Source organism: Callospermophilus lateralis, chromosome 15 (assembly GCF_048772815.1).
Source record: "Callospermophilus lateralis isolate mCalLat2 chromosome 15, mCalLat2.hap1, whole genome shotgun sequence".
Lineage (NCBI taxonomy): Eukaryota > Metazoa > Chordata > Mammalia > Rodentia > Sciuridae > Callospermophilus > Callospermophilus lateralis.
This window is the reverse complement of record NC_135319.1, coordinates 92,985,273-93,096,066: the sequence shown is the minus strand read 5'-3', so window position 1 is coordinate 93,096,066 and position 110,794 is coordinate 92,985,273. Positions and strand designations below refer to the sequence as shown.

At 58.6% G+C, this 110,794-nt stretch overlaps 2 protein-coding genes across 2 annotated transcripts; one reads left to right on the top strand and one right to left on the bottom strand.

Annotated features, from left to right (window-relative positions):
* Positions 1-14,802: 14,802 nt before the first annotated feature.
* On the top strand, positions 14,803-79,869 carry Stk32c (serine/threonine kinase 32C). The gene is made up of 12 exons (XM_077105395.1): positions 14,803-15,067; positions 52,175-52,230; positions 63,182-63,333; positions 67,391-67,564; positions 68,460-68,497; positions 68,594-68,683; positions 69,114-69,217; positions 69,911-70,027; positions 71,131-71,256; positions 71,330-71,461; positions 78,746-78,813; positions 79,486-79,869. Exons 1-12 carry the CDS (start codon positions 14,803-14,805, stop codon positions 79,628-79,630), a joined length of 1,467 nt encoding a protein of 488 aa, XP_076961510.1. The 3' UTR covers positions 79,631-79,869.
* Positions 79,870-82,495: 2,626 nt separating this feature from the next.
* On the bottom strand, positions 82,496-96,978 carry Dpysl4 (dihydropyrimidinase like 4). Its single transcript, XM_077105382.1, has 14 exons — positions 96,940-96,978; positions 93,751-93,839; positions 93,015-93,199; positions 91,462-91,626; positions 89,853-89,914; positions 89,684-89,764; positions 88,708-88,776; positions 88,216-88,336; positions 86,725-86,881; positions 86,267-86,408; positions 85,671-85,841; positions 85,090-85,269; positions 83,664-83,829; positions 82,496-82,587 (listed from the first exon to the last, which is right to left on the bottom strand). The coding sequence occupies exons 1-14, from the start codon at positions 96,976-96,978 to the stop codon at positions 82,496-82,498; spliced, it is 1,719 nt and encodes a 572-aa protein (XP_076961497.1).
* Positions 96,979-110,794: the final 13,816 nt, after the last annotated feature.

Genomic DNA, 110,794 nt, shown 5'->3' with positions numbered 1-110,794 from the left:
CTTTTCAATTTTGGTTCATGTTTTCTTTCTTTATCCACCATGAGATTCCTGAACATACTCATCCCTAACTCTGATGCCTTGTGCTTATTTCATCTGCTGGCCACTGGCCCTGTTACCTACCCCTCAGCACTGCGACTGGAATGCAGGCCTGCAGGGCAGGCAGGGCTTGGCATTGTCTCCCTGCTGGGTGCTCCTGGCTGTGTGCCTGGTCCTACAGGTGCCCTGAAGGGTCAGATGGATGCTCAGCCTGGCTGCAGGGACTCATGCCCCACCCATGGCCCTGGGCTAGGCTGAGGGCCTTCTCTGCTTGATCCTCAGGCAACTGCGCCGAGGTTGCTTTTTCTTGGCTTCCTTTCCAGCCTAGTTCTGAGCAGAGTTCCTGGCTGTTGCCAGCTCCTCCTGGAGCACTTGATCTCATCCCTCCTGAGGAACAGCGGCCCTGGCACCTTTGCCTGTATTTGCAGAGCCCTGAAGGCCTTTGGGCCTCCCTCTGTTTTATGATTCTAGTTCACTTTTGGTGGAAGTGTTGCTGTTTTGGGGGGGTTTTGTTCGTTTGTTTGTTTTTAACAAGTATCTATTGTCTGTATGGGTGAGGGACCAGGGAAAGGCCCCTGAGCGTGGCTTCTTATGCTGCCCCCCGTGGAGAAGAAGGGTCTCACTCACCTGTGCTGTTCTCACTTCACCTCTCTTAGGAAACTACTGTAGTCATGCTTGGTATTTCCCCAACAATTAATACTCTTCTACATCAAAAAAAGAGCAACTAATTAAAAAACAACTTGCAATCTACTTTACAGAAAATTGAACATAAGGACAATAAGCATCTCTAGATAAGTTTCAAAGATTTCAGTGTGTCCTGAAAATATTCTTTGGAAGATGGTCAGAGCCCCCCAAACAGCTCTGCTGTGCTCACAGTGACCAATATGGCACAGAAGGACAGCTGGGACACCTTGTCTCCTCCTTCAGAAAGAGCCAGGACCCCAGTGGAAAGGCGCCTGTCCTTCCATCCTCTCAGACTCAGCACAGACTCGTGGTTTCAGGAAGCAGGAAGTGGGCGGAGTATGAAGGCCAGAGGAGCTGCAGCTTTGGTGTCCTGGGTGAAGCTTCCCAGGAGTGTGGTAACACTGTGCAAATCCTTCCAATGGGCCCAAGAGTGAGCTCACTTGGCAAGGTGCCTCTTCATTCACCTGGATCTTGGTCCCCGTCTGCCTGGAGACTGGGAGAAGACCGGGTAGCTCCGCTCTCACCCCGCCCTGTGCCATGTCCATGTGCCAAGTCCACGTGCCTTCATTTCCTTTGCCCTCTCTTTCCTTCCCGGCAACTTTGGCTTAATCACATGAACAGAGTGCCTTCTGCCACGAGACCTGACAGTCACAGTGTGAGGGGTTAGAACATGGAGCCTTTGGAGCAGTTATTTTGTGGAAAGGAGCTCCTTTTGTCCCAGGAGCTGCCCTGGTCAGTGGCAGTGGAGGCAAGGCCTGAGACGGTAGTGTGGGCCTACTGTGGGGACAACAGGAAGAAGTCTGCGCCAACCTGAGGCCCTGCCCCACCTGCACCACAGGAAACCAAGCAACCCAGCACAGGTGCCCCAACAGGCCACCCTCCCACCTGAGTCAGGTCTGGACTTAGACACATTTAAGCTAGGAGGAGCTGACAGGTGGGAAATGACCCGTGGAGTCCATGGTAAGGGTAAGAAAAGTTCCAGAAGGATCAATGAGACGGTGTTGGTTTAGCTTTCCATCACTGGACACAGACTTGGAAAGCAGGAAAGATGGGTTTGGCTCACAGATTCAGGCTGCAGCCCACGGTCCTGCATGGAGACAGCACATCACAGCAGGGCCACCTGGCCAGGGGAGCTGTTTCTCATGGTGGCCAGGAAGCGAAAGGAGAGAGGAAGTTGCGGGGATCCCAAAATCCCTGCAGGGGATCCCTCTGCGACCTGACTTCCTCCCTCCGGGCCCCACCTCTAGAGGCTGACTGCTTCCCACCACAGCTAGGAACCAGCTCTGTAGCCCAGGTTTCTGGGGGACATTTAAGGTCCAAACATAACCAGAGTGAAGCAGTTGGAAAAGTTATTAGTTCAGGAGGGGCAAATGGAAGGAAATAAAGAACCCTAGTCCCCAGAAGGAATGGGTGGCCAGCTGGACTGGAGTAGCCCTTGAGCTGGGAAAGGGGTGTGCCTTCTGCCTGGCCTCTGTGCTTTAGAGGGACGACATTTTATAGCCAGAACTACACGACTGGTCCACTGATTCCTAAGAATGCTCTTTGGGATTTGGTGACTGATTGTGTTCAAGAGAGGGATGCACAGCCCCACTGGCCCCTGAGCCAAGGACAGCAGGGCTGGGTCGTGCAGGTGCTCTGGGAGCCACCTCCAGGACTCTAGAGAGAGGCTCAGAGGTCCCTGCATACCAGGCAGAAGGGCTTTCGCAGCCGCTGGGCCCCTCCCTGCCTGCTGGCGTGTAGAATCCCCAGGGCTTCTCTGATGGCAGTTCTCTGCCTCCTGCCCCTGGTGACACAGGGGGATTCCCTCTGTGAGTCCTTTGAGGTACACATCAGTGGCCTGCAGTCTCTTCCAGATGACAGACGCAGTCTGATTCCCTCTTAACGTTGGGAGCCATCTCACCACAAAGACATGAAAAGCTAATTTCGGCTTGACTATAAATTACTGCGAATTTTGAACTAACTTGGAATGCCTGCCCGTGCCTTGAACTCACCCATGCCTGACCAGACAGCAGCCCTCTCTGAAACTTTAGTGACACCTCATGAATCTTGGCCTTCCCTGGCCAGATAACGACCCTCTCTGAGGCTCTAATGACCTTCATAAATTCTGATGTCGGGGCCAGCAAAAATAACAAATAACCCAATCAACAAATGGGCCAAGGACCTGAACAGACACTTCACAGAGGAGGACATACGATCAATCAACAAGTACATGAAAAAATGCTCACCATCTCTAGTAGAGAAATGCAAATCAAAACCACCCTAAGATACCATCTCACTCCAGTAAGATTGGCAGCCATTATGAAGTCAAACAACAATAAGTGTTGGCGAGGATGTGGGGAAAAGGGTATACTTGTACACTGCTGGTGGGACTACAAATTGGTAAGGCCAATTTGGAAAGCAGTATGGAGATACCTGGGAAAGCTGGGAATGGATCCACTATTTGACCCAGCTATCGCCCTCCTCGGACTATTCCCTGAGGATCTTAAAAGAGCGTACTATAGGGATATTGCCACATCAATGATCATAGCGGCACAATTCACAATAGCTAGACTGTGGAACCAACCTAGATGCCCTTCAATAGATGAATGGATAAAAAAAATGTGGCATCTATACACAATGGAGTACTACGCAGCACTAAAAATGACAAAATCATAGAATTTGCAGGGAAATGGATGGCATTAGAGCCGATTATGCTAAGCGAAGCTAGCCAATCCTTAAAAAACAAATGCCAAATGTCTTCTTTGATATAGAGAGCAACTAAGAACAGAACAGGGGGGAAGAGCATGAGGAAAAGATTAACATTAAACAAAGACGAGTGGGGGGAGAGAAAGGGAGAGAGAAGGGAAAGCATATGGAAGTGGTAGGAGACCCTCAATGTTACACAAAAATACATAGACGAGGTTGTGAGGGGAAAGAGGGGGAGGACAAGGGAGAGAATTGAACAACAGCAGATGAGGTAGAGAGGGAAGATGGGAGGGGAGGGGAGGGTTGATAGTAGGGGATAGGAAATGTAGGAGAATACAACAGTCACTAATATGCCATTATGTAAAAATGTGAGTGTGTAACTGATGTGATTCTGCAATTTGTATTTGGGGTAAAAATGGGAGTTCATAACCCAATTGAGTCAAATGTATGAAAGATGATATATCATGAGCTTTATGTTCCTCAGAGTTTTGTTATCTGTAACCCCCCTTTGTGTAACTTTCTGGGCTCTAAAGCTGGGCTGCAAGAAACATGCAATGCTGTCTTGTTCCCACGGTCTTTGTTGGGAGAGGCAGCCCAGCCAGTCCGTCGAAATAATAAGCTTGCTTTAATTTGTTTTAATTGGAGTCAGTGGTCTTTTCTTTGCATCCTGGTCTAATACTAGACACGTTATGCATCAACATGAGAGCTTATTCTGTAAATATTCTTGGTGAGTAAAAGGTGGGAAATTTTTATTTTGTTCTTAGGGTAAGAAACAATTTTTTAACAAGATATACAAGCAATGATCATAAAAACACAAATGGTAAATCACTGCACTAGAAGTACTCCTGTTCACCTAAGAAGAGGGCAGCCCAGAACAAGAGCAGGTATTGGCAGTTCTTATATCCAATGAAGATTAACATCCAGAACATATAATCCAGTAAAGAATATTATATAAAGAACTCCTATAATCATTACAACATGATCAAATAACAGATATGTTTAAATACGAACCAAAATCTCATAATAGGAAAATAAAGAAATAACCAATAAATACACAAATAGATGCTCTACTTTACAGCTACCAGGAAAATCTGACTTTATCCAAAGTGGGACATCAGCTTACATTCTTTTGTCAAAACAAGAAGGCTGATGATCCCCATGTGTCTGTGAGTCCGCAGTCCCTCTGCTGGAAAGGGGGGTCCGTGGGAACTCCTGTGTGGGGTGATGACCCCACTGGGCGGCTGAACTTTTCTAGAGAGGCCGGGGGATATGTACTAGCGCACGGGTGCAAAAGTGTCCACAGCAAGGCTGTGCACTTTGGTAAAAACCAAAACCAAACCAAACTGCAAGGGCTAGGACAAGAGGAAGGGCAAGTAAACTGCACGCAGCCAGAAGATGGCACCTCTCACAGCCTACGGTGACGAGCAGTGACAGTCTGGAAGGGATCTTAGAAATAGCACCAGCAGAGTAAGACGGGTTGTAAGAGACCTCTCCATCTTGGTGATGTTTAAAGGCAAGCAGAATTAAATGACAGATTGCAAGTGTGACTGTAAAATTCTAAAATGAAAAAATTGGGCAGGACATGTGGTTCCGTGGTAGAGCCCTTGCCTACCACATGCAAGGCCCCAGGTTCCATCCCCAGGACCACACTAAATAAAAATAAAGAAGAAAAAAGCATCAAGGAGACACCCCGAGGCTGAGGAGAGGGAAGGCAAGAGATGAGCGGGTGCACAGGTGGGTGTGACAGGCTGAGCTGTGTGCCCATATTCATGCTGTCAAAGGTGAGCAAGGCCAGGCATGGTTAGAGCGGTCAGTACAGGGTCAATCTGTGGTTTCTGTTGCAGTAAGGAAGAGTCCAGCATGAACTCAGCTTGGATTTGCAGGGAGAGGGCTGCAAAGGAGTGAAGGGGTGGGGGCAGACAAGCTGAGCTCAGGGGGGTCAGGTAATTAAAAACTCTCAAAGATGCTGAGCGGTGGCCCACGCCTCTAATCCCAGAGGCTCGGGAGGCTGAGGCAGGAGGATCACAACTTCAAAGTCAGCCTCAGCAAAAGCAAGGCACTAAGCAACTCAGTGGAACTCTGTCTCTAAATAAAATACAAAATAGGGCTGGGGATGTGGCTCCGTGGCCAAGTGCCTCTGAGTTCAATCCCCAGTACCAAAAATAAGAAAAGAAAAACTGTCAAAAAAGGGAAAAGGGCTTGGTCCACATGAGGCTGGGCTGGGTTGTTCACTGGCCCTCATGGACATTAGGCTCCTGCCACCACAGAGTTGGGAGCCAGGGCCTTGTCTGCAGGTGTTGCAGGGACAAATGGGAAGCCCCCTCGGCAGCCTTGGGGTCCCAGGCAGGCTGGGCACGTAGCTGTGGCTGCTAGGAGCATGTTGTTCCAGTCTTTATGGGCCCAGGTAGAGACCGAGTCCAACAGGGATCAGGGGGCCTGGGGAACTTGGCCAGGGACAGTCTGTCCCTGTGTTGAAGTCCCAGAGCTTCTCTGTCTGACTGTATTTGAAAACGGCCATTAAAAAGGTCATAAAGTAAAATGTGGTCCACACAGTTGGCCCCTAATCCCAGAGCACTGGACTCCTCCTAAGAAGGGGACATTGGGGCAGTGACGCCCACTGAGTGAAGAACAGAGAACGCACCCTCCACAGGCCCAGGAGCAGCCTCAGGCAGGACCCTGCCACCCCTGGGCCATGCCCTCAGCCTCTGGGATCCCGAGGAAACAAGATGGTGGTGTTCAAGCCACTGGGTCCATGGTACTTATGGTGGCAGCCGGAGGGTCAGGGGATGGGTGGTCACTCAGCCAGGGAGACGGGGGACAGTGGTGGAGCCCAGGACACAGCAGGTTAGGGGGCCACCTCAGGCGGGCCCTTCTCGTGCGCCCACTGTTACGTGACAGAAGAAGGCAGTGCACCCAGCAGGGAGCACTCGCTGCACGCCCGTGGGACACCTGTGGCCTCATGCCTGGCTCCAGGCTGCCCCTCCAGGCATCGTGGCTCCAGTGCGAGTGGGGAGGAGCCAGGACCTGGCATCCAGCAGTCCTCTCCACTAGGCTAGCAAGTCGGGGCACTACCCTGACGTTGATGGAAGGGACTGAGGGCGAGGGAGGTCATGCTGGTAGGCCGGCAGAGGAGGGCAGCCCACCTCCTCCTCGGCTCAGCCATGCAGAGGACAGGCCTGGGGTCCTCCCCCCACAGCAAGTTTTTAACAGAAGAGATATCTCTCCATGGGGACCCTTTTCAGAACCACGGAACCAGCAAAGCTCACAATATTTGGGAAACTCAACCAAGAGCAGGGGCATCCATGGGCCCCTGGCCAGGCAGATGTCCACAGAGCCCACCAGGCCAGGCTGGAGCGGCACAGCAGTGCTGTGAAGGCCTTGTCCCCATAGCTCTGCCTCTGCAGGGACTCTGTGCTGGGCAGGTGCTGAGTGGAGCGTCTCACTGGTCTCATGGGCAGCTTCCCAGGGGGGCGGATGCTGGGCTGAGCCTGGGCACACAAATGACCAGTCCTCTGGAATGGCCCTTGACCCTAGAGGCAGGGTGGTTTTCTTCTCTGGAGAAGTATCCCAGTTGGATAGACCTAAGCTTCCCACAAGGGACCCCAGCAGTGGCAGGTGGCTTCCCCAGCCAGGGTACCTCCTCCACACCCAGAAAAGGCCTCGGTTGTGGCTGCAGAGGTGATAAGACAGCTCCGGAGACAGGAAGCCCATCTTGAAGAGAGGGTTGAGAACTCGGTTCTCTAGAAGAGACAGGAAGTCCCGTGGCCCTTTGTCTAAAGGTGTCAGGAGCATTTGTGCAGAACTGCCTCAGAAGCAATGGCAGGACTGGAGGCCAGGAGGAGGAGGACTCTTCTCCCAAAATGCTCCTGTCACATGGTTGTCACCCTTGACAAGCCTGGGGCATTCTGCACTGAGGTTTGACTTAAAGTGGGAGTGGCTCCTCCTGAGAGGACAATGCCTGTGGGTGTGGCTTGGTCAGTTCTGAGTGCTTCAGCTGCTGGGTGGGCACAGAGGCAGCTGCTCCCTGTGGTTGCCTGGCAGGGGCCACCAGCCCAGGTTGAACTGTGCTCTGCACAATCCCCACCCACCCAGCATTCTCCCTGGAAGACACACCCCTGCCAACCCTGGACCCTGAAGATCTCTGAATCTAGCACGTGCCCAAGGAGTAAATGTGGACAGCCACGCTGGAGTCAGGGTTTGCTGGTGAAAGGGCTGCCTCGCCACCGAGGAGCCCATGCCAGGTCCCACGCAAGACAACTGAAGGTGGCCTGGGGAAACTGGGCCCCGGCTGCAGCGACTCACAGTCGCCCTGCCAGGGAGATGCGCCCTAGGCCAGGACCTGGGGCATCCCATCAGCATGGCCTCGAGACCACCTGCTTTGAACCCCAACTGGTGAAATGGAAGTAGGGGCAGCAACAGTAAGGCGGGGAGTAAATGAGGACACACAGAAAGCCTGGCACAGGGCACCTGTGACATTGTAGTGATCTGTTATCAGCAGAGATCGATCATCCGGACAAACCTAAGGTCAGAGACCAGGAATTTTCATGTGGAGAAAAAATGGCAGGCCTGCCTTGTGCCAGCTCACTAAAATCAAGATGCACCCAAACCTCACTTTTCTGTCCTTTGGGTGCCCACTCGATGCAGCCCTTTGATGAGTCCCCTGAGGGGCTCATGCTCAGAGAGGTGAAGGGACTTGCCAAGGCCACAGAGCTGGGCAGAGCTGGGCTTTGCCCTAATCATCCATCGCTACTAAACATCTGGTGTCCCAACTCAGGCTGCTTTTAAAACATGCAAAAGAAAAAGGAAAGGGCAGCCCAGATATGAGAATGCATGGGCTCCACATACACCAGGAGAGCTGCACCCGGAGGGCAGGTGGACTGTGGTCATGGCCCGAGGTTACCCCACGGCAGACATGGATCCATCCCAGCTGCAGGCGTGGGTCTGATTCTCAGCTCCAGAGGTGCCCTGCCAGCCACCTTCTGTCCTCTGGGAGCTGTTCCGTCCAGCCCTGCCCATGTGGCTGTGAGGTCTCCGAGTGCAGGGCTGCAGGTTAGTGGCTAGTGGTTGTCACTGCCTGGCACCCTGGGCTCCGTGAGTGCCCTGGCACTGTGACCCTCTTCCCTGTGTCTCTTCACCTCTGTCATGCCCCAGCCTCTCACCCCTGTGCAGGGCCTGGCTGTTCTTCCTCCTGGAATGCAGCTCCGGACCCCCAGGTCTTCTTGGCCCACCTGGTCCTGTGGTGGACCCCAACTTTGCCTTCTTGTGGGCCTGTTCCCACTCCTTGTCTTCACAGCTGCATCCCCAGGGCCATCAACATCTGTAGGAGGTCATCTGCTCACCCCACCCCGTGTGTGCCTGCTGAGCATGACTGGCCCAGCTCACCCCTCCTGCCTTGGGATGCGCTCCCTGGTAGAACCTTCCAGAGAGAGCCCCCTCAGAGCATCGCAAGGTCCTGCATGTGTTTACTCCCAAGGATATTTTCATTTCGTTGGAGAATGTCCAGGCGGGTCTGTGGAGCCCCAGCTGCAGGCTCTGCTCAGAGTCACCTGGGATCCCTGCCAGCGCAGGGGGCTTCACCTGGAAGCCGGGGGCGGGGGGCTGTGGCTAAGCTTCTCTCCTCCCCCTGCTCTGGCTCCCTCAGTGTGGACTGGGTTGGTCTGTGGAGGGAGGGGATCAGGGCAGCAAGCCTGACCCGACCAGAAAGACATGATGTCATGGCCGGACTCCAAGCGGCTGCTGCCTTGACAAAGGTGGTCAAGAGGGGTCCCTGATGTAGGGTTCTGTGTTTGGGACTGGGGTCCCTGAGGGCTTCAGGGCGGTGGCAGGCTTGGTGCTGGGAAGGTTTCTGGGCAAAGGCCTAAGATGCCCGGTTGCTGTAGTAATGATTTCTATGCTAGAGTCTTAACAGCTTCGACCTTAGTCTTAGGCACGTAGCTCCTGGGAATAGAAGAACTTCTTTTCTAGATAACTACAGTGTTTCACCAAGCTCTGGTGCTCCTGGAGCTGCCCGCCTAACAGTAACTTCAGACAATGGACTTTCTTGAGGACTGCACAAAGCTCCTGACATTGCATATTGTAACCGTGAAATGTAACTGCAGAATAAGGAACTTTACTGATACTCTAAATAATAATGTGGTTACGGTACTAATGACCTAATGCAACCTATTGGTATAAATAAACGTGGCTGCTTGGAGAAGGAGCCATATCTGCCACCTTCCCTGCCTATGCACCCTGTCTCTGTCTCCTCTTTATTATTATTTACACCTGGAGACCCTCTCACAGCAGTCTCAGGGAGGGCTGTGTCTCCATCTGCCATTTATGATTGAGTCCCTGGCTGTTCTCAACCTCTGCCCAGATGGGTTGTTGCCAAGGGGATGTTAGCAGATGGGACGCTGGCCAGGCCCTTACTGGCCTCTGGAATGTTGAATAGGATGCCAAGGGAGTCCTAGCTGTCCAAGAGGATGTCAGATAGAGTGCCAGCAGGGCGAGTCCTGAATGTCTTCTACAGGGTCCATAGGCACCTTTGTGACTGCACAGAAGAGACCCACAGAAGACACCTGAACTGGATCCAGCCTGGGCAAGCCCAGCCAAGATCAGCCAAACCACGGCCTCCTGCGGAGGCAACCTGAGTAGGATGCTTGGTTAGGCCTGGGGTGGCGGGTTATGTGGAGTTGTTCTGGGAGTAGCCAACCGATTCAGGATCACTTTGCCCCTACATAGCTCTCTGGGGCGATATCCAAGATGACCCAAGGCAGCTCCCTCCAGGGATCCCCACCTAAGCCCAGGCAAATGAGTACCTTCCTGCCACAGAGCTCTTCCACATCCTCTGGTCTTAATATTTTACAAAATTTCTTTTGATGTACTAGGGATAGGTTTTATAGTTGTAAATTATACCTCAATACAGATGTAAAGATGGCCAACAGGAGGGAGAGAAGACTTGGCACAATCACTGTGAGATTCGGTACAGCGATTCTGAGCACCCTGGTTGAGTGCTGCCAGCCAGAATCCATCCCCCTTCCTGCTCCCGGATGGGGGGGGGTGCTGTCTCTGTAGGAAGGCTGCCCCTCCCAGAGCAGCCTTGTCCTCCTCCATGCAGGCCCCTTTACGCCCTGCCATCTGATGCTCTCGTTGCCTGGAGGGAAGAGGCTGGTCGGGGTGGGTCCAGAAGTGGCATTGCTTGACTCTTCTGTCCCAGTCACAGTCATTGGAAAGCTGTGTGCAGAGGAAGGCTGATTCCTTCAGAGACAAGGTGCATCTGCGGGAAGGCGCGACGTCCTTGGCCTCGGCGGTGTTTCCCAAGTGCCCCTATCTGAACCCCAAGGCGCTCCTCCTTGCAAGGGTCCCGTTAACAGGCAGGGATTGGTGCTAGGTGTCCACTTGTCTGGGCATAGCTTAGTCAGGCACTAATCTGGGCATTTCTTTTTTCTTTCTTAAATATTTATTTTTTAGTTGTAGTTGGACACAATATTTTATTTATTTATCTTTTATGTGGTGCTGAGGATTGAACCCAGGGCCTTGCACGTGCTAGGAGAGTGCTCTACCGCTGAGCCTCAACCCCAGGCCCTCGTCTGGGTATTTCTGTGAAGGTGTTTTGTAGGTGCGAAGAACATCTCTGACCAGTCAACTTTAAGTAAAGGATGATAGTTGATGATCCAGGTGGCTGTAGCCAATCAGCTGAAAGACCTGGAAGAGAGGGTTAGTAGAAATAAGGACAAGAAAGATGCTTCTGATAGGGCAGGTGGGAATGAGGAGCCTTATTAGAAACTGGAGGAAAATTCTCCCAGTAAAAGAGCAGCAGAAGACTGGACTGGATTGCACTCTTCCATCAGTGAACGGCAGAACTGAGGAACGTGGCTACAGAGATGAGGAGATTCCCAGGTAAAGAGGTGTTAAAGGTATGCGCTGGTGTTCTCCTGCTGCTCATCTTAAAATGTGAGAGGAAGGAGATAAGGTAAAGAAGATCTGCTGAGCAACCTAAGCTAGCACTTAAATTATCCCGGAGGCTCTTTGCCTTGCAAAGGATGCTGACATTAGGAAGCTCACTGCTGGGAAGGCACGTCCCGCTGTCCTGCGTGAGGCTGAGGGTGTACCAGTGCATGTTTTGCTGAAGGGACTGGGCTGGAGTCCTGACTCCACTAGGCTCCTGACTCCACTGGGCTCCCTCAGCAGAAGCTTTGGAGACGGGCATCCAGGAAGATTTGTGGAGCACTCTCCTAGTTACCGGGAGGAGACTCACAGGCTTTTGGGAATGCTCAATCAGCAGAAAGGTGGCCATCTTGGACCTAAAGGGAGGCTCAGGGCAAAGTGAGGGAGTGCTGACAGACTGCTAGTGGGCCATGGGCGCACCTGTGTGCTGCCCTTCACGAGAAGGGGAGAACCTGGGTGAGGAAGACCCAGAGACTGCTGAGCTGCAGGGCTCTCCTCAGGCCTGGAACTCAGTGGAGCCTCTCCTGCTGGGTTCAAACTGCCCTCCCCTAGGGGTCAGGAGGACGGCAGCTCTTGGATTCCTCCCTGTCTTCCTTTGGATTGGAAAGGTGTCTTATTCCTGTTCCCTTTCGGCTTGGAAGGAGACAGCTTGTTTTCTGAGGTTCCAGGTCCACAGATGGAGTGGTATCTTACCTCAGGACGGATCACAGCCACAGTCTCCCCATACAGTTGTCCCCCTTTTCAGAGGATGAACATCTGAAGAACCCCAGTGGATGCCTGATCCGAGGATGTGTGTGCCCTGTGTATGCTGATGTTTTCTACACATACACATGCCTTCATTCTCAGCTAAGAAAGGACTCTCACACTGGTGGTAATGTTGCAAACCGAGGTGTGATAGCAAAACCAGAACTTTCCTTTCCTCCTTCACAATTTCATGGTTAGAAGATTCACTTTTACCATAGATCTTAGCACCTCAGCATACATTTTTTACTTAACTTTATCGAGAACTGTAAGTTTTAACTTAAAGGAAGCGCTTTATAGCTTCTCTTTAGCATATCCAGATTGCCAGCATCACCACTCTTGTACATCATGGTCATGCCTAAGGTAAAGAAAGGTCACTCAGCACAAGCACTGCGATGCCAGGACCATCTGCCTGCTCTGAAGCAGCTGCTAAGTGAGTCAAGGGTGGATGGCATATACAGCGCGGATACACTAGCAGGCGGGGTTCAAGTCCTGGGCAGGTAGGAGTGACACGGTAAGAGGTTTCACACTGCTCAGAATGATGCACAATTTCAAACCTAAGAACTATTTATTCTGGAATTTCTTACTTAATAATTTCAGACAGCAAATGATTGAGGGCAACTGAAACCACAGAAAGTGTGACTCTGGTGGGGTGGGGTACTACTGTACCTGATTTAGATGAGGAGCCTTGGGACTTTGTGAGCTGGAAACATTCAGATGAAATTTTGGGCTTAGAGCATGCTGTGAAGGCTGGGACCCTGGGGGCTGTCAAGCAGCTCACAGCCCTGGTTGATTTCCCTGTCCCTTTCCATTCCTTCAGCCCTGCCCAGCCTCAGCTCCCCCCAGACCCCCAGAACTCCACCTTGGAGAATGCCCCGCCCTCTTAGAAGCATTCCTGCAGGGCTCTGGCATGAAGGAAGACTCGCCTTCTCTGCAGGGGTGGCATTGATGCTTCCAGCCTGGTGTCAGAATGGTGAGGGCTCAGCATGGAGCCACCAGGCTCTCTGCCAGGGAGGCCAGAACTTGCCTCTGAGCTGGAAGTTCACTTGGGTCTGGAGCAGGCAATTGCCAGGCAGGTAAGCAGGCTTGGGGAGCCAGTCCTCAGGCTGACGCAGGCTATGCTGTAGTAAAAACACCCCCAAATCTCTAGATCTCAGTAATTTAACAAAGCAGCAGATGTCTCCCTGTTCTTTAGGTTCAAGTGGGCTGGGAGGTGTCCCATGGTTTTCTCCAAGACATGGGAGTTCCCTCTTGGTCAAGGGTGTAAGTGTGGACAGTAGGATTTAGCCCCTGAAATGTCGAGCCCAGAAAGACACAAGTCACCTGTGCTCATATTTCTTTGGTCATTCAGGTTAGATGGCCACACTGAATTTCAAAGGTGTAGGGAGGGCAGAGCCCTGCTATGAACTGTGTGAAGAAAGGGGACCTGGGCGCAGGGGCGGGCAACAGCTCTTCTACTAGGGCTTCACGTAAGTTGGACAGAACAGCCAGCTTTGTGGCCTGGCTGCAAGGCAGAACCTAAGGAAGCAGAGCCTTCCAAAAGCTCGACAACTGACTGCGCAGTGACAAGGCAATAGACACTGGAAGCTAAGCACTACGGAAAGAGCCGGCTCTTAATTGCTGAGCGCGTTTTTCCCACGGTCTCATCCTGACTTTGCAAAGAGACAGAGATGCACTGAGGCCAAACCACGCCCCAAGACTCGCAGATAACTGCAAAGGCCGTGCAGGGCCCAGCTGTTGGTATGAGATTTCCGGAAGGCCATGGGACCTTGGACGACCTGACCGATTCCACTGGGTGCAGACCGGGGCGGGGAGAACGGTACCAGTGCCTGGGCTGGGAGAGGATCCAGCACAGGGAACCCGCCAGCGCGGACGCACGTGCTCAGGGGAGCCTCGACACTGGGCGCGCGCGCGCGCGCCTCCGAACCGGGTCCGGGCCGCCCTCGTGGGGCGGGGCTGACGGGTCAGTCCCCGCCCCTCATCTCCATCCTCTGGGGGCGCCGCGCTCGCGCGCCACCTGCAGCAGCAGAGCGGGATCGCGCCTGGCCCACGCCGCAGTGCTGCACGACCTGACCGCACCCGGGTCCGGCCCCGCGCGGCCGCTTCCCGCGTTCCAGAGCCCGGCCTCGCAAAGCCCAAGGTCGAGGCTGAAGTTGGAGGTTCCCTCGATCGGCTGGCAAAAGTCCCCGGGCGGCATCTTTTCACGAAGGCAGTGGGAGTGGAAGGCCAAGGGAACCCCGAGCCCCCACGGTCGCCACACACCGGAGGAGGCTCCCCGCTGCCTTTGCTGGCGGAGCCAGCACTGTTCTCGAGATCCGGCCTTCCTGGGCCTCCGAGGCAGCCCGGCTCCGGCATCCTCGCTCGTCCTCCCGGGCTCTGGTCTCCGCCTCCTCGGCGGTGCCGCGGACCCGCGCGGACCGGACACGCTTGCTCGGTCCCAGACCCCGCGTGCGCCCAGCTCCGCGCACCGCTCCCAGCGCCGGCCCCGCCCGGCCCCGCCCGTCTCCGCCCCGGCGCTGGGCTCCACCCCGCTCCCGCCTCGACCCCTCCCGCCCCGGCCCGCCCGGGCACCCGCAGTCCTCGGGGCCGAGAGCTGCCCAGGCGAGCGAGAGCCCGAGGCTGGGCGCAAGGCGGGCGCCGCCGGCCCCTTGAGTCCCGCTCCGCTCCCGCCCGGTCCGGCGGGAGGGCCATGCTCCGGGTTCTGGCAGAGGCGCGCACCCAGGCCCGGCGATGAGGAGCGGCGCGGAGCGCAGGGGCAGCAGTGCCACGGCGCCCCCAGGGTCACCGCCCCCCGGCCGAGGGCGCCCCGCTGGACCCGACGCGCCCCCGGCCCTGCTGCCGCCCGCCGCTGGCCAGCCCCGGGCCCGGGACGCGGGCGATGCCCGAGCGCAGCCGCGCCCCCTGTTTCCGTGGAGCAAGTGGAAGAAGAGGATGTCCATGTCGTCCATATCGGCGGCCACGGCGCGGAGGCCGGTGTTTGACGACAAGGAGGACGGTGAGTGTGGCCAGGGACAGCTTGGGGACCTAGCTCCCTCTCGCAAGGGCTGCGACCCAACGCAGCCGCCCGGTAGGACCGGGTCTGGGTTACCGAGGAATCTCGAGGACCGCTGCTGAGGTCCTCTCTCGGGTCCTGAGTACCCAGTGCTGCGCCAGGAGTAGCCGCGTTGGGCGGGTCCTGCTAGATGAGGGTCCATGGGCGCTGGGGGCGGCTCTCAGCTTAGGCGCCCCGCCGCTCACTGTGGGGAGCACCTAAGGTTTCATTTTCCTTGGGGCAGTGTTTCAGGCTTGGTTGGTTCCTTGCCTTTACAGGAGGCGCTCACCTGTAGTGTGCCGAGTTTTCAGAAGTGAAATGCCTGTCCACAGGTGGCACGAGGTGTGTGTCGGGGAGCTGGCCCCTCTCAGTCTCCAGGGTGACCGTGCAGCGCCAGTGGCTTGCCGGGCCTTTGCTTTGGGCTGTGCTGTGGAGCCAGGGCCTCGCCTTTGTGCAAAGACCTGCCCTCTGGGGAACCAGTGTTCTGTAAAGTCCTTCTGTCGAGAAGGCTGCCAACCTGGAGGAATGTGCCTCTCGAGTGGCCTGAGGTGGGCTCTGAAGGTGACAGGCGTCAGGCAGCTGGCTGTGCACTGCACACCTCCTGGGGCTCTGCCGGGTGACCTTTGACAGCACACCGGGAAGGTGATGTGCAGTGGGCGCCTTGGGGCCACTGTGCGTAATTCATATGCAAACATATAGCTTTTTTCCCTACAGATGTCATGCAGATAATTTTAAGTGGTACAATGATGACACATTTGATGTTTTTTTGACATTTTCTTAAAATAGTTGAAGACTGCATTTTCATTTGTAGGCAGCCTGCAGAGATATGATGGATTCCTTTTTTTTTTTTTTTTTTTTTTTTTATAATTTAAGAGCACAGCTCAGTTCAAGAGCCCAGCCTATTTATTTCCAATAAATAATTTAAGCACTATGGGAAATTACAGCAGGACCTCCAGCCTGTGCGAATGCACGTGCCCTCATTTCTCACAGAGACAGTGTGGGGTGGCTGGCCAGGGCTCACCAGGCCTCCGGGGGAGAGGTCGGCAGGGGAGCGGGGTTCTGCAAAGCAGTGTCAGACACAGTGTTTTCTGGGGTGGTCTGTCATTGTGTTCTGAGCTCTGGGACGTCAGAGCTCACTGTGATGACTGTTTCCTGGGTTGTGCTCTTGTTTTCAACATTAATATTCAAAGTGTAACAAGCCCAGAGTGCAGCAGGAGCTAATTAGAAAAGGAGATCTACATCTAGCTTCTGGCTGCAGGATGACAGAGGTCTGAGAAACATACACTCAGTGCTTGGTGGAGACGCTGCCCCCCTGTGTCTTAGTGTCACCTCTCCAAGGCAGCAGATGTGGTGCAGCGCTGCCCTCAGACTTTGGAGGTAGACTTTCCCTGCTTGTTCAGTGTGTTGTGTCTCAGAATCCAAGGATCATTCAGAAGGCAAAGAGAGCAAAGGATCTGTTTATGGTGCTCGCTGTCTGATTTGAGAATTATTTTACACATTCCCACCTCCTTATTTGCTTGTAGTAGGATGGCAGAGGTACGGAGTGTTCTGGGCTTTGTGTGGGGTGGTTAATTGGTGCTGGCTCACAGAGCTTGCTCTCTGTGTATGTAACTGTCACCAGCTTATCACTGGGCACAAGGGACACATCCCCACACGGAACACACCGCTGGTGTTTAACTGGGCTTTGGTGAGATGAGGAGGTCAAGCCTGGCCCTGGTGGCAGCTGAGCACATTCTCCGGGTGGGTGACACTCAGTGTCACTTTTCTTTGCTGTTGGAGGGCACAAACGGCTTGAGAGATAACCTGGTACTTACCAAAGAGGGCTGTGCCCTGAATGTGAAGGCCATGGATTCACGATACAGTCTGGATAGGCCAGGACGCCTGGTTCAGGAAGAGGCTGTGGCCTGGTCCCTCTGTTTTTGGGAGACGCAGTCACTCCCCTAGTCTTGGCCCCACTAGAGCCAGCCTTCAAGCTGTGGCTGTGCTGTGCTGGTGGCTTGCCTGTACAGGAACTGCACAGTTGCCATGGTAATGCAAGGCCTTCTGATGAATTTTTTTATATTAAAACACCTAATTAATATATCAAATTGGTATGAAGAGAAAAAAATTTTAAAAACTGTAAAAAAGAAAATAGGAGGGCAATTTAAGTGCCAGGTAAATTTCAACTAAAAAGTATAGTTATGACATGTACGAGCTTAAATGTCCTCTGTTCTTGCTTCTCCCTGGGGAATCCAGAGCCCCATTCCTTCTTCGGCAGGTGTTTGGTGCACTGTGGAATTCTTTGCTTCTCTTCCTCACTCTAGGGCTCCTTTTTCCTTCCCGTGGGCCCCATGTCCCTCTGTGTGCCATTTCTTCTGGGGTTGAACCTGGTACCAACCTCATTTCCTCTGTGCTCTGCCACAGAGCTGCAGGGAGCTGGGCAAGCCCCCCACTCCTCTGCTTCTGTGTCCCTGTGATGCAGAGGGCCTCCCGGCGAGTCGCCTGGGGAGGGTGTGGCTGCTGCCTCAGACCCACTGTGGCCTTAGCTTACAGCTCAGAGTGGTCACACACGGAGGGGACTTGACTGGGCCCAGAACACTGGAGGAAGTGAGACCCTTGTAGGCAGCGAAGCCTGGCACCCTTGGTTGGGAGAGTGGAGTTGGGACAGGGGCTTCCCAGTTCTCCAGTCACTGCTTTTATAATTAAAACACTAAAGAGAAAGGAATTTTGTTTTTCTCATTTCTGTGCATTTTGCCAGGCTCTGGAACCTGAGCTGTGGTGCACGTCCCAGCCTCCTTGGAATCTGGATGCAGTCCTGCTGCCATATAGAAACACACCTTTGCTGCATTTTTTTTTTTTTTTTAAAGAAGCGGGGCTGTGCACCATGTACTGTTGTGTTGAAACCTAGTTTTTTATGTAGTGAGATGCTGTCGATGTCTTGCAGTCTGAAGCATTGATGGCTGAGTTCACAGTAGCCGTTTTCACCCTGAGCAGGATACAGATTTTGTGGGTGTTCTAAAAAGGCTCCACTTCTCTCTCAAGACTCTGTGGTTGAATTTCTGGGTGTGGGCATGTTGTGGGTGGTCTTAGGTCTCAGGGCATGGTGTGGATACTCTCCTCCCTGAGCCTCCTTGTGATTTTGAGGCACAAGGGGCAGATCACTGCTTTGCTGTCTTCCTGTGTGGACGTGATTTTCCCTGTTGACTTAATTTCCTGCTTGATGTCTCTGTGTTTAGAGTAGCATCGACTCTGTGGACAGGAGTATCTCTGCACAGCCAGCTAGGGCACGTGTCTCTTACCTTAGGACACATTTCCAGGAATGCCAGAGCTAAGCCAGAGGTCCAAGCAGAGTGTCGGGATGCGTGTGGCTGGCCCCCCGGGTGGGAGTGGAGCTGTGACCAGCTATCCTGGGCACGGCTGCACAGTGAGGACTTCTTGGTATGGCCCTGCTGTTGTTGGCCGACTAGACCAGAGGGAAGTGGGGAGCCTGACAGTACGCAAGGGGACATAAATAAGGTCGCATGAGTGGAAACGGGGGCCTGGAAGAGCGAGCAGCAGGGGAGACCTGCTTAGGAGCTGGCCAGGGAAGGGGAGGTCAGTTTTACTTGCTCCAAGGGTCCTCTCCGAATCCTCCTTACATTGTAAGCAGTGTTTCTTTTTCTTTTCTTTAATTTAAGAGATAAACAAGACGGCATTAATATTTTGCAGTTTCTTTGATCACCAGTGAGATTGCTAACCTGCTTTTCATGTTCAAGGTATTTTAGTATTTTTCTTTGTTTGGTTATTTTTTTGCAATTTACTAGTGAGTGCTCTTGGCTGGGGTTTTGTGTTGGACAATTGCTGTCCTGTTCTTTTTCTTTCTTCTTTGACTAATGACATCAATTGTACAGACTGATGGGTTTCATGGCAGCACACTGGTGCGTCTGTATGACGTGTTTTGATCTTGTCTCCCCTGCTGTCCTGCCTCCCTTCCCAATCCCCTCTCCTCCTGGTGGTCTCTCCCTCTAGAGTTCACACATGAGTGCTCCTTGTCTTTGAGTCTTTCACCCACCAAAGTGCCCTCTGGGGGGCCGGGCTGGGGCTCAGTGGTAGAGCACTTGCATGGGTGAGGCCCTGGGTTCGATCCTCAGCACCACATAAAGGTAAATAAATAAAGGCATTGTGTTCATCTACAACTAAAAAACATTTTTAAAAAATGATCTCTGTGTCCGGTACCGTTGGACCCTTCCTTATGTAGAAACTTGGCCTTGAACAACCTTCTGCTGTTCGCCATTTACCTTTTAATGCGGCTGGGCTTTCCTCCTCTAGGGATGTGCTCAGTCCGTGTGTGGTCGGGTTCCTCCACGTCCACTTCATGGAAGCGTTCCGCCTTGGTGTGTGTTACAAAGTCCTTTTCCAGCCACAAGTAATAATAGTTCCACTTGTAAATCTGCATTCATACTTTCTTCTACCACTCGGGTGGTTCTACCTTCTACATTGAAAATTTCAATTCATTGGAAACAACGTTTGACATACTGTGGGAAAGAGTTCCCTCTGTGTGTTCTGTGCTTGATCAAGCTGAACACACTTAGGATGCTACTGAACCCAGGGCCTTGTGCAAACGAGGCCAGCACTCCACCCAGTGAGCTATTTCCCCAGCCCTTAGGATGTTTCTGAGGTTAAAAGTCACTCTTGTTGTATGTTGGTGGCTCCTCGTTGACCTGTGAATGGGAGTTCACTCTGGTTAGTGTTGGCATAATGGAAAACCACTTGTTAAAACATTCATCTTGAATGTGGCCGCTTCGCCCTGCCATGATTAGTCCTCATGGTTTTTGGGTTACTTTCCTTCTGAGTGATCTGTCAGGTGACCTGTGACAAGTGACTCAGTAAAATTTGGTAAAATGACATGTTTTGTCCTTTGTTTTTCTTTTTCAAAAAAAAAAATTAGTTATATTTGGACACAATACCTTTATTTTGTTTATTTATTTTTATGTGGTGCTGAGGATGGAACCCAGGGCCCCGCATGTCCGAGGCAAGCGCTCCGCCGCTGAGCCCGCCCCCAGCCCTGCATTGCTTTCCTTGATGTCATTACCCAGGGCTCGAGGGGCACAGGAGAGGTCCATACAGGGCTCTCTGCTGGCCCTCCCCAGGGCTCCCGTCACTTCACTGTGGGCCTGGCCCAGTTCAGGCCTTTGTCCAGCGGGGTGTGAATTCCTGGCCGCCTGGCCCTGGGGGAAAGGGCAGTGAGGCCCACACTGCAGGGCCCTGGCAGGGCAGCAGCTGACTTAGAGTCCCCCCGTGTGGGGGTCAGGATGTGGGCTCAGGTTGGTAGGAGGGCATGTGGCCTTGGCCTGATTCGGGCCCCCTGGACGTTTGCTCCTGGGTTCTCAGGTACTGGTCCAGCAGAGGGCCTTTGGGTGGCTGCGGAGCTTGCAGCCTCCTTTCCCCCATGATGAGGCGGCTCTAGAATGGACTTGGGACCCACTGTCACACTTTTTTATGTAACAAATGTCAGTTCTGTGTGTCTATCCATCTGGTTGTACATTTTACAAGTCTAAAAATAAGCTGCTTTTTCTTTAAAAATGAAGCCGCCCAGCTTTCGGTTGAGAGGAGATGCAGGCATGCAGTGGAGGTCCTCTTCTCCAGGCTTCTCTCTGCAGATGGACCCTAGAGGAGGAAGATGCTGGGAGGGAGGTCAGGCCGCGGGGAGCACTCGCTTCGAGGAGCTCCGTGCAGCTCCAGAGCTGTGACTAGCATCATATCATGCACATCACCGGATCCGGGGTCAGGGGGTCTGGATCTCCAGCGGCCTTCCAGGCAAGGCCACACTGCTGGGCCATGGACAGACTCTGAGCAGCAGGAGCTCAGTGGGTATCAGTGGGTATGCAGCAGGTGTTTAGTGAGTCCAGTAAGCGTGAGCATGTAGCAGGCCTGGACGGTGAACTCCATGAGTATATGTCAGTTGTATGCAGGGAGCTCAGCGTCAGCGGGTATACAGCAGGTGTGTGCACTGTTGAGGGAGGGCAGGAAGCCCATGGGCCGTGTCCCTTGGCCTGGGCCCTGGGGGAGCTGAGGACAGCTGGGGCGGCCTGCCCTGGCCCTGCCCAGTGCTGGCTGGACACACAGCCCTAGTGCTGGGGGACCTGGCCCTTGGGACAGAGCTGCCAGTTATGAGCTGGTGCTGCGTAACTGTTTTACTTCTGTGTCGACCCTGTTCCCAGGCTGACCTCTTCTGTGTCCCTCGGTGTTCTGTAGACTGCGTCCACCACCCAGCACTGCGGCCAGAGGCTTGCCCCTTGTTCATGTGGCCTCTTCCTCTGGACGTCATTTGGACGGGCTGTTGAGGTACAGCCCACTCTCTCGGTCTGGGTCCTTCTGGGTCCTCCTGCCTGCTGCAGGAGGGGTGCCCCCTGCTGGGAGTGCTCTGCCCCCGGGAGCCCTGGTTCTGACGCGGGGGCCGGGGCCTGGCCCTGGCCTCTCTTGCCCCTTCCCCGTCAGGAGCTCAGCCTCTGCCGTCCTCACTTTGCTCCCCGTCCAGATTTGCCCTCCTCATCTGACCATGCTGGTCCCTTTGTCCCTGCTCCTGCTCTTGTGCAGCTGGAAGACACTGCAGCTTTGGTGGCCCGCATCTCTCCTGCTGGCTGAGGCACTGGCAAGTGGCTGGACCCTGTCCTCCCGGCCTCCTCACGCTGGGGTCTAGGTGGGGTGAGCATGTCTTCCCTGTGCCTGGGGCTCTTCTGAGGGGTCTTTCTCCTGCCCAGAGCCTGGACAGATGCTGTCCTTAAAAGACAGGTGGGACCCACATGCGGAATGGTTGCGATGCCCCAAATTTCAAGCCATATGGTAGAACTGTAACTAACACAATCATCGTTACTTAAAAAGCCAGAATGGCTGCTTCATCAAAAACCAAGCTTCCCATTGACTCCAAATCTGTTATGTTAGAAGCCGAGCAGCTGCAGAGATCAGCGCTGCTACGGCTTGAGAGCAGACCTGGTCCACCCTGCGGGGTCCGTGCCCCTGCTGTGAGGCAGGTTGCCCCATCCCTGTTCTCCTTGCCAGGAGCCAGGACAGTCTCTAACATGCTCCCCCGAAGCTCCAGCCCCATCGTGTGAAATCCCAGCTTGATGTCATTTAAGTTCTGAAGCCAAGTTGGCTACAGGTGGGAGTCAGTATCGCCCCCAATTTATTAAAAATAGGAACTGAGCACATTCCATTTCTCACAGTGATTTAAAAAGGCCTCTGCACCTTCAGAACCCCTCCCTGGAGCCCCTGCCTGGAGGGCAGGGGCTCACGCTGTGTGTGCTCTCCTGGCGAGCTGCCTGGGCCCTGGGCGGGGGCCACACTGACCTCAGAGCTGGTGTTCACAGTAGGACTGCCCAAGCAGCCCAAGGGGGACAGGTCCTGGCATCCCATCTCAAAAACCGATGCTCTTCCTGCTGGGGCCACATTGTGGTCTGCAGCCTTCTCTGGCAATGACCCTAATGCAGTGACCTAATGACTATTTTGATTACTTCTTCTGATTCTGTGGGCTGGGAATTTGGAAGGGCTCAGTGGGGACAGGTCCCTCTACCCCATGTGACATCTGTGGGACCAGAGCATCCCAGGTGGCCTCCTGGTTCAGTATGTGGCATCTCGGCCAGAGTGGCTTGGGGCTGGAGGCTGGTGGGAGCCTCCTAGGGCCCTGTCTGGGGTCTGTTCCGCCGTAGGTGGGCGTGTTGGATATCTAGCACTGCTGGACCGACTTCCTCAGAACTTAGTGGCTTACAGTGAGAAACACCACCTCGCAGTTTGCATGTTCTGGCACGTTAGAGTGGCCTGGGCGCATCAGCTCGGTCTTGTGTGAGCTGTGGTCTTGGCAGCTGGGGCTGCCACCTCTGGTGGTTTGACTGGGGCTGCAGGATCTAGTTCCAGCCAGTTCCCCACGTGGGCTGGAGGCCTCGGCTCCTCACCACACGCACTCCCCAGTCGGGATCTGAGTCCCAGGCACTTCCACCCGGTCCTGTGAGAAGCTGGTCACCAAGTCCCGTGCACACTTGGTGGAGCCGGTGAGGCTCAGCCTTTCGAGAATACTGAAGAACCCAGGACACGTTTTTACCCACAGTGACCCCATAGTCCATGGGCTTCTCCTCCCCAAGGTCCCTGCAGGAGCCAGAAGGACTTCCCAAGAACACAAGGGTGGACTATGCCAGGCCTTCTGTGGCCCAGGCATGGATGGGCTCCACGCCACTTCTGCCACACCCTGCAGTCGAAGGAAGCGTGTGGCACAGATCCAAGGAGGGGTTCCTTGTGACCCAGGCGCTGTGTCTGGGGTGGATTGGGGGCTGTTGGTCAGCATGGTGGCTGTCAGGAAGAGCTGGGCCCAGGGCAGGAGGACTCAGAGACAGACTAGAGGGCTGTCGGAGAGCAGGGTGGCTGCCTCCCTCTTGGCAGCTCTGACCTGGGACCACGCAGGACCCCAGGTAGCCAGCCGGCCCAGTGCCCAGCGGCACACCCAGCTTGCTGTGCCAGAGACACGAAGCATCTTCCATGTCTGGAAACTGGAAGATCTTGGAGGCAAATCTGTTTCCTACCCTCAAAGTCAACATCTTCTTATGTTTGACAAGCAAAGCCAAGAAGCAGGGGTGCACCGTGCTGTAGGTGTCAGGGCCAGGCCCCAGCACGTGGCTCTCTCCACCTCTGACTGGGACTGTCTGAGAAAGTCTCCAGAATCCTGATTCAGGGCTTCCTGTGCTGCCACTGTAGGTTCTACCTGTGATCCACCCAGGGTCTCCCATGTTGATTTCACTGTTTTTCTTCTCAGTATCAAGCTCATCTTGAGGTTCTGGAATCATGTTTTAGTTCCATGGGCAGAAAAGATAATTTGCAAAGTTAGTACCTGAGGCGGGGTGGAGGGTGAGAGGGAAGAAAAGGATAAAGCAGAGAGGAAAGAATATGCAGAGGAGAGAGGTGTGAAACCGAGAGCTGAGGAAGGGTGGGCCCGGCCCCGAGTGTGACCCTGCTCCTGCCTGGCCATCGAGCGGCACCTGGTGCCTGGAGAGCCCAGGTGCAGTCACTGTGGGCAGGGCCAGCAGCTGGGCAGAGACCTGAGAGCTGGTGAGCAGTGCAGGGTGGGCAGGCTGCTCCGGTCACACAGGGACCAACATGGGAAGAGGGGCCCCTTGTTCTGAGGTGGCTCCTCAGAGGGCAGAGCCAAAGAATCCTCTGCTGTGGTCCCAGTGCTCCTTCCTGGAGCAGTTAGGTTGCAGAGAGAAGGGCCTGGTGGGGTCTCCTGCCCAGGACGGTGTGGTGCAGGGCAGTGCGGGGCCAGTGGGATGGACAGTGGTGGGGGGAGAATCTGCATGGAAGTGTGTGGTCCTGTCCTCCCTCCACAGGGCCACAGCTCTCCTGGCTTCCGCTGAGCCTCCTGCCCCACACTGTCCAGCTCAGCCTCCTTCCACAGTCACTGAAGCTGGTGGAACCCCAGAGGGCACAAGCCCCTGAGCCCTACTTCTCTGTCCCAGGTCGCCTGGGACATTCCGCTTCATGCGGCTGACCTGGCCTGATCATTAATAGTGTCCCCTTTTACTCTAGGGTGACCTGGATTAGATGATAAATGACATGGGTCTCTGTTTAACTGCAAGATACTGTTACCAGAGTGATCTTTTTTCCCTTTATAGCTTTTTATTATGTAATGGAAATGACAAGTATCGAGACTCTCAGTATCTTATGTAATCCCAGAAACTAATGTGACAACTGCTTTGAGTTTTCCCTTACAGTCCAAGTGTAATGCACACAAAAACATGTATCACTCTTAAAACACGTTTTCTAATGACTTATTCTGGAGTGTTGTGGATTCACGGAAAGCCGGGAAGACGGCACTGAGTCCCCCATACCCTACGCCTGCTTTTCTCCCGGGTTGACATCTGGCATTAGCATGGTGCCCTTGTCAGGACTGGAGAAGCAAAGTCGATACGTCACTGTGAGCCACAGGCCACCTTTGTCACATTTCCTTACTTTCCCCTAATGTCCTCTGCTGCCCCATCCAGGACCCCACATGGCAATTAGAGACAGGACTCCTGGGGCTTGACAGCTTCTCCGACTTTCCTGATGTCTGGCACCTTGAGGTGATGTCGGGTGCTCTGTGGAATGCCCCAGGATTGGGCTGGGTTGTGGGTTTTGAGGGTGAGATGCCATCCCCAGGACTCATTGTCACCTGGCGGAGGGTTGGATGAGTCAGCTTTTTGCCACTGTAACAATATACCTGACACAGACTGCTGGTAAAGAAAAGAAGGTGCATTTAGCTCAGAGTTTGAGGTTCAGAGTTCAAGACAGGTGGCCCATGATGTGGCCTCTGAGGATGGCGGATGGGGACATCCCAAGGTGGAAGAGAGGATATCTGAGAGCTTCCGTGAACAATTTGAAGCTGGGCAAGAGAGACTGACCCCAGAACCCTGGTGAGGACACCCTTCAGTGGCACAGAGGCCTCCCTTTCAGGCCTCCCATTCAGGCCTCCCTTCGAAGATTCCGCTACCCCCCACACTGCCACTGTGGACCCCGCCTCTGGCCGCAGTGGACCTGGGGCCCAGGCCGTAACAGGTGTGTTTGTCGCTGTGAAGCTATTTTCCCTCTCTGTCCAGTGCCCTGGGAGGACGTTCGCTGCCTGCTGCCCACACGCGAGGCGTGGGCCCTGGTTCTTGCGGGGACGCACCTGTGCAATCGTGTGGGACTCTTCTGCACAGAAGGCCGGCCTCTTTCCCCATTTAGGGGCACTCAGTCCTGCACTGCACCGTGGACTCTCGCGCTGGGTGACAGCCAGCTCGGCTGTGTGCCGTGTGCCCTGTGCCAGGCCGCGTGGCTCCCGGCTCCCGGGCGAGCCTCAGCGGTGTTCTTGTCTGCTTGCCGCTTCTCTGGGGCGAGCTCCTGGTGTCCAGGATGCTCCAGGCCTGTTCTGTGTTTCCTGTCCCGGCCTGGAGCAGCACTTCTCCAGGACTGTGGTTCCTGTGTGAGAAGCTAAGAGCTGGGTGCTGGGTACGTGTTCTGCCCTGGGATACTTGTCTCTCCGTGCCAAGGCTGACCACTTACTTGCTGGCTCGAGACTAACTTCGTTCATTCAGCTGAATGCACTTTCTGTGCCCCCACTGTGCGCCCGGCTGGTGGTGTGAGGATCCACACAGGCCCTTGGGAACCACCCGGCTGCTGCACATCTCCTTCCCCTGCAGGAGAGCGGCAGCAGCCCTCAGCTTTGGGAGCTGGCCCTGCCCCTCTGCTGGGCCTGGGCCTTCTCCTGGTGACCCAGATGGTTCCCAGCCCACCGCATCAGCCTCTCTGCGGCCAGGCAGATGAAGACAGAAGGAGGCCCTCTGAGCATGCCCCGGCCCAGGGACCAGACCCCACGCTGCGCCATGGTGGGCTGCCGCCTGGCCTCCTGGAGCTCACGCTGGACTCACTGCTCCCACTTTCTCTGCAGGGTCCTTACGGGATTTCTGCCCTGTCCTGGTCACACCAGCCCTGGTGCCCCGAGCCCTCAAAAAGGTCACCCGCCGTAGCCCCACAGCTGGCACCCGCCTTTCCCAGCACCCTTCCGCAGGGTGCCCCACGTTCCCCTCAGGGTGGTTCTCCCTCATCCTTATGCGCCACGGTGCTTCTGTGGGGGCACTGACACCTGTCACCAGCCAGTGCGTCCCTAGCCTGGACCAACAAGGCTGTGCGTCTTGACCCCAAGACCTGAACCAGCCCACCCAGCACTCTGCCCAGAACCAGAACCCGGCCAAACGCACACAGACTACACATGCAACAGTCCCCGTCCAGTGGGACCGCACCCACAGCTGGCAGGAGAGCGGGGAGCATCTCAAACCCTGCGAGGGGGAGGGCGCCAGACAATCGAGTAAGAGGCACAGGGCAGAGGCGAGCCCTGCGAGATGCCAGGGTGGGACCACGGAGTGGGACGGCACACAGGGGGCCGGGAGCTTCCTGACTCCTGAGTGGCTCGCTTCAACGCAGTATTTAGCCGGTCATGGATTTGCATGTTGTGAATTCAGCCTTAATTAAAAGCTTCCAAGGACAGCAGAAATGCCAGTGCCCTGCTCCGCCCAGGAATCTGGCTTCATGGTGCAGCCAGACACTGGTGGAGCTGACTCGGTCCTGGGAGCCCCAGGCCCACTGCACGTCCCCAATGGCCCGACCACGAGCCTGGTTCACACACTCGCTGTCACGATTGCTTCCTGTGCCCTGGGCCTCTGCCTGCACCCCGCCTCCTGCCAGGGCCTGCAGCTCCTGTCAGCTGAGCCGCGGAATCTTCCTCCAGCCACCGTCCCTGGACCCCTGTCTGCAGGTAGAGCTGCTGGTCCCTGGACTCTTGGTCTTCATGTCCTCCAAGGAACGCGCTATCGGCGCTCTGGAGAGGCCCCGGGCTGTGGAGAACCGTGCTCAAGGCTCTGACCCTGGAGGACGGCCAGTTGCAGGCCCAGGCTGGGACTTCCAGGCTGCACTCTCCCCACAGGGTCGTGGCTGGTGACGGTCCGACTGCCAGCTCCTGAGGGCCTGAGGGCACACAGGCCCTGTGTCCACACACGGGACAAGTGCCAACATCCAGGGGCCTCCGGTGCTTGTCGAGTGCGTAACAGGTTCCCCACAACAAGAGAGCTTTACCGATCCCATGCTCCATGTTCTCACAGGACCCCCACTGTTGTCCTGCTGTCCTCTTCCTCCCTCCTCCATGTCTCCCTCGACCCCTGCAGGCAGATCCATACCCACTGTCCCCTCATGACCCCCTGTGGTCACACCCTCCCACTGTCCCCTCATGACCCCCTGTGGTCAGACCCTCCCACTGTCCCCTCATGACCCCCTGTGGTCACACCCTCCCACTGTCCCCTCATGACCCCCTGTGGTCACACCCTCCCACTGTCCCCTCATGACCCCCTGTGGTCACACCCTCCCACTGTCCCCTCATGACCCCCTGTGGTCACACCCTCCCACTGTCCCCTCATGACCCCCTGTGGTCACACCCTCCCACTGTCCCCTCATGACCCCCTGTGGTCAGACCCTCCCACTGTCCCCTCATGACCCCCTGTGGTCACACCCTCCCACTGTCCCCTCATGACCCCCTGTGGTCACACCCTCCCACTGTCCCCTCATGACCCCCTGTGGTCAGACCCTCCCACTGTCCCCTCATGACCCCCTGTGGTCACATCCTCCCACTGTCCCCTCATGACCCCCTGTGGTCAGACCCTCCCACTGTCCCCTCATGACCCCCTGTGGTCAGACCCTCCCACTGTCCCCTCATGACCCCCTGTGGTCAGACCCTCCCTCTGTCCCCTCATGACCCCCTGTGGTCACACCCTCCCACTGTCCCCTCATGACCCCCTGTGGTCAGACCCTCCCACTGTCCCCTCATGACCCCCTGTGGTCAGACCCTCCCACTGTCCCCTCATGACCCCCTGTGGTCAGACCCTCCCACTGTCCCCTCATGACCCCCTGTGGTCAGACCCTCCCACTGCCCCCTCATGACCCCCTGTGGTCAGACCCTCCCACTGTCCCCTCATGACCCCCTGTGGTCAGACCCTCCCACTGTCCCCTCATGACCCCCTGTGGTCAGACCCTCCCACTGTCCCCTCATGACCCCCTGTGGTCAGACCCTCCCACTGTCCCCTCATGACCCCCTGTGGTCAGACCCCTCCCACTGTCCCCTCCTGATCCTTTGTGATCAGACTGTCCCACTGTGACCCCTGCAGTCAGACTCCTCCCACTGTCCTGCCGTGACCCTTATGGTCAGACCTGACCTTCTGCTCCTGGGCTGCCCTGGACAGCCCCTTCACACGGCCTTCTGATGGTCCTTCTCTTTGGCCCATGCGGGAGCCCACGCTCTTGAATTCCCCCGTGACCTTTCTTCCCAGGGCTTGTGGGACGCCCACTGCCCAGTGGTCTTTCTCAGCCTCCTCGCTGACCCTCTCTGTCACCCCAACTCTGTGCTGGGTGCCTCCAGGCTCCTTCCCCTCTCACTTCACTCAGGCGTGGGTGGACTTGTGGCTCCGAATGTCATCTGTATGCCAGTGGCTCCCAAGTGTGCGTCCCAGCTGGGCCCGCCTCCCACACTGCAGACTTTTCTGTCCAGCCGGGATTGACATCATTCCTGCGTGTCACAGATGCCGCTCACAGTCAGAACCAGTCCCGAATCCCCCCACACCTGCGCTGCCTGAGTTCCCCTCTTGGGTGTCCTTCCGGGTGCTGGGGATGCTCCCTGGGCCCCCTTTCCCCTCATGCCCCACCCTGGACTTTCAGGATACCATCTTGGCCCTGCCTTCAAAGGAGCAGCTTCTCTCTCTGTCTCAGGTCTCATGAGCGCTGAGCCTCTTTCTGCCCTGGCTCTGGCTGTGCCTTCTCTGGGGTCTCCCCGAGTGTCCAGTGCTGCCCTCAGAGTGGCCCTCTCTAGCTGCACTCCCCTTGCCTGGTGCCCATGCTCAGCACCTGCTGTGTGCTCTCTCCCCAGCTCCTCCCCTGTGGCCAGCCCCACTCTGCAGCTCCTCGACGGAGCCCCACTGCCTATCCACAGTGCCCTGTGCCTGCCTGGCCATCAGCTTCGCTCCCCTCACCAGTTGGGGCAGGCAAGATGCTCTGCCATAGCAAGTGTCCCCACCCCATGCCTTGGGACAGTGCAGCCTGCCTTCTGCCTCCTGATCCAGCCGGACCAGCAGGATGGCTTGGCCTCTTTGTCACCCTGAGGTTGTGTCCACTGGGGCTACAGTCGGGGAAGGAGCTCTCCAGATAGGCTTTGGCTGGCAAAGAAATTTCCCTGGATTGAGAGTGGCTTACAGCTGGGTGGCCAGAGTGGTCACTTGGGCCATCTCCAAGTTCAAGAGGGGCATCCCACCAAGTCCAGGCCAGGATACTGGGACGTGGCCACTAGGTGTCCTCTCCCCAGGCCAGCCTAGCTCCTCCTGCTTTGCTGTGTGCTGCCCTCTCAGCACGTTAACCTGAGGAGGCACTGTGCCCAGGGCGGGCTCTGCCTCCTGGGTTCACTCCTGCATCTGAGTGACTTAGCCCCTGGCGCAGCGGGACGCCCTCCATTACTGGGCAGGGTGTCTGTGGGATATGGGCCAGTGGAGCTTGCTAGTGCTCATTTTGGGCATCTTTGAGAAGCGGCTGGAGCAGGGGGGCACTGTGCCTCTTGGCTGGGCCCAGGAGGTCTACCTTCACTGCCAGCCTGGGTCCCCAGATAAGGTTAGGCAGAGAGTGGCTTATAGCTGGGTGGCCAGGGTGGTCACTTGGGCCACACAGGGAGGGCAGTGAGCCCCATGGTCTGTGTCCACTAGCTCACAGGAGCAGCCCTCAGTGGGCAGGTGTGCCGCTGGGAATGGGCTCCTGGGTGTGTGCTCTTTCAGGCTCTGCTGAAGCCCAGGCTGATTGGCATCAGGTGCGCCTGATCAGGCGGGAGTGGGTGATGCTCTATGTGGGTGTCAAGAACCTCATCCCTGGCACAGCTCAGCCTTGGTGTCCATGTGGGAGGCTGGAGGAGACGGGAAGATGGAATGGACCTAGTGCAATGCCTCTCCAGGCTTTCAGAGGGGCAATGAGGGTCCAGGCTGGCTTGCATGGCAGTGAGCTAGTGTCTCGGGAGCATGACCTCGTCCACCAGCCAGCCTGTTACCCAACTAGGGCTCGTTACTTAAGGGTGACAAGAGAGGTGTCCTGTCCCAAGGGCTCTGGGATCCTTGGAGGGTTGAGCCCACCCTCTCATGCAGGTGACATGCATCTTCAGGCCCTGCATGTATGATCTGTGTATGAATGCACCCACGGGCTGATGGGCTAGAGGGAACAGTGGTCACCTAGAGCCATGCAGGCCTGTCCTGGCTCTGGACCCATGTGGTTGTGTCCAGTAAGCCCCAGTACAGTGGAATCTCAAGAAACTGTGACAAAAATGAACTCAAATTCCTTTAAATTAAAAGTGCAATGCTCCAGAGGACACGAGCCAGCTCATCTGCAGAGCGAGTTAATTGGAAGGTTCGGAAAGTTTCCTTTAATTACATTGTCATCCAGCGGGGCCCTTCTCCTCCACGGCAGCTGCTCTGCCGACCTGTCTCTTCCTTGCTCAAACACTGCGCTCCCACAGCCCAGTGAGTCATCGTCAGAGCCAAGCAGAGAGGTGACAAGTCCTCAGACAAGGGCGGATTGCGCCTCTCCCCACGCTGCTTCGCTGGGGTGCCTGATGGGTGGCTCAGGTGGGCGCCTGTGAAGGCACAGCACCTTGGATCCTCAGGGCTGTGGGCGGGAGGCTGCCTCAGGAGGTGGCACCCAGGCCTGGCATCACAAGGCCCAGAGGCTGATGGCTGCTTAGTGCTCCTGGAAGCCTTGTCACACGGCCCAAGCAGTTCAGTGCTCTGGCTAGAGGTCCCACTTTCCATTTGGAGATGACATTTCCTGTGAGCTGCATGCCACTCCCGTGTCCTCTCAGGAACCACCTGGGACAAGAATGCATCTTTCCTGGGTGAAGACACAGTAGGGGGATGGCTGTGACCCAGGAGGTGGGCCCCCACCAGACACCCCACAATCCAGTGTCTCGACCCAGTACTTGTGCCCCCAGAAGTGTGAGAAGTCAGAGAAGGTCAGTCAGCCACCCAGTCCGTGGTCATTTGTTGGCAGCCTGAAGTCAGACTGTTTGATGTTTTCCTTGGTGAAGTGTCTGTTCAAGTCTCATGCCGTGCGCGTGTGTTGTGTGTGTGTCTTTTATTAATATTTAGTGGTAGGAGTCTTTGAGTCATAGGATTCGGGTTCTTGGATGGATCTCCGTGCTGTGAATGCTTTCTCCCAGCCTGTGTCTTACCATTCATTCTCAGTATTCTTGTTTGATGAGCAGTCTTTTGGATTAGTGATTTCTCTGTCTTTTGTAAGAAATATTTATATTTTGAAATTTCTTTGAGTGTGTGTCCTACTGAGGATGGAACCCGGGCTCTTGCACAAGCTAAGCACATGCTCTGCCAGTGAGCTACTTCCCTAGTCCTGCAGTGAGTTCAGATCTCGGATTTCAAATTAACTTCTGTGCAGGGTGTGAAGTGGGGTCAAGGTTCATTTTTTCCAAGTGGCTATCTGGTCATTCCAGTACCTTCCTTGAAAGCACTTTCCTTTCCCAAGGGATTGCCTTGGACCTTCCACAGAAGTCAGCAACTGTGCGTTTGTTTCTGGGGCCTCTTTACTGCACTTTTAGTAAACCTTGAAGTGACCTAGTGTACATCCTCCGATATTGCTTATTTCCAATTGTTTTGGCAATTCTAAGTCCTTTATATTTCCATGTAAGTTTTGATCACTCTGTCAGTTTCTACAGAAAGCCTGAAGTGGTTTTGATTGTGATTGTGTTAAATATGTAAATCAATTTTGGGCTCGGGATATAGCTCAGTTGGTAGAGTGCTTGCTTTGCAGGCACGAGACCCTGGGTTCAATCAACAGCACCACACCCACACACACAAAATGTAAGTCAATTTTAGGGAGGCTGGACATCTTAATAATATTGAGCCTTTCAATTCATGAACACAGTATATCGCTCCACTTATTTAGGCTTTCTTGAATTTCTCAGCACTGGGGTGTAGTTCTAGCAGTCAGGCCTTATACACCTTTCATATGTTCATCTACAAATAGTTGCTTTGATGCTATTATAATAGACATGGTTTATGTGAGTTTGTTTTGATGCCATCCAATTTTCTGAACAGATTATTAAAAGTATAATTTATATAAAAAAGTAGTAAGAATGCAGGACACTCACCTCCCAGGGGGCTCCCTGTGGCTCCATGCATGCATTGTGGGCAGGTGGGGTGCAGGACACTCACCTCCCAGGGGGCTCCCTGTGGCTCCATGCATGCATTGTATGCAGGTTGGGTGCAGGACACTCACCTCCCAGGGGGGCTCCCTGTGGCTCCATGCATGCATTGTGGGCAGGTGGGGTGCAGGACACTCACCTCCCAGGGGGCTCCCTGTGGCTCCATGCATGCATTGTATGCAGGTGGGGTGCAGGAGACTCACCTCCCAGGAGGGTTCTCCATGACTCTCTCCATGCATCCCCCTCCTCCCTGTCCATCCCCTCCCTTGCCCCCTCCCCCCACCTCTCCTCCTTGGAACATGGCTGTGTTTGGAAGTGCATCTTCTGCTGGAGTGACAGGACTTTCCCACTGCATCTCCATGGCACTTTCCTTAAGACTCCAACTTAGAATTGGGGGCCTCCTCCTGGACGAGTTTCTGCTCATGCCACCTGCTGGGCCTATCTTGCTCTCATGCCCTGCGGTGCCATCACCGTGGCCTCCTAAGTCTTGAAAGCCGCCTTGTGCCTGCGTTCTGTCTGCAGATCGGCTGATCTGGATTCTTAGCGCCTCGATGTTCAGAAACAGTAGACCCTATTTGTGTTCTTTTGGAGGAAATGCCGGTTGGGGTCATATGGACACTCACTGGTTAAGGGAGAGTGGACCTCATAAAACTGGGGGTTTTGCAGTCCATGAACATGGCCTGTTGTACCATTTCATTCCGGACTTTTAATTCCTGTTTTGTTTTTTTAGTTTCTTAGTTTTCAGTGCACAGGCATTGTACATATTCTGTTCAATTCACCCCTACCTATTTTCGTTTCTAAAATAACATGGGTTGTGTGTACCGACCCTGTATCCTGCCACCTCCTGCGCCTCGGTGTTTATTTGTGGCATCTTCTCTGGATTCAGGGGGCAGACTTCTCATCACAAGTAGATCCCTGTCCCATGGCTGGGGCTTGTGAGCAGTGCTGGGGGACCCTGGCCTCAGGGAGCGGAGGCTTGCCCTCCACAAGCCCTGGTGGGCCTCCTGAGGCTGCCTTTACTCAGACGCAGGAAGCTCTTGCTGTAGTGGTGGCCTCGGGGTGTGGGCTCTTGGGCCTTCACGGCTGTGGAACTTTGCCTGTGGCTTTTTCTGAATCAGTGGGAGTGGACTTTGGTTTCTCCTTGGTTCTGTCAGCGTGGTGACTGGCCTTGATCGGGTCTGAGTGTCACCCAGCCTTGTGCCTCAGGTTCCACACGCTGCTGAGTCCAGTGTCTCAGGAATGGTCTCAGCGGGCTGGGCCACACTGGGGTGAAGTCCAGTTCACACTCACCTTCATTTTCTGTGCAATGGCACTCTGCAGGGACCTGACCAGGTGCTGGGTCCTGCGACTCCCCCTGGGGCCTGGGATGAGGCTGCCGGGGACAGCTGTCCCTCCCTTGTCCTTCCCCACATGACGAGACAGCAAGAAGGCCCTCGTCGCTGTTGGGTCTCGGTCTCTGGCTCTGTGAGCGGTCCGTCTGTGCTTCGGAGCCCTCTGTCCCAGCAGTGTGGACTGGGACAGATGCTGCTCTGCCAGATTGTGGATTAGGCTTTGTTGGCCTCACGAAATTGCTGGGCCATCCTCCCTTCTCCTTCAGTTTCTGGACAAGTCTGCGTGTCTGTTGCTATTTCTCTATTAAATGTGGGCTGGAATTCGCAGGGAAGCCGTTGGGCCCGGAGTTTCCTGTGTGGGAAGGTTTCAATCACGAATCTTACCTCCCAGACACGGAGGTTCAGATTTCCACTCCCCTCGTGTTGGTTTTGGTCACTTTTATCTTCAAGGGGATTTGCTGGCTGTCGAGGGCCGTCCATGTGGAGTGTTCCTCTGTTGGTCTGTAGGTGCCCCCTGCTCCCCTCTTGTCAGGGTCTGCTTCTGTTTTCTTGAGTGCCAGCAACAGAGGAGGGTCAGCTGTCCCCCTGGGCCCCCAGAGCCTGTTTCCTGCTTCACTCTGTCAGCTTTGGGCTCAGGGAACTGCACGGTGTGGGAGTGGCTCCCTGGTGGAGTTGAGGGAGCAGTGGGAGCTACAGCCAGGCTCTGGGGGCAGCCAGGGAGGCAGAAGCTGGTCATAGGGAGCCAGAAGGCATGAGGCCTCCCTCTCTGTGATGCTGGGGTCATGGCCGCAACAACCCCTGTGGCCCCTCCCCCTCGCCTCCCGCTCTGCAGAGGACACTTGGGTGTGGAATGCAGCGGGACCATCCTGGCTTTTGTAGCTCTTGGGAAGAACTGTCCTTCCCCAAACCCACCCAGGGCTGCTGTGGCCTGCAGGTAGCAAGCTGTGCCTTTACCGGCCTTGGTGAAGAGGCCAGGCTCGCCTCTCTGCCTCCCTTCCTCAGGCGTCAGGTCAGAGGGCTGGGACCGGCTGGTGATGGCCTGCCTTCCTCCTGGCCAGCGTTCTCCTGTCCCGGGCCACCCCCAAGGCTGTTGCTCCTTCTCCTCCCTCTGACAGTGAACAGGGTGCAGCAGAGTCACAGGTGGCTGCTGGTGGCTGACATATGTAGCCTACGGCTGCTGGTCTCCCAGAGCCAATGACCAGGATGCTCTTCATGGTGCCCTGGGAGCACAGAGCTGACACTGCATTTAGACCGCGGGGGGCCTTGGGTGAGATGATTAGCTCATCAGCACCCCACCCAAGGCCTGGCCATCAGGCCATTGAATGAATATGTCGGCCACACGGGTTAACATGGACAGGCTGATGCTGACTGCCAGTGCCCGGTGCCACCTTCATTGCCTTCGGCTGTTGGTAGGAAGCCACCAAGAGCAGTCTCAGAGGCCTGTGCTGAGAGCCCGCCGTGCCTGACACCTGGGAAGGGGGACAGCACGGAGGGTGGCCCTGTGCCGGCATGTGGCCAGGAGGCTGAGTTGGCTTCTCCCTGGGCGTGGGCGGTGGGCACCTCGGCAAAGCCCTTTGGGGAGCTGCTGTCTTGCGGGTGCCTCTGAAGTTCTGCTGGGTGTTTTGAGCAGAGCCTGCCCCTGGCTCAGCACAGATCCTGGCTGGAGTGTTTTGGAACCCAGCGCCTCTCGCCCGCTGGTGCGAGCCGCACCGCCAGAGATGGGAACGTGGCTGGTGGCTGGAGGCCCTGGCCCAGGCCCCAGCAGAGGCAGCCCACCCCTGCACCACACCCTGGGCCGGGGCCAGCTGGGAGCCCTCCCACAGTCGTCCTCTCACTGTGGATGGGTCCTGGGCGGGGGTGGCAGTCTCCAGGGCGTGTTCAGATCCTCCCTGCTGGGCCTGCAGGTCTGTGGCCGGACGGAGGTGACCACTGTGTGGGAAGAGCCCCCACCAACCTCAGCTCGGCTCTGAAGTTGGTGTTTCTCCTGCTGGCGTTTGGGCCCCTCGGGTCCTGGAGCCCAGGCCAGCGGGCAGCGAGGGCTCTGGAGAGTGGGTTTTCATCGGCAGAAACCACCTGTTTACATGGTTTTCGTCTCCTGGCCAGGACCCACAGGACAGCACAACCCTGAGCGGATCCTAGATCTGCTCCGTTTATGGCTCTTGTTTTCAGAAACAACAAAGGGAAGGGAAGCTTCTGTCTGGACATCATGGCTGGCCTTAATTCAATCCAGCTGGCCCCAAACAGGCCCCCTTCCAAGGCCAGGAGCGTCTCTGGAGCTGGGCAGGAAAGGCGGTGGGAGGCCGGCTGGGCCTGTTCCTCTGGAGCCTGAGCCTGGTGGCTAAGGCCTGGGGATAGCCAACCCTCTGTTTGCTCAGGACCCTCAGGCCAAGTGGACCAGCCTGGGAAGGGAGGAGCCTGGGGTTGGAGGCATTTTGTGGGTTAAGGTGTTTGTCGGCTGCAGATACTCCAAGTGCCCCTGATCGACCCTCTCCCCAGCCTCTTAGAGACTCACAGCTCAGGGGGTCCTGACCCACACCTGTGCCCTGGTGCCATGGGTCTACAGGCCGCCGGAGGAGGTGGGGTTGTGCCTCCCACACGGGCTGATCCCAGGCTTCTCAGCCCTTTGGTGTCTCATGACTCCTCTTAGCACCTTTCTGTCTCTTTCCTTGAAAAATTCTCCTGTTACCTTTATCCCATTTTCTGTCATCCACCTGTGGACTGGAGATGGGTGGTAGCAATGGATCCCCAAGACGTGGTGTCGGAACCTGCCAGGAGCAGAGCCTCCGGAGGGGCGGGAGCTCAGTCGAGCTGTTCTGGGCTTCCTGCCCCCCCCCCACCCCTGGGCCCTGGCCTTTGCCACTTCCCCTGTGCAAGGTCACAGGCTGCTGGGGAGGACAGGGCTCTCTGGGCTGCCGGATCTCCCAGTAACTGCTCCTTCCCACAAAGGGTGGAGCACTGCGCTCCCTCTTGGAGGAGGGGAGGAGACAGGAGCAGCATGGCGTTGCCTGGGGCCCTGGCCCAGCCAGCGCTTCACTACTGCAGGGGTCTGTGGGAAAGGGAGAAGCCAGCAGGCAGCCTGTGGCCCAGGGCCCCGAGCATGCCAGCTGAAGTCATGAGGATGGTGGCTCTCAGTGGGGGGCAGTAGCCCCACGCCCCACGGTTGAATCCGGCTGTGCAACTGCGTGGCCGGAGGAAACGTGTCTGCAGAAACTGAGTCAGACGTTGTGGAGTAAGACTGTGGGGACACACGGCCTCTCCCATTGTTCAAAGGGACTAATTGGCATTGCCTGTCCCTGGCACCAAGTTCGGACTTGTCAAGGCCCGGCCGGGACCTGCTTCCCTCAGTGGGCAGACAGTAATTTGTCCCTGGCCCCAGCTCCTTTGCCCTTTCCCACTTGCCCAGCCTGCAGCCCTGTGGGGCTGTGAAGGGACATGGGTGTGGGTCAGTGGGCATGGTTCCACGGCGCAGCTGGCATCTGGACATTGGACGTGCTTGTCCAGGCTGAAGCCAGAGAAGCCTGGGCTAGGGCTGGACAGGGCGCGGCAGCACCAGGGACAGCTCCCCCACCCTCTCCCCCTTATGGGAAGGAGTGGTGGTTTGTCCTGTCCTGGGGACACCCTGATGTGTGCGCTGTGGCTGTGTATGGTGCCGGTCCTCGGAGGTTGGTGGTGTGGAAGCTGTGTTCTTAGGGTCCCTGTCATGGCCTCTGTGTGACATCCTCTCTGGAGCTGGAAAAAGCCTGGATGGAGGCTCTCTGAAGGACTCCTAGGAGTGACCCGGCCCCAGTTGGCCTTTGCTGACCCTGAGCTGCAGGTGACCATGAGATGGAGGTGCCGGACAGGTTCCGTCCCTGCAGAGCTTTAGTTTGAACTTGGCCAGGCTCACTCTGCAGACAGGACTTGAGGAATGTGGGCACAGTGAGGACACCCTGGGGGGACAGGGGCAGGGGCAGGCTCTGTGGCCAGCCACACTGCAGCCCAGTCCTTGGGCCATGTGGACCCCATGGTGTGGCCTCCACAGCCTGGTGGAGGGCTTGTCGGCACCTTTCCTGCAGAAGGAACAGTGGTGTGGTTCGTTAATCTTCAAGTATCGACTTTCCATCAAAGCACATGCAAATTTCTTTGCAAAGAAAAAGTCTGAAATGAAACCATTCACTTACTGTGGGATGGAATTTTAAATAGCAGCTCTCCCTTAACAGTGAAGTGCTGCTTCTGTTTATCCCCATTTGGTGAAGATTGGCACGTGCCCTCCTCTCAGCCTTGCTGGGCTTAGCTCCTGGCAAGCTGAGGTCGATGGCGGCAGGGCTGCACCCAGGAAGAAGCCCTCCCCACCTTTCCGGCTGCTGGAGGCTGCGTTCCTCTGGCCTCTTCCTCCCTCATCAAAACCTCGTGGGGTGGCCTCCACAGCCTGGCAGAGTGTTAGCACCGAGGCCTCCTTGGGACATCTCTCTGCCACCCTCTTACAAAGATGCTGTGGTTACAACCAGGATCCAACCCAGGATCCGATTCCCTTCTGAAGACCCTTTGCATACTCCCCTGTGCAAAGTTCCTTTGCTGTACAAGGTGACAAGTTCACAGACAACAAGGATGAGAGCCTGGGGTGCCACTTAGCCAACCCAGGCTGCCTGTGGCAGGCTCCCGAGTCCCTCCTGACCATGGGCACCCTCTGTCAGTGTGGCTTCGGTGGGGCCTGGCCGAGGTTCCAGTTTGCAAACCCAGGCTTGGTTGCCAGGAGGCTGTGAGCACAGCAAACACAGGGCTGGCAGGGAGTGAGGAATGGGTGCAGGTCTGGGTTGCATGCACCTTGCAAGGGGCCTGGCTCAGGGAGCAGCAGGGCTTTGGAGGAGAGGCTGCTGTTGTGGCTGTGGCAGGCCCAGGACTCTTGCTGGACTGCTCCCACAGTGACCTCCAGCACTGGGAAGGCTGCTCTGACTGTAGCTGGCATCTGCACTCCCGCAGGCATGGAGGAGGGCCTGGCCTGAAGGGGACCTAGGGCCACCCTGCTTCTGCAAGGTGAGGTGAGGGTTCAGAGTGGTCTAGGATGTGCTGCAGGGGCAGCCAGGGTCTGATGGGGAGCCAACCTGCAGGGTAGGGCTGCACACTGCCTGCCAGCTGGTGAGCAGGCTCCAGGCCTTTGCAGATAAACCAGTCCATCAGCCAGCTGAGGCCCAGCAGCCAGCCCAGGGAGGAGGTGGCAGCTCTGAGAAGCAGTGATGGTGATAAGTGGCTGTGAGGCCACATGCTTCAAGCCCTGTCCCCAGGTGCTCCCTCAGCAGCTCGCGGGGCTGACAGAGTCCTGAGGTCTCCAGGGAAGATCTGGCTCATTCAGCAGAATCTCAGGCTGCATCCAACACCCAGAGCTCAGAACCTTCTGGGGTCCCAGGCACTTCCAGGTAGGATATATCTGTCAACTTCTCTGGCAGGATGTATCTGTCAACTGAAGCTGGGAACCTAATAAACCCACTCAAAGAAGACCTTGTGCATGACCTCCATGGTCTGCCACTGTGTGTGCACACATGTACACACACACCCCACACGCATGCATGCAGACATAGGCACATGCACAGATCTATACCCATAGGCACTGCACACACACAAGGACACACATACACAGAGATGCACCTATGGACATAAGCATGCACACACATGAACACACATACACAGAGCTGGGCACATCATGCATAGAACTGGGCACACACATGAGCACACAGAGAGCTGCACCCACAGGCACATGCATGTACATACACGTGAAAAGAGAGAGCATCACCCATAGGCACATACATAAACACACACACAGAGCTGCACCCATAGGTACATGCATACACACACACACAAATGAATGCATGTGCACAGAGCTCACCCATAGGTACATGCACACACACATGCATATACACACATAGAGCTGCACCCATAGGTATGTACATGCACACACATAGAGAGCTAGACCCATAGGTACATGCACACACACATGCACAGAGCTGCACCAACAGGTACATGCACATGCACATGCACAGAGTTATACCCATAGGTACATGCATGCACACACACACACAGAGCTGCACCCATAGGTACATGCATGCACACAGATACACACAGAGCTGCCCCCTTAGGTACATGCACACACATGCACAGAGCTGCACCTGTAGGTACATGCACATGCACAGAGCTGCACCCATAGGTACATGCATGCTCACAGACATACACAGAGCTGCACCCATAGGTATATGCACACAGACACACACAGAGTTGCACCCATAGGTATATGCACACACACATGCACAGACCTGCACCCATAGGTATATGCATTTACAGAGCTGCACCCATAGGTACATGCACACACACAGAGCTGCACCCATAGGTACATGCGCACACACACACACACACACACACACACACACAAACACAGAAAAATGAATGCATGTGCACAGAGCTGCACCCATAGGTATATGCACACATATACACAGAGCTGTACCCATAGGTACATGCACACACACAGAGCTGCACCCATAGGGACGTGCACACACACACATACACACACAAACACAGAAAAATGAATGCATGTGCACAGAGCTGCACCCATAGGTATAGGCACACATACACACAGAGCTGTACCCATAGGTACATGCACACACACAGAGCTGCATCCATAGGTACATGCACGCACACACACACACACACACAAATGAATGCATGTGTACAGAGATCACCCATAGGTACATGCACACACACACAGAGCTGCACTCATAGGTACATGCACACAGGTGTGGTCTGAGGTATACCAGATACTTCTATGCTGCGCTAACTTCTCCCATTATGGCCAGATTCCAAGGGAAAAGAACAGTGCTCTGCACTGGATTCTCTCCTTCTGACAGGGCGTGATCCCTGGTGCAGCTGTTCGCTTTGCCCCTCTGAACCCAGAGAGTATGTGTCACAGGCAGAGGAGCCATTTGGGGGCTGAGGGGCTGAGGGAGCCTGGATGGGCTAGAGGGGCTTTGCAGGCCTCTGTCCACTGGCCTGGCTTTGGGTTGGGTGATACAGCGGTCCATGCAGTGATGGCCCAAGTACCCAGTGCTTGGTGGGAGAGGTGGAGATGGAGTGTGGCTGCTTTCTGGCCCTGTGCCTATAACCCCTCCCCAGCCTCTCTTGTCACTGCCAGGCTGGCCTGCCCTCCAGAGCCTGCCCTGGCTCCCTGTCGGCCTGTGTGGGTGGAGTGAGTATGAGTGTGAGGGTGTGCAGGAGTGTCCTCTGCCCACAGTGTGTGTGTGGAGTGAGTGTGTGCGTGAGGGTATGCTGGTGCATCCTCTGCCCACAGTGTGTGGGTGAAGGGGGTGTGAGCTTAAGTGTATGCAGGAGCGTCCTCTGCCCATGGTGTGTTGGTGGAGTGAGTGTGAGCATGAGGATGTACAGGAGTGTCTTTTGCCCATGGTGTGTGGGTAGAGTGAGAGTGAGTGAGGGTGTACAGGAGCTTTCTCTGCCCACAGTGTGTGGGTGGAGTGAGTGTGAGCATGAGGGTGTGCAGGAGTGTTCTCTGCCCATGGTGTGGGTGGACTGAGTGTGATCGTGTGGGTGTGTTGGAGTGTCCTATGCCCACAGTGTGTGGGTGTAGTGAGTGTGAGCGTGCGGGTGTGCAGGAGCGTCCTCTGCCCACAGTGTGTGGGTTGAGTGAGTGTGAACATGAGGGTGTATAGGAGCATCCTCTACTCTTGCAGAGGTGGAGTGAGTGTGTGAGGACCATCCTATGCCCACAGTGTGAGCGTGAGAGTGTGCAGGAGTGTCCGGTTCCCATTTTGTTTAGGTGGAGTGAGTGTGAGTGTGAGGGTGTGTAGGAGCATCCTCTGCCAACAGTATGGTGTGGAATATAAGCGTGAAGGTGTGCAGGAGCATCCTGTGCCCACTGTGTGTGGGTGGAGTGAGTGTGAGTGTGAGGGTGTGCAGGAGCTTCCTGTGCCCACAGTGTGTGGGTGGAGTGAGTGTGAGCATGAGAATGTGCAGGAGTGTCCTGTGCCCACTGTGTGTGGGTGGAGTGAGTGTGAGTGAGGGTGTGCAGGAGCATTCTCTGCCCATGGTGTGTGGGTGGACTAAGTGTGAGCATGGGGGTATACAGGAGCATCCTATGCCAACAGTGTGTGGGTGGAGTGATTGTGAGGGTGTGCTGGTGCGTCCTGTGCCCACAGTGTGTTGGTGGAGTGAGTGTGAGTGTGAGGGTGTGCAGGAGCATTCTGTGCCCACAGTGCATGGATGGAGTGAGCGTGAGTGTGAGGGTGTGCAGGAGCGTCCTGTGCCCACAATGTGAGTGGGGTGAGTGTGAGTGTAAGGGTGTGCAGGAGCTTCCTGTGCCCAATGCATGTGGGTGGAGTTAGTGTGAGCTTGAGAGTGTGCAGGGGCATCCTCTCCCCACAGCGTGTGGATGGAGTATGAGTGTGAGGGTGTGCAGGAGTGTCCTGTTCCCACAGTGTGTGGGTGGAATGTGAGTGTGAGGGTGTGCAGGAGCACCCTGTGCCTATGGTGTGTGGGTTGACTGTGAGCGTGAGGGTGTGCAGTAGCATCCTCTGCCCACAGTGCGTGGATGGATTGAGTGTGAACATGAGGGTGTGCAGGAGCGTCCTCTGCCCATAGTGTGTGTGTGGAGTGAGTGTGAATATGAGGGTGTGCAGGAGCGTCCTCTTCCTACAGTGTGTTTGTGGAGTGTGTTTGAGCCTGTGGGTGTGCAGAAGCGCCCTGTGCCCATGGTGTTTGGGTGGAGTGAGTGTGAGCATGAGGTTGTGCAGGAGCGTCCTGTGCCCACTGTGTGTAGGTGGAGTGTGTGTGTGAGGCTGTGCAGGAGCTTTCTCTGCCCTAAGTGTGTTTGTGGAGTGTGTTTGAGCTTGTGGGTGTGCAGGTTTGTCCCCTGCCCACTGTGTTGGGTCAGTTGAGTGTGAGCATGTGGTGTGTGAGCGCCATGTGCCCACGGCGTGTGTGTGGAAGAGTGTAAGCATGTAAAGACATCGGCGTGCAACTCATGCTGTGCGTGCCCTCAGACTTTCTGCGGTGCACCGTGCCTGCTGCCTTGGCAATCGCCTGAGCACCCAGAGCCCCTTGCCTGATGGAGGACGTGGGCACCTCCCTCTGCCAGACATGGAGGACTTTCTGCCTGTGGTCAGCCCCATTGTGGTGAGCTGGGACCTGGGGAGTGGGCCATAGGATTGGGGTGGGGCCCACCTTGAGTCTACATTTTGTGGGCTGCTGCCCACTCCCACTGGCCTCCAGGACATGTGCTGACCTTGGCTACCTCCCCCCAGGAGTTGAGAGGTGAGTGAGTGGGCTGGTGGCCTCCTGTGCCACATCCCCTGGTGCCTGGTGGTCAGGGTTGGGAGGGTTTCCCTCCAGGCACTTCCTCTCTCTGCCTGAGGCTCCTCTGGTGCCCTGCCCTGGAGAGGCCTCTGGCGTTCTCCCGTGAATGGGGCTGTCCGTGAGTTATGGGTACCCAGGACCCGCAGGGTTCTGGCCGAAGGTGGGGACTGCTCAGGCCCCAGGGCAGGTGTGGCTCCACAGCCTGAGAGCAAGGAGGTCAGGAGCTGTGTCCTGAGCTTCAGTTCCCAGCCAGGACTTGTCCACGCCTGTGAAGCCCGGGACCCTGGCTGGGGCAGGTGGCCCTGCAGAGCTGTGAGGGTGCCCCTGGGGAGGAGGTGCAGCAGGACCCAGGCCTCCTTAGGGTGGTGACGGGAGCAGCTCCACCCTGGCTGTGGCCCAGCCCCTTCCAGGAGCCCCTCACGCTCTGGGCCTGCAGCTGGAGGTTGCAGACACTCGTCTTGGCAGTGGTGTCCGACCCCGGCACTCTCCTTCCAGGCCTGGGAGGCTTTGCCATGTGGGAGGGGAGATGGCCGTGCCCTGGTGCCTGCTGGGGGGCCTCCAGAGCAGGGACTCCTGTTTGGGCCAGTGTGGGGTGAATGCCTTTAACTGAACGTCCTCTTTTCCCACTGTTCTCTTCAGCAGTTTTAGGGGAGGGGCCTGTCCTCGCCCTGGCCTGTGTCTGGGTGGGGTCTCGGTGAGAGAACAGGTTCTGCTGTCCGTCTTCTGGGTGTGGTGGCATCTGGGTGCCGTGGTCCTGGGGTTCTTGGCAGACCTCTGGTGCGTGGCCGTGAGCCCCTGGCCTGTGTAGGAAGGCAGTGAGACCTTCTCTCCAAGGCAGCGAGAGACTCCTGCTGAGGACCTGCTAGGCATCAGTGTGCACTCTGCGTGGACAGGGGCTGGCAGGGTGCCAGGGGACCAGCCCCGAGCCCCAGGCCGGTCCCTGCTGGGCTGGGAGGGGTAGGGCAAAAAGGCTGGGCCCGTGAGTGCAGTTGTCAGGTTCCTTCCTGTGGCAGGTGGCAGGCCGAGGAGGAAGGGACCGCTGTCCTGGAGAACGGCCCTGGGCACAAGTTGCTATGGTTGCTTGTTCCTGGAAAGGGGAGGCTGTGGGACGGGCATGTGGTGCCGGCAGTCTGGGGAGGTGTTTTTGCCTGCGTGGAAGTGCTGATGTGTGAGATGTAAAGCGCACCCTCGCCTGTCGGCTGGGAAGCCCTCGCTGCACCAGGCTCTGGGCACCACCCCGGCAGTGGGCCGCCCTCCCACTGTCACGGCCCAGTGGGTAGCTCCACGTGGTGCTGGACGAGGTAGTAGACACAGGGTGACAGCCCGGTGCTGAGGCATTGGACGTTGCTTCCTGTGAAAGTCCTGGGGGTCCACATAGCTGGGTCTCCCCAGATCTCAGTGCCAGGGTGGTACCAGGTCACCAGAACAGATATGGCTGGCACCCTCTCCACTCCCCAAACCCACCCAGTGCCAGGGCCACTCCACTGTGATTCTGGGCCCATGCATTTCGGTGTTCCTGGGTCTGTACCGTGAGCTCCCAGGGCCAGCCTCACCTGAGGCACGGGCCAAGTGTACTTGGGACCTCCCAGGCCTGTCCCTGGTGGTCCCAGGGATGCTGAGCACCTGGAGTGATGGGAGAGGCCAGGCCTTGAACTGCAAGACCCTTCTAGGTGGCCCTGGGGAGGTACTGCTGCCCACCACTTTGGGAGAACCCCGAGTTCTGGCTGCTAAGGGCCACTCCCTCTGTCCCAGGAGGCCTTCCCACAGCCCCGGGAGCTGAGTGCGGCTGGCCTGCAGATGCTGTATTATCAGCCACTGTCCTGATACACCATTTATGGACGTTTCCGGTGCTGCCTGGGGTATCAGCAGGAGCACGGGGGCACAGATCCAGTTTGCTTCAGCCGCAGGGCCCCGTGACCAGGCGGTCAGGAAGCAGCAGCTGGGCTCCCCTGGAGTTTCTGCTGTAAATAAAGGTGGGGGTGGTGAGACTGTGGCTCCACAGGGTCCAGGATGGAGGCCAGTGCCAGGCGCTGGCTCTGTGCACCATCCTGGGCAGAAAAGGCCAGGACTGTTCTGGATCTGGGGTCTGAGCCCTGCTGCCACCCCTGATGTCACTCCCACTCAGCTGGTGCCCTGTGGGAAAGGTCTGCATGGGACCCCCGGTTAGGGGACAAGGACAGGCCCATCAGCATGGTGGGGATTGCTCTCAGGGGAGCAGCTGAGGCCAGCCTGCCTTCAGGAAAAGCCCAGGGGTGAGCAGTGGGTGGGTGGCAAGGCCTGGGGGCACAGGGGTGCCGCTGGAAGAAGATGCCCAGTTGGCCGCCCTGTGGTCTGACAGGCAGGTGCCAACTGAGGCCAAAAGCCCCAGCCACTTGGGTGGCAGTGAGGGATGCCAGGGCTCAGGAGGGCACTGACCATAGTCCTGGCCCCTGGGGTCTGCCTGCTGCCCTGCCTGGGGATGGACAGTGGAGGATGGAGAGATGGCTGACTGGGTCCTTTGAGATCCATGGGCAATACCCCAAAGACTGTCCATCACCTGGCATGCCCCGCAGGCTTCAAGTCCCCCCTGTAGATAGAGGAGTCCAGGGTCAGAGCCCGAGCAGACATGTACTGTCCTATCTCCAATAGGTGAACACCCCGTCGCTAGAGCTGGAGACATTCCCAGGGGCTACAAAACATGGTGGCCAGTGCTGCCAGGGGCCAGGTTAGATAAAGAACCAGTCTTTCTGCCCCTAGGCCCTGTGTTCCTTTACTGAGAGCCCGTGCTGGACTCTCCTGCGCACACCTTCGTGCCTGGGAGCAGGGGGGCAGCCACGGCCCTCTGGTGCCTGTGAGAGCTGGTCCTGCCTGTGTCGGGGCAGCTGTGGCAGGCAGGGGCGCTGGGCTCTGAGTGTTCAGAGGAGGTTCCCTGGCGCTGTGCCCTGGGAGGTCCCCAGTGTTCCACTCCTTCTGCCGGGCTGCCTGAGCTCTGGGGAGCGCAGGGCCTCGCGAAGTCGGATTGGGAGACTCCCTTCAGGCAGGAGTCCCTGGTCAGGGGCTGTATGGCAGAACTCCGCCTCCCAGTGAGGCCTGACGTGGTGAGCGCAGACTCCACACAACCCACTGCTGGTGTGGGACTCCGCGGGCCACTTGGAGGTCCAGGCTTCCCCTGGTGATGATGAGGCAGGCCGTGGCAGGGAAGGTCCCTGACTGCGTTCAGAGCCAGGACCGTCCTGTGACTGTGGGCAGTTGCCTTGCCCTGGCTTCTCCAAGAGCCACCCGGCACTGGGGTGCTAGGCCTCCAAGGGCGCCAGGACCGGGTGTTGGTCTGCGGGGGAGGCCTTCCCGCAGCAGGGTGACTCAGGAGCGTAGCAGGTCTATTTTCACTCTCCCGGCCGTCTTCCCTCTGCCTCCTGGGTGTGGGCTGTTTCTTCTGTTGTAGGAAATGCCCTGGCTCATGGAAGGGCCGCTCAGCCCAACAGTCAGTCTGCAAAGTGACCTTCCAGGACTGCCGCGGGGACTGTGAACCAAGGGCCAGAGCCCAGCAGCTCCGTGGGAGTCGGGAAGAGTGGGCAGGCACAGGGAAGGAAGGGGTCATTTTGTTGCTGGTGGGAAATGTCAAACATCACCTTCTCCTGCTGCTTCAGATTTGAGGTGGCTAACAGTGGCTCTTGCTATGGCTTTCCCTCTCCCTGCCTCTTACAGTGGCCTCAGCCCCTCTTTGGGGGTGACCACTCCCTCTGCCCCTCCAGCTACCCTTCACCCGCCAAGGCAGGATCAGGGCTCATGGGTCCGTGTCCTGGCCAGACGTGCTGGCGGCTCCTGTCCCGAGCTCGCCTGCTCACAGCACAGTCCTCGTATCCTGCGGGCCCGGGAGGCAGGAGTGATGTGTGTGGGGCCAGCGGGAGCAGGCCATGCGTGAGGGCCACTTTCAGGAAGAGAGGCCCTCGCCTTTCCTCTGGCACGGTTCTCTTTGCCCCTGCTTGAGCCTCGAGGTTGGATGAGACTGAGAACAAGGTCCATCTGGGCACTGGGCTTAGGCCACAGTGACAAGAGCTGTCTGTGAGCTGAGCCCAGCCAGCAGCCTTTGTGGACGGGGCCTGGTGGGCCTCCCAGGTGGCTCGCAGGACACCTCCTGGCGCACCTGCGGAAGGAGAGTCTGTTCCCATGGCAACAGTGGAGCTTCCCTCAGCCAGTGCTGCAAAGCAGGGACCTCTGAAGAATGAAAAGCCTTGATTTTAAAATATTTATCTGCACTGGGAAGAGGCTGTGTCCCTCAGCTTGCTACATACAGTGGAGTGGGCCGTGGGGCTGGGCTCCCAGCCGTGCCTTGCCCAGGCACAGGACAGGCAGGCCGCTTCCCCAGCAGCTCCTCGGTCCCTGTGGGGAACATGTACCTGCTGGCTAGGATGGCCAGGAGTCGAAGTGGCTGCCTTTTACCCACATTCTGCTTTAAGAGCTGCCTGCGTTAGGGGAGAGTGGCCTTGGCCTCACATAGCCCATCACCCTGGAGAACGTGCACGCCGGTCATGCTCAGGCCAGGTACCTGGCCGCAGGCCCTCACGTTTTTGTCCAAATATCAGCTTTGGAAATACCTCTGCAACAAATTTGTGAAAACAGCGACCCCACCCCTTCCTGCCTATCCCCACTCCTCGCCTGTTAGTGTCTCGCCGAGCCCAGTGTGCTCAGGGCATTTCCTGCTTCTCCCAAATGGGGAAGGGGCTGAGAAGGCACTGCAGGGCCCCAGGCTCCTCTTGTGGGCCCAGTGGGGCTGAGTCCCCTGGCTGCTGTGTGCGGGGAGGTCGTGGGGGTCCACGTCGGAGCCTGGGAGGGGAGCTGTTGTTAACGGGCAGCCGGGAATGTGTGCTTTGATTTTCTTACAGCAACAATGTCTTCAGGCGGCTGTTGGGCCGATGCTGGCCCTGCACGGAGGCCTCGCACCCCCAGGCCCTGCCAGCTCTGTCCTTCCTCTAACTGGTGCACACTCGGGGTTCAGACTTGGGGATTGTCAGAAAGGCCACCAGAATGGGTTTTCTCGAGCTGCACAGAGGGAGCCGTCTGGATGGGATGTGGGCAGGGTGGCTTTGACCACATCAGACTGCTCACAGTCTTGCTCTTGGAAAAGCCCTCCAATAAGACGACTGTGTCGACAGATTCCTGCTGGTGGTTTCCTCCCTGATTACCTCTGTCAGGGCTGGACCAAGAGCTGCCATCTCCTTTAGGAACCAGAAATGGGGCTGAGTACCTGTCTGGGAGCTGGGCAGGGCAGGTGGTTAGGGGAGGTCCTGGCCCCGCCACAGAGAAACTTGAGACCCTCCTGGGCTGCGAACAGCAGGCCCCCGGGGAGGGACCTGGGCAAGCCTTGGGTTTGCTCCTCTCTGGCCTGGACTGAGTTGGAGGGTGGGGGCATGTTAGCTGTGTTGGTGCTTATTGTCATGGTCAAGTGCTCCCACCCCAGCCGGGTGGTCAGGAGCCAGGTAGGAACCTGTTTGTCAGGGTGGGCAGCAGGCCTATGGGTACCCCATGTCGTCCCCTGGCACCCAGAGGGCTGAGGCGGGGTCTGGGCAGAGGTGCCTGGGAGGCAGCTGTCTGGGAGGGTCTTTGGTGGGGATTGCGATGTGTGCCCTGCCCAGGGTCTCCACTCTGCGTGCCTCAAGGTGTCTGCCGGACTTCTCTGTGCCCATCTGGGGGCCACTGTCTGGGACCCCTGTCCGTGTGGCTGCCCTCCTGGTTAGGTATAGTGTTAAGGTGAGATTGCGATAAACCACAGAGTCAATCTTAAAGCAGGAGACGGAAACTTTATTCACCATTTGGCAATCCGATCCACCAGCTGTGGGCCATGGGCAGGCTGCAAGTCTGCACCCTGTGACCCCCTCCCGGGGTTTGAGTCCACCTCTTATAGCCCAAAACCTTGTTAGGGCATAAGTGGCTGTTGCTGTGTTGCTATGACCATAAACGTCATGAGATCTAAAATCATAAGCAGGAAAGGAAGTGGGCCAAACCCTCTGTAGTTGAGTTCAAGTTAAAGAATGGTTACTGACATGAAGACTGTAAGAGAGAACACTTTCACATTGTGCAAGAATTGCCACTGTGGGTTGCCAAGCGTGCTCTGCGAGGCAGCTGGTGATGGGTGCAGAGGTGGGGCTTTCCCTGGCAGACGCCTGCCTTCCAGGACTGGAGGCTCAGGGCCAAACGGAGTCATTTGGTCATTGCCCGTATAGCCTGGCCCATAACAGCAGGAAGTGGGCAAAGTCGTGCTCAAAGCCACAGACCCCGATGGCCTGGGCTGCTGGAGCTGACTGCACCCTCCCTGCCCTCACCGGAAGCTGAGGGCTGGCGGGAGGCCACAGGCCAGCATCCAAGCCAGCAGCACACACCCGCTCACCTGCTGGTTGCTGGGACAGCTGGCTCTATGCCCACAGACCGCGCCAGCTCTCCTTCCCCGAGAGCTCTCCTTGCCAAAACCCTCAGTGGTGACACGCCGCGGGTGTCTAAGCGTGCAGCGAGAAGCCTGGCGGGGACTCCCTTACGCCCCAGACCTGCTGCTCCGTGCGTTTCATTTCCCGTGCTTCTCTCCAGCAGAGACTCAACTAGGAAACTAGTGCTTCTTCCCTAAAAATGGTGTTTGTCTTGGCCAAGTCCCGGGGCTGGTGCTTGAGCTCTGCCTTGTGCTAGCTGCAGGGGGCTGCAGGGCGGGACTCCAGCAAGCTACCCTAGGGCAGGAGGATGCCCACCCCCTGCCTCCTTTAAGCTGCAGTGGGTGCTGAGTGACACGGTCAGGTGCTCCTGCCCCAGCTAGGTGGTCAGGAGCTTGTGTACCAGGGTGGCTCAGCAGGTGGTCCCCCTCCCAGGTGGTGCTGGACTGGATTCCAGGCACCTACTGGGCAGGTGGCTGGGACTGTGGCCCAGTGACTCCAGGAGTCCCTGGAGGTGGCTCGAGTGTCATGCTTCGTCCTCAGCACTGTTGGAGGGGCGAGGCTTTTGTCCAACCACAGACTTGCGAGCGTCCTCTGTAGGAGCCTGGGAGCATCTGGGCAGCAGCAGCTGGCCTGGTGTGGACTGGGTGGGCAGAAGTTCCCTGGCTCAGAGCTTCCCAGGACAGACATCACTGCAGGCTGCATGGCTGCCAGCTCGGCCCTGTGCCCTCCTGGACGCTGTGTCGTCCTCCTCCGCAGTGCAGACACAAAAGCCAGTTCTGTGCTGCTCCTCCCGAGGACCCCTGGACCTTCCCCTCGTCCCGTCAGCTCTGGCACAGGTGGCCAAGGACAAGAACAAACAGGTCCCTTTAGAAAGACCCCAGCAAGGGCCAGCAGCAGGCCGTGCCCTCCAGGGTCCTCGCAGCCCCGTGCGGGTGATGTCCTCCGAGGATGGCTCTTCCCTGGGCTGGCCTCAGGCTGAGGCGAGGGTGGAGGCTTGAGGAGGAGAGCAGTGTGTTCGGGACTTACTGCTGGCCCGTGCCCGCGGGCTCCCTCAGCGCCACCTCCCAGCCTCTCTTGCTTTGCTCTTCCCGCGCGTCCCTGTCAGTCAGGATGGGAGGCGTGGCCTTCGCTTCGTGCCTGGCAGACTGGGAATCATGCCAGGCAGCGGCAGTGTGCTTCCCTGCCAGGGGCCCCATTCTCAAGGACTGTGGGGTGAAGGGAAGGCCACTCCTCCGAGCCTGACAGGGACACAGCTGGAGGAAAGCGGAGCAGGAGAGCACATGGCCTCGGTTCTCTCTGTGGGATGGGGCTCCCTGGCAGCCCCTACACCTTCCTTTCTCCCTGAAGCACCCCTTCCACCACCCAGCGCCACCCAGGCCTGTGTTGCATTAAGCGGCCTCACACACAGCAAGGGCCAAGGCACGTGCATGCCCTCATGGGCGGGGGGCCCCTGGGGTTCAGACTTGGTGCTGGGCAGGCTGGAGGACCTGTCCCGAGGCTGCCTGAGCCCAGTGCTGAAGGGCATCGTGCTGTGGGCAGCCTCGGGCTCAGGGCAGGGCTGTGGGAAGTCTCAGGGGCTCACTTGGGGTTATCCTCACCACAGCGTGTCCCTCACCAGGGCCGTGGTGATTAGCAAGCCCCCTGCAGGAGGGGTGCTGTGGACCCTGCAGGAATGACCAGGCCCTGCAGAGCCTCTCCGTTACTAATCATGGGCCATCACAGCCCCCCAGGCCTGTCCAGTAGGGCCAGCAAGTCGGACTCCCTCCCACTCCTCTGTACAGGAGAGTGGGGGACAGCAGGCTCCCAAGGAGAGAAAGGGGTTCCCTGACTCCCAGGCTTGCCTGTCCATGCACATGTAAATTTTGGGGACTGCAGGTGGCCTTCCGAGGGGGTTGCTGATGGCAGGACTACAGGGAGTGAGTGGTCTGATGCTCAGGGCAGCGTTTCCTCTTGGTCACCTGTGTCCTGTCTGTGGGCCAGTTGCACGTGCCCACCCACGAAGACCCTGAGAAGAGGTGCTACTCCGCCTAGGCCCTCTCCTACTTGGGCTCAGTGCTTCCTGCTTTGCACAAGAGCCAGAGTTCACACTGAGCCCCAGTGGACCCTCCTCAGGGTGGAGCAGGGGCTCTGGTGGGCTGCGGGGTGCAGGGTGCGAGGTGCTGGGGAGCACTAGGGGCTTGCACCCCATGTGGGCCTTCCTGCTGCCCGGGGGGCTTGCGCCTGGTGTGGGCCTTCAGGCTACCTCACCTGCACCCTCTGTTTCATTCTGCAGTGAACTTCGACCACTTCCAGATCCTGCGTGCCATCGGGAAGGGCAGCTTCGGCAAGGTAAGGTGGGGCCTCCCCGTGGGCCTGCAGAGGGCGGGGACTCGCTGGGCCATGGAGCTGGGCAGCTGACCACCCTCCTTCCTGCTCCTTGTCTCTCCTGGAGAAACCAGCCCCAATGGGCACTGTCAGAAAAGGCAGGGAGGCCTGGCATGTCCGCGTGGGCCCTCTGGGGTCTGGTAGCCCAGCCACGTGGAGCCTTGGTTGCCACGTGAGAGGGCCGAGGCTGATGCCCACACTGGGGCACTGAGGGCTTCCTCCAGGGAGGCGGTGGCTTGAGCCTGAGGGGAAGTGTCCAGAAGCCCCTGCGAGGCTCGAAGCTGCTCTTGACCACACTGGAACCCAGGGCCTGACGATGACTGGACCGAGGTGGGTGGCCTGTGTGCCTCCACGTCGGTGGCCCCCCAGAGCCTCGCTCCTCCAGTCCCTCTGGGCCAGCTCTAGCTTCCTGGTGACATCCTGCCTTGTGATATCTAGAGATTGGGCATAATTTTAACTCCGTGAAGCCCAAGAGCACTCTGAAAGGGGGTGGCTCTGGCCCTTGGGGTGGCTGCTGTGCTGTGCATGAATCACTTCGAGTGGACGCTTCCTGTTGGCTGCCCGGGGCTTGGCAGACGGCTGGGCCTCCCTCCCGTCCCCACAGCTGTCTGGACACTGCCTGTGTAAGCTCTGCAGCCCTTTTTAATAAAGGGATTGCTGTGCTGCTGGAGCCCCTTGCAGGGGATTTGAGTGAGATTAATTGCCTCCATTCCGTCTACCAGGAGCGAACGCTTGTGCACTGCTACAGGGTGATTCTCAGAGCAGCTGAGCCCCTCTGCACAAATTCACGGAAAGGCACCCAGGAGAGACAAGGAGAGGCGCTGTTGATGTCTGCGTGTCAGGAGGTGGCACGGCCTCTGTGGTGTTGTCGTTCTGAAGGTGGTGACCTTAGGGTGAGGCTGTCGGGGACGTTGGGGTCTGGGACCCCTGCACTCCTGTTTTCCCAGTGGAGCACAAGCTGTGCCCCAGGGCCACAGAGGGTGTGAGGAGGCACCAGGTCAGGCAGGTGGGGATGCCCCCAGCCCTGCGGCAGAGGACAGTAGCTCTGACCAGGTTCAGGAGGAGTGCTGAGAAGGGGAGACCACCACCAGTCGTTCAGAAATCCTTCAGAAACTCGGGATGCTGAGCTGCCTAGAGAGGGCCAAGCTGGGGCCCCCGAGGGCAAAGACCACCTGGGTGGGTGAGGCCAGTGGGCGAGGCCAGTAGGCAGGGCAGGTGCTGTTCTCTGGGCTTCTGTGCCCCCACCTGCCCCTGGTGGGTCTTTCTACTCTCAGGATGCCCTCTGCTTTACTGCCCCTGTGCTCCCGCCAGGGCACTGTCCCTGTCCTCATTAGCACAGCTGGGTAGCCCTGTCCTCCGCCAGGGTCCTCAGAGCCCCTGTGTTCCTGTGCCTCTGACCAGTTCTTGGCTCTGAACAGGCAGCTGGCCAGGAGATGGTCGCTGTAGGGGGAGAGGAGAGCAGGTGCTGGGTTTCTTGCAGATGCAGTTTAGTGGGACAGTTCGAGGGCTCCTTCCTGCCCGAGTAGCTGCCTAATCAGGCGTCCAGGGTCTCAGGGCTGCTGCTGTCAGGTGGGTGTTTGGGGTGTGTGTAGGGTGAGGCCTGACCCAGGCCCAGTCTGTCCTGCTCTCATCCTGCCGTGGCAGGACAGTGGCCTCATAACTGGAGGGAAAGGGACAGCCCCAGGGAGTCCAGCAGGCCCTAGGTGCATCTGTTTAAATGGCTGTGCCTCAGTGGGACCGTCTCCCTGGAGGGGGGGTGCACAGGCCTCCCTGCACCCAGAACCCCACCTATGACAGCTCTGCATGGATGGGCATGAGCCTGCAGCACCCTCCAAAGCAGGGCCCCCATTCAGGGCTGGGCAGAGTCAGTTGTGTCTGAGGAAATGGTCTGTCCCCAGCCAGAGGTCCCTTTAACTTGGGGCCGAGGCTCCCAGAGATAGAGTAGCTGAATTTGTTGTGTCTGGTCCTTGGCTTCTGTTTTTTCATTTTTAAACCATGATGGTCATCACTGTGCTGCTGCCCTCTCAGCCGCCTTTGGGAGCCTCCGACAGGGCGCTCTTGTGCAGCAAGCTCTGAACCTCCTCCAGCAGAGCCCAAGCCCTGTGCCCGCCCGCCCCGCCCGCCCAGCTTCCAGCCTCCCACCTTCTCCTGTGATTTGACCACTCTGTTCAGCCTCACCACAGCCTCGGAGGCCAGCGCTCACCGTGCGGGGGCCAGAGGGCAGCACCGATGCAGTTTCGGGGTCTGGTGGGGCTGGCTTCCTGGTGTAGACAGCGTGTCCTTGCTGTATGTCACGCAGCGGGGAGGAGGGCGGGAGAGCTCTCTGGGGCTCCTTGTGAGGGCAAAGTCCACGTAGCAGGGTAGCAGGCCCTGGCCTGGCCACCTCCCGGGAAATGGGCACAGACCCATCCACGAGGGCTCCCCTCCTGGCCTGGCCACCTCCCAGGGGATGGGCACAGACCCATCCACGAGGGCTCCCCTCCTGGCCTGCCCATCTCCCATGGGTGAGGCGCGACAAGAGTGGCGGGGACACCCGGTTCTCTCTTCTGCACCTACTTCAGTGGATCATGAGATACTTGTCATCTGTGCCTGGTTTATTTCAAGTAGTAAAATGTCCTCAGGTCTGTCCGTGTGGTGGATCGTGTCCGAATCCCCTCCTGTCAAGGCAGAGCAGTGTCCCGTCACGCATTTGTTGGTGACACCTGGCTGCTCCCACGTCTTCGCCGCTGGAACTTTGCACTGTGCACATGGCGCCTGGGACTTCCTGGAGGCCCTGGGAGCCATTCTGTGTGTGACCCTGAGGAGCACGAGACTGCAGCTTTCTGCACCCACCGCAGGGCACCGGGTCGTGTCGGGTCCCCACCAGCACTAGCTCTGAGCCTTCCCTGGGGAGAGGTGCTGCGCCTATGATTTTGATTTGCATTTGTCTAATGGTTACAAAGACTGGTGCAAAGTCCCCTTGACGAGATCTTACCTCTGAGAAGGAGCCATGGAGCGCAGGGTCTGCATGATGAGACCCCAGGCCTCTGAGGAGGGGGACTGGGCCCCACCCCTCCTGTGGGGCACTGGAGGCTGATGTTTTCCAAGGTTTCCTGCCCACAAGGCAGTTATTGCTGAGGGCAGAGTTTGGTGGGCCATCTGCTATGGGGCGCAGGCTGGGTGTGAGGTCGGGTGCCCAGGAGCGCACATCGAGTCCGAGGTGCAGGCGTGGCTGGTGCAAAGGTGGAGACGAGGACCACAGAGCCAGCTGTTCCAAGTTCCAAGCCAGGCTGCCCTCAGCAGTGCTGGTTTTTCAAGTTCATCCCTTGCGGAGTATGACTGGGGTGTCTGGGGGTCCCCTGCATAGGGTAGCAGGCCCTGGTGTCCAAGTATCAGGGCCTCGGCTTTTGTGGCTGAGTCAGAGCTCTGAGGAGAGTCCCAGGGGAGCTGGGACGGCTCCGTGGGACCATGTCATTGCTGGGTGCATTGCTCTTCTGCAGACTCCTGCCGCTCCCTGATATGACCGGTGAGCCCTGAAGAGGTGGGGCATGGTCAGACCCACCCATCACCTGCAGCTCGGGGATAGCATATCATGGAGCCGGTGTTCCGTGCTCCATGGAGAGAGCTGCTGGTGGTCTAGCCACTGTCTGTGGCTGTGAGAACACAGTCCTCACCAGCTTGGGCATGGTGTAAGACTTTGTCCCTGGGCCCTATGGGATATCAGGACCCCTGGCTACATTAGGAGGGGCCAGGAGGCGCAAGCCTGCCGCTGGGACCCTTTCCACCCTGCCTAGGCCCCTCAGGGCCTCCCGCTCCCACCCCAGCCCCACTCCAGCCAGGGGTAGGAAGAGGCCACTGTGACCTCAGCGGAGCTTGCCCCCTCCTGGCACTGCCTGGTTGTGTTGGCTGTGGATCCCAGAGGCTGGAATTCCAGGCCTAGCCGCTGACTGTCCCAGGGACAGTCCATGGATGCCCAGGGCAGGGGGGAGGTGGTCTGAGTGTAGACATTGCCTTGGTGGGAGGCAGGGAGGGCCACTAGGCAACAGAGGACGCAAGAAGGGGGAGAGGGCCCTTAGAGCAGGTGGATGCCTGAGTGTGACCGACCCCGGGGAGTCTCCGCCAGGCCTGTGTGAAGAGCGTCCCCCTCCTGGGGGGGCTGCTGGCCATGAGTCTGTTGGAGGGAGAAGTCCTCTCCGGTGTTTGCTGGAGTTGAGGCGCCTTCGGCTCGAAGTGGCAGTGCTTGGGGCTCGGCCTGAACCCCTTGTGTGCCCCTGGACTGCCCCCTGTCATGCCAGGCTCCCCACCTCAGGAGGGTCTGAGCAGCCGGGCCCCTCAGTGCAGGGCCTTCTCTGGAAGCCCCCTCCTGGTGAGGCCCCATCAGCTTCCCAGCAGTGGAGCAGACGCCGAGAGCTCGGAGCCTGCCCACCCCCAGGCCCCTGCTCCCGAGCTGTCTGGACAGCTGTGTCCATCCTTCCTGGGGACGGTCACTGTCCACAGGGCTTGTCCTGTTCAGGGATGCTGCCTCGCCCTGCTGTCCAGCAGTTATCGGGACAGATGCCCACTCTGCGAAGTCCAGGGGTGAAAGAGCCCTCAGCACCAGGTGCTGCCCCCCGCAGGCTGCCTAGCGCAGCTCTAGGGGTCCCCTTGGGCTCCCAGGGCTGGGCCTTCAACAGGGGTTGCTGCCACTCCGGAGGCGGTGGGACTCCACCAGCCTCTGTACTTAGCATGCGAAAGCCGGCCCACCCGTTTCTCCCAGTGCTTCTCCCTCACCCTGTGGTCCTGGGCTGCTCCCTGCTCAGGGGAGGGTGGCTGGGGAAAGGGGGGGGATGGCCTGGGGCAGGTAGAGGGCAGCATGGCTGGGGACAGGTACTGAGGCTCTTCACCATGCGTGCCTGGGAGCTCCCCAGGGCTGGTGAGCCTGAGGGACGCTGGCTCCCCAGGGTCCTTGGAGGGTGCAGCTGGGGCAGCCTCTTGGAAGGGGCAGGAGGAGAGTGGAGACTAGTGGCTGCTGGACGTAGCTGGCACTGCCATCCTGCACAAGGTGCCCAGCTCTGCATGGGGGGGTCTTGCCCCCAAAAGCCTTGCCTAGATGGCCACTCCAGGGTGGCCTCCACAACAACCGGGCACTTCTCCAGACCCGTCCAGGCACTGAACCTCGGTTTCTGTGGTGTCTGAAGCTGGCCACCAGCCAGAGCCCTGGGGAGCGACAGATCCCCCCTGGTCCCCTGTGGCTCCTTGGCAGTGCCTGGGGCTTTTGGGCTCCCCCAGGTGGGATTAGAAGCAGTTTCATTATAATCTAGAGGGTTTAAGTGCCTGTTGTCAGGCATTTGCTTTCTGAAGAACAAAAATTACTTGGAAAGAAGAAGAGCTCAGGGGTGAATCACTCACATCTGCAGAACACGTCAACAGCATTGAATTACAGGGCAGTCACTGCCATCGCCAGCAGCCCCTGTGGGCGGTGGGCAGCCTTCTCAGGCCTCTGCAGCTCGCTCCTCTCAGGTCCGACTGCTTCCTCTCCACCTGGGCTGGAGCGGGTCCTTGGAGGGTGCCTCTCTGAGGAGACGGTTCCGTCAGGCCTCCCATAACCTCCCTCTGGGGTTTCCACTCACTTGTGAAACACTGCTCTGCTGGACCTGGGGTCCCTGTGGACAGGGAGGCACAGACCCCCACTCCAAGTTGCCCCTCCTTGGAGCCTCCCTGTGGGGGCTGGGCAGAGCCCGTGATGGGGGCAGCTGAGTGGGCTCTTCGGCGGGACATAGGCCTCTTCTCAGTCCTCCACAAGAGGACACTTAGATGGAATTCCTGAAGCCCACTCAGGGGGATCCCCGCACCAGCCCACGCCGCCTGAGACCCTCAGTTTCCATCTTTAGGGAACTTTGTCCCTCACAGGCCACATTCTGAGCCACGGGGAGGTGATCCTCCCCGGGTCCTGGGGACCTGCCCCGTGGCGTGGCCAGGTGTGCAGAGACCCCAGAGAGGGTCAGGTCACATGGGCAGGCGGCTCTCGAGGGGCAGGCACAAGAGCACCAGAGCAGCCCAGCGTGGGCCTGCTGGGGAGGCGCTGCCCCCGCCTTCCTTCCTGACACCAGCACCAAGAGCCGGGCCAGTGCCGCTGGCTCTCGGCCCTGCCGCTCCCCTGGGCAGCAGGCCCGCATCCCTCCCACCACCCAGCCTGCTGCTGCACGGCCCTGCGTGAATGACCCTCTGCGTCCCTCCACGTGTGCAGTGGACCGTCAGGCGGGAAGGGACCATCACTGTGTCCAGTGCTGGAGCACATTTCTGTGGCGGTTCCTGGGTCCCGTGAGTAGAGCTCACTTCCTCCCCCTGCTGGAGGTAACTGGACTGGACTGGAGACGGACAGGCTGCTCTGCGGCCGGCCAGCGCTGATGGCCAGTGCCTGTGATTCAGCTCCCAGCGAGCAGAGTGAAGTCCCTGCTGGAGAAGGGCCTGGAGCCGAGGCCAGGTGGGCTGGTGGCCTGCTGTGGCGGACGCTTATTTTCATTCTGAAATTTCCGACTGGCTTTCAAAATAATAATTTAAAAAATAATTGTAGGTATTTCATGAAAAGTTCCCTCACGGCTCTCTCTGCCGGGTGGCCTTCCAGTACATGGCGCATGCTTTCTTACGGCTCCCATGTGTGGCCTGCAGCTGGCTCTGCTCTGGGCAGGCATGGCGCCCACGTCCCTAGGGACCGTCATCTGCCCACTTGCTGGCTTGCAGCTTGGTGTGGGGCAGGTGATGACGAGGCCTGGCTCAGAGCCCTCGATGCAGAATGGCCACACCAGTACCTGTGGCCCCCAGTGACCCTGGGAACAGAGGGAGGAAGGGTCCTTGCCTTCACCCTGCAGGACCGAATCTCAGGGAGGGGCTCCAGGGACCGCCTGGAGGAGTCCAGCCCTCTACCGCAGTCTCAATAAGAAGACCCTGTGGAGTGTCTCTTCACGGTGCAGAGACCCTCGGGCGACAGGAGATCCTGCAGCTGCACGTGGACATGTGGGTGATGCCTCCCATGACGGCTGTCAGTAGTGGGAAGGAGGGTGTAAGGGCCAACTCCTGGGTCTCCCTAGATGGCTGCCAGGTGCCCGCATGATGTTAGTCCCCATCTTCTAAGGACAGCTTAAGGCAGCCATGTCTCCCACTAACTCTTCTTGCAGGCGCTTGCCCCAGCAGGAGGGGCTTCCTGTAGCATGTGCTCTGCCCTGGGACTCTGCAGCACCTCGCTCAGGGCTGCTGCCTGGCCTGGAGCGCATGTCAGTGAGGCAGAGGCAGGAAGTGCTGTTTGCCTGGTTTTCTTTCTTTACCCCGCTCTGAGGACCAAGCCTCCGCCTCCTAGGACCAAGCCTCTGCCTCCAAGGACCAAGCCTCCGCCTCCTAGGACCAAGCCTCCGCCTCTGAGGACCAAGTCCCTGCCTCCCAGGACCAAGCCTCTGCCTCCTCCGAGGACTAAGCCTCTGCCTCCCAGGACCAAGCCTCCGCCTCCCAGGATCAAGCCTCCGCCTCTGAGGACCAAGTCCCTGCCTCCCAGGACCAAGCCTCCGCCTCCCAGGATCAAGCCTCTGCCTCCTCCAAGGACTAAGCGTCTGTCTCCGAGGACCAAGCATCCACCTCCTAGGACCAAGGCTCCACCTCTGAGGACCAAGCCTCTGCCTCCAAGGAAAAGCCTCCACCCTCTAGGACCAAGCCTCCACCCTCTAGGACCTAGCCCCCACCTCCTAGGACCAAGCCCCCACCTCCAAGGACTAAGCCCCCACCTCCTACGTGCTTCAGTCAGAAAGGCCCTGAACGCAGGGAGCAGAGCAATGCAGCGTGGAACAGGAGCCGCAGAGGGAGAAGGCTGTGTGAAGGCAGATGGGTGGGAGGCTGTTGGAGCTGCGACCTGCGGCCTGTCCTCTGCACTGTGGTTGGAAGTGCCCTCGGGGGACAGAACGTCAGGGGATCCTGGGGGCCAGGCAGCCGAGGCCGCGGGGCACAGGCGGATCGCTCCAGGTTTGGCCGCCCTGAGCCCCCAGTGTCCAGGTGCTCTCCTGGCTGGACTCCAGGGCCCTTTGCAGGTCTGCACCTTCTGTCCCCATCAGCCTGCGCTGGCGCTGGGCAGGGCCGGGCGCTGTGGAGCTCTGCTGTTCCTGGGAGCGCATGTGTGCCCTTCCCCTGGGAGGCATGTGGCCTCGCCTTCTCCGCTGTGTGGCCTCTCCTGTCAGCACCTGGAGCCCAGGTCTGTGTGTCAGCCCATTCTGATTCTCCAGGTGACAGTCCACAAGAGGTAGTGTCCTCTGGGCAGCGTCCCCACACAAGCCACACGTTTTCTGAGAATGGCTGGCTGCCTATGCCCTACAGCTGGACAGTGGTGTTGACCTGCCGCCTGCTGGAATGCCGGCCTGGGGCCTGGTGTCAGGGCCTCCCCGGCTCAGCGCTCCCAGAGGACCCGGCCAGGCGGACAGCCCCTGAGGGAACCCTGTGGGGAAGAGTTGAAGGATCCTGCAGCACTGGGCTCTTCCCCTGACCTGGGCCAGGAGTCCTTTGGACAGCCCTCTTGCCCTTTAGGGCCCTACCTGCAGCTTTCTTCCTGGGCCCTCAAATATTGGCCCGGGGGAGGGGACAATCCAGTTGCCCTTAACATAGCTCAGAAGTCCCGAGAAAGAGCGTTTCCAGGGCCAGTGTGATAGCAGATGATCTGGCTTTGCATCGGCCAATTGCACTGTCCAGCACATGTCTGTCATTGCCTAGTGCCGCTGGTTTTCATCTTCTCCTTTGTCACTGTGCATTTCTGGGTGACTTATCACCTTGGGAGGTCATGGGAAAACACAGGGCACAGGAAAATGCAAGTTAAACCTGGTATTCTAGGTCCTCATGGTGGGTCTGGGTTCGAGCTCAGCCTGTGCTGGGCTGCAGTGTGCCTCTGGGTCCGGTGCTGGTGTTTGTGTGGTTCCTTGGAAACCACAGCCACAGCCATGTCTGGATGAGGAGGGAGGTTTAGGCTCAGGGGTGAGAGAAACTGCCCAGAAACCCTGAAGGCCGGCAGTCACCCAGACAGACCCAACACCGGGGTGCAGGGTGGGGCTGTGGAGCGACTGCCGCATCTGCTGCCTGAGAGACCACAGCCTGGGGGCACCGGCTGCCTTCCATTCCTGCCCTAGCAGCCCTAGCAGCTCCGTTCCTCTGCAGCGTGGGGTGGATACCGCGGCTCAGCTTTCTTGCTTGGCGTTATAAAGATTGTCCCGTATCACTGAAGTCTGTATGAATGTCACTTTGGTGCTTCCTGAGTGTTCATGGAACTTACCTGCCTGTGCCCAGCAGGTGCTGGGGTCATGGTGTCGGGCAGTCTGGTTGCTATGCATAGGACGGGGACGAACATCCTCAAGTGCAGGAATCTAGGGTGCGTTTCCACGAGGGAGAACACAGATGGTCTCCTCTGGCCCGAGATGATCGGAGGGCACCACTGAGACGTCTGCCTCTGGGTGAGGCACTGGGGTCTCGCACCCTGTGAACTCCAGATTCATCATTTCCCCGGACTCCCCTGGCCGTGCTTCTTGAAGACCCTCAGAAGTGCTCTGGCCACTTGGGCACCAGTGCAGTGCTGCCGCAGTCTGGCTGGGCACAATTCAGGAGCCACTTGTCAAAAGAAACTAACTTTATTTTTAGAACCACACACGCCAAACAAAACAGCTCCTCAGGAAAAACCCTCAGAGCCCAACTGCCACCACCGGCTTCCCACAAGCCACACTCCCAACCACCAGCCTCTTCACCTCCCACAATCCTCCTGCTCTTGAGGCCGATTGGCTGGGTCGTGTGGGCGGAGCCAAAAAAGTCCCCCAATGAGCAGCTCCGTGGCCTGAAAGGGCAGGGAAACAGCCCAATGAGCATCACCGCAGAGGAGCCAATCAGCTAGATGTTGCTGGGGCCGCTGTGAGCCAATCATCAGCTGGCAGTCTGAAAGTTTGCTGGGGCCCCTTGGGCTGTGGCTCTCAACACTGGGCCACCTGCATGGACAGCCCACCCTGTGGTTTGAGCCTACGCTGGGTGCTCTCAGGCTTGGCCTGCTGTGTGTAGAGATGCCCGTCACAGCCTGTCCTGCTGAGGGCTGGCCTGGTCCTTGAGAGCTGTGTAGCAGGTGCTCCTGCCCAGCCACCCTGTGGAGATGCCCTTGGCCTTCTGTATGTAGAGATGCCTGTCACAGCCTGTCCTGCTGAGGGCTGGCCTGGTCCTTGAGAGCTGTGTAGCAGGTGCTCCTGCCCAGCCACCCTGTGGAGATGCCCTTGGCCTGCTGTGTGCATGGCACAGGGCTCACCATGCCTGGAAGGGTCTGGGTGTGGGTTCTGTGGCCAGCACCCTGTGCCTCAACTCCAGTTTCCCTTTGGAGAGCCCGTCCTTGATTCTGACAGATATTCCTTGGCCACAGGAGACGCAGCTTCTCACTTCTCTGCCCCAGTCTTCTCTGCCCAGCAGCCAATTAGCAGTACATTAGCGATGTCAGCATGTTGGCTGACACCACAGTTCAGTGCCCAGAGAGCATGCTGGGAGGGCTGCGCGGGGCCCAGGCAACACAGGGCTTCTTGCCGCGGTGGACTGATGGTCCTGGGGTTTCGAGGGCTTCCTGGGGGCTCTCTGTTGAGTGGGTTCTCGTCCTCCCCAGCAGCCCTCTGAGCCATGTGCTGATCTGAGCCCTAGGAAGGGAAACTGGGGCTCGGGAAGGAGGGGCCCCCTGCCCAGGTCATAACTGGTAAGGACTCGTGCAGTGCTCCCTCCATGGGCCAGGCCACTGCAGGCCTGGGCTCAGGCCTAGCTGCTCTTTGCCTGGGACCCTGTCTGTCTGCAGAGTGCCTGTTCACGGCCCTGTCCCACTATGGCTGGAGCTGCTGGTCCTTTCAGAGTGGTCCTGGGGATGGAGGGGCTCGGAGCTCCGCCCCAGGTGTGTGCTGAGTAGTGCTTGGCCCGCCAGGTGTGCATTGTGCAGAAGCGGGACACGGAGAAGATGTACGCCATGAAGTACATGAACAAGCAGCAGTGCATCGAGCGCGACGAGGTGCGCAACGTCTTCCGGGAGCTGGAGATCCTGCAGGAGATCGAGCACGTCTTCCTGGTGAACCTCTGGTGAGCTCCCAGGGCCTGCAGGGCCGCCTGGGCAGAGGGACTGCCAGGGCTGGATCCCGTCCACATCCTCTTCTGCAGACTGCCCTCCCTGCTGCTCCCTGGCCTTGAGCCTCTGGGATCCTTCATACCTCCCCTCCCAACCATCTCGCCTTCCTCTGCCCAGGGCCAGTGGGAGGCCAGGGGCCTGGGCACACTGAGGCCAATGCAGCATCTCCACTGGGCCTGCTGGAAGCCCAGAGCTTCCAACAGTGGAGGTGTGCTTCCCATGGGTGTCTCGCACTGAAGTGGGGCCTGGCGTCAGGGCCTCCCCTGGTGTTAGGGGTTGACCTTGAGTTTCTTGCAAACCAGCCCCAGGAGGCACAGGAACCTGCAGGCCCTGGGGAGTTTCACCCTCCTCTCTCCCCCCAGTGCAGGGGTCCTCCCTGACCCAGGGCTCCTCTCCATGGTGGGTTCTGCTCTGTGATGCTCTTTCATATAGGTGCAGACAGTCCATGGAGCACATGGGGGAGCCCTGGCCAAGCAGCCTCTGGAAGGTTTAGGAGCCCCTCTCCCATAGGCCACTTAGAGGGAGAGGCAGCCCAACTCGTGCTAGGGATGAGGGAGGGCAGGTGTGTTCCTCTTGGGGTGGACCTGGGCAGCTCTTCAGGGAGTAGCCAGAGCTCAGACTTCCCCCACCAGGTGCTTGCCTGGGTCCCCACAGTAGGGTGAGAGACTTCAAAGTGGGCTGCACGACATGGCTCAGGAGCAGGGTCTTGAGGCTCTGCTCCATGGTGACAGGGGTGAGTGCCTGGACAGGCAGCTGGGGGAGATGGAGTGCTGACCTCAGGCCCCAGGCTGCCCAGGCCTAGAGGACAGAGCAGAGAAGCTCTTTGCCCCCCTCCTGTGTGGCAGCCCCAGCCCCTGCTGTGTGTGGCCACTGTCCTCACTCGCCCAGCCCCCAGGCTGGTTTCCAGGCAGGAGAGGGGCTGGTGGGCCTGTCCACTCCTTGTGGTCGTGGTCTGTCCTGTTTCAGCATCCCAGGGCCTCAGGCCTAAAGGTAGGGGACACAAGCACCAAGTGCCGTTAAGCCTGCCCTTCGCCTGTGGCCACGGAGGACTTCTTGTGAAGGGAAGGACCTCAGATCTCCCTCCTCTGTGGCCTTGGGGCCCTCCATCTCTGAGAGCAGTGTTGCCTAGTGGTCAGGAGCACAGGCTGCTGGGTTGGATCCTCCTCCCCCTGCCAAGGACAACACATCTAACCTCCCTGTTCTGCTCACCTGTGCAAAGGGGGTGGAGTGGTGCTGTGCTGCCTTCTGGAGCATCTGTATGGGCGGAGCTCCAGTCTGTGTGGGCGGAGCTCCAGCTGGAGGCCTCCAGTCACCCTAGGCTTCCACATGTCTTCACTCCAGCTGCACAACTCCCAGCCCACTGCCAGCTGCTGGGGTGGCCCACTATCACAGGGCCACACGGGCAGGAGCATCATGGCCTAGCCTCCAGTTGGGGCTACAGGCTCTTATTCACGGCTTTCTAGGACCCTAGGCCCTTTTTGTAGCCTAATGTCCTGATCCCATTGTTCTGTGGCTCTCTTCCCTAAGCTCCAATCTGTACCACCTCCTTGAGGTCACCCTCCACTGAGGATGAAGACAGGATGGCTTATGGAGGGCAGTAGAGGGACAAGGCATGAAAAATGAGTTCCTTGTGACTTTCTTCTTGAAAAATCCAGTTCTTTAAATGTTACATCTGAGAGCTCTCAAAAGAAATTACAAAGCAGAAGGAGGACTGTAAAGTGTTGCTTAGCTACCACCATCATCATCACCACCATCGCCATCACCATCACCACCATCATCACCATCACCACCATCACCACCATCACCATCATACCATCACCACCATCATCACCATCACCACCCTCACCACCATCACCATCATACCATCATCACCATTACCACCATCACCACCATCACCACCATCACCATCATACCATCACCACTATCACCATCACCATCACCACCATCGCCATCACCACCATCGCCTCACCACCATCGCTATCATACCATCATCGCCATCATACCATCACCACCATCACCACTATCACCATCACCATCATACCATCATCACCACCATCACCATCACCTCCATCGCCATCATACCATCACCACCATCACCACCATCACCACTATCGCCATCACCACCATCACCATCATACCATCATCACCATCACCACATCACCATCACCACCATCACCATCACCATCACCACCATCACCATCACCATCACCACCATCATCATCACCACCATTATCACTATCACCACCATCACTACTATCACCATCACCACCATCGCCATTACCACCATAATCACCATTGCCATCGCCATTGCCATCACCACCATCACTATTATCACCACCACCATCACCACCATCACTATCATACCATCACCATCACCACCGTTGCCATCATACCATCAACACCATTACCATCATCATCACCATCACCACCATCATCACCATCACCACCATCACTATCATACCATCACCCTCAACACCATTGCCATTGCCATCGCCACCATCACCACCATACCATCACCATCATACTATCGCCACAATCACCACCATCATCACCACCACCATTATCGCCACCATCACCACCATCGCCATCGCCACCATCGCCATCACCACCATCATCATTGCCATCATCACCATCACTATTATCATCACCATCATCACCATCACATCATCACCATCACCATTACACCATCACCATCACCATTATCACCAACATCGCCATTATCATCACCATCACCATTATCATTACCATCACCACAATCACCACCATCATCACCACCATCACCACCATCATCATTGCCATCATCACCATCACTATTATCATCACCATCATCACCATCACATCATCACCATCACCATTACACCATCACCATTACACCATCACCATCACCATTATCATCACCATCACCACAATCACCACCATCATCACCACTATCACTACCATCACCATCACCACCATCACATTATCATCACCATCACCACCATCATCATTACCATCACCATTGCCATTGCCATCACCACTGTCACTATTATCATTACCATCATCACCACCATCACCACCATCACCATTACACCATCACCATCACCATTATCACCAACATCGCCATTATCATCACCATCACCATTATCATTACCATCACCACAATCACCACCATCATCACCACCATCACCACCATCATCATTGCCATCATCACCATCACTATTATCATCACCATCATCACCATCACATCATCACCATCACCATTACACCATCACCATCACCATTATCACCAACATTGCCATTATCATCACCATCACCATTATCATTACCATCACCACAATCACCACCATCATCACCACCATCACCACCATCACCATCACCACCATCACATTATCATCACCATCACCACCATCATCATTACCATCACCATTGCCATTGCCATCACCACTGTCACTATTATCATTACCATCATCACCACCATCACCACCATCACCACCACCACCATCACCACCATCACCATTAGCATCACCATCACCACCATCCCATTATTACCACCGTCATCACCATCACATCACATCACCACCCTCATCATCATCACCATCACCATCACCCTCACCATGGTAGCAGTGATTAAATGCAGTCCTTCCCTCAGCACCACACCAAGCATTCACCGGCACTCTCTCATTTCTTCTTTAACAGCCCTCCAAGGCAGATGTTTCTATCTCGATTTTACAAAATAAACCAGGGCAGCCTGAAATAACCCAGGGACAGACCCTGTGTTTCTGCTCTCCCTTTGTCACTTAGAGACATTTCTGGGCCCTTGCTGGGCCACCTCCAGGACAGGCTGTTCTGCCTTTCCCCAGGATCTCAGCTCAGAGCAGCTCTGAGCAGGGGCAGATTCATTGCCCTTGGCAGGACTGGTGACGGTGGCAGTGGTGTAGGGCTGTGGTCCTCAGGGTGTGCATGTCGGGTGAGGCAGTAGGCGCGACTCTGCTCCCCAGCCAGGCACATGCCAAGTCCTCCCTCCTGCCACAGGTACTCCTTCCAGGATGAGGAGGACATGTTCATGGTGGTGGACCTGCTTCTAGGTGGGGACCTGCGCTACCACCTGCAGCAGAACGTCCAGTTCTCTGAGGACACGGTGAAGCTGTATGTGTGTGAGATGGCGCTGGCCCTTGACTACCTGCGCAGTCAGCACATCATCCACAGGTGCGTGTGCCTGATGGGGTGGGCCCTCCTCGGTTAGGTGGGGCTGCCAGCAGCCTTGGCTCGGGCCGCCCGGGGCGTCAGCACTCCAGCAGGACTGGTCTAGCTCCTCTGCCTACCCTTGTCTGAGGACCTGTCCCCAGCGATTGTGTCTGAGCCCCTCGGTGCCATCTTCAAGCTCATCTCCTTGTTGTGCTGCTGCTGCTGAGCACCTGGGGGTGGACCCTGTGCAAGCAGGTCCACTTGAGGCTGGACACAGAAGACCATTAGTCCTCACAGATGGGCCATAGACCTGCCACATTGTGGTGGCCATCACTGGTCTGTTTAACTACAGGCATCCTGCCATGGCCTAGCAGATGCCCACTGGCCCCTCTACCATGTCCTGGGGAATTCACGTCCATTCTGACATTGACTCAACACAGGTGAAATAAAGGCAGTCACAGAGCAGAATGAAAAGATCTTTGGTGGAGTATAAACGCAGCCCTGATCTCTGCCTCTCTGCCCTCGGCAGTGCCACTGTGTGTCATGATTCAGGCACCCCACGATCACCAGGCACCCCAAAATCACTGTGTGCCTGGAAATCAGGGCGGGGTGAGGCCCGAGGCCAAATGTGGGAGAGAGAGACCTGATCCAGCACTTCTGTGTAGCCCTGGGGCTCCAGGGGGCCAGCCTGGGATCATGGGCTTCAGGCTGCGGGCTTGTCCTGTCTAGACTAGAGGGCCAGGTGCTGGTGGCTCCCCTACAGCACTTCCTTGCCAGAAGGGGGCCTCTCTGCTCCCCTCACCAGAGCCCTTAGGCCCTAGTGTTTCCCCAAGGACCAAGCCAATCCGCTGCCCTGGGCTCTGCCAGGGGCAGAAGTGGTCTGGGCTCAGGACTTGCCCCATCTCTGTCCTTCCAGAGACGTTAAGCCTGACAACATCCTGCTGGATGAGCAAGGTGAGCTGGGAGCCTGGGATGGCGGAGGGAGGTGCTGTCCCGCCCATAAGGACAGGCCCCCAGTCCTGGGCAGTCACACGGGGGCACTTCTTGCAGGGCACGCACACCTGACCGACTTCAATATCGCCACCATCATAAAGGATGGCGAGAGGGCGACGGCCTTAGCTGGCACCAAGCCCTACATGGGTAAGCCCAGGCAGCTCAGCCCCAAGTCGAGCCCTGCCCCTGGCCCCAGTCCTCACTCCCACCTGTTGGCCTGCAGGACTGGGCTTGTGCCCTGGCCCTAAAGTCCCAGCGTGGTGACAGGGCAGCCTGTCAGATGTCCCCATGGCTGGTGCAGAGGGGTTTGAGGGGTGCAGGACAGCAGTGGAACATGAGGACAAGATGGCTCCTGTCACACCTGGGGTGGGCCCTGGAGGGAGCTGGGTGGGCTGACCCAGCCGCGCTGGGCTGAGGCAGAAGGGAGCTGCTGTCCCCGGGGAAGGGGCAGGGACCACTGGGGCGGGCCTTCCTGTTCACCCCTGGACACAGCCTGTTCTTGAGGCCTGTGAGGTGCCCAAGTGTCAGGGTGCCACCCCTCAACAGCTCAGCTGTTCTCTCCCTCTCTGTCGGAAAGCTCCGGAGATCTTCCACTCCTTCGTCAATGGTGGGACTGGCTATTCCTTCGAGGTGGACTGGTGGTCGGTGGGGGTGATGGCCTACGAGCTGCTGCGAGGATGGGTACGGAGCCCTGTGCCACTGCTTGGCCCCTGTCCCCAGCTGGCTGCTCCCTGCCATGGGGTGCCCCAAGAGTCAGGGAGCGACGAGGCTGCCCCAGTCCCCGGCGAGAATTCACATGTGGCGAAGGGCCTGGTTGATGATCTATGCCTGAGCCAGAGAAGGAGGGAGCCAGTCTCAGGGTTTCCCAGGGATGGTGAGTGGGCCTGCATTCGGCCCCTGCCAGGGGACAGGACAGAGCGTCCAGCAGGGGCTGCCTCCTCGGAACTCACTGCAAGCAAGGCTCCTGTTGGGCCCTGTGCTCCTCCCGGGACCACGGCCAGCCTGGGGCCTGGAGGCTGCTGCGGCCCTGGGCCTTGAACTGCCCTCTCCAGCCCCTCTCAGGGGCACCATACTTGCTCAGCCACCCCATGGGACCCACCTTGAGGAAGCAGCCCCTCCTGGCCCTTGAAGCCCTCTGGGGGGAGGCGCTTCCTGTCCAGGTGGGCTTTGGGGCTGGGATGCAGGGTTCACCCAGACGTAGGCTCCTGTCCCGGCTCTGAAAGTGGAAGCCATGCCCAGGCTTTGCAGGCATCTGGGCTGGGGGTGGGGCTCTGGGATGCTGGGGGTGGGGCTCTGGGGTGCTGGCACTGGTGCCTGGCACTGTCCTGGGTGTCCTGGGGTGAGCACACCTGGCGCAGTGCCTCCTGCCCACAGCGGCCCTATGACATCCACTCGAGCAACGCCGTGGAGTCGCTGGTGCAGCTGTTCAGCACCGTGAGTGTCCAGTACGCACCCACCTGGTCCAAGGAGATGGTGGCCCTGCTTCGGAAGGTGAGCCCCACCTCCTCTGCATCCACGAGGATGCGCCCCTCCACACCCTCTGAGCTCGGGCAGCACTCCTCCCCAGGGCACAGACCCCACCACCAGCACTGTGCCCTGGCCTCCGTGGTGGCTCTTAGGTCCCAGCTCAGGAAAGCCAGGCTGTTTCCTGGTTGTGTGTTTTGAGATCCGGTAACAGCTGTGTCTTCACAGCAGCTCAGGGGCACTGGCCCTGGGCCGAGGCACTGGGCACCTTGCTTGTCAGATCCTCGCGGGGAGCCTGGGCGCCGGGGCCACTGGTCACCACACCCACTTCACAGGCTGAGAACTCGGGTGTCGGGCCATCCACACTGCACTCTGGCCTCCTGTGCCCCTGCTTGTCCCCTTGGCAGTGCACATGGCCTGGACCGCCCCTCCCAAGGAGCAAACCGAGAAGACTCCAGGTCACCTGTGCACCTCTCAGGGCTGAGCTCTGTCTAAGCAGCAGAGGGGATGTCAGCCTGCAGGGACACAGGGCCATGCTGTGGCCTCAGTAGTACCTACCCCCATGGACCAGGCTGGACTAGGAGCTGTTCCTCGCTCAGAGAACCATTCTTTAAATGGCTGGTGCTTCCAAAAAGAGCAGAGTCAGAGCCTAACCCAGGTCAGGACAGGGTGTGGAAAGAGGCCTTCTCACAAGACCTGTCTGGCTCCTGGCTGGGCTGGAGGCGCCTAGCTGTCAGAACCCTGCTGCCCTGGCCCCTTGGGGCTTGGAGAGTGTGCACAGGTGGGAGTGGTTGCATTAGTGATTGTCCACCTGGTACCTGCAGTTGAAGGGAGAGCGTTAGCTGGGCCTCTGCTGCCACCTGCTGGTGTCCTGTCAGCATGCCCCTGAAGGTCCTGTCCTGGGGTGCCATTGTGCCTTGGACCACAGTGCTTTGCTGACCATGATTCTTTTCCTGAAATCAGTGCCACCTTTCCTGTGTGCCCCTTGAGATTTGGATTTCTGAAGTCAGACCTGGCAGGCACCCCCCACCCCTCCCAGGACCCTGGCTTGGGACAGGTGGCCCCTCCTTGGTGGGGTTGGCTCTGGGTCCTGGCTGGCGGGCTGCCCTCTGACGGGAGCCTCATTGCAGCTTCTCACCGTCAACCCCGAGCACCGGTTCTCCAGCCTCCAGGACATGCAGGCAGCCCCGTCGCTGGCCAACGTGCTGTGGGATGACCTGAGTGAGAAGAAGGTGGAGCCGGGATTCGTGCCCAACGTAAGCAAGCCTGTGCTCAGAGGGGCTCCAGGGCCAGGCGGAGGGCCAGGCTCAGTGCCCCGTCCCTCCACAGAAGGGCCGCCTGCACTGCGACCCCACCTTTGAGCTGGAGGAGATGATCCTGGAGTCGCGGCCCCTGCACAAGAAGAAGAAGCGGCTGGCCAAGAACAGGTCTCGAGACGGCAGCAGGGACAGCTCCCAGTCAGTGAGTGGCGGGCTCGCCTCGGGGTCCCTCCACTGCCCGTGCACGGCATGCAGAGCTCCCTGCACCTGTTCTGCAGGCATCAGGATGGGACACGCATCCGGCAGGTCCAGTGGGGGGTCCTTCTGCAGACCTGAGAAGGCCTGAGGCCCTCCTTCAGCCTCCCAGCACCCTGTCCCCCCATTCACAAAGCTTTCCTGAGCCCCTTGCTCCTTCTGAAATGGGCCACGCAGTGACCACTGTCAGTGCTGGCTGTAAGCATTGTGGGACATGCGCGGGAAGTCCTCCACACCATGCCCAGGCGCCTTGCTGACCAGGCACGGTGGTGTCCAGGCGCGTCCGTGCCCGGTGCGTTAGTGTCTGGGGCTGCCATGACATGCCAAATGACCACACCCCAGTGGCTGAGACGACAACGGCATTTTGTTTCATGGTTCTGGAGACCCAAGTCCAAAATCAGGGTGTGGGCAAAGCTGTGCCGGGGGAGGAAGCCCTTTCCTGCCCTCGCGGCTCCCCGGGTGGCTGTCAATCCCGAGCCTTCCTGGGCTGGGGGACGAACACCACAGTCTGCCCCCATTGCCACATGGCCTCCGTCCCTACAAGGACCCAGTTGTATTTAGGGCCCACTGTACCCTGCCATGCCCTCATCCTGGGTGGACACCTGTGGACACCTGTGTCTGAGTTAAGTCACCTTCATAGGTGGCAGGGTTAGGTCAGGAACAGGTTTCTTGTTGCGGGGGGGGGGGGGTGTGGGGGGGGTGTGGGGGGGGGCACAGTTCAGCCCGTAACCCGGGGTAGAGCTTGTGTGCACGAAGAGCAACTGTGGCTGTGAGTTGGAATCAGGTGACGGTGGAGGCAGTCACTGTCCTCCTGCCCCTGAGTCTGTGTGAGCCTGGGGGGACACTCAGGGGTGGCCCAGGCCTGGCGAGCCCCTTGTCCTGGGTAGAAGATGGGCATGACTGGCATGGGGTGCGGGGCTGGCGTCATCTCTGGGGTGCTGAAGTTTTTCACGGAACACTGGCCCATCCTCCGTCCCCCTGTCCTGCTGATGGCGCCCTGGAGTTGCAGGTGAGGCGCTAGTCACCAGGTGGTAGGAGGTTCTCCCTTGGAATGGTCAGGCTCCACTTAGGAGGGCACCTCCAGGTCAAGGCCTTGGGGTGCGGGAGCTGCCCCAGGTGGACGGGGCTTCATGAGGAGCCAGGGCGGGCAGTGTGCAGAGTCCAGAGGGCCACACCAACCTCGGGCAGATGCTGTGGAAGGGAACAGGTGGTGGGGGCTGGGCCTTGTGCAGGGTCCATTGTGGGAGTGTGGCTGGAGGGTGGACGGTGCTGAGAGGTGCCACTGAGGGGACCCAGTGCTGTTTGGGAAGATCAAGAACCTCGAGCCTGGGCGGTGTTACTTGGCAGTTTTCCTTTGATGCAGCTCACACACCACACAGTCCACCCGCTGGCGTGTCCAGTTCCGTGGTGGCTGTGTTTTCTTGGGGTCTGCCCACCACTCAGCAGGTGTCAGAACTTCTCCACAAGACAGAGTGCCTCCCAGTGCCTCCCCTTGCAGGGCCTGGTGTCCCCAGGCTGCTCTCTGCCTCTAGTGAGTTGCTCTCGTGAACCTGGGCAGCCCGTGGTCTTTCGAGGTCAGCGTTTTTCACATGGCACGGAGACCTCAGTTCAGCCACGCTTTTCCACACGTCAGTCTGCATCTCTCTGTTGCTGGACGTCACATCTTATCTGTGGGTGGGTCGCAGTTCATGTGCCCGTTCGGCCGCTGGTGGGTGTCCAGGGGTTCCAGTGGCTGGGCCCCTGTGAACCGTGCTGCTCTGAACACACGTGTGCAAGTCCTCGCGTGGGCTCGAGCGCTCGCTTTCCCGGGTTGTGCCCAGGAGTGACGCTGTCGGGCCACCCGACACTGCCGTGCCTCAGGTCTCAGGAACCACCACGCCGCCCCACGGCTGCACCGTTTGACTCCTGGTGGCAGCGCGAGGGCTCCACTCCTCACCCTGCTCTGGGTCCTCTGGGTCGTCGCTTTATGAGTGGTGCCTGGCGCTGGCAGTGGGTGGTGGCTGGTCAGACCTGCGTCCCCAACCAGCAGTGAGCAGCGTCTTCTCCGGTGTCCCTGGACGTTCCTCCAGGAGGCATCTCCGGGTTCCTTTAGAGGGTTTTCTCCTGGAGGTCATCCGACGGCTCCTCTTACCTGGTGTATTTCCGACCACTCACAGCGGGACGTGCGGAGCGCTGAACTCCTGCCTGCCGTGTTTCTTTCTGTGGCCCGTGGCTTTCTTGTGTTTGTCCCCCCTTGTCCCTCTCGGTCTGCCCTCTCTGGTTTTCGTGAGGCACTTTACATGATTCTGCTTCACCTTCTCCCTTAGGGCGTCGGTTTGCTTCTTTTACAAATGTGGTAGTGGTTGCAGAATTTGCAAAGCACCGTTAGCTCCCTTCAGCCTCCAAGAAGCACCGTTCTCACCTGTGGACGTGCCTCCGGTCTGCTTCTCCATCCTGGTGACATTGCTGCCATGTACTGTCACATTGTTGTCTTAATAGTGTTCTTTCAGATGGCTTAGGAAGGGAAACAGAAGGTCTTGCCTTCCCTCTGTGCCTCCCTGAGGCTGCCTTTCTGGTGTGGACCACCTCTGGCCTGCCTACGTGCCCCCTGGGGAACTCCCCACGTTCCTAAGGATAGATGCTCTCCGTTGGTGCTCTGAGAAAGTCTCACTTTCCTTCGCGTTTGAAGGGTGACGTCCCTGGATTCAGGATTCCAGGCCAGTGCGTTTTCTTTGGATGCTTGGAGCCTCTCCACGCTCTTCTTTCTTGCATAATCTACGACAAGAAGGCTTCCGCAGCTCTTTGCTTTGCATTAGGCAGATCTCCCCCAGCTTCTCTCAGGACTGTTCTCAGTGGCCCTCTGCAGGTGAATGTGCTGGGCCAGGCGTGGGCAGGCTCAGGCTCATCCCGCACGGTGCTCTCTGAGCTTCTTGAATCCATGGTTTGGTGTCTCACTAATTTTCGAAAATTCTGAGCCATTGTTGGGGCTTGGTTCAGCTCTGGATCTGGGTAGTGACAGCCCTTCGTCCCCTCTCTGGTGGGCCCACGAAGAGTCGTGGCTCTTGCATCTGCTCATCCTTCTCCAGCTGTGAGTGTGGGAGAGGCAGAGCCGCAGGCTGTTTACCCGTTTCTTTGCAGGGTGGTTCACTTAACGTTCTTGATGTCTTGTGGGGGGATCTGCAGTCTGCCGCTCGGCTCTGCGGCCCTCTTCTGATGGCGTCACTAGGCAGGACTCTTTTCCATTCTGCTGCTGTCTGTTGTCCCGTGTCTTTTTTTTTTCCTGTGCTTTGCCACATCGAGGAAGCATCACCTAAAGTCACGACAATTTCCTTCCCTGTCTCCTCCCAAGCCCATTTTGAGCTGGTTGTCGTGTGTGGTGCCCGGTGAGGTCCTGTGGTGTCCCTGTGCCCGAGGACTTCCAGCCACCCAGCCCCACTTGCTGACAGGCGGTTCTGCCCACTGAGCTGCTTGGCAGTGTGTCCAGAGGCCAGCTGACTGTAAGGGCAGGTTTGCCTGCGGACACGCAGCTCTGCCCTGTTGGTCTGCATGTCCCCTCGTGCCTGCACACCCGTCTAGATCACGGCGCCTGTGGACTCAGTGCTGAATTGGGAAGCCACTCTCCGCCTTTGTTTTTTTTCAAGATTAATAGCCTGTTCTGGTCCCTGGCGTTTCCAGCACATCCTGAGAGGTATGGAAGCTTCCTCTGAGCTTCTTAGCAAGTCTGTTACAGAATTAGGGGCCACAGCCTGTCTAGTAGCACAGGTAACATCTGGGGTCTCTACTGAGTCTCGGCATGGACGGGGCTCCACAGATGTGCACAGCATGAGGATCTGTGTGCATGTGTACCACTCGGGAGGGGCTCCAGCAGCTGTCGCTCAAGGAATGGGAGAAACTGGCGAGGGGTGGACGCCAGGTGGAGTCCTGAAGAGAGTGGCCTCAGCCTAGCCTGCTGCGGCCTCTGGGTGTGGATGTGATGCAGAGGTGGCCTGCTCTGGGGACCTGGTTGTCCTCAGCCCTACACTGGCCAGCCACTTGTTAGGGGCCCTCCAGCCCTGTGTGTGTTGGCAAAGGGCTCTCCAGCTGGTCGGTGAAGAAGGCACAGGTGTGGGCACTCAGGAGAGGCCCTGCAGAACCTGCCAGGAAGACGCTGCACAGGCTGCAGTCAAGTGGGCCTGGAGCCTCCTGAGAGGAGTGCTGTGTAGACAGGGCTCCTGGTGGCTGAGTGTTTGCAACAGCCCACCGTCACCACTCAGAGCCACCTGTTCTAGGAGCCTTCGGGGAGCATCTCTTGGGTTCCTGGGGCCCTCTCTCCCCTGGAGAGCTTGGGTGTGCAGGTCCAGTGGGTGGGCCCCGCCCCCGCCCCCGCCCCCGCCCCCGCCCCCGCAGGGCCTGCACTCAGGGCAGAGCGGCTGGCCCTGCGGCTGGCCCTGCTCCCGCGCCCTGGTTCTTCCCCCTGGTCATGCCTCCCTCGGTGTCAGCATCTCGCTGGCTCCTTCCTGCCCCGCACCACACCTTAGACCTCGCCCAGAGGGGCCTGACCTCTGCGTGCCTGGCTTTCTCAGAGCAGACTTGGTGCACCTGGGCACTTGTCATCAAAATGAGGCTGGGGGTGCAACACAGCAAGGGGCCTGGACTTCCCGGGGCAGAAGCCCACCTTCTTGATGATGAAGGCCAGTCCCCAGTCAGGACGGTGCCTCCTCTGGCAGCCACCCCGGTTGCCCGCAGGGTGCTCTGAGGCAGCACTTCACAGAGAGGAGAGGGCTCTAGGTGAGCAGAGCACCCCGGCCTTCAGCCCAGCAGTCTGCACCTGCCGCACATACTGCTGAGGACCCCCGAGACTGGCAGAGACCCCGGGGGGACTGGGCTGAGCAACTGCAGGGCTCACGCGTACCACCCAGGTGTCCAGCCACGCGCTCAGGAGACGTGGCTCAGGACTGGGGAAGGTCAGCTGCTTCCCAGGCTCCGAGACACCTGCCACAGTGCCTGCTTCTCTCCTGCTGGAAGGAGGACTAGCAGTGACACCCTAAGACCTCATCACTGGGTCCCTAAGAGTCCTGGCAATGGGACCTGCGCCTACGTGTCAGAGGACTTGTCTCCCACGCTCTGGGGCGCTGACTGACAAGCGCACCGGGACCTGCCGCTTCCTCCTACCCGGCAGAGTGAACGCGGTGCCACCAGGGGTATGAAGGGGGAGCACCATCTGGTGACTGAGGTTCTGGCTACTTGGTGACAGAACAGGGGCAAGAATCCGGAAGCACACTGTTGTCCTTGGGCGAATGCCCGTGTCCCTGCCCCTGGCTGGCTGTGCAGGAAACGGTGCCCCGCCTCACGGTGGCCACAGGTGCAGTCCCTGGCCATCTCTGCTGGTGGGTCTGCCCTGGGTCAGCCACTGCAGGTGCAGCTACACAGGGTCCCCCTCATGGCCCTCAGCCATCTGGTTCATGGAGGGCCATGATGGGCCACCACCCTCTTGCCCTAAGGTGGACAGACAGAACCAAGACCAGCAGTCTTATCTGTCACTGCTGACACCCACTTTGCTCCCGTCCAGGTAGAGGTGGGATCTGGAAAGGTGGGGTCGGTGGGCGGGGAGCAGTTTCGGGGATGGCTGTCTAAGCTCTGTGGAGGGATGGCTGATGTGGAACTGGGCACAGCTGGGGGTCGTTGACCTTGCGGCCCAGGTCTCCCAGTGGAGAAATCTGCACCCCAAGCTCACCGTCCGTCAGCTCTGCTCAGTCTCCTGGCGTGTGTGCATGCTGGGGTGGGATCCCAGGCCCCCCGTCAGCAGACTTCAGCACACAGTGCAGCTGACTTGTCACCGTATGTACCCTGGGTCTCCAGAACGACCTCCGTAGCCGAGACGTCACCCTTCGCCATCATGGTCCCACTTCCCTCCTGTGAAGGCAGCTGTGTCACGGGCAGGGGGCTGACAGGGCTGCCTGCAGCCCCTGGGAGACAGCGCGGGTGGGTCTCTGGGCTGCTGGGCCCGGGCCAGGGGCTCTAGCTGAGCATGTGCTGGGACCCTCTTCCACCAGGCCTGCGAGCTCGCAGCCTCCTGGGCACAGACATGGCTCCCGGGAGAGGGCGGGGTGCCCCAGGCAGGCTGTCGCTGTGACAGGGGTCTTCCTCCAGGACCGCCACTCCCCGTCATGGCTCAGGTCAGAGGTGGGGCAGGATCTGGAAAGTGGCAGGTGGCTGGCCTCGCCCAGGTGGCCCATCCACCCTGGACCTGCAGGTGGACACGGCATTCGTCTCTGACCCCCGGGAACACGGGGCCCCGTTGCACATCTCCACAGACCCTGCTGCCACCCCGACCTGTGGCCCGTTGGTGCAGTTGCCCACCTCGCTCTGCAGGTTGAGGGCAGCCGCCTGCCTTCTGCCCTGGGACCTGTGGCCTCCCCCACAGGTGTGACCGCATCTCCTGTCCCGTGCCCCTCCCCAGCTCATTCCTGACCACCCCGGAAGGGCGCATCCTGGGTCCCTGCGTGGAGTCGTGGTCAGTTGAGCCTCCTGACCCTTCCCTTCAGCACTCTCTCAAGGGTGACCTGGAACCACCAGGAGGGACCAGGCAGAACAGGCCATGACTCCTTCCAGGTTTCCAAGAGCTGTCCGGCACAGGTGGAGACCTGATCCCGCGCTTTTGCCAGGAAACGGATTGCCAGCCGTGGGAGAAAGTCCTCATCAGTAGCTGCCCCTAGCCAGCCCCTAGCCAGTCAGGCCACACAGCTGACAACCAGTTGACACTTGCAGCCCCCTGCAGCCCCCGGCCAGCTCCCAGGCCTGCTCTCCTGGCCTCCTGGTATCAAGGTCTTCAGCAAGTACCTCTCTGACCTGAGTAGGCCCAGCACTGCCCCGCTGGCCATGCTGCTGGAGGGGCCAGCAGCAGACCCTGAGCGAGGCTGGGTGGCATGACCTCTCCGCTCCCCAGGGAGGGGTCTGCCCTTCCCCCAGGGTGAGGGCCACCCGCCGGCTTCACAGGGGGTCAGGGTCAGTGATCTCGCCCAAGCTCAGGGAAGCTTCCCTGCAGGGCCTTGGCTGGACTCTGCAAGGCGTCCTTGGCTGAGGCCCTGGTGCTCCCAGGACTCAGCAGTCTCTGGTGCGGTCTGGGCTCAGGCTGCGTGAGGCTGCTGCTGCGGAGTGTGAGCGCCCCCTGCAGCGCGAAGCGTCCCCCAGGGGCCCGGGCCACGGCACCCGAGCTGCTGGGGAGTGCTGGGGATGCCGCACCCACCGCCCGCCCTGCGGCTTCCGTCCACAGGAGAACGACTTCCTGCAGGACTGCCTCGATGCCATCCAGCAGGACTTCGTGATTTTCAACAGAGAGAAGTGAGTGGGGCCGAGACCAGCAGCCCCGTGCCATTGAGGAGGCTGGGCAGTGCCCATGGCAGGAGAGGTGGAGGCCCCTGTCAGGTTCCTTGGTGGGGACCGAGTTCCTGGGCACCTTGGGGTCAGCAGCCAGGGTCTGTTGGGGAGACACTCAGCCACTGCTCAGATCAGGCTGATGGCCTCCTGCTGGCCACCAGGCCCCGCTACTCAGTCTCCCCTTCACTCAGCAAACCTGCCTTGTCAGGTAGGAAGGGAGCAGAAAGGGCCCAGGTGGCTGATGGGGCAAGACAGGCCACACAGCTGACAACCTGCCTCGGAGGAGGAAGGGAGGCTGGTGCAGTAAGCTGCAGGGGGAGTAGAGGCTCCCCCTTCTGGAGAGGCAGGGAGGGCTTCCTGCAGGAGGTGGCTCTGCACCAGGACAGCAGGATGTGCGGGACAGTGTGAGGCTGGCCGAGGACACTGGCCCGTCCTGGGGATCAGAGAACAGGGTGAGGAATGGGCTGTTCCAAAGTCGCTGACCCTAGACTGGGCACTAAGCCAGGCCTCCCTTCAGTTTCTGAGCGTCACGCAGTCAGGCAGAGCTGCCCCTAGGCTGGTCAGGAGATGCCCAGCACTGGCCCCGGGGTTACCACACCATGTCCTGAGGAGCACATCCCTGTGTCCCCTCTCCAGGCTGAAGAGGAGCCAGGAACTCACCACCGAGCCTCTCCCGGCCCCGGAGACTGCAGCTGCAGTGGAGGCCACGGCAGACGGCGAGGAGGAGCCCACGGCCCTGCCGGCCTGCCGCTCCACCTGCCCCTCGGGCGGGAGCAGCTAAGCCGCCTGGGCAGAGAACGGGTCTTCAACCTTCAGGCTGCTTTGGAGACTTGGCCCACCAGGGAGGGGGCAGTGGGCTGACGGCCAGGCCTGCCCTCAGCGCTGCCATGTGGGTGCCCGTCAAAGGTGGCAGTTGGACCAGGAGGGCTGGTGCCACCGGGGCCCCAGTTACCGCAGGGTGGAAGGCACGTGAACTGCCTGCTCAGCCCCTCTGCTGGACGGCAGGTCGAGAGGCCAGGGTGGTGCGAACGCGGCTGGAGTCCCCGGCTCTCCAGCCCCTAGTGGACCCAGCTGTACAGTCTCCTTTCCAGGCCCTGCTGCCCAGGCTGTGGGAGGGGCTGCGTTCGCTCCTTCTTGTACACCAAGGGCAGGGCCTCAGGGGAGGGAGTGGGAGAAGGGAAGGCAAGAATGTTTTCTAGATACACACTGTTCCGGCAATTTCTGCTGTTTCTGTATAGTTTTCACCTCTGAGAATTACAGCGTAAGAACTTCTCTGACCAGCGTTCTGTGTCCGGAACCCAAGGGGACCAATGCCTGCAGTCACGTGGAGAAGGCTGTGGACTGGGGCAGCTGGGGTGGGGAGTGCACGGAGCGGCTCCTGCTGGGGCACAGCCTCCCCAGGCCTCAGGACTGTGGCATGTACACATCCTGGGGCCCCAGGGCTGGTGGTGGACACCGCCAGGTCCATGTGTGAGGTGTGCACACATGCTGCTGGAGGCTGGAGAGTCTTGGGCAGCAAGTGTGGCCCTGGAGGACTGGGCATCAGGGCTGGACCATGGGCCTCCAGGACAGGACGGCTGCCTGTCATGGTCGCCAGTGTTCTGGAGTCAGACCAGGACTGTGTGAGCAGCCGCACCAGCCTCTCCTGTACTGGAGGAGGTGGGGCCTAGCTCCGTCCATCCAGAGCTCCATCCGCTGCACGGGCTTACTTGGGGGGAGGGGTGCATTACCTATGGTCCTCCCAGGACAGCAGCCACACCGGGCACTGTGGCAAGTGTCTGAGTCTGTGCCTGCAGAGCCACCTCTGCCCCAGCACACGCTGTCCCCCTGCCCGGCTGGAGAGGACAAACTGGCTGTGCCAGGAGCAGAGCAGCAGCTTTGGGCCCTGCCATTCCTGGCCTGAGACCCATGGGAACTGACGGCGGGGCCCTCAGCGCGGTCAAGACCACAGACTCCACACGGTGTGCACACCAGAAAGGACACAGTGCCCAAGTCGCTACCAGAAAAGGAAATGCAGCCCAGCCAGGTGGCCAGGCCCCAGGGCGGGCCCAGAGGAGGCCACGCTCTGGATGGAAATCCAGGGGTGTCAGATGTGCAAATGAGGGAAGATTTTGAGGTTTTGTATCCACGCGTAAAGCCAGGAAGACGGGTGTCCAGTGCCCCACTCCTCCCTGGGTCTGTGGGCACCCTGGCTCAGTGGACATCAACCTGGGAGGAGCTGGGGACTCTGGCTTTGAGGCCGCACCAAGCAAATGTGTCTGGGCCACAGGAAGCCCAGGACAGACGGCTGAGCACGGAGGGGCCTCTCCAGGGACCTGTGGGGACCAGCTCAGCTTCGGGTGGACCCTCACTCAGACATGTGCTGATGGTCCCCAGGGACATGTCCTTGGTCAACACCGAGAACTGATGTCTTGGGGGAAGAGAGTGGGCAGTGGGAGGCACTGCTCCTGGGCGGGATGTCCCACCTGGACTACACAGTGGCATCATGTTAATGAGAAAGAGCCCGAGGCGGGGGGCTAACACAGCAGTGCTAACTTCTAGAAGGTTCTGGATCAGAGCCCTGTGGCTGCTATGCCTCAGCTCCATGTGCCCAAGCCTTCTGGGGCAGCTTGGAGCTGGCCAGTCAGAACGGGTGTCTTCCTGGGGCCAACATCCCTGCAGTGAGGAAGAGCCCCCCAGCAGCAGACCGTCCTGCCCCGTCCTGGAGTGGGGCAGTGTGGGTGCAGCCTCAGCCACAGGAAGCCCAGGAAGGGCAGCAGAAGGCTCCCAGGTCCCCAGTCAACCACTCGTGGGGCCTGGTGTGCAGGGGTCAGTGGAGGCTGTCCACACACAGGAGCTTCTAACCCAGAGACGTCTTTAATCCACCCGATGAATAGGCTCAGACGGCCACCTGCCGTCCAGGGTGGTGGCATGCAGGTTCCTGGCTACGGTTTCTCACTCTACAAAACTGCTACTCTAATGACCCTATGGAAGTCCACGTCCTGTAGTAAAGGAGGGCATCTTAGCTAAAGGGCCGTGAAACCTCCCTGGAAGGGCCACTGGGGAAGCCCGGGTTTGGTCCTTGAGGTGTGTACCAGTGAGTCCCTACGGGGGGACTGCCCATGCTAGATTCCTGGTGGGTCCCTGAAGTCACGCAGCCTGGAGGCCCAGGCTCCATGCCCGTCCCCTGCCTGTGCTGGGGGACATCATGCCAGTCCCCTGAAGGACGGCTGCACCTGGTGCCGCGGGGCAGGTGGGAGTGCTGGGGACTTCGAAGGGCAGTGATTCCTACGGGACGGAGCAGCAGCCGCCGCCCAGACTCCCAGCTCAGAGCCTGGGCTCCTCGCCCCCGCCACGACGCCACAGTGAGCACCTGGGGATCTGGCACCCTGCTGGGCCTGGGTCACCTGGCACGTGGCTAGGGGCCACCTGAGCTGTCACTGCCCACCTAGCTCCTCGTCCTGGCAGTGGGGTCTCCCCGAACTCAGCCCTTTGAAGGGGCTCCTCGCAGTGGGACCCGGGACCCCCAAGGAGAGCTGCGTGAAGGGGAGGGAAGGCAAAGTCGAGCACCTTTCACAGTAACTTCTACAAAGGAAAGCGCTGACTGAGGTCAAGGGTCCCCACCCCACGGGTCAGGGGCAGGCCCCACTGGCCTGAGGGCAAGAGTCTAAGAGAGAGAGGTGATGTTGGAACGTCCACCGGGGGGCGCCATGATCTTCTGCGCTGTGCGCCTGGCGATGTGGTCATCAGCCTGAGACCCTGAAGAAAGGGCGGGTGGGCGCGTGAGGAGGAGGGAGGGCAGGCAGGCAGAGCCCCTCCCCGCGGTCTGCTCTTCTCCCCGAGACCACGTGGCCGGGCAGCTGCCACCTCCCGAGGCCGTGAGGTCACAGCCAAGGGCCCAGAGATCTCTAAGAGCAGGGGGAGTTCCAGGCTGGCTCTGGGGAAGCCCACCGTGCCCTGCCCTCCGAGGGCCCTGGGGGTGGGAGATGGCTGCCCCCGGCTTCTAGGCAGTGCTGGGTTCTGAGGGACCTCCCCGATCTCACACGCCCAGGAAGTGACCCGGGACTGCCATCAGCTCCCAGGCAGGAGGATGAGACAGGACATCAGGGCAGTTTGGTCCCCACCCCAGGGTGGGGAGAGAGGAGGAGAGGGTCTGGCTTTGGTCTGCAGGGAGAGCTGGGGTCCAGGCTTCTGGAAGCAGCGCAGCTCACGGCACACTGGAAGTCCATGGCACTGCCCAGAGCCCTGGTGAGCCCTGCCAGGGAGTCCAGCGAGTGCCTGCGCCGTGGACAGGCCTGCTCCTTACACTCCAGCAGTGAGCCTGGGGCTGGTTGGGCTGGGGGACATGGAACACAGGACACCTGAATCCCCAGAGGGGACCTCCTCCCGTGGAGCCCCCCCAGTGTGCTTGGTTCTGGGACAGAGGCTGGCTTCCCCAGCTGAAGTCCACGGACCTGTGCCCATCACAAGGGCCCTCCCCAGGGCAAGTGTCTGCTGGCCCCACATCCCACACCAGGAGGCTCTGGGCAGCGGCTGCCCTGGTGCACAGGTGTGGGTGGGTGGCCCTGCAGCAGCTGCCCTGGTGCACAGGTGTGGGTGGGTGGCCCTGCAGCGGCTGCCCTGGTGCACAGGTGTGGGTGGGTGGCCCTGCAGCGGCTGCCCTGGTGCACAGGTGTGGGTGGGTGGCCCTGCAGCGGCTGCCCTGGTGCACAGGTGTGGGTGGGTGGCCCTGCAGCCTTCTGTGGGTCGAAACCCTCCAGGCACAGTCTGAGGCCTGGTAGCTCCAGAGGGACTTCCTGCCCCCAGGACTTGCCCACACCCCAGGTTCCACTCACCAGACAGGCTGAATCCCGACTGGTGCAGGTTGCGCACGGGTGGCACGGAGACCTTGCCTGGGCAGGATGCGCGGGCCTGGGTGCCACCCCCTGTCTTGGCAGGCACCATCACTTCATGGACTGGCCCATCGTAGAGGCCCCGGGGCACACCGTGGATCTCTGCCAGCTAAGGGGTCAAGGGGCTGGGCATGAGGGGCAGGAATGACCAAGCTGCTGGGGGAGGCACCCCACTGAAGGGGTCTGCTCTGCACCCTGACTCCACCCAGCTCAGGAGGAGCCAGTGCCACTACCTCCTCACAGTGCCCAACGCCTGCGCACGCCTTCACAGCCACGTGTCCTGACACACCCCACAGGCCCCACGCACATGTGCACGTGCAGCATGGCCTGAGCTGCAGGGGTGTGCTCAGAGAGGGCCACTGCAGAACTGGCATGAGGCCCCACTGTGGCCCAGGAGGCCCCTGTCCCCAAAGAAGCCCTGAGACAGAGGCTCTGGGTCCACAGTAGGACAGAGGACCCAATGCGGCCCCCACTGTCCTTGCTTTCCTCTCTCCAAATGGACTCTCCAGAGAGTCCCGTGCAGCTCCTGCCAGGCTCCATCCTGACCCATCCCACCCCTCCGATGTGTGTACTCTGGGCCTAGAACCTTCTCCAGCTCAGACTCTGACAGTGGGGCGGTGCTCCGGGTGAGATGGGCAGCAGCCGCGTGGGGCCCGACAGCCCTGAGGGCAGTGGCTCTGCAAGCTATAGCAGGGACAGCACGGGGACCAGCCCCCAGGCCTCCCTACTCTGAGTTCGGAACCTCTCCTGCGGAACCCAAGCAGAGCTGGGGTAGAGTGAACCAGCGCGGTACTGTGTGCACACGTGGAGGTGCGGCTCCTGTGCATGGCGCCTGCGTTGCAGGTGCCTGCGGTGGTGTGTGGGTGTGTGCACGTGGGAAGCACTGATGGCAGCCACAGAGCACGCCTCAGAGACGGATGATCATGGGCAAACATGGCCACTGACCATGGGAAGGGGGAAGGCCCGGGAAAGTTCCACGACTTCTAGGCTCCGACAAGACCACTGTGAAAACTCCGTCCCCTGTGGCCAGGGGGGAGATCCTGGAGGGGCCATGACAACATCTTAGCAATAATTCACTCTTGGTGAGAAGGGCACACTGCCTTAGTTGGTATCCAGTGGATTACTTGGGTGATAAAGTGCTGCTGCCTGCCATCAAGTGGTGAGCTGCGGCTGGCCGGGTGCAAGGGTCCCAGGCCACAGAAGGCCTGGATGTCCCCACACCAGGCCCTGGTCCCCACACCATGTGCAGCCAACAGGCCCTGGGCATGTGATGGGCCCTCTCTGCTTTCCTGGTCCCTGGGGATCAGGGTCAGGCCAGCCAGGAGGCTCCCTGCTCCCTGGACAGAGGACCCCAAGGGTCAGGCCTTACCCTGTTGCGAGCTTTTATTCTCTTATAGACGAAGTCTGGAAATGTTTTCCGAGGAATGAAGCGGCCAGCCCCCGGAGTGACAAACAGGTTCCCGTCCTCCAGCACCACTCTGCCCTGACTTATGACCACTGAGGGGGCTCCTCGGCACTCGAATCCTTCAAAAATGTTGTACTCCACGTTCTGGGGAGAGAGATGCCCGGTCTAGCGCCCTCGGGAGCACTCCCAGGAGCACTCCCAGGCCCGCCAGCACCACAGGAGGCCTGCTGGGCTGGTGCCCAGACCCCAGGGGGACGCAGTGAGGCTGACACCGCCGACGTCCTGGAAGAATGCCCCCAACCTCCACAGCGTTCCCGAGTCACGTGGTCCTTAAAGGACAAAGGGAGCAGATGCAGCAGGCGCAGCTCAGCCTCCTCATCTGCACCAGGGGACCGCAGGCCAGCCACCCTCTCAGGCAGGAGCAGGGTGAACACTGGACTGGGTGCTGGACACATGTTCCTGGGCAGCCAAGGCCGCTGAGAGCCGTGCTGCAGCGGGGACCCTGGTCTCCACCCCGGGGGCCTAGACAGAGGAGTCTTCCGTACCGAGCTGTGGTTCTTGGCAGAGATGATCTTCGAAGCCCTGGGGTTCCAGACCACCAGGTCAGCATCGGAGCCTACAGCCACTCGCCCCTTCCTTGGGTAAAAATTGAAGATTTTGGCAGCATTTGTACTGGTCACAGCAACAAATTCATTCTCATCCATCTTCCCGGAGGCCTGAGAAGCAAGACAGCCAGCTGAGGGGCAGGGTGGGGTCTGCTCCCCAGGACACCCTGAGGGCCTGAGTCGGTCAGGACCCGGAGGGTGTTCTGACCTAGGGAGAGCCCAGGACTAAGGCCCGCGGGGCAGGACAGGACAGCCACAGAGGACAGCGCCCGCCCTCACTACCCTGTCTAAACAATGAACTCTTTAAAAATGCTTCAATTTTTAATTAAAAAACCCAAGTCAACAGGAAGTCAGAATCAGCCGGAGGGTGCTGCCTGGAGCTCTGGGCACTGTGCCCCGAGTGGGACAGCACGTGGGGGCCCTGGATGCAGGACTGGGACTGGGGATCCAACCTCGACTGCCACACTGTTGGCTGTGGGGGCCTCAGTTCTGCTGACTGCCCCTCCCAGTGCCCACACCCCCAGGCCTGGACTCACCACGCATTTTTCCCAGACTACAGACATACGCTCCTCCACACCGTTGGTGCCCTCGGGGATCAGCGTGAAGTTATCTTTGCCAACAGCCTTCTGGGCAGTGGTGAAGGTGCAGTGGGCACTGCCCGTCACCTGGAGGTCCCCACTGGGAGCAAGCCAGGGTCAGAGGAGACAGGATCAGGCTTCCCTGAGCTGGCAAGACTGGGTTGGCTCCAGCCCACCAGGTAGTGGATCCACAGGGTTTGAACTGGTGTCTCAGGGCAGGGGGAGGGTGTGGACAGAGCCGCAAGGGGCCAAGAGCAGGGCGGGTCCTGGTGGGAAGCCCCTGCTGGCCTGGGACTCTGCTCCTTCCCACTGCCTGGCTGCCCTGCAGGAGCCCAGGGCTCATGTGGAAGAGGCAAGGTGCATGGGCAGGGGCGGAGCCCGCGGGCTTCCTGGGCTTCTGCGGAGGGGCTGCTCACCTGGACAGCAGGGAGGTGAGGTGGTCTGCAGTGGTGGGGTCCGGGTTGATAGGGGGTGAGGTGACAAATGCCGCAGCCTTCGCCCAGTTCTTGCTCCAGTAGTGTGTGCCGTCAGCACCGAGGCTGGCCGCGATGGGCTCCCCAAACACAACCAAGCCTGCAGCAAGCAAGGCCCGTGACAGGTGCCACCTGCCAGCCCGTACCCCTGGGGCATGGCCCTCGCACTGCTGCTGCCAACAACCCCGACCTCCCCTAGCTTTCCTGGCCAGGGGCAGCTTGTCTTCCCTTCTGTGGCCTCCGCCCTGGACAGGCCAGAGAGCAGTCCTGGGGGCCCTCGGAACAGAGTCTCCGTGGCTGACATGGGCTTTCTCCATATTCATGGTCTCTGCCAGGGGTCAGGTGGCTAGGCACTCCTGCTATCCACGAAGCCAAAGGAGCTTCATGCTCAGTGACCAGCTCATTGCCGGCCCAGCTTGGCCTTTTGGTACAGCGGCTGACCAGACCTGGGCCCCTGGCCAGGGCTCTGGCTCATAACTGATGCAGCCCCCACCAGTGAACAGAGGAGAAAAGCCAGGCTCAGAGGAGGGTGAGGTGCCTCAGAAGAGAGCCAGCCCTGCAGTGGTGACTTCCTGGGCAGGTGAGGTCCAGGCTAGCCCTTGCAGACCCCCCTCACCCTGTGCCAGGAACAGCCTCACAGGTCCTCTCCCTTGTAAACACACAGGGTTTCTGTTTCAACCCCTGGTGCAGAAAACAGGTCCAAGCACACACCCACCCTCTCAGAGCAGGTCCCAGAAATGAGTCTCCGTGAGACTCGGGATGGCAGAGGTGGGGACATGGGGTCTCAGATCCCAGATCCTTCCTAAAGACACTCCTCTTCTCCCACCACCTCAGTCCTATCCCACATCTGTGCCCTCTGCAGACCCTCTGAGCTCAGCAGCCTTTGGTGGGGACCACTTGGTCCAGCCCCTGCTGAAGGCAGCTACAGGATCCCGCCTGCAGAGCAGGTGTGCCCACCAGTTGGCTGGGCATGCTGTGGGCAGGGAACCCCCAGCTCCTGCATGGAGCCTGGCTCCTCTGACCCTAGCTGGTCCCAGTGGGGACCTCAGGTGGCAGGTAGCACCCACTGAACCTGCAGCGTGCACCTCGGCTCCTGGACGCACAGCAGATGCCCACTGTGGGGCTTTCCTGGGGCATCACTAGGAGCCTCCCCCAGACATACACACTCAGCTGGCTCTGCCCCTGGGGTGGGCAGTTGCTGCTCCAAGAAGGCTGGGGACTCTGGCCCAGCCCCACCCTTGTGGGGCGCCAGGGTGCCTGCATCTCCTTTGGACTGTGCCATGGGTGTAACCCCGTCAGGAGGTGTCCCATCAAGAGGAGGGCCAGGCCGCACTTCCTTCTGTCGGGCCTGCCCTCCTCCCCACCTGAGGGTCCTGGGGTTGGCCAGCAGGCATGCTCTGCCCCAGCATGCAGGGAAGCCAGGCCCACACTCACCCCTGCGCTTGGCTTGGGCGACCACATCGGCCGCACCCCTGCTCATCACCTTGGTGACATACAGTGGGCAGTTGGCCTGCTTGGCGATGGTGACAGCTCGGTACACAGCCTCGGCCTCCACCTGGGGTTGGGCAAGGGAGTGGGCACTCAGGCCACAAGAGGTCCCTGGGCCTTCCTGGCCAGTATGGGCTCTGAACTCCTGCTGATCACCCATAGGATTTGGGGCCCCAGAGGCACCCTTGATGGGAAAGGACCCAGCCTGAGCTCACTTGTCAGGCATCAAGGCTGCCCTGTGCCCTCCCCAGGGTCTGACCCCTCTGACTTCTAGGGCTGAGGTTAAGGCTGTGAGATGACAAGTGGTCGTGGAAGGGGGTGGCATGTGCCTGGCAGGGGCCCAGGGCTGAGGTGATGTCCACGCAGGTGGTGCAGGCAGGTGGGGTGAAGCACACTCTGGGCACAGGTGCCGGCCACTCTCAGCAGGCACAGACTCACCTCCTCGGGGTGGCTGAGCACGTGGCCCTCGGGGCCGGTGATACCTCGCTCCAGCAGGCGCTTCTGTTCCTGAATAAATCAATAGGGTGCCTCGCTCCAGCCCCAAGGGGACCTGAGCCCTGGAACTGAAGTTCTTGGCCACAGGCGCTGCTCTCCAAGGCCTCCCAGAATACCCCAACCATGAAGAAGTCATGGAGGAGGGGGTCTGGGGGGTGCTGACCCAGAATGCCGGATCCTGACTGGCAGGCCTGAGACACCTTGGCCCTGCCTGTCACACTGTGTTCCCCCGCACAAAGCACATGTGGGGTCAGCATGGGGGCAGGGGCCCTGCAAAGTCAGAGGGTGGACAACTGCTCTTCTGCCAGCCCTACCATCCTACAGGGACTATGCAGAGCATCACTCCTGCATAGAGGGCACAGATACTGACGGTGGCATCAACATAGGAGACGCAGACCCCAAAATGAGACTCTCGACGTGGTGTGGGTCCCTGACATCCTCCGCCTGCCCATGAGTGCACTGGGCAAACTCTTGACCCATGACTTTCTCCTGATGGTGTGGCTGGCCTGGCCGCGGACCATGGAGGTGCACACAGGCCCTAATGAACTCAAGGCTGGGTAGTGGGGAGGGCAGGGACCCCACCTGCTCCTCCCTGGGAATCACCACTGTTCTGTCCAACTGGAGAGCGGGCAAGGTTGGCCCCTCCCAGAAGGTTTTTATGGAATATCAATGAGGTGAGTGGGTGCAGTGACCCCTACTGAGGCCGAGGGGATGGCTGACCTGAGCTCTCTGAACCTCCCAGGCCCCACGCACTGGCGTGTCTGATGCCTCAGACAGAATCAGTGCCCAGCAGCTGGGTGTCCAGCCCCACAGCCTCAGGCAGTCTGGGGTATTCATGAAGGATGGGCTGCCACGCCCGCCCACAGGGACCACGTGCTCCTATCTGCATGCCCTCCTCCCGGCCCGGCCCCTGCAGCACCTCCTCCACGATGTCCCCGTTCTCTGCGTGCACCTGGGCCACCGCTCCCAGGTCCCGGATGATGCTGAAGATCTCATACATCTGGGAAGAGAAGTGGATGGGGTCCCGTGTCTGCCGGGCAGTGACCTAGGACACCCTGCCTGTTTCCTTCTCCCACACCTGCCCTCACCTGGCCGTCAGGACACTGGCACCTGTCCTTATATGTCATGAAGAGCAGGAAGGAGTTCACACCTGGAGGAGAGGCAGGAGGGTCAGGCAGCCTAGGAGGCCTCTGCTCCCCGAGGCAGGAGGGTCAGGCAGCCTAGAGGCCTCTGCTCCCCCAGAGGGGACTGGGGGGGGCCTCTCACACGAGCACTGCAGCTGGCACAGCCACCCTGAGGGCATTTCCCACCAACGAGCTGGGACGGGGGTTTGGGAAGCATTGCTCACCCAGGCTCAGAGGTGGACGAGAACCCCACTCCCGTCTACAGACCTCACGGCCAGAAGGACCAGAGCCCTGGGAGGGCACTGCTGCCTGAGTGCTGCCTGGGGAGGGGCCCCATGGGGAGGGCTGAGCTCTCTGGTTTCCTGGGCAGCAAGAGTCCAGCCCTCTCCCAGGACCAAGGCCCTCATGGTCCCCCTGAGGCCAGAGGGGCCCTGACCTGCCCAGCATCCAAACCCTTCCTCATGGGGATGGAAGTGCTGATATGACGGCATGTGTGCTGCAGGGAAACCAAGTCATCCAGTGCCATCGAGCCACCCTCCCACTGACCACGAGCGTGTGACCTGGGGCTTGGGGTCTGTCCCAGAGTATCTGACCTAGGCTGCCAGTCAGGATGAGCCCGTCCCTGGAACACTGTCCAGGAATGGCAGATAATGGCCACTCTGGCAGGGTGAGGGGCTCTGCTGGTGCCTGGTCTCCACCTGTGCTCCAGCATGCACTGCAGGCCTCCCAAGCCCAACGCAAGGCCAGCATGGACACAGAGCTGCTGCCTGGAGCAAGGCCTCCAGACCAACAGTGGACAATTGGCCAGCCTGGGCAGGGGAGCTCCAGAGGACACAGTGTGAAGACCCTCAGTCTTTGGAAACTGGACACCCACAGGAGATGCCTTTTACACCCCCTGCTCCTTCAGGGACAGTGGACAGGCAGCAGTATCTCCTGGGAATGTCAGAACCTGTGGCCTCCTGAGCTTGGCCAGGGACCTGCAGCTGGCACATCCTATGTCCTGGCCCATCCCAGGCCCTGATCTATGGGCCGTGCTCAAAGCTTGACCATTAGAGATACATTACAACATTTCATTCATGTCAAGCTCACGATGGCACTCTGATGTGGTTTTAGCCTGAGGACTTTCTATGGAACAAAACCAACTCTAGCTCATGGACAGGTGTGTTTCAGCACAGAGAAAAATTAAGAGATACAGGTTTTAAAATCTCCTCCTGAAAGGACCAAAGGCCTGGGGAAGTGTGTGTCTGCTGTCCCTTCACCAGGTGGTTTCTTTTCTAGGAACCGGGGGACTGAGCATGGCTTGACCACTGCACCCTTCCGTGGGGAACAGGGCGACAGGAGGCCCCTTGGCTGGGGAGGGTTCCTGGTCTAGAGTTTAGCAGAGCTGCCTTTGAGTGACTTCTCTGACTTCTGCTCCATTCCTGGACACCTGGTCTTGGGGCAGGGCAGCAGAGGCCATCAGGATACAGGAGTCAGGAGAGGCCTCCTCCCACCCAGCATGCAACCAGCCCACCACAGGAAAGCCCCGCTCCCCCCTGACCCTGTGGTCCCAGGTCATGGGAGCGCTGCTCACCCTTGTCCCTAACCAGGGCCTCCAACTCCTCCTTGGTGCTCTCGTGCCAGCGGGGCACGTCCACATGCAGAGAGTAGTCACAGCAGGCTGCGCTGTCCGCCCACTCCCGCCACTGCTCGTAGGCTGCCAGCAGGCTCACCCCCGTGTCCGGGAACACGTGGTCCACTGCAGGGACAGCAGGGTCGGCCCGGCTCCCCCACCGGTCGCTGGATCCTACCACCACCTCCAGGGGACACATGCTCCCAAGAGACCAGAAGAGGGTTGAGGAAGTGCGGCAGAGGGAGGGGAGGGCCCCCCTGCCCCCAACCTGCACCCTTAGTTCCACATCCCCAGCTCCTCTCTGAGCAAGGCAGTGAGAGAGTCCAAACCACCCACTGCCCAGGAACCTGCTGCACCCTAAGAACCAGGGGCTCTGCCCAGCCTCCACACAGGTGAGCTTCCCTGGGCCCGCAGCAGGGCACTGACCGTGGTACCGGCTCCGCGTGCTGCGGCCTGCCCCCTGGAGCCCTGCAGACCTCCCTGGGCCCATGCACTCCAGGGATGCCCTCCCAGCCTGCACACACTGCTGTGCTGCCTCCCACCACGAGCAATGCCCACCAGGCGGCCGCTCCGGGATGTCAGGTGGAGGGACTGGGGCCGCCAGACAGGAAGACACACCCTGGGCAGGCGAGAGCTCTGCCTCCATCCTGCACGCCCATCCCATGGGGCTGCGCACGTCCCAGCACTCAGATCACAGCCGGGACCCCTGAAGGTGGCTGCCTGCTCCCCACCTCCGCTCTCAGTCCAGCCCCACACCTGCCCCAGCCTTCTGCCAGTCTCTGTCAGATCACTGACTGGCTGTTGCTCCTTCCCTTTCTGACGAGCAAACCAGACCAAGCTGCTATGGTGGCAATGGCTGCATGTCACCCACCAAGTGCCATAGGGTGCCCTCCCGGGCAGTGGCAGCAGCAGCAGCAGCATTCACTGTGCCACGCACACCAGGACCTGTGTGTCGACTCCTTCAACCCTCACTCCCCCCAGGGTGTTCCTCCCCTGCTGCACAGCTCGGTAGGGACGCAGGGCCAGGTTCCATGGGGCTCCCCAGACCACAGAACAGACGGCTGTGCTTCCAGGTCACACAGTGTGAGAACAGGCTGGGCGGAGGGCTGTTCCAGGCTCCTGACCTCGCCCCGTGCAGTGGCCCAGTGAACTCATCACACACGCTTTTGAACAGGGCTCCTCCCTGAGCTCAGGGGTCTCAGTGGGAGGCACAAGGACCAGGGCCACACTGCACAACCCCTCCCCAGCCCAAGACTTACAGGTTTCCCTAGCCCCAGTCACTGGCTTGCCACAAGCACCCCAGAAGCAGCAATTGGGCACATACCCATGTGCCAAGCACCCTCCTGAGCTGGCCAAGGTCAAATTACCCAGAATGGGAAACAGGAATGGCAGGAAGCACTCAAGGGTCCCCAGACTGCACCCAAGGGAGAAGACAGAACTGGGAAAACCACAGCCTGTAGCACACCTGCCGCAGCGCACAGCCGCATGCGGCCCCAAGGGGCCCAGACACTCACGTATCATGGTGGTCCCTCCTGCCAGGGCTGCCTTGGTGCCTTGACAGAAGTCATCAGCCGGGGTCATGCCCAGGACAGGCATCTGCAGTCTCGTGTGGACATCGACTCCGCCAGGCAGGACCATGAGGCCATGGGCATCAATGGTTTTGATGCCCCCAGGGACAATGAGGTTTTCTCCAATTTGTCTGAGAGGGACAAGGAGAGACCATTTTGTTCATGGACAGCCTGTCAGAATCTGAAGGGGCCTGTGACAGTGCAGTGGCCTGGGAAGTGGGTGCTTGGGCTCCAGTCCTTGAGGACGAGGGCAGGACTCCAGCCACCCACCCCCAGCTTCTTAAATGCCAGAAGGAGCAAAATCTCCCACCCAGTGGCCAGAGATGGGAAGTGCAGGGCCCTGCCCAGATGCTGTCCCCCTCTGGGTTTCCACTGCTGTCTTACTGACCAGGGCTGAGCCACCTGACAGCTATAGCAGAGGAATGGGTAGGTAAGTATCTATTAAGCACCTACTGTGAGCGCGACACCCTACTAAGTGCTGAGATAACACAAAGAAGCTGTTCTTATCTCCCAAGACCCAGTGACTGACTGGCGAGACTATCACCCCCAAGGCCAGGTTCCAGGGAAAGGGGTTTGGGGAAAGACGAAAGCAATTACATGGACCTCACCCAAAGGGAACTACCTGGGTACCGTGCCAGCCATGCACACGTGACCAATGAAGGTATTTTTAGCAGAAACTTACTTAATCAAACCGTCTTCCACATACAAATCAGCATAAAAGGACTGGTCGTCATTCACAATCTTCCCCCCTTTGATCAGGAGGCGGTCACTCTAGTGGAGACAAAACATGGACACTTTTTCTCCAGACTGAGTTATTCAACATTTTTACTGAGACCGATTCCCCTGGAGTTATGAAGGAAACTGCTGGGCACAACGTGTAAACATAAAAACAAGCTCCACCCCTGCACCTGTGCACGGTACCCCAAGATGGAGGCTCAGAGGCAGCAGCCACACAGAGGCCACCCACACAGCCAGGCAGGGTCCAGCAGGCTGGTCTGCTGAAGCACAGGGACACAGGGGCCTCCAGGACACAGCCCATGCTGGTCATGTCCATCTTCAAATTGGTCCTCTGGCGGGAACCCCCGGAGGCCTGCTCCCAGCTGCCCTCTTCCAGCCGTGCTGAGGAAGCTGGGCTGGGTTCCACCAGAAGGCTGCAGGCCTGCCATGGTGCCGGGAGGTGGGGGGCAGAGAAGGACAGTGGCCGGGGTCCCACCCTGGAATGCTGCGGGGGCGGGGGGAACAGAGGAGGCCACAGTACACGTGTGCGAGACCATCACCCTGTGACAGTGCAAAGAGCACAAAGAGGTGACACGACAGGGCGGGGGAGCAGAGGCAGGCGGCCTGGCCTGGCGAGAGGCCTCCGAGGCCTTCCTGGAGGCAATGCCGGGTGGGTTCCAGGCCAGGGAGCACTCTGAGCAGGAAAGAGCTTGGTTCATGTCAGACCCAAGAAGAGCAGAGGACGGGAGCCTTGTGAGGGGAGGGGCGAGAAGCGGGGCAGGCCCAGTGCAGGCAGGGCGGGGGCAGAGCTGGAGAGTCCCGGGGCTGGCACGGGGGCATGAGCAGCTCTGACCACATCTGGTGGATGCTGCAAAGGGACGGCCTTGGCTCTGGTGGGAAGTGGACTGCGGTGTTGAACAGGTTCTGCCTGGGTGTTTCTGAGGTTGTCCAGGTAGACGGGAGTTATGGGTGCAGGGGAGGAGCAATGGACGCAAGGGGGCCTGGGAGTCAGAGGGCAGGACTTGCTGGTGGAAAGGCCATGGGAGTGAAGGGAAGGAAGACAGCAGATGACCATGGTCTGGCTACCTGGAGGCACTCCGAGTGGGTGAACCAAGTGCCAGCCAATGAGGCCTGAGTCCAAGGCTTGGCAGCCACCGAACCACTTCTAAGAATCCTACCATGTGGTCGGGAAGGAGGAGCTGGGCAGAAAGTGGTGTCACTCAGGGGATTTTGCATGGTCATCAGAGGGGACACCTCACCGCCATGGCAGAGAGGACAGAATTACAGAGGGGGAACAAGGACAAGGCACAGAAGGGCAAGAGTGGTGAGACGGCAGTGCTTCCTGCTGGACCTTGCTGGGCCTCAGCATCCCCCTTGTGGGACAGGGAGAACCACCTGCACTTAAAGCTGGCCGTGGTCCACCATCGGTCTGAGGCCCGAGAGCAGGAAGAACAGCTCTGGGAGGCCAAGGGCGAGGAGCACTGTTCTTACTGACACCTGGCTGGGCAGGACCTGCAGTACCTGGCAGGATCTGCTGATGAAAGGTAAAACACTACCCAAAGTCCACAAAGGGCAGGCAAACTATGCCACAGGCCCAATCCAGCTGCTGCCTGTCCCATACCTCCTAGAGGCACCAGTGGCTTTCAAGTTGCATATTGTTGAACAAAATCAAGAGAATATTTTGTTGACTTGTAAAATATTTAGTTTTGTTAGAATACTGCCCAGGAATTGTCTCTTCCAGGGCTTCCCAGGTGTGACCAAGACAATGTGGTTCCCAGAGCTGAAGACACCACCTGGCCCACGGTAGAAGCAGCTGGCCGATCCCCTCCCCACCTCACCCTGCAGGCACTCAGGGCCCATCAGCACTGAGCACTAGCCTCAGTGGGAACCTCAGAGCCACCGGCTGTTGGGCCCTTGTCATGACCCCACCCACCTCCTCATGGACCAACTCATTCTCTGCAAACCCTAAGAAGATCCAGGCAGAAAAGGGAGGGTTGGGGCCAGGAGAGACCTATGATCTGGGGTTTCTGTTCCCGTCTCCACTTCTCAGGCACCAGAACTTGGCCTCTGGGGTCCTCCTTGGGCTTGGAGCCAACAGGAATGAGCTAAGCTGTGGTGGACTCTCAGGATGCTCTATCAGGATGGGGGAAACTGATGGGAACAGGCCAGCCTCCTCCTAGGCATGCTGCCTCACCACCTGGAGGGTCCACCTTGGTGCCCCCTGCTGATGGGACTTCTTCCTCAGGCCTGGACCAGGTAGGGCTGTGGGCAGTCCCAGGCAGGAGCCCCTCCTGTTCAGTTGGAGGGGCGTGGAGAGGTCCTTCCCCTTTGAGCTCCTCAGGAAGGAATGACACCTCTAAAAGCTAGTGGCCTACATGCCAGACCCCACCACCCTCCTGCTGAGGAGGGGCCCAGAGGGGCCCAGGAGCCTCTCTGCCTGCTCTCCTTCCTGGGACTCTGGCCTCCTCCACAGGGAGGCTTTGTTTCCTGGCTAGGCAGGGTGGACAGTGGGACCTCCTCCACATGGTGCACCTGTGGGTGTGGGGAAGGGGGTCTGTCCTGCCAAGGCTGGGGCTGCAGGGTGCGGTCACTGGACAGCGAGTGCTCGCCTCTCTTGGAATCTCCAAACCCGGGCTTCCTGGAGGGGTTCAGGGGCCTCCAGGGGCTCTCCGCCAGGCAGCCAAGGCTAAATCGCTTTGTTTTTCGACAAAGAGCTCTGGACCACACAGAGGCGAGTCCAGGGGGCCGGCGGCCTGCGGGCTAAGCCAGGAACGGCATCCGCGAGGCCCAGCGGTCAACAAAGGCCTCTTGCGCCAGCCGCCCAGAGAGCCCAGCTCTCACTGCCCAGTCCGCCCACCCCGCCAGCCGGCCCCGGGTAAGACAGCCTCCTTCAGCTTCCGGAGGCAGGCGCTCGCGGACCCGGGCTCTGCCCGAGCTCACTGGAGGCTCCGGGAAGCAGGCGGACCGGCCTGCGCGCCCACTCAGCCTCTGAGTCCGGCGGGCCTGGCGGGCACCCAGACTCCAGACGGGTCTAGCGCCAGCGCCCGGACTGAGCTCGCGCGGGGGCGGACCCACAGGCAGGACCCAGAGGGTCCGCCCGCAAACAGGCCCATTCTGGGGCTCCGAGCGAGGCGGGGGCCGGAGCCGGGCTCACCGTGATCCGGGGGATGCTCTTCTTGCCCTGGAAGGACATCCTGTCCTGCAGGCTGGCCCGATCCCTGGCAGGGGCACGCGAGCGTGGGCGAGCGAGCGGGGACACGCGCGGTGAGCAGCGAGAGCGTGGGGCGCGGAGCCGCCGAGTGCGAGCGCGCGGGGCGCAGGGCTCCGGTCCCCGCCCCCGGCTCCGCCCCCCAGCGGTGATTTTGCATTTAGGCTCCGCCCCGACGCCGCTCCTCTGTACCGAGGCCCCGCCCCGTGCCAGCCCCCGACCTCCGGTCCCAGGACCCTCGGTGACTGGCTCGGATCCGTGCGTGCTGAGGGGAGGGCTGCGACCTGACCGACGTCGTGGACAGTTCGCACCCGGGAGGGAGTCGGGGAGGTCGGGCAAAGTCCTCCCAGACCCGGCTCCTGGCCGGCCCCTTGGTGACTGCACCTGGCTCCAGGGTTTAAACCAGATCTCGCCGCGGGATCCCGGCGTCCTGGAGGAGGTCCTGACCAAAGCCAGCCCCTCTGGGAGGACCGGCTGCAGCGCGAGCACCAGGCAGTGTCCGGGCCTCGGACCAGGCTGTGGAGACGCACCCTCGGGCTGTACCACGAGCAGAGAGGCCGAGAAGGACTGGGGACCAGGAGGCGAGGCCGGGTGGGGGTCGCAGGATGAAGTCCAGGCCCCAAGGGGGAGGGGAGGATGCGTGACTGTGAGGCGTCTCACGGAGTCTGGCCCGCATCCCACCCTCACGGACCCCTCAGCTTGGTACCGAGTCCTGCAGCCTCGCCCTGGGAAGGGCTGCCGGCCCGGGCCACGACGGGCTGCCCTCGGTGACTGGCGGCGGCTACCGGGTCCTCTACACCTGGCTCGCCGGGTCTCTCCGAGTGGCCACGGTCTCACGGTGAGGATCCTTGGCCCGAGAGCTCTGGTGAGGGTCCCGAAGAGCGTCCGGGGGCAGCGCCTTGTTCTCCAAGGCATCCTCCACCCAACGGAAGACGCCGCTGAACTTGGGCCTGGCTGGAAGCGTAGCAGGCCGGTGCGGACGCGGTGCGGTCATGGCAGCAGTGGGCGCCAGCCGGCCAGGTATCCTAGCCCCCTGCGGGAGGTCTGCGGTGCACGTGGACTGGCCTGGCTGGTGGCCTCCTCTTCTCCCCGCCCACCACGTACCCCCAGCCCCCCAGCCGGGCCGTGTGGCGCTGACGCTGTCCACACAGCGGGTGCTGAACACGAGCGCCTGGTCCGGGAAGTGGCTTGCCCTCGCCCTCAGGGCATAGGTGGGCTCGGACTTCCACTCCACGCGCCGGAGGCTGGAGGCGCAGTGGTGGGGAGCGCACAGAGGAGAAGCCGCTGTCTACAGGAACACCCGCCACTCTCCAGACCCCTTGTGAGAGCTCACACCGCAAGGAGGTCTTGACTTCAATCATCCACAAGTGGACCCTCTGGGGATCCGCGCAGAAGCAGCTCCAGCCCTCCCTTAACCAAGTAGAGGAGCCCAGAGGTCGCAGGGCGAGGCCTTATTCTCTGGAGCTGGCTGTCGGAACAGCGCGCACTTCAGAGCGAATTCGCACAGTTACTGCAGCGCTGGTTATGCCCGCTGACCAGCCCTCAGGAAGCCGAGCCCCACACCTTCCCTCAGACCCTTGTCCTACTCTGGAATTCCACCCCCCAAACCAATCGATAAAACCTCCTTCACTCATGAGCAGGCATCCTTTCCCTGGTCTAAAGTTACTTGAATTCTTTTTTCTGGTTCGAATGTGACAGGTGTGCTGACCTCTGCCAGGTGCCACCAGGCACCTCTGGTTCCTGGTGCTCCCTCACGTGCCTTTAGATTCTGGGGATGAAATTGCAGGTAAGGCCTGTGTCCCCTCCTCAGAGCGCTGAAGGCCCAGGTCCCTTTCTGGTGGGGAAAGAGGCTTCCCCCCCCCCCAGAGGTTGGACACAGAAATGCAGAAATGGCTAATATAGCCCATAAACTCAAATTTTAATAATCCATAGGGGGACTTTGATATTCTAAGATTTAAAACAATTTTTATTAAAACTGTACAATAATTTACAAATGAGTAAAAATTCTCTGGTATATATCATAGGAATCACAATACAAAAATATGTGTAAAATTTTGTAGTTGATCACCATACAAACCTAGTTTAGGCCTGTGAATATTGTTTAGCACTGAACAGAAATCACATGTTTAGAATGTGGTTATTAAGTAATTGCTTCAGAGAGCACAAATACTAACTGGCTTTTTGCCATGAGAAAACAAGTCTTGTTCATTTTTGCATAAATTTACAATAAAGCTTTTTAAAAAATATACAGTAAACAAATATATGCTTTGATACATAGATTCACAATATGATTTTCCTGAGCCTGAACTTAAATTCATTACTGTGTTAAAACACACAACCCATCTCGAGGTTTCAGTGATGGAGTGATGGTAAGTGCTATCAGCTCTCCAAGCCTCAAAGCCACCCTCGCATCCCCACCCCAACTCCCAGTCCGTGTTTACAAGCTGCATAAGGCACTCAGGTTTCCTGAAGGCTACAGATTCTGCAAGGGCCAAGGCCTTGAGACACAGCCCAAGGCCTTCAGCCACTGGAGCCTAGACCATGGGCGCAAGGCCAACCCCAAGGGGCCTCCACCAGGGAATCTGCAGCCTACATGAATTTCCATTTTAGGTAAGCCAGACACTTGCATCACTCTGCTGTGCACGCAGCGCGCTGGGTTGATAACTGCTATTGGACTATGATGTGGATGTCGCTGTCTCGGTGACACGGTCAGCAATCCTGCCAGCATTTCATGATCTCTCCTCCTGCCTCCTCAGGCAGTGCCACTTATGCAGATCTCTCCTGCTTGAGGAGCTACCAGGAAGAGCCCAAATGTTCCAGGAAGTTCAGTCCAGCCCACTGTTTGGAACAGCAGGTACAATGTGGGATTTAGAAAATGTGCACCTTACTTGAAAACACTTGAACTCTTCAGACGCTCATCGGCCCAGCAGAATCAGTGACAAATGCTAATATTTTCCTTTTTTGGCAAAAGCCCAGTTCTGATTTTGTAATCAGATGAAGAGAAAGTGCCCATGACATATGAATGGGAATAATGGTATCTAAAGAGAGGAATGACAGTCCTAGTGTGTGCTTTTAGGATGTGGCAGGGGTGCCGCTGCAGTTTGGTACATGGGTGTTATTTAAGACATTCAGCAGCCATTTTCCTTTCCTATGTACATACTTTTACATATAAACAATAACAACTTCATAAGCATTTGTACATATTTACATGCATTTCCTTCCTGTATAGTTAGCCTTTAAAAAAAATTACAGAACTGTGATCTAGAGCATCCGGGTTGGTGGGAGAGTTACAAAGCCTTCAGACCTATACCCAACATGCAAATCGTGATGATCTCATCAATCCAGAGGGATTTGAATCTGGGCAAGTCTGAGAGTACATCTGCAGATCCTAGTCGGCTGGTGTTCTCTTGCAGGTACACACTGGGACCAGCCCCAGGAGCTCCTCCTGCAGAGGAGGCCAGGCTGGGGGAGCCACGTGCAGTGACCTGTTTGTAGAAGCCTGCATCGTGGAGTCCTCCAGACCTAACCCCACGCTCATCCACGGCTCTGTGGCAGCTTTTATTAATACAGGCTATTGTTTGCCATTCAGTTCTGAGTACAATAAATGTGCCAAGAGGGTGCAGTCTTTAAAATGAGACCAAACCATGCATGGAGGGATGAATGAGATCCCAGACTGGAGACAATCCCTGACATCAGGCTCACCTAGGGAGGCACCCAACTGGGCCAGCACCTTGGCCAAGTGAGTCAGGAGCTATGACTTGAATGACAACAGAAAGGATGAGTCCTTTTTGGATGAGTGTAGTTAATATTGTTTTTCCCAGCAGAAATTCTGCACCCACCATAAAAAGCATATCTGTCTGCTCCCATAAGCTTTCCCTGGTTTCCACTTAGGGAACCAGGCCGGTCCTCCAGCACTCTGCCATCGGCACCAGAGCGGAAGACTTCTGACATCAATACAGAACGAACCTAACGCTTTCAGACAACACAGCCATTCCTCCCTCCAGCTAGTGGCTTTTAAAAGAATTTTAATGCCATGCTGCATGTTGCCTGCACACCTGGCTGCGTACCTCACTCCTGGGCATCAACCTCTAGGTGCTCAAAGGGCTCACATCCCAGCGCCATGCTCTGGTGGAGTGAGCACATGCACGTACCCTCACACACAGCTCTTCTCTCAGCTCTAGAGATGGCAACCTTGGACTGCCATGGATGGGATGGCAACAGGACTGCCTCCGACCAGAGAGTCAACTTGTCCACATGCTGCACTTCTGGGCTGTGGATGGGATCACAGCAGGACCGGAAACCACTTAGAGCTGCCTTCATCAACACGCTGTCTTCTCTCTGAAAGAGTGGACATGAGTGTCTTCTCAGTTAACATGTCTGAGGCACGCTGGGGCAGCACTGGGTGGGGTGTGCAGGAGGAGCACCAGGGTGGAGGCTCTGATCAGCCTGGCCCTGCCCGTGGACAGTGAGGTGCCCAGGGGTGCTGGCTGTAGGGACAGCACAGCTGTGGTGTCAAAGCTGGAGCCTCCAGCCAGGAGAGGCCAATGGCTCTCCCAGAGCATCACGTGCTCACACCCGAGTCTGTGCTCTTCAGGACGCCGCCAGCAGCAGTGGTCTTGGTGGCCAGGAGAGCCGCCTGCATTTCCACCCGTTTCATTGCTTCTCATCGCTTAGAAAGGGGGCCTCTGCCAGGTTCTGACTCCTTATCACCTTCGTGGTTTTAAACACTTTGAACAGGTTCTAAAAGAGTTGCTGTTAGAAGCAAAAAGGCGGGTGGCCCTGGGGCCACCTGGTGGGGTGAGGGGCCCCACCTGAGGCCACAGGCAGTAGGATCTGCAGTTTCTGATTCAGGGTGGTCGGGAGGTTATTTCTGTTCTTTCAACCTATCTTCCTCACATAGGATGAAAACAAAGGTGGTCACACCACACTGACTGCCACGCCTCCCACTGAGCTGGAAATCCCTGCAATTAAAATCCCATGCTGCTCTCTGTGCAGGTAACCAGGCTCACTTCTAGACAGGCTGGCACCCAATCACCTTTTCTTGGAATTTCCAGCCAGCCTCAAGAAAAGTTGAAGCCCCAAGAGACAAAGAGAGCACCCAAGGTGACCCCTGCAGGCTGACTGGAGCCAGGTCCTGGCCACCGGCAATCACCTCCCACCACGTGGCTGCCCCTCTGAATCACATGATCACCTGCCCAGGCTGTGAGCTACACACATGCAAACATGGAAGAGAAATCTTGTCAAAAATAGTATGCAGAGTTCTAAAACAGTACGCATTTCCTTAAAAGTCACTCCCCAGATTGCAGGGGTGAGACAGGGCATGGGCACCTGTGTCACTGGACAGCTCCCACAGCCCATTGTGCCCCACTGTCCACCATTCTCCATTCACTGCCACTGTGTCCAGAGAGGTGGCTCCTGCCTCGCCCACAACTGCACCACACCACACAACGCACGCTCCACGCACAGACAGGGCGCCGTCTCCGGGTCTCCAGGCTCCCTAAGCCCCTCTGCCCTGCGTTCCCCAGTCCTGTCCTCTCTGGGGATGTGACATCCTCCCTCCCCTCACCCATCCAGGCAGGATCTCAGCCAGACTGGAGCCACACAGGACAGCAGGAGCGGGACCATCTCGCGTTTCTGACCTTGGTCTTAGTGGCCTTCAGGGCTCCTTTGGACCCCACACGGCTCTGGCCCAGTGCGTGGTCAGCCCCCCAAATTCCTTGCTTATGAGTGTCCTTGTGGACAGGGGGCCTGAGTGCTGTCCACAGAAGGGCCTGACTGCCAGGTGGCCCTGGGCTGGCATCTGAAGCATCGGAGTGACAAGGCTGGGCCTGCCCAGACTGTGGAAGTGACGGGACTCACAAACCCTGCTCTCCTTCAGAGGCCTGGCCCGACAGTGGGAGGAGAGTGCCCATCTGAGCAGCCCCAGAAAAGCCCCCAATTCTTCAGCCCCAGTCTGCAGGGAAGAGGGCCAGGAGCTGAGTGCAGAGGTGAGAGGACACGAGAGGAGCCTCAGGGCTGCGGAGGGGCGTGGGGCGTGTGCTGGTGCCTTGGACCAGAAGCGGGCACCAGCGCGTCCCTGTGTGGTGTGACGAGTCACGACAGGGTGAGCAGGAGCCACAGGGCTGCCCTCCCTCGAGGCGTGAATCTCAGGCAGTTCTAACCCAGGCTGCAGTGAGGACGGACGAGGCTCTGGGGGTGAGCTCATCACCAAGTGTGATGGAAAACAAGCGCGGCAGGGACGAGGGCAGCAGCAGGTGTCTGACTGTATCGCATCCCGGGCTGGTGGCAGGGCCCAGCCAACAGGCCCAACACACCCACCTCTGAAAGTGGCAGAAGCAGTGCCGTCGGTGTGTGCAGATGGGCCGGGAAGCAGCGTTCTGGTTCATGTCAACACAGAGGCTGCAGAGCAGGCCCCCGCCGTCCGTGTTTGCACTGGGGATTTCCACGGGGTCTCGGCCGATGGAAAACACCAAGCTGCTGGCTGCGAGGCAAGCACCTTCTGGGGCCCAAAGAGGCAGCTTGGTTCAGAGCCAGCTGCAGATGGTGATGCCATTTACAGCTCCGGACCCACAGCCTCACCCAGGGCTTCCAGAGATTTACCAATCCAGGGCTTCTGGCGGGTGAGCCTGCTGGGGGCTCCTTCTCTGCCCCAAACACTGTCCTGCACCCCCAAACCACCACCGCACACATGCACACTGCCAGCTGGTAGGGTGCTGGAGGAGGGGCCGACGGCCTTCTTCACACGCCCGCTGGCTCGGGGAGCCCTCAGCAGACATCTCCAGACCACACACAACCACGGCCACACGAGACCCTTGACACCCAGCAGCCGGAGCTGATCCTCCCCTACCTGGCTCTGTGGGGTCTCCCTCAACCCTCGATGGGTGCCAGCGCTGTCACACACCCCCTGCCTGCCAGCCTCGTCCCTGAGGTCACCCTCGCTCAGCTCTCATGGAGGAGAGCCCCATGTGGCCCCGGTGCTGGGAGGGCCCTTCTACCCCAGGGACGAACACCGCCAAGCAGGGCCCTGGGCCTCTCTCTTCCTGTTTGACAGTGTCTAACAGTACATAATAAAGAGTGGACACTCCTACAGAGCACTCAACTCCAAGTGACGATCTTGGGTGGGAAGAAAGCCCAGCTGCTCCCCGTGAATGTTGGCAGATGAGACGTGATGTGAGGAGAAGGCTGGGCCACTGCCTGGAAGTGGAGGATCCTCTCCTTCTGCCCAAAGTTGCCCTCTAGTGGCCTCTATTTTGGAAGATCTAGGGAGCCAGGAACCAGTAGGCCTGAGTCTTCCTGAGCAGGTCACCCTGGAACTGACCCAACTAAGACAGAGTGACGTGCTGCAGCAGAGGGGGCTGCAGCTGAGGTGTCCGTCAGGTGAGAAGAGGAGGGGAGAGAAGAGACAGGAGGCAGCCCAGCACAGGGGACAGAGAGGGAGCAGGACCCCAGGCTGGACGGAGGGTGCTAGGCACGCTGGAGCTGCCCTTGCTTGAGGGCTGGGCCAGCGTCTCCCAGAGAGGGCATGCTGTGTACCTCTGTCCCCACCTGTGCTGGTTATGGGAGGGTGTGCCTGCATCATGGCATGGCCGTGGCTCTGTGGCCACGCTGCCCAGGAGGGCCCTGGCGGTCAGCTGCCTCCCTCTGCTTGGCTGAGAGGTGGCTGAGAGCCTCTTGCAGCCTCTTTGTTCACAGATGGCTTCTGACTGTGGCAGGGGGAGGCAGGAGGCTGCTCTGAGCTGTGAGTCCTGATCTGAGGGCCCAGACCCCCGACGGGGCTCAGTCCACACTGGCAGTGCATGGAAACGGGCCATTCCTTGGGGTGTGCCTATGCATGTGCCTGGCCTCTGAGGGCAGGGACATAAGCACAGAAAAACACGGTCCCTGTGCCGCGGTCCCCTCTGCCACCGGCCTGCTCACGGCCACTCAGCTCTAGGCAGGGGGCACTGCTCTGTTCCTGCACAGGAGCCTCTTCACTGACTCACGGGAGGACTACTAGAGTGAGGGCCATGCCCGGGGAAGGAGAAGGGGTCATTCCAGCATGGTGGCAGGACAGAAGCTTCTGGGCTTTGTTCCTGGTACAGGGATGGCTCAAGGCCGGTGCCTTCACCAACTCTGTCTGGGATCCTGTCGCCAACCACCTAAGCACTGGGACCTGTCAAGCCTGCATTATCCCAGAGTGCCCTGGCCAGGGTGGGCACCTCAGGCAATGGCCCGAGGGTGTTAGAAACCAGCTCAGCCCTACTCTCCTGGAGAGAGGAGCTGGCTTGCTCTGATGTGGGGACAGGACCTGCTGGCTAGTCAGGAGAGCTCAAGTGGAGATGGACTCCATTGCCCAGCCTCCTAGGCCTCTGCCTGACCACACACAAGCACCTAAAGCATGGAGGTGCTCACACACACAGCCATATGCACAGATGTGTGTGTGCACACGCACATGACCAATCCCAAGAGCTGGCCCCCACCCCCGCACACCCCAAGGCACAAGCGCATGCACACACCCACTGCCCGGCGCCCTCGGCTCCCGGCTTCCTTTCCTATCTGGGTCACAGGCAGCTGCGTGCAGTCCTGGGAGGGGGTGCCCAGCTCCCTTTCCTGACACTGGCTCTCTAAGAGTGACGTGAATTATGAATGGCCTCATGGCTGCATAATGAAAGGGTCCATTAATGCTCAGATCAAGATGTGCACATTGTGGACAGCAGACAGCTGGCCTGCAGGCCGGAAGCTCCCAGCTGAAGGGAGGGAACCAGACCACAGGGCCATGGGAAGCGGGGTGCGCCTTCGGATTCCAGCCAGTCATTCAACTTCTGTCTGAGGCTTTGTGCAAACGGTCCAGTGACATTTGGGAATCATCTTTACTGTGTGGTAAAAACACAAGGATCTGAACAAAGGGCAAAAATGAAAGTCTGAAGCCGAGCTGAACCAGAGAGGGTCTGGGCAGCCCCTCAAGTTGGACCTCCGTGTCCCTGCAGCTCCGGGAGGGGCACCTTCATGAGGACGTCCAAGGAGCACCACTCACAGAGGCGGGATTGGCCAGAAGGTGCAATAGCAGAGAGGTAACGTCCCAGTGAAGTCACGTCTCCTGCTGTCCCTGGGTGAATCTCAGCACATGGAGTGCAAACAAACACACCCAAAAGGCACCTTTTAAGCAAAGATTTAAGAACCACGTGTTGGCTGCAATGCTCTGGGGAGGGTCTGGGCTGAACCCCATGTTAGAGGTGGGTGCTGGACCCACACAGCCACAGACACAGAAGAGCAGCCCACCCAGTGGCTGTCACGGACTCTAGCAAGCCTGTGGCAGGCACCAGCAGCAGGGTCACCTGAGGGAGCTCCTGTAGTGAGGGACGGGGGAGGGGCTGGCCACTGCTTCTGAGTGGCAGGTGCAGCCAGCCCACCAAGCTGCCTGCGGGCTGCCTGCACAGCTGTCACCGGCCACTGCCTCAGCTGCCCTCAAGCTCAGCTCCTCCCATGTCTGGCGGGCTCCAGGACCTGCTGACCACAGAGCAGGGGCTCTGTCCAGGCTGACAGAGCTGCCCTGACCACAGGCATCCCCTGAGGTGGACGGTTAGGGCATCACTCACAGGGATGGCAGCTGGGATCCCCCGCACCCTGCCCCCACCCTAGAAGAGTCCCCGTCCCTGCTGCCCAGAGACCCAGGCTGGCCTGCGTGTTCCCAGGAGGGCCCGGAGAACAGTTCTTCCTAAGTGCAGCAGCTTGGCAGATGGACAGTCCACATGTGGGGGACCTTTCCTAAGCAGCTCACTTACGTTCCTTTGTTTTAACAATATACATGAATTCAATAAGAATTTTCTACGGTTATGATGGAGAAAATACTAGTCTTTTTACATGAAGGCTCTTCTCCCACAGGCACACAATGCTCATTAATCATGGGTACATTCTGAGCAGCAGCAGCTGATCCCTGCGCTTCCACACTCACCAAGCAGCCATCGCTCCCGGCCCACTGGGGCCTGTGCCCTGTCAGCCGTCCACAACAAGCCCAGAAGGGCAGGGCCTGTAAGCCGTCCACGACATGCCCAGAAGGGCAGGGCTGCTCATTGGCATTCAGGCACTGGCTCCACCAGGCGCTGTAAATTTAAGTTCCCTGACAGTTAATTTCCAACATCTTGAGCTCCAGACTCTCAGCTGGAACAGGCACAGTCCCTAGAGAGCCTTCCCCGCCCCCAGGACCCAATGGACCAATCTGGCTGGCCAGCATGGATGCAGTAGTGGCCACTGTCTCACTCCTGGGCTTCCCAGTGTGTGGCAACATGGACACGTGCTCCAGGATGTGCTGACCACAGAGCAGGGGCTCTGTCTAGCCAAGCAGAGAGGCTCATTCAAGAGGGATAATTCTTTACAGTGAGGGTGGGGGACAAGGACACGGAGGATCAACCACCCCATGAGAAATGAACTCCAACCTGCACTGTGCCCCATATGCAAAAATCAGCTCAAAAGGATCACAGTTGTTTCACACGTAAGACAAAGCCACACACTTGAGAAGAAGGCCCAGGAGAAGGAAGCCACATTCAAGTAAGGCAGGGATTTCCAAAAAGCCATTAGGGAAGGTGATAAATCAGTCTTCTTCAAAATTAAGTACTTCTGCCGCTCATAAAACACTCTAAGGGAACAAAAAGACTAAAGAACCCCTGGGAGGAATATGTTTAAACTGTCCATCTGATTAATGCATGGGTTGGGGATGTATAGAGACTTAGGCCCCATAGGGCTCAGTCCAAAAGTGGGCAAAAGATCCGAACAGATATTTCACCAAAGAAAGTCGCTCAGCATCATCAGTCACAGGAAGAATAGAAATTAAAACCAAATAAGAGGCTGCCACCGCCCTATTAGAATAGACAAAGAACAAACAGAAAGGCGACCGTGTGAAGGGTCGATGAGGTTGTGCAGCAACCAGTTTCCTATAAATTAAGACTGTGCTTACCACGGGATGCAGCAACCCAATCCAATCCTTGGACCTTACGTAAGAGAAACTATCCATCCCTGTGTGGTGCACACCTGTGATCCTAGCAGGTGGGGTGCAAGTGTGAGACCAGCCTACACAACTCAGCAAGCCCCTGCGTCAGAATAAAAAGGTCTGGGGTATTGCTCAGTGGTAGAGTATCCCTGGGTTCAATCCTACAAACCAATACCAAAAGCCAAAACTCACATTCACATTAAAACCTGTACACAAATGCTCACAGCAGTTCTAGTCACACTGAGCCAAGCTGGAAGCCACCCAGGTGACCTCCAGGTAGAGACTGGACAGGCCTCCATGCGCTGTAACACCATACAGGGGTGAAAGGACATAGGGCTGGCCCCTGGCTGCTCAGAGCAACCCAAGAGGACTTTGATAGGCGCACAGAGGCCACGCACCATAAGGTTCCATTTATGCGAGTCAGAAACGGCAAGGCTGGAGGGGAGGAAAACAGGCTCAGGCTGCCTGGAGAGGGGCAGGGTTTGGTGGCAAGGGGTGGCAGGAAGTGTCTGGAGGACTGGCCCGTCCATGCCCGGATTGTGGCGGTCCGAGTGCTGGGCGCAGTCAAGACCCAGGGCCAGCACCACACAGCACACGCTGAAGCTTGCCACTGTCAATCAGCGGTAAATCACTTTGCAAGGACAACAAAGGACACTGGCTGGGCCACCAGCAGAGAGCGTGACTTCCTGAGGGTGGGGACTGACCTGGCTAGTCTCCAGTCTCTGCCGGAGACTGAGGCCAGGGACACAGCCACACATCCACTCCACCCCACCCTACCCACGGAACTGGCCCCTGACAGACACAGTTAGCAACGCTGGCACGACTTTGCCTGGGTACTGGGAATGAAGGACCAAGCAGGCACTGTGTGGGGTGGGAGCACGTGCTGCCTCCACCAAGAAAGAAGTTAGACACGGGAGAGTGGGGTGGGTTCTGTCTGAGTGGCCCAGAGCCGGGCGTCGTGCACTCGCCTCTCACAGTAGCGATGGACAGACACAGGTGACTACAGATGGATCGATAGATACAGACAGGTGGATGGAGACAGGTGAAGATATGTGATGGGTGGAGAGATGAGGGGCGACAATAAATGGGGGACAGACAGACAGACACGTGGATGCCTGGGTTACTGTAACGCGTTTCCCCGAGAAAGGATGTCCCCAGCAGAAAGAGCACACCCAGCTCTAGAGGTCCTGTTTCTAAACACTCTGCCCCAGCAGAATGGACCAGTGCTCCCTGGGAGGGATGGGTTCCAGGCCTGCAGCAGGGACACTGGCAGGAGGTGCTCAGGTAAGGAAGAGGTGGGTTGAGGACACAGGTGCCAATCAAAGGAACTCTCGGGGGCTTTGTTAACACGCAGACACCAGGAACTGAATCAAGAAGAGAACAGGGAGAGGTCAGGTTTTCTTCAATGAGACAGGAGGAGCAGGGTTGGCAGCCCCGACAGCCCAGCAGGGATCCTCACTGCAGGAGTTCTGCTCTGGGTGCTGAGTCGGAGCGCGAGAGTTTACGAAAGGGTATTTGCACGGCCTCGGTGTATCTCCCCTACTATGTGTATGATTACCTAGGCCACCTATTAGGTAGGGGACCCAGTAGGCTCCCTCTTAATAAAGGAATGAAGGATAATGTCACTAATGATAAAACGTCTTGACCTCAGCCCTGACCCCGTGATGGACTGAGGGTCATCACCAACCTCGTGCAAATCATGAGGAAGAGGAAGTGTCCGGCAAACCAGGTTGAGGAACCTCCCACACATGGCCTGTTCTTAGCAAGATCCCAGGTAGAAATGGGGAGGAAAAGTAAAAGACAGTGGCCTGAGTGTGGCGTGGACCCTGCAGGAGGAAGGGGGGCTGCAGTAGGGGACGGGCAGACCTGGTCCAGCCCGCCGACCGGCTCTCTGGAAGGCGTTGTGATTGCTTTGCATGGAACCAGCTCAGGAGAGCTGGGCGAAGCATCTACAGGAGCTCTGAGCTCTAGTCTTGCAACTCGGCACCTACAACTATTCCAAAATAAGGAGTTTTTCCACAGCTACTTGAGGTGAAGGGAACTTCTTCACTGGAAAGGACAGGAGCTTCCTGTGCTGTGTTTGCTGTGACCGGAGAGGTGCCTTCTCTGGCTGGCGGGGTTGGGGTCCTGGGCTGGGAGCCAGGATCTCCAGTGTAATGCATGGAGATTGCTCTTCCTGACATCCCCTGCTCAGGCTGGAGCCTGGCCACCTGACTGTCCTGAGAGGGAACCCAGGATAGAGCAGCCTGCTGGGCAAACCAGCTGCCCTTCTGGCCATGTCACAGCCCAGCCCTGCCCTCCCCACATGGGGCCAGGGGACACTCTGTTGCCTCAGGTTCAAGAATAGTGCTTAGGAAATCAACAAACCTCTGCAGCATCCAACCCTGGCCCCAAGGCTGCTGGGAGTGTGACAGCCCCTGAGCTGAGAGTCGTCCATCTACCCATCTCTCTGTGTCCATGACCTCCACTGTCCCTCCCTGACAACCATGTGCCCCCTCCACCCTGACCACCCCAACATGAGCATGCTGGGAGCAGATGGTCCAAGTCACCTCTGGGTCCAGGTCCTGGCTCTGAGCACAGAAGCTGTCAATCAATGTCCAGGTCCTGGAGATGGGTGACGGCACCTGTGAAGGGGCCCAGCCCTGCCTGTAGGAAACCTGAGAGGCCAGGAGTGCAATCTGAGCTAGCAGTGTGCTGCTGAGCACTCCCTGCATGGCAGGCTGGCTTTGGGGGTTCTGGAGGTGGCCCTGGTGAGAAGTCCAGCAAGTTGGTTGGCTCGAGCGCCCTCGTGTGGCTCCCAGTGGTATGTCCAGAAGGGCTGGGCCAGGCCGTGTCCTC

Coding starts and splice junctions, on each gene's coding strand:
- Stk32c (XM_077105395.1), top strand. CDS start 14,803: ATGAGGAGCGGCGCGGAGCGCAGGGGCAGCAGTGCCACGGCGCCCCCA. Junction 63,334..67,390: donor GTCTTCCTGGTGAACCTCTG/GTGAGCTCCCAG, acceptor CTCCTGCCACAG/GTACTCCTTCCAGGATGAGG. Junction 67,565..68,459: donor AGTCAGCACATCATCCACAG/GTGCGTGTGCCT, acceptor CTGTCCTTCCAG/AGACGTTAAGCCTGACAACA.
- Dpysl4 (XM_077105382.1), bottom strand. CDS start 96,978: ATGTCCTTCCAGGGCAAGAAGAGCATCCCCCGGATCACG. Junction 93,840..96,939: donor AGAGCATCCCCCGGATCACG/GTGAGCCCGGCT, acceptor TGTCTCCACTAG/AGTGACCGCCTCCTGATCAA. Junction 85,270..85,670: donor CTGCCAAGAACCACAGCTCG/GTACGGAAGACT, acceptor CTCTCTCCCCAG/AACGTGGAGTACAACATTTT.